Source organism: Camelina sativa, chromosome 15 (assembly GCF_030686135.1).
Source record: "Camelina sativa cultivar CO46 ecotype springtype chromosome 15, ASM3068613v1".
Classification (NCBI taxonomy): Eukaryota; Viridiplantae; Streptophyta; class Magnoliopsida; order Brassicales; family Brassicaceae; genus Camelina; species Camelina sativa.
In genome coordinates this window covers 6,700,839-6,822,772 of record NC_141894.1, presented here as the reverse complement: position 1 = coordinate 6,822,772, position 121,934 = coordinate 6,700,839, and the positions used below count along the sequence as shown (strand labels likewise).

At 36.3% G+C, this 121,934-nt stretch overlaps 24 protein-coding genes, 1 long non-coding RNA gene, 3 other non-coding genes and 3 pseudogenes across 77 annotated transcripts; 12 read left to right on the top strand and 19 right to left on the bottom strand.

The window, feature by feature from the left end:
- Positions 1-921: 921 nt before the first annotated feature.
- Positions 922-3,817, bottom strand: LOC104779785 (uncharacterized). The gene is made up of 7 exons (XM_010467148.3): positions 2,927-3,817; positions 2,414-2,641; positions 2,220-2,293; positions 1,929-2,088; positions 1,709-1,828; positions 1,486-1,594; positions 922-1,352 (listed from the first exon to the last, which is right to left on the bottom strand). The coding sequence occupies exons 1-7, from the start codon at positions 3,155-3,157 to the stop codon at positions 1,174-1,176; spliced, it is 1,101 nt and encodes a 366-aa protein (XP_010465450.1). The 5' UTR covers positions 3,158-3,817; the 3' UTR covers positions 922-1,173.
- Positions 3,562-8,251, bottom strand: LOC104745792 (RNA exonuclease 4). 27 transcript variants are annotated; one of them, XM_087487860.1, is made up of 15 exons: positions 8,066-8,199; positions 7,821-7,865; positions 7,683-7,741; positions 7,298-7,433; positions 7,129-7,191; positions 5,890-6,100; positions 5,698-5,785; positions 5,515-5,593; positions 5,112-5,185; positions 4,895-5,003; positions 4,680-4,768; positions 4,538-4,602; positions 4,343-4,421; positions 4,020-4,123; positions 3,562-3,945 (listed from the first exon to the last, which is right to left on the bottom strand). In XM_087487860.1, the coding sequence occupies exons 9-15, from the start codon at positions 5,172-5,174 to the stop codon at positions 3,921-3,923; spliced, it is 534 nt and encodes a 177-aa protein (XP_087343986.1). In that variant the 5' UTR covers positions 5,175-5,185; positions 5,515-5,593; positions 5,698-5,785; positions 5,890-6,100; positions 7,129-7,191; positions 7,298-7,433; positions 7,683-7,741; positions 7,821-7,865; positions 8,066-8,199; the 3' UTR covers positions 3,562-3,920. The 27 variants fall into 27 exon arrangements, with proteins under 27 accessions (XP_087343986.1, XP_087343971.1, XP_087343985.1 ...); XM_087487845.1 differs by lacking the exon at positions 7,683-7,741 and having other exon boundaries at positions 5,112-5,193; XM_087487859.1 differs by lacking the exon at positions 7,683-7,741.
- Positions 8,252-11,720: 3,469 nt separating this feature from the next.
- On the top strand, positions 11,721-14,876 carry LOC104745790 (putative E3 ubiquitin-protein ligase ZFP1). The gene is made up of 6 exons (XM_010467139.2): positions 11,721-11,914; positions 12,709-13,458; positions 13,542-13,870; positions 13,969-14,067; positions 14,186-14,347; positions 14,448-14,876. Exons 2-6 carry the CDS (start codon positions 12,732-12,734, stop codon positions 14,637-14,639), a joined length of 1,509 nt encoding a protein of 502 aa, XP_010465441.1. The 5' UTR covers positions 11,721-11,914; positions 12,709-12,731; the 3' UTR covers positions 14,640-14,876.
- A 25-nt stretch (positions 14,877-14,901) lies between these two features.
- LOC104745791 (ras-related protein RABA1g) lies at positions 14,902-16,061 on the bottom strand. Its single transcript, XM_010467140.3, has 2 exons — positions 15,637-16,061; positions 14,902-15,499 (listed from the first exon to the last, which is right to left on the bottom strand). The coding sequence occupies exons 1-2, from the start codon at positions 15,855-15,857 to the stop codon at positions 15,067-15,069; spliced, it is 654 nt and encodes a 217-aa protein (XP_010465442.1). The 5' UTR covers positions 15,858-16,061; the 3' UTR covers positions 14,902-15,066.
- Positions 16,062-17,304: 1,243 nt separating this feature from the next.
- LOC109129077 (uncharacterized) lies at positions 17,305-18,908 on the top strand (annotated as a pseudogene).
- Positions 18,909-19,517: 609 nt separating this feature from the next.
- Positions 19,518-20,669, top strand: LOC147926325 (rRNA 2'-O-methyltransferase fibrillarin 1-like). 2 transcript variants are annotated; one of them, XM_087486938.1, is made up of 4 exons: positions 19,518-19,642; positions 19,721-19,798; positions 19,890-20,021; positions 20,404-20,669. In XM_087486938.1, exons 1-4 carry the CDS (start codon positions 19,529-19,531, stop codon positions 20,464-20,466), a joined length of 387 nt encoding a protein of 128 aa, XP_087343064.1. In that variant the 5' UTR covers positions 19,518-19,528; the 3' UTR covers positions 20,467-20,669. The 2 variants fall into 2 exon arrangements, with proteins under 2 accessions (XP_087343064.1, XP_087343063.1); XM_087486937.1 differs by lacking the exon at positions 20,404-20,669 and having other exon boundaries at positions 19,890-20,221.
- LOC147926326 (small nucleolar RNA snoR60) lies at positions 20,112-20,185 on the top strand. The gene has a single exon (XR_015583347.1). It is a non-coding gene; the product is annotated as a small nucleolar RNA snoR60 (small nucleolar RNA).
- A 1,143-nt stretch (positions 20,670-21,812) lies between the features above and the next one.
- Positions 21,813-21,886, top strand: TRNAI-UAU (transfer RNA isoleucine (anticodon UAU)). The gene has a single exon. It is a non-coding gene; the product is annotated as a tRNA-Ile (tRNA).
- A 279-nt stretch (positions 21,887-22,165) lies between these two features.
- Positions 22,166-23,508, top strand: LOC104745788 (protein IQ-DOMAIN 10-like; annotated as a pseudogene). The gene is made up of 4 exons (XR_015581918.1): positions 22,166-22,405; positions 22,474-22,587; positions 22,658-22,999; positions 23,108-23,508. The product of XR_015581918.1 is annotated as a protein IQ-DOMAIN 10-like (transcript).
- LOC104745787 (protein S40-7 pseudogene) lies at positions 23,494-25,098 on the top strand (annotated as a pseudogene). The gene is made up of 2 exons (XR_015581919.1): positions 23,494-23,713; positions 24,053-25,098. The product of XR_015581919.1 is annotated as a protein S40-7 pseudogene (transcript).
- Positions 25,099-26,287: 1,189 nt separating this feature from the next.
- On the bottom strand, positions 26,288-28,780 carry LOC104745785 (transcription factor TCP4). Its single transcript, XM_010467135.3, has 2 exons — positions 26,768-28,780; positions 26,288-26,677 (listed from the first exon to the last, which is right to left on the bottom strand). The coding sequence occupies exon 1, from the start codon at positions 28,106-28,108 to the stop codon at positions 26,801-26,803; it is 1,308 nt and encodes a 435-aa protein (XP_010465437.2). The 5' UTR covers positions 28,109-28,780; the 3' UTR covers positions 26,288-26,677; positions 26,768-26,800.
- A 4,862-nt stretch (positions 28,781-33,642) lies between these two features.
- LOC104745784 (uncharacterized) lies at positions 33,643-36,005 on the bottom strand. Its single transcript, XR_760778.3, has 3 exons — positions 35,877-36,005; positions 34,381-35,778; positions 33,643-34,283 (listed from the first exon to the last, which is right to left on the bottom strand). It is a non-coding gene; the product is annotated as an uncharacterized LOC104745784 (long non-coding RNA).
- Positions 36,006-36,436: 431 nt separating this feature from the next.
- Positions 36,437-38,652, bottom strand: LOC104745783 (multiple organellar RNA editing factor 8, chloroplastic/mitochondrial). Its single transcript, XM_010467134.3, has 4 exons — positions 38,113-38,652; positions 37,864-37,961; positions 37,713-37,778; positions 36,437-37,335 (listed from the first exon to the last, which is right to left on the bottom strand). Exons 1-4 carry the CDS (start codon positions 38,517-38,519, stop codon positions 36,671-36,673), a joined length of 1,236 nt encoding a protein of 411 aa, XP_010465436.1. The 5' UTR covers positions 38,520-38,652; the 3' UTR covers positions 36,437-36,670.
- Positions 38,653-38,987: 335 nt separating this feature from the next.
- LOC104745782 (protein DJ-1 homolog A) lies at positions 38,988-41,494 on the bottom strand. Its single transcript, XM_010467133.3, has 8 exons — positions 41,080-41,494; positions 40,759-40,959; positions 40,476-40,625; positions 40,201-40,386; positions 40,044-40,124; positions 39,706-39,906; positions 39,476-39,616; positions 38,988-39,367 (listed from the first exon to the last, which is right to left on the bottom strand). Exons 1-8 carry the CDS (start codon positions 41,098-41,100, stop codon positions 39,170-39,172), a joined length of 1,179 nt encoding a protein of 392 aa, XP_010465435.1. The 5' UTR covers positions 41,101-41,494; the 3' UTR covers positions 38,988-39,169.
- A 2,057-nt stretch (positions 41,495-43,551) lies between these two features.
- On the top strand, positions 43,552-49,745 carry LOC104745780 (increased DNA methylation 1). 2 transcript variants are annotated; one of them, XM_087487834.1, is made up of 9 exons: positions 43,552-44,084; positions 44,795-47,098; positions 47,360-47,477; positions 47,797-47,879; positions 48,083-48,324; positions 48,450-48,536; positions 48,701-48,800; positions 48,961-49,162; positions 49,235-49,745. In XM_087487834.1, exons 2-9 carry the CDS (start codon positions 44,852-44,854, stop codon positions 49,705-49,707), a joined length of 3,552 nt encoding a protein of 1,183 aa, XP_087343960.1. In that variant the 5' UTR covers positions 43,552-44,084; positions 44,795-44,851; the 3' UTR covers positions 49,708-49,745. The 2 variants fall into 2 exon arrangements, with proteins under 2 accessions (XP_087343960.1, XP_087343961.1); XM_087487835.1 differs by having other exon boundaries at positions 43,582-44,084; positions 44,820-47,098.
- A 686-nt stretch (positions 49,746-50,431) lies between these two features.
- On the top strand, positions 50,432-52,920 carry LOC104745779 (putative beta-1,3-galactosyltransferase 13). 2 transcript variants are annotated; one of them, XM_010467127.3, is made up of 8 exons: positions 50,432-51,037; positions 51,287-51,439; positions 51,546-51,628; positions 51,715-51,814; positions 51,964-52,077; positions 52,235-52,377; positions 52,483-52,620; positions 52,703-52,920. In XM_010467127.3, the coding sequence occupies exons 1-7, from the start codon at positions 50,676-50,678 to the stop codon at positions 52,572-52,574; spliced, it is 1,047 nt and encodes a 348-aa protein (XP_010465429.1). In that variant the 5' UTR covers positions 50,432-50,675; the 3' UTR covers positions 52,575-52,620; positions 52,703-52,920. The 2 variants fall into 2 exon arrangements, with proteins under 2 accessions (XP_010465429.1, XP_010465428.1); XM_010467126.3 differs by having other exon boundaries at positions 52,483-52,920.
- Positions 52,921-54,637: 1,717 nt separating this feature from the next.
- LOC104745778 (TPR repeat-containing thioredoxin TTL2-like) lies at positions 54,638-58,212 on the top strand. The gene is made up of 7 exons (XM_010467125.3): positions 54,638-56,305; positions 56,384-56,579; positions 56,665-56,849; positions 56,941-57,274; positions 57,353-57,557; positions 57,649-57,755; positions 57,838-58,212. The coding sequence occupies exons 1-7, from the start codon at positions 55,275-55,277 to the stop codon at positions 57,988-57,990; spliced, it is 2,211 nt and encodes a 736-aa protein (XP_010465427.1). The 5' UTR covers positions 54,638-55,274; the 3' UTR covers positions 57,991-58,212.
- Positions 58,213-58,475: 263 nt separating this feature from the next.
- On the bottom strand, positions 58,476-63,124 carry LOC104745776 (phosphoenolpyruvate carboxylase 3). Its single transcript, XM_087487833.1, has 11 exons — positions 62,773-63,124; positions 62,388-62,604; positions 61,761-62,155; positions 61,595-61,679; positions 61,296-61,518; positions 61,103-61,206; positions 60,925-61,015; positions 60,679-60,833; positions 59,554-60,555; positions 59,087-59,473; positions 58,476-59,005 (listed from the first exon to the last, which is right to left on the bottom strand). The coding sequence occupies exons 2-11, from the start codon at positions 62,553-62,555 to the stop codon at positions 58,709-58,711; spliced, it is 2,907 nt and encodes a 968-aa protein (XP_087343959.1). The 5' UTR covers positions 62,556-62,604; positions 62,773-63,124; the 3' UTR covers positions 58,476-58,708.
- Positions 63,125-65,503: 2,379 nt separating this feature from the next.
- On the bottom strand, positions 65,504-67,976 carry LOC104745775 (uroporphyrinogen decarboxylase 1, chloroplastic). The gene is made up of 7 exons (XM_010467123.2): positions 67,790-67,976; positions 67,526-67,677; positions 66,824-67,206; positions 66,454-66,738; positions 66,135-66,370; positions 65,851-66,046; positions 65,504-65,770 (listed from the first exon to the last, which is right to left on the bottom strand). Exons 1-6 carry the CDS (start codon positions 67,810-67,812, stop codon positions 65,869-65,871), a joined length of 1,257 nt encoding a protein of 418 aa, XP_010465425.1. The 5' UTR covers positions 67,813-67,976; the 3' UTR covers positions 65,504-65,770; positions 65,851-65,868.
- A 281-nt stretch (positions 67,977-68,257) lies between these two features.
- LOC104745774 (peptide-N4-(N-acetyl-beta-glucosaminyl)asparagine amidase A-like) lies at positions 68,258-72,409 on the bottom strand. Of its 8 annotated transcripts, none has more exons than XM_087487828.1 (6): positions 70,385-72,409; positions 69,847-69,963; positions 69,382-69,631; positions 69,073-69,211; positions 68,936-68,992; positions 68,258-68,822 (listed from the first exon to the last, which is right to left on the bottom strand). In XM_087487828.1, the coding sequence occupies exon 1, from the start codon at positions 72,360-72,362 to the stop codon at positions 70,533-70,535; it is 1,830 nt and encodes a 609-aa protein (XP_087343954.1). In that variant the 5' UTR covers positions 72,363-72,409; the 3' UTR covers positions 68,258-68,822; positions 68,936-68,992; positions 69,073-69,211; positions 69,382-69,631; positions 69,847-69,963; positions 70,385-70,532. The 8 variants fall into 8 exon arrangements, with proteins under 8 accessions (XP_087343954.1, XP_087343953.1, XP_087343955.1 ...); XM_087487827.1 differs by having other exon boundaries at positions 69,456-69,631; XM_087487829.1 differs by having other exon boundaries at positions 69,847-69,913.
- Positions 72,410-72,572: 163 nt separating this feature from the next.
- On the bottom strand, positions 72,573-74,972 carry LOC104745773 (uncharacterized). Its single transcript, XM_010467112.3, has 8 exons — positions 74,628-74,972; positions 74,322-74,456; positions 74,035-74,226; positions 73,826-73,887; positions 73,568-73,728; positions 73,346-73,494; positions 73,060-73,200; positions 72,573-72,980 (listed from the first exon to the last, which is right to left on the bottom strand). The coding sequence occupies exons 1-8, from the start codon at positions 74,970-74,972 to the stop codon at positions 72,798-72,800; spliced, it is 1,368 nt and encodes a 455-aa protein (XP_010465414.1). The 3' UTR covers positions 72,573-72,797.
- Positions 74,973-75,135: 163 nt separating this feature from the next.
- Positions 75,136-77,116, top strand: LOC104745772 (uncharacterized). The gene has a single exon (XM_010467111.3). It carries the CDS (start codon positions 75,136-75,138, stop codon positions 76,951-76,953), a length of 1,818 nt encoding a protein of 605 aa, XP_010465413.1. The 3' UTR covers positions 76,954-77,116.
- A 128-nt stretch (positions 77,117-77,244) lies between these two features.
- LOC104745771 (polynucleotide 3'-phosphatase ZDP) lies at positions 77,245-81,451 on the bottom strand. 5 transcript variants are annotated; one of them, XM_010467109.3, is made up of 15 exons: positions 80,986-81,451; positions 80,820-80,882; positions 80,561-80,689; positions 80,138-80,434; positions 79,822-79,884; positions 79,564-79,638; positions 79,407-79,475; positions 79,222-79,305; positions 79,029-79,085; positions 78,858-78,934; positions 78,534-78,615; positions 78,325-78,441; positions 77,903-78,027; positions 77,641-77,710; positions 77,245-77,528 (listed from the first exon to the last, which is right to left on the bottom strand). In XM_010467109.3, the coding sequence occupies exons 1-15, from the start codon at positions 81,346-81,348 to the stop codon at positions 77,472-77,474; spliced, it is 1,728 nt and encodes a 575-aa protein (XP_010465411.1). In that variant the 5' UTR covers positions 81,349-81,451; the 3' UTR covers positions 77,245-77,471. The 5 variants fall into 5 exon arrangements, with proteins under 5 accessions (XP_010465411.1, XP_087343957.1, XP_010465412.1 ...); XM_087487831.1 differs by having other exon boundaries at positions 79,828-79,884; XM_010467110.3 differs by having other exon boundaries at positions 79,828-79,884; positions 80,138-80,437; positions 80,986-81,429.
- A 992-nt stretch (positions 81,452-82,443) lies between these two features.
- LOC104745770 (protein DELAY OF GERMINATION 1-like) lies at positions 82,444-83,843 on the bottom strand. Of its 2 annotated transcripts, none has more exons than XM_010467107.3 (2): positions 83,402-83,843; positions 82,444-82,924 (listed from the first exon to the last, which is right to left on the bottom strand). In XM_010467107.3, the coding sequence occupies exons 1-2, from the start codon at positions 83,806-83,808 to the stop codon at positions 82,618-82,620; spliced, it is 714 nt and encodes a 237-aa protein (XP_010465409.1). In that variant the 5' UTR covers positions 83,809-83,843; the 3' UTR covers positions 82,444-82,617. The 2 variants fall into 2 exon arrangements, with proteins under 2 accessions (XP_010465409.1, XP_010465408.1); XM_010467106.3 differs by having other exon boundaries at positions 82,444-82,945; positions 83,402-83,842.
- Positions 83,844-84,721: 878 nt separating this feature from the next.
- LOC104745769 (protein GRAVITROPIC IN THE LIGHT 1) lies at positions 84,722-88,648 on the bottom strand. 2 transcript variants are annotated; one of them, XM_010467104.2, is made up of 3 exons: positions 88,212-88,648; positions 87,743-87,868; positions 84,722-86,455 (listed from the first exon to the last, which is right to left on the bottom strand). In XM_010467104.2, exon 3 carries the CDS (start codon positions 86,453-86,455, stop codon positions 85,037-85,039), a length of 1,419 nt encoding a protein of 472 aa, XP_010465406.1. In that variant the 5' UTR covers positions 87,743-87,868; positions 88,212-88,648; the 3' UTR covers positions 84,722-85,036. The 2 variants fall into 2 exon arrangements, with proteins under 2 accessions (XP_010465406.1, XP_010465405.1); XM_010467103.3 differs by lacking the exons at positions 87,743-87,868; positions 88,212-88,648 and adding an exon at positions 86,585-86,880.
- A 1,045-nt stretch (positions 88,649-89,693) lies between these two features.
- LOC104745767 (uncharacterized) lies at positions 89,694-92,348 on the top strand. 3 transcript variants are annotated; one of them, XM_087489033.1, is made up of 7 exons: positions 89,694-90,091; positions 90,231-90,302; positions 90,385-90,552; positions 90,715-90,885; positions 90,975-91,187; positions 91,283-91,371; positions 91,465-92,348. In XM_087489033.1, the coding sequence occupies exons 1-7, from the start codon at positions 89,980-89,982 to the stop codon at positions 92,113-92,115; spliced, it is 1,476 nt and encodes a 491-aa protein (XP_087345159.1). In that variant the 5' UTR covers positions 89,694-89,979; the 3' UTR covers positions 92,116-92,348. The 3 variants fall into 3 exon arrangements, with proteins under 3 accessions (XP_087345159.1, XP_087345160.1, XP_087345161.1); XM_087489034.1 differs by having other exon boundaries at positions 89,714-90,091; positions 91,468-92,348; XM_087489035.1 differs by lacking the exons at positions 89,694-90,091; positions 90,231-90,302 and having other exon boundaries at positions 90,419-90,552; positions 90,719-90,885.
- A 34-nt stretch (positions 92,349-92,382) lies between these two features.
- Positions 92,383-92,454, bottom strand: TRNAC-GCA (transfer RNA cysteine (anticodon GCA)). The gene has a single exon. It is a non-coding gene; the product is annotated as a tRNA-Cys (tRNA).
- Positions 92,455-92,802: 348 nt separating this feature from the next.
- Positions 92,803-95,239, bottom strand: LOC104745766 (protein trichome birefringence-like 41). Its single transcript, XM_010467100.3, has 5 exons — positions 94,735-95,239; positions 93,835-94,006; positions 93,567-93,742; positions 93,305-93,463; positions 92,803-93,226 (listed from the first exon to the last, which is right to left on the bottom strand). The coding sequence occupies exons 1-5, from the start codon at positions 95,076-95,078 to the stop codon at positions 92,926-92,928; spliced, it is 1,152 nt and encodes a 383-aa protein (XP_010465402.2). The 5' UTR covers positions 95,079-95,239; the 3' UTR covers positions 92,803-92,925.
- A 1,434-nt stretch (positions 95,240-96,673) lies between these two features.
- On the bottom strand, positions 96,674-104,785 carry LOC104745765 (putative leucine-rich repeat receptor-like serine/threonine-protein kinase At3g14840). 4 transcript variants are annotated; one of them, XM_010467099.3, is made up of 24 exons: positions 104,514-104,785; positions 104,231-104,405; positions 101,490-101,561; positions 101,303-101,371; positions 101,133-101,204; positions 100,957-101,028; positions 100,773-100,844; positions 100,594-100,665; positions 100,433-100,504; positions 100,246-100,317; positions 100,090-100,161; positions 99,926-99,997; positions 99,781-99,846; positions 99,616-99,678; positions 99,494-99,535; positions 99,370-99,410; positions 98,894-99,273; positions 98,629-98,821; positions 98,390-98,554; positions 98,194-98,312; positions 97,909-98,119; positions 97,582-97,819; positions 97,348-97,498; positions 96,674-97,255 (listed from the first exon to the last, which is right to left on the bottom strand). In XM_010467099.3, exons 1-24 carry the CDS (start codon positions 104,614-104,616, stop codon positions 96,887-96,889), a joined length of 3,033 nt encoding a protein of 1,010 aa, XP_010465401.2. In that variant the 5' UTR covers positions 104,617-104,785; the 3' UTR covers positions 96,674-96,886. The 4 variants fall into 4 exon arrangements, with proteins under 4 accessions (XP_010465401.2, XP_087343951.1, XP_087343950.1 ...); XM_087487825.1 differs by having other exon boundaries at positions 99,937-99,997; positions 104,514-104,767; XM_087487824.1 differs by lacking the exon at positions 99,370-99,410 and having other exon boundaries at positions 98,894-99,173.
- Positions 104,786-106,777: 1,992 nt separating this feature from the next.
- LOC104745764 (putative leucine-rich repeat receptor-like serine/threonine-protein kinase At3g14840) lies at positions 106,778-113,595 on the bottom strand. The gene is made up of 24 exons (XM_010467098.2): positions 113,065-113,595; positions 112,796-112,970; positions 112,204-112,275; positions 112,018-112,086; positions 111,852-111,923; positions 111,673-111,744; positions 111,479-111,550; positions 111,319-111,390; positions 111,148-111,219; positions 110,969-111,040; positions 110,815-110,883; positions 110,650-110,721; positions 110,502-110,567; positions 110,342-110,404; positions 110,214-110,255; positions 110,092-110,132; positions 109,591-109,976; positions 109,314-109,512; positions 109,057-109,218; positions 108,348-108,466; positions 108,041-108,251; positions 107,699-107,936; positions 107,443-107,593; positions 106,778-107,364 (listed from the first exon to the last, which is right to left on the bottom strand). Exons 1-24 carry the CDS (start codon positions 113,159-113,161, stop codon positions 106,960-106,962), a joined length of 3,069 nt encoding a protein of 1,022 aa, XP_010465400.1. The 5' UTR covers positions 113,162-113,595; the 3' UTR covers positions 106,778-106,959.
- Positions 113,596-117,306: 3,711 nt separating this feature from the next.
- Positions 117,307-120,469, bottom strand: LOC104745763 (uncharacterized). Its single transcript, XM_010467097.3, has 7 exons — positions 119,315-120,469; positions 118,563-118,802; positions 118,379-118,468; positions 118,140-118,289; positions 117,919-118,043; positions 117,707-117,836; positions 117,307-117,609 (listed from the first exon to the last, which is right to left on the bottom strand). Exons 1-7 carry the CDS (start codon positions 119,888-119,890, stop codon positions 117,484-117,486), a joined length of 1,437 nt encoding a protein of 478 aa, XP_010465399.2. The 5' UTR covers positions 119,891-120,469; the 3' UTR covers positions 117,307-117,483.
- Positions 120,470-121,934: the final 1,465 nt, after the last annotated feature.

Sequence of the window (121,934 nt, the reverse complement as noted above, 5' to 3'; positions counted from 1 at the left end):
ACAATCCCCTTTTTCAGAAGCATCAACATTGTTGGATACAATAATAAATGCCAAATTGATTACATAGATGAAAAAGGTGTCTACGTGATTTTACTGACAATTAATATGATGATATATATATATACACATGTGCTCGTTGGTCCCCCAAAAATAATAAGCATGTAGATATAGTATGTTCTTGCTGTAGATATATAGAAGAAATTAAAGAACCGTAGAAGGTATCTATCGTTTTCGAAGACTTGCCAATAACATTTACCAGAAAGAAAGAAAAAAAAAAAAAGAAAAAAGTTTTCAAAGACTTGGAAAGAAAGAGAAGGTTCTTGTCCCACTACTTTACTTAGGTCAGGTGAGAAGGCTGTGAACGACACGCGTATCATGGCGCGTTAAAAGGATTTAGTTGTTTGGTTGATCTGGCAGAGAAGAGATTAGTTTGACTAGAGAGAGACCCATTAAAGGACGAGAACTAGACAAAACATACATTTATTAAGTTAGTTTAACTGCATGTTATGCTTTTAATGACACTTCGACACCTTTTCTCTAACTAATAAATTATTACTTAGTTAGGATCTTTAAGACTTACTTTAAATCAAGTACTACTAATAAACAAAGACTGCTACTTGCAAATTAGGTTGGACTTTGATTTTGTGGGATTTGTTCGATCCTGTGATCAACCTTGGCTTGGTGTGACACATTTAGCAGGTCTTATTTAATTGAGGCATATACGTTATCTTATGGTGCATAGTTACAACTTATCAAAACTTATTAGATATGGGGTTTAACTCTACGTTTCTGTTCCAATTATTGTTGTAAGCAAGTAACAGTTTCAATTTCTTTTCAAAACCACCCTTCAACAATCTAGAAGAGCTTTAGTTGTATGTTGTATGATTCCAAACAATAGATGGCAACAACAACAACAAAATCTTTCTAAACAATTCTCATTACTTTGGTTTCACTGCAAGTTGCGACACGAAGTCTCAATAAAAAACGAACCCTTTTGGAAAGTCTATACAGAAACTTCAAGTTCTTGATCTGAATCTAAGCCTGATAGATCTCATTTACAGAAAACTCCAGACGCAAAAACATTTGTTTTTCTCTGCGTGTAAACTCTAGAAAGAACAACTGCTAGAGAACTATGCAGGTGTTATTATTGCTGCTACTATGTATATATATAGTTCAGAACTCTAGAACCACCTTACCAGGAATCTGCTTCTTTTCCTTGGCTTCATGAGCTGCTACAACATCGGTTATTGGAAATGTTTTCTCCACAGGAATCTTTAGCTTTCCGGCTCCAACTAACCGCTGAATCTCGGCTAGACCTTCGGGATCAGCCCTCATATACGACCACCAATAGTCTGTTTTTGTTATAAGTTAATCACAGTCAGATTTTATCCCATTAGCCTTTTCTTTCCCACTCAATGAGATATGTCTTATCACCAGAATAGTTCCTTTAAAACAAAAGAGAGTAATGCAGGATCTATCATATACCTATTCCATGAGAATACTGATATTGTATCTTCTTCTTCATCAAGAGTGAAGTTGCGAGAGGAAGCCCAACCACAAAACCGTATCTATCAGTCAACGCTGCAGCCTCACCCTTCGAAAGATAAATGCAAAAAATTTAAAATCCACTTATGTTAAACAAGATCCAAAACCTAAGCAACCAAGGTAGCTGCAGCTTGTAAAGCAAAAACAGAAGAATTATATATACCTGGAGAGTCATATAGCTTCCACCCTTCCTCAAGAAGTTAATGCCTATTCTCTCTGTTTCAGGCCCACCAATAGTATCCAAGACGGCATCAAATTTTCCTTTTACCGCCAACTCAATGTCCTGTAAATAAAACAGGTCCAGCTTCAGGAGTCAGAATAAGATCATCATGGCTCTGCTTTGGATGAACAGATAAGATAACTAAACAACTCATGTAAACTACCTCGGCTGTGTAGTCAACAGCTTGTTCGGCACCAGCTGCAAGTATTCTGTCTTTCGTCTGACCCACACAAGAGGCTGTCACATGACACCCAGAGGCTACTGCAAGCTGGATTGCAGAAAAACCTACTGCTCCTCCTCCTCCAAAAACTAATAGTCTTTGTCTGCAAAGAGACACATTGTAAGAAACGATGTTGAGTCCACAATAGTACAAATATAACATGAAAGAAGTACATGTGAATGTTGAAAAGTGAATTAGTATCAGCTTATTTCCACCATACAGAAAATAACATACCCTTCAGTTATCCGAGCATTACTCTTCAAAGCACGCCAAGCAGTCAACGCTGCAAAAGGAATGACACTTGCTTCCTACAAGAGACAAACAACAGAATAGCTTAAAAGACATATAGCTAAGAAAAGACATTCAATCAATCGAAAAACAAAAACAAAGATGGAGAGAATCAAGGGTATCTAGATCTTCCTACTTACCACATGAGAAACTGAAGATGGCTTTTCCGTGAGTTCTTCCTCCGAAAGAATTCCATAGTCAGTATAAGTACCTCTCAACGCTGTAGGATGTAATGCACCAAAAACTTCTTGTCCTACTTTTAATGACTTAACTGAATTCCCAATTGCTGCAACTTCACCACTGATATCGCGTCCAACTATAATAGGTAGATGCGGCTCGAATACAGAACGTCCATATCCAGCTCGTATCTGAGAAATCAACAGCATTTCTCATCAGATGAATGATTATAAATATCAATCTCACTACTCTTCATACTAATATAATCATCAATCGGAGACATCTACAGCACCTCAAGCTTCTCCTATTAAATCTTCCATTTCACACGATTTTAAACTCCTAGAGCATATGCAAGAGATCCACAAGCTAAGCCGATCACACCAATCTTAATTTCTAATTAAGGAAATCTTCGATTATATATCTAAATGCCACTAATCAGATGAAATCAAAACGGATCAAGCAGATAGCACACTCACTCTGCAATCAAGAGGATTGACGGAGACAGCTTTGGCTCGAACAAGAACCTCATTCGGATTAAGATTCGGCACCGGAACATTCTCCCGGAGCTCGAAAACCTCCGGACCGCCAAAGCGAGGCAACATCACAGCACGGCAGCCGGTAAAGACGCTCCGGAGAGAGCTTAACCTCGCCGGCCGGAAAACAAATCCAGCACCGGAATTACTGCGCAATGATCTCATCACTCGCATTTCTCCGTCGTCTATGGAAACCAATTAACTCGTCTTCTTCTTCTTCGTTGATGCGAGAATCTGCTAGCTTCTTCTATTTTTTAGGTTTTCTTGTTTACACAGAAACGGAAATCTAAGACGTGGCAGCATTTGCGTCCGCAGAGCGGGTTTGTTTTCTTGACTTGTCCATGCAACCAACCTGTGATTTTAATTAATTAACCGGTTTATTCCAAACCGAACCGATGTTCTTCAATTTAGTGAAACAAACCGTTGTTCTTCAATTGCTCACACCGAACCAAAACTATTATTCTTCAATTGGCCCCGGGTTAATCTCAAGTGGTACTTGTGATGTGAGATTGAGAGTAGAGATTTTGATTTCAACAAACCCAACCGGAAACGGACAACCAAACCGGAGAACGTAAACGGGTATACAAATCTGAACAATATAACTTAAGAACCTCCAAAAATGTATTACATGATCTATAATATCAATATGGTATAACATTGTGATGAACTTGTACACAACAAGATAGTAGTACATTTGGTGCGCCTGATGCCGACAACAATCGAAAGAAAGGAAAAAGACCAAAACTTTTCAGCGATTCTTGGTTTCTGTTTAGTCATGTTTGCTCTCGCTGATTGATTCAAACAAGTGGACTGTCATTGGTGGAAGCGTTCCCTACTTTCACTTTCTTCTTAGGCTTACGCTTCTTTTGTTTCAGCCACATCCGTGTCTGGTCTTTCACATTTTTCTCCCACTCTTTTCTGTGCTTCTGGTAAAGCATCATAGCTGCTCGTGCATCATCAATCTGCAGTTAAGGAAGAGTTAAAGATTTGTAGATGCAAAACGTGAAGATGTTTGTTTATATTCAGATGTATATACTGATAAGCTCCATCGTGTGTACGTGCGTAAGAAGAAGCCACGTGAGACTGGCACGTGCGAGGAGAGTTGAGAAGTTGGATAAGGAAGACAAAAGGAATAAATATCTGCAACTAATTGTTTACAGTTAGAGAGTATAAAGTCTTCTTCCTCTCATTCATAAACATTTCATGTATGTGGTGTATAACTTTCTCCTGCGTGAGAACTTAAGAGAGATAGCGAAGGAGAATATGATGCTCTAAGCTTCTCTTTGTATACCGATACATTTACAGAGTAATATTCAGAGTATTATTCAGATCTACAACCTTGTTCTAACATATACTTACAGGGCAGTGCTCTCCATTTTGAATGTCAGCTCCTAGAATTTCAGATGTGAGATGTTTCAACGACTTTCTGGGTTTGCCCCTGTTTGGAAGATTACAGATTCATTAGGTTACAATCCAAAGGTTTGAAGTCTGGGAAAGCAGAAGTGTGACAAGTATCAACTAGATAAAAGAGAGGGGTCTGAGTGTTGCGAGTACTTGAGAAAGGGCTGATACTCAGCTGTGTCCCTTATGTCCTGTTTGGGGTGTGTTAGCAGCAAAGCCTGTTACAAAGTTTATTTTCTGTTAAAACTCTGTAATGGTATCGTAACCAGATTCTAGATTTGTGAAACCTACAGACCTTGAGATCGTTGTGCAAGGCGTGTCCCACTAGAATCTTTCCCTTTATCAACTCCGCTACTTTGGTCTGAGCAACGCGGAAATCTTTGGCTGAGGTTAAAAAAAAATGCTAAATTAAGATCAAAGTTCCAAACTGTTTAGTAATAAATTCAATCCATTTGCACCCTAAAAGCCTTAGTTCCAGCGGAGTAAAAAAATGTTGAAAGCAAAACCAACCTTTTCTCAAATCTCGAGGTCGAATCCCACTAATATGTGTACGAAAGTCAACAACACGTTCCACTGGACGGACAAACTCATCGTATAGAACATTTCCCCATTTGTTAACCTGTCAATAAGATGGTGGAGTAAGCAATCAGTGACCTTCACGTAGAAGAAGAGAGAGATATACACCTTAAGAATATGGATTATGGGAAATACAGGATGAGATGTGTACCAAGGTAACTCGTCCAAGAGCACTTTTGGTTCCTTGACTGACACCAACCATTTCACAGTCCATAGCCACTTCATCTGTCAAACTATCCACATGTTGGTGAGATTTGATACACAGATTGCTCAAAGAAAGAAACATCTATTAGCAAGATCTGCTTATATCAATTACCCAACATTCTTTCACTATCTAAGCAATGCAAGCCAATTCCACAATGATCAACATTCACAAAAATGAAAAGAAGAGCAAGATTATATAGCTTATAACCAAAAGTTATGTACAAGATAGTCTGAGAACCTAAAGAAACCTACAATTCAACAAAACCCCTTAATTCCTCAGAGCAGGAACACACTAACAATGTAAAACTCATATGGTGTTGTTAAATACATTTGTCTATATCATGACCCACCTGGAGTCGTCGTTAACTGGAGTTAAGGGATCAACCTTAGGTACATCAACCTCTGAATCGGGTCTCTCTTTCCGCTTCCCTACATGTATGCTGTGTGAGTCAGAACAACTGAGAAACCAAAAAACATGGTCTATAAACCCTAAACCCCAAACCTCAAGTTCGAATTTTTAAGTTGAATGGTACCTAATATGGAGCTGGGATTATCTGGGCTGTCATTACTAAACGATTTTCGAGTGTTGCCGTTGTTTCCATGAGAGTTAGATTTCAGCTTCTGCAAGCACGATAGACAAAAAAACCAAAAAGAGTTCAATGGCTGAACAAAAAAAAAAATCTGGAGAAAGAGGAGAAAGGTAAGAGAAAGAAATAGAGACTAACTTGTTGGAGGAGTGACCAATTAGGGTTTAACTGAACAGGTTTTGTATTTGTCTTCTTCGTCTTCTGCTTTCTCTTCAGATCAGAAGAACTCATCTTTTTAGTTCAGCGCCGGTCGTTTGGAAAATTTGTTGAGAAGCGCGGCTCAAGAGCCCAGAGTAAGGTTTAAGAGAGCTCGGTTAAAAGACCATTCCCAAAACGGTGCCGTTTCCCTCTAAACCAAATAATACGATTTTCATCACGTTAGAAATACTATAATAATTTTGGTTTGACCAAGATTTTGGTATGATAAAAATTATACATGTATTCAATTATTGTATTTTTTTTTTTTAAAGCTAAGATAAGATATCGATGTATTCTTCTATATATACATTTTCAGAAATATTTTTGAAATAATTCCTCAACTTCCACCTTAATTACAACCCTGCCATTGTATTAAATTTTTTTATTTAAATAATTACAGAATAAATTATATCAAATTCGGATATTTTATTTCAATATTATCTTTCCATAAAACTGCATTAAACATATTAATTGTCCTTCGATCTGATGGATGCCGAGATTTCCGATTTATCTTCTTGATTCGGAAATATTTTTACGTCCAACATATCTTCAAAATCAAAACAAAGAAACAGCATTTACAACCAAAATATATCATATTCCACTAATATTCTATCAAACCAAAATTGTAGTCATTATCTCCCTGATTATTCGCTAACTCTAATATTTTATCTCCTTAATGGATCTCATTTACTCGACCTAATCATAATCCTATAAATATGTAACATTGCCAACCCGACTTAACATAAGCAACCACACTCATACAATACTCACAAGAAACCGTAAACACTTTTCATACCTGGAAAACGTATACAATAATGTCCCTAATAATGTTTGGTGAGACCTTTGACAATTGTCAAATTCAATTCATTAGTTGTCAAGCGTAGCAGATCACAAGCATTCACAAAGGTATATTTTGATAAGATAATCTTTGTACTTAGTTGATACATTTTTTTTTTTTTAATGTTTGAGAGTCTGCTTATTGTAATCACATATCTACATGAACGTGTATACATTTTATTTAGTACTATGTCAATATAATTCACAATATTTATTTTTCTCATCATTTTTATTTTATTTTATTTTGTAGACATCGTTCGACAAATCATGAATGCTACCTAAGCTAAATCTAGGCTTTCAGATAGAAAATAAAACAAAGAATATCAACTTGCAATGAACTACCTTGAGGAAGATCACACACCTTCATCTCTAGCATTTTAATCAAACAACCATACTACTCCCAACCTATACGACATAAAGCAGTCAGTTAGACATTTATCCACCTAATTTTGCAGGATTATTTCTATTAAGTTTGTTACTATAAGCGATAGATAGTGGTACTGGTACTAACCTTTTTCATGTGTTTTATATGGAACTGGTGTTGCTTCTTAATTTAATACTCCCATTGATTAATTCAGAAGCTCTCACTTGCTAATTTCTTCGCTCAAGAACATACTGTCAATCTCCACCATACAACTTTGGAACCTCTGTGATAATATTAATCATTGATGAGTCCATGGTTATAAATTTTTTTGTTATATGATAAACAAGATAAGATAATAAATTGCCTTTTTGAATCAAATGTTTATGTTATCATTTTTCTAATATATGTAGTAGTAATTTCACATACTTCATAAGAATAGAACTCATTTCAGTCTTGGATCTGAATAATCTTGAAAGTAATGAGAACATGCAGCTCAAATGACAAACTTTTTTTGGCCAAACTATGAACTGACCTGACGACCACTTTTTAGATGAAGATTCATATTTTTAAGTGATTTTTGAACGACTCTCTCTGGAAGCATCCAGTTAAACAATAAAATTAGATCGGAATCAAAGAAAGGAAGAGAAGAGGTAAATTTACAATTACTTACCCAAGTAATTCTGGTCGCTCATGAACTAAGTGACGAAGTGTTAATCTGAACAACCAAAAAAAATCACTTTCAGAAATTGAGCTAGAATCTGAGGAGAAACCAGCCTTGGAGATAGATTAGACTAAATCTAAATCTATCCATTCAAGTAAGTAAGTAATCATTGGTGATGATGAGACAAATTCGGAGGCAGAGTCAAGGAATTGTTGAGTATAGACTACAAGATTGGATGAAGAAAAAAATCAAACATGATATGTTGATCCAGTGGAGGGAGGTGGTACTGGCGGTGGAAACGATGAATGAAAGAGGAGGAGGAGAGAAGAAAGAGAGAAATGACTTTTGCCGTGACTTCATGTCTCAGTTCGGCTGATTTTGTTTTTGCCCCAACACAAAATATAATAAATCTTATATTTAATCTTATAAATTAGATGATTATTATGACATGTAACAAATGTCACCCTAAATTGTTGTTGGCTGTAGCTAAGATCATATCTAATTGTTTTACCTTTTAGATTCTAAATTGAACCATATTTAAATATTAGCAGTTAAATTAAACTTACAAGTATTATGATACACAAATTAAATTATAAGTACCATTGTTAAATAACAAGTATTATGATTCAATCTTAGACTAGAATTATTACAAGTGCTGAAATAAAGTAAAAAATATGGTTGTCAAAAAAAAAAAAAAAAAAAGTAAAAAATATGGTTTCCAAAAATATTGTACTCAGATCATGTTTTTTTTTTTTTAACATGTCGTTTATTTTAATTTTTGATCTTATCCTACCTTGATAAAAGATTCCTTTTTAAAAATAGGTCATGTAGATTGCTATATTTGAGATCATAATAAAAAAATCTTTTTTCTCTCTCTCGTCGAAGGCGATATCGTGAAGGCAGTTACTTCAGCAACACAACCTCTATTATCACCGGTTTCCGGCCAGCGCTGGCTTCTCCGGCGTTGGCCAATCCTTTCTTTTTCCTTCAGTTTCTAATTTCCCTTGTTTTTACTTTGATTTGCTGCAAATTCAGAAATCCCAAACCTCCGTCTTGTCAATCTCGTCCATTCCACTCCTAATTCAGATCTTGAAATTATCATCTTCTCCTGTTTGGGTGATGTTTAATAACACCCAAAGATCATTATACTTCGCGAGAGTAATGGATTCACAGTCGAACGTGTTTCTCTCGTTTCATAACAGCAGGGAACAGAGGTCTCAGAATCAAACGATGGGATTGGTAATGTCGTCGTCTCAATTTCGTTTTATCTTTCTCTTCCTGTGGAAGAGTTTTATTTCGACCCTAATCTGGTATCAGTCCAAGAGTTTTTGTGTCGGTTTCTTTCCGTCTATGAACGGTGTTTGTCGTTTCAATATAGAAACGTGTCACTATCAACATCAAAGGGGATATGCCTCTTATTTGGATCTATCCTATTTGAGAAAGGGAGATCCATTCTGGATTTGGGATCCAGGAATATGTGCTTGTGTTTTATACTCTTGGGGGATGGAACTATGGATGCTTGGCTTTGACTACAGTCGGACAATGATATTGTTTGATACTTTTGGATTTAGAGATATGTTCACTGGTTACAAAACAAAGGAATCAACATTAACTGGCGATGATGTTGATGGTTACTTCTTAAAGTCGACAATCTACCCATTGTTGGAAAAATTATGGGGTTCTTCACTAACTCAAGAGAATTTCATTTATGTATTTGGTCCGAGACGGAAGCGATGTTCTCAGCGAGTTTCATTACCCACCACCTTTTGATTTGGGTCTGCAATCTGGGTTTTCGACATAGGAATTGGCAAGATTAGGGTCAATAAAGAGGCTCAGGACAAACTAATGCTTGTTTGGGATATTTTCGAGAGGAAAACAAGGTCAGTATTTCTTAGAAAAACACTTATACGGACTAATTGGTATCAGATTGTTGACTGTTCAGAGCTATCAACGAAAGCAATGGGTTTTGTAATACGATGTGCATTTTGGTATTTCTACAAAGAAAAGTTAGACAAGCACAACTTTCGTATAAGAAGATTGATTACCAAGGAGGAAAATAACGGTTTTATTTGGCTGTTAGCGAGTAAGGCTTTAAAGAAAGCATCGTCAAATTCACTCTTTGTTTTTACCATCTTCAGTATATGGCGCATATTTCTGCTTATGTAATAATTTGCTTTTGAAGTTTCTGTAATGACCTTGTAAACTCATGTTGTTATCAATGAATGAATTTGTTTCGCCGGAAAAAAAAAAAGTAATTTGTGTTTTTTTTTTTGCAAATATCACTAGAATTTTACATAATTAATAATTTTAATTGGTTATCACTTTTGAAAATATAGTATCATTACTTTTTCTATTATAATAGTTTTCATAAAAATGTAAATGACATCAAATAACAAAACATATGATCATCTTTTATTTTCTAAAATATAGTAAACCAAAAATTTTGTACCGCGATGTATTGCATGTTAATTAGTATTCACATTTAGACCTATCAATTAAACTAAAGTGTGTTGGACGGATGCGACTACGGGTCTAAATATTTCAATAAAAATAAATATATTTTATATATATTACCGTATGATATTTTTCAGTGGGTTAAAAATCTTTAAATCCGTTGCGGGATGGATTTAGCGTGACGGGTTTGAACTATTAAACCAACACTAAAATTTTTAACTTATTTCTTATATTATATATTTATAACCATAGTTGGGGGTGAACTAAGTTACAAATTCTATTCATATTTATTATATGAACTACAAAATATACCAACACATGACAGAAAAATAAATATTATACCGCTCCAACTAAGATTTTAAAAATTGAAAAATATATATTAAAAACATAATATGATTAAATCGCCCCGCAGTGTACCGCGGGTTCAATCCTAGTATAGTAGTAATGTCCTTTCTTAACATAAACAGAGAGTGAAATGATTAATTGGGGGTAATTAGGTGACTTGGTGGTTCAACCAACAAAATAACTAGCACATGGGAAAGCAGAAGCACCTCCCCTATAAAATAAATATTCGCATCATATGTTACTTGCATCCTCGGATTCATTCAATTGTTCTGTTCCGACACACACAAAAAAAAAAAAAGAACTCATGACGCATGGAAGATACTATTATCTTGTGTAAGAAAACGTACATCTTTCTCTGATGGATTGATTCGAAAGATCACATTTTAACGTTTATGTGAAAAAAAAACTTAACTAATATTGTTCTCTCTTAATCTGTCGAGATACCACGACCACGTGTTGAGTTGGGATCTGATCGAACACTAGTTACATTTTGGAAATTAAAAAAAAAAACTGTAACTATTCTTACATAACTCACTGTTTTTTGCCATGTTGTTCCATATCAATCAGATCACTGATATATTATTGCATTAGTTCTTTAGCTCTCTGCCTAACTTTTTTGTTTGTCAACGACGTTGTCATCTTTTTTTTCTTTTTTTCTTTTTTGAAATCATCCTACTCCTATGTATATATGTTGATGAAAATTAAACGAGGTAGAGATTTTTTTGTTTATAACAAAAATTGGTTGGTTAGAGTAGAAAGCATATCTTATTCATTAGTTAAAAGGATATGCCAGTGACATGCTTGTTTTCTTGTTAAATTCAATTGGGCATGCTTTGGTACAAGACAAAAGCGATCCTGTTATTAAAAGTGGTAATTAGATGAGAATTTAAACTATTAAAGAGATTAATAGATTATTATGTTAAATTAAATACGACGTCGTTCTCATATTTAGGGATATTGATTATGATCTTTTTTTTTTTTTTTTACTTAAGAATAAAAAAAAAAAAAGTAATTGCAGTCAGAAACCTCAAAGAGAAGAAGAAACCAATGAAAAAAAAAGTAGTAAAATACTAAAATTAATAAAAAAATGAAAAAGGAAAGATAAATCCTAAGAGAATAATAAAAAAAATAAAAGAAAACAGAGAAGAAAGAGGAAAAAATAAATATAACCATCCGTCACCGTGTGAGGAAAATAAATTAGAAACTAAGAAAAAACCGACGTCTTCATCTTCATCATCTTCTCTCTCTCTCTCGCTCGTCCTTGTTGTTGTTGGATCTCCCTATCTCTCTCCCTGATTAATCAGGTACTTTATCTCTCTTATGATCATCATCACGATTCTTTATTAGCTTTTTGATTCTGAGTTTTTTTTTGGGTTAATTGTTTTTGCTGATTATCTTTTAGGAATTGTTTACGAGCTTTGCTGATGAATTGCATTGTTTATTGGGTTAGTCGAGATTTGGGTTTAATCTCTTTTGATCGTCTAGGTTGTTGTTTGTTTAATATTTTGTAACCCTCTGTGTTTGTGCTACATACCCTGTAGCAGCTTCCGATTATACGAAAATTCAAGTGTTTTTTTTTTTTTTTTTTTTTTTTTTTTGCTGAATTGTTTTCGATGCTTTGTTTCTTCAATCTTGATGCTAGGCAAGGTCAGGAGCTGAATTATATAAATCTCATGATATATTCCCTACTTCCTTCCTATAATTTCTTGTTTTTTTTTTTTTTTGGTTGTGAAATTGGGTTTGATCTGATTTTGGTTAGGCATGTCTGGCAAGTTGGCTTTGTCTTGTTTCCTCCTTAAAATTTAATATATAATACAAGACTCTTGTTTTTGTCACAAGAATGTTTGGTTTTGCCGAAACCACTGTTTGGTTCCTGTGAATGTTCTTCTTGCTTTCTGATTTGGGTTTGATCTCTGTTTCATATACTCTGCAATGTATTCTTGATGCTTGAATGTTCAATGTGCTTGTTTGCAAAGCACTAGCTAGAATGAGCTTGCGGTGTAATAACATCGGGTCTTTGCTGTCTTTATGGGTGAATTTTTTTACTTGTTCTTTCGCTGTGTACTGTTTGCTGATCTTTGTTTAATTCAACTACCAGGGAGTTTCTGCAACGAAGCAAATATGAGACGAAGAAATATGATGATTGGTTCAGACATGGAGCAGCATTCTCAAAGCTTTCTCGGTCATCCTGAACCTTGCTTTGGAACTAACTTCCTGTATCCAAACATCCCACCGGTGAACATTGCTCCTCATTTAGAAGCTCCTTCTCTGCAAGAACCTTACGACAACAACTCAATGTTCTACGGGCATCCACAGCAGTACCATCCTCAATGTGCTTCAAATCATGATTCTGCCATGTCAACCGCACCAAATTTCTATCCCCCTTACGTGAACTATGAAGCTCCACCGAGTTATCTCTCGTCTCATGGAAGCTATGGTGCAGTTGTTGGAGCTAATTCCGCTGAACATGAGAGAAATCCCCATTTTATGGATCAGGGATACAAAAGAAAGAGTTCTGAATTAATAATGCCTGGAAATTCTCAGTATCAACTAGCAGCTCCTTGTTCGTTCCCTCAATTGAATTCACAAGAGGCAGCACCTATCTCATTCCAACAGTTTGGTAGTTATCCACAACCACTAGATCAGGGAAGTTTCAGGAACAGAGAAGGAGCAGCTACAATGGATCCACTTCTCTCTCATGGCCATAACAACTTCATTCAAGGGAACTATGCAGCTCATCCTTTTGCACCTCTTGGCTCAGGCTGGTATGACCAACACTGTAACAGCAACAGATCTGATGGATCGTCTTCGCATTGGTCCCAAGTACCCGCTGCACCTTATATGCCTGGTACTATCTTTATTTGCAGCATTTAGATTTTTCATTTTGCAAGTTCTTGAAAATTTTATTCTTGTTCTTGAATGATCTCTTAGGTAACGTTGTTCCTGGATCCATAGACTCTGGTAATGTCTGCTTCCAAAGATACCATGAAACATCTAGTAGCAGAAACCCCACACCACCATCTGTATACCCAAGGAACCACTATATTAGCCATCACCCGGTACCTCTTCCTCCCATTGTATACCCTCACATGCCTTCAGCCTCATACACTGAAAATATGCATGCTACTTCATACACTCATATGGGACCCGTTCAATCAACCGGATTGAGGATAAACCAACAATATCCCCGAGAAGATTATGTGCCTGGAGCAATACTAAGACACCATGGTTTTCCTCACCTAAGAGCAATTCCCACAGATGTACTATCCTCTTGAGCACATTTGTCATCTTCTAGAGTCAGTTTGTTCAAAAGAGTGTTCACTTCCAATAATGGCTTTTTCTATGTTAATATGTTTAGGAAGTTGCACTTTGGGAGGCAGGAGAGTTCTACGATGATGATGATTATGTCGATGATCATCAAGCCATGCGCTTAGATATAGAGGACATGTCATATGAGGTTAGTCTTTTAGACCACATAATTCAAATGGTCCACGTTACTCTTTCACCATATAGCTATTTAATGAATTCATGTTGGTTTGTCTTATCTGATGACATTCAAAACCTGGATGGTGCAGGAGCTTCTTGCTTTGAGCGACCAGATTGGAACTGTGAAGACTGGCTTGTCGGAAGAAGATGTTAAGGATCTTCTGAAAAGAAAAACCTCATTAGCGACCAGAATCAACCTGGAAGAAGCTCCATCTACCGATCTAGAAAGCGATTCTTGCACAATATGCCAGGTAAGGACTGCATCCCCCAAAGCTTATGCAAACAGTCAAAGTTCACTTAGACTCTTATTAGTAGTAAAATTATCTTTTCTTAATAATGTGAAATTAACAGGAAAACTACAAACACAAAGATAAGATTGCAACGCTAGATTGCAAGCACGAGTACCACACAGAATGCTTGCAGAAGTGGTTGGTTATCAAGAACGTGTGCCCAATCTGTAAATCAGAGGCACTGGTCATGGAGAAGAAGAAGAAGCTACGGTTAAGTAGTATAGGAGAAGAGGTTACTACGGATTCAAACTAAGAGAGGTTGGTTACCCGTACGCAGATGGTTTTTTTAGACGTGCTTTTTTTTTATCTATTGGTTTTATAAGAGAGAGAGAAACAGAGTCAGGGTAAGTTTCCAACCCCAAATTCTGTAAATTTGTACTTTTGTGCACATAATTTGTGGTGACAGTCTAAAAGCTGAGATTGGCTTAGTGACTATAAAAAAACTGTACAGGCTTCTTTGGTTCTTCATTGCACATTTTGGTTGCTCCTCTTTTACATTCTTTATCTAAAACATCTTTTTGTTTATCAATTCTCGAATATGATTTTGTAGAAATAATTATAAGGATCTGAAAAACTTACACCAAAAGAAGCAACCAAAAGGAAAACACAAAGGAGTATTATCATCTGCATAATCTGCATATATCTTCCTAAGAAACAAAATAGCTGTGGATCGAGAGAGATCAACTAGAGCAGCATCCGACCTTCTTGACATCAGAAACATCGTCCTTAGACCCAACATTAATACTCTTTCCTTTAGGAACAGTAGCCGGATCATCTCCAATATCCAACGCTTTCTTGCTTGCCACACGGTATATTTGAGAAAGCACTTCAGTGAAAGCATTCTCCACGTTCAACGCTTCGAGTGCAGACGTCTCCATAAAAAATGTGTTCTCTCTCTCTGCAAAGGCTTTAGCATCTTCAGTAGTAACAGCTCTTAGGTGACGTAGATCAGCCTTGTTACCAACAAGCATGATCACAATGTTGGCATCTGTGTGGTCTCTAAGCTCCTTCAACCATCTCTCAACGTTCTCAAATGTAACATGTCGCGTAACATCATAGACAAGCAAAGCTCCAACAGCTCCTCTATAGTATGCGCTTGTGATTGCTCGGTATCTAAAAGTAACCATCACCAAACATATGTACATGAAAACTTTTTCACTAAGAAGCCCCCAAATGTGTCGATTAGGTTATAACACAATCAATCAAATTGGAAGAAGAGCGGAATTGAATTTAGAAATGGTTAATTATACCTCTCCTGACCGGCGGTGTCCCAAATCTGAGCCTTGACGATTTTTTCGTCGACATGAATGCTTCGGGTGGCGAATTCGACACCGATGGTGGATTTAGACTCGAGGCTGAACTCGTTGCGGGTGAATCGAGAGAGAAGGTTGGATTTGCCGACGCCGGAATCACCGATTAGTACCACCTTGTAGAGGAAATCGTAATCATCGTCAGCTCTGTACGCCGCCATTGTGTGAGAGAGAGAGGGTTTCTTCGATTAGAGAAGCAAGCAGCTCTTTTTTTGTTTCAGATTAACCCGGTGGGGTGGTAAGAAAACGTGTACTGACGGAACAGACGGAGGCAGAGATGAAACGCACAAAGAAGAGAAGAAGAAGACAGACAGAGAGAGAGATTTAAATGGATGAGAAAATTTGCGTAGATCTGCGTCTGGGTCGGGTCGGATTCGGATCCGGATCCGATTATTATCGAGTCGGATTTTTCGCAATGGTATTTGAAGTACATTTTTAAAACGGGTCAGGTCAAAATTGAAATATGGTCCATTCATTGATATCTTAACATTTTTAATTTGTATCATTAATAATAAATATTGTAATTAACAGATATCTTAATATTTATTGATATTCTAATAATTTAATTTGATATTATAACTTAAAACTGAAATTATTTAAAAATAAAATTTAATAATATATATTAAAATTAATAAAATTACTTATTCAGTTATTTTTAATAAAATATACATATTTATAATCCTTTGAGATTCAACACTTGCTTATTTAATAACTAATCTCCTACATCATTTTTATAAGTTGGTTACAAAATAGATTATAGATTAAATATAGTTTGGTAACAAAACAAAGTTATAGATTAATTGGTTAATCCGTGTGCTATATGAATATATTTAAGAATATCCCAAAGAATTTGCTATATAAATATATTTAAGAATATCCCAAAAAATCTTTTTAAAGAGAAAATATTCCAATGATTTATACAATTTCCAAAATAAAATCTTTAGTATTCCATGTATTGTTACAAAATATATACTGTTAGGCATAAAAATATACTGTTATGCGTCAAAAAGAATAAAATTTTGGCAATTATCGTGATTTCCGAGTTTGAAAATAAAATCTTACCTAAGCACGCGTCATACTAAAAAACTTTCACCAAACATGTTCAAAAATTAAAATAAAAAGAAACAACAAACATAACTATTTATCATACATAAAATTACAAAATTAACAATATAAAACTTACAAAATAAGTGTTTTTTTCAAGCCATCATAAAATATGATTTTATTGCATAATGTTTGATCCAAAATACCTTTTAAAAAAATCATATAAATTATATTTTATTCTAAAATTATAATAGAATTGCAACCCGTGATCTAGCACGGATACTAATCTAGTATTGTAAATATTTTGCAAATATAATAATATATATAAAACTTTGATATATTATTAAACACTATTATTTTACTATTATATATAAATATACAAACTATTGTGATTTTGAAAACAATTTTTCTTTTGTTCATAAACATAAGCCTAAAAACCTAATACCCTACTTTTCTTGATATTCTTCGGTGATTTTGATCTAAAAGGTAGTATTAATGTCGTTTAATTCTAGATTAGAGAGATCATAAACTGCGGTTTGGTTTTCCTAAATTTATTAATCTAATTTTTTGCTAGGTTTTGAAGAATATGACAAACAAAAACGAGATGATGCACAAGGAGGAGGAGAAAACGATGGTGCTGTGGCACATCAGCAGCTGTCCGATGGCCATGATCCTTGTCTGATCAGTCGGAGAATAGAATCGGCGTTGAAAAAGTCAGGCCAAATTGGTCTTAATGGGCATGGACACTTTTTGGATCATTGTCTATTTGGTCATGACCACTTTCCGCCCAAATAAAAAACTGTCCAAGCGGACACTAGACGGACCATTTGACACTTCTAAGGCCAATGGCGCTACCGCTCTGGTCCTTTCTTTATCACTGCCTTTGGCAACCTAACAGAGATCCCTGGTGACGATGACGTTCTGCGCAAGCTTTCTTCCACTGGAATCGCTCTTAAACATGGCTACGGTTAGTTACATAAAACAAATTATCTTCTTTCTTCTCTATGTATATTAGGGAGGATTTAGTCTAGATTAAACGTTACTTTGCTTTTTCTGAAACAGACGTTGGAAGGGGTTTGGTGGAGTGGACCGATGTGAATCCAGCTCCGGCTACTATAATGCTCATATCTGATTCTAAGGAACTGGAACCGTTAGCTCGTACGCTTTACGATTTAGAAAATCAGGGCTACAGAATTCTTTTGGCATATCCTCAACGAGCTCCAGCTCCCGACTGGCTCTGGCTTAGCTTTCTCAGTGGTGTTTCTAAAGAGTGGTTATGGAATAGCTTACTGTCAGGTCTTAACTTTGTCCCCTCTCTCTCCCTCTCTTTCTCTCACTTGATATAACCAGCAAAGCTGTTGTTCTCAACTAGTTCAGTTTGGATTCCCACATGCAGATGATGATGTTGATATGGGGGATGACAAACAGGAAAAAACAAGACTTGTTCTTCAGGAAAAGTGCAGTGAAACCAATGAATCTCCCTGGACTTGCTCAGTATGCGATTTTCCTGGCCAAAGCTTTGAATATTTCACCACGCATCTCAAGAGTGCGCAACATTCATATGCTGTAAGCATCTCTACCTCTCTTTGCTTCTAAATACATTTGTCACCTGTCTTACCCTTTTCAAAGTAAAATATAATGCCTCTGGTTGTCAAGCAGGAGTGGGACTTGGAGGCTAGTCATAACAATGTGGATCGACTAGACCCTGCTAAGATTCCCAAGGGTCAATCAAAGGCAAGTTTTATATTATCTTATCCCAAGTTGAGATTTCTAATTTCAGGAATTTCCCAATTGCACTTTCACAATTTACCAAATTTCTTCTGGATTTGGTTGTCAAGCAGGAGTGGTACTTGCTATATAATCAAGACGTGGCTCATCGTACTTCTCTTATAAACCAGAGGTCCGGTCCCTTTAAGCTTTTAAACATTGCTACCAATACCATGGTGCAGCAGAGTCAACCAAAGGCAAGTTTTAATATCTCAAGTATTTCTTTTTTTTACTTACGGTTGAGTTTAACTAGACCCCAGATGCGAAGAGGTACATATATAACATGCTTTTGATTTTGGATATACTGACTTTGGCTGATGCTTAAACATTGAAGGATACCTGAGAAGAGAAATACTGGAGAAGAAGCTGTAGATGAGAAGAACCCCGAATTATCGATCTAGATGGAGGGACGGACAGTACGAAATAAAACGAAGAAGAATGTGCTAAGACCATGTGCATCGACATCTACTTGGGCCGTCCCCCAGTATTTTTCTTTTAAAAATAAATCAAAAAAAGCCCAATAATGAAAAAACGTATCTTAAAGTGGGACGTTTTTCGTCCGTCTACTTGGACACGTGGAAGCTGGTAATTGGGAGAAATTTTGTGTAGGGTTAACACAAAACACTTTGTCGAGCCCATCTCCGTCTTCTTCTTCTTCTTCTTCCTCCTCTCTTTCACAGCACCTGCAGCTTTGAGTAACTCAGGTATTGATTGAATCTCTCTCTCTTTCCTTCACCATGAATGCTTCTTCAATATTCGTGTTTGGAGTACGTAGACAGAGTTTTGTGGTTTTGCTCTGTTTTTTTTATTAATCTTGAGAAAATTTTAAGTGAACGGATGCCAATTTTTGGTTAAGCAGAATCGTTGATTCGAATTTGGTATTGGATACATTCCAATTCGGATTAATTTGACCTACGGTTTGTGGGTTTGTGTTCTGATATGTTTGAGCTCAACCCTGATTGAAAAAATGTGTTCTTTATAATGTGAAATTCTGATTTCGGTTCATTCTCATTTGTGAATTATGAGAATGAATCTGCAGAACGAAGATGGAACTAAGGTTGAATACAGAGTTTGGAACCCTTTCCGTTCTAAGTTGGCAGCTGCTATTCTCGGTGGTGTTGATAACATCTGGATTGTAAGTAAATCTTATTGATGCTTCTGTTTGTGAGACTTGTTTCATATATTGATGTTTGTTATTTCCGTTTTGATGTAGAAACCTGGTGCTAAAGTTCTGTATCTTGGTGCTGCTTCTGGAACCACAGTCTCCCATGTCTCTGATCTTGTTGGCCCTGTAAGTAAAAACTCATCTTTTATGTAGTAGATTATCAGACTTTAGAGGTGTAGTAGAGTTTCTTATATATCTTGGATTTGTGATCTGGTAGGAGGAATGTGTGTACGCAAAGAAGAGAACTAATGTTATCCCAATCATTGAGGATGCTAGACACCCTGCTAAGTACAAAATGCTTGTAGGAATGGTTGATGTTATCTTCTCTAATGATGCTCAGCCAGATCAGGTTTGGTTCTTTTGTATATCTAACAGTGAATGTCTAGCTTTACCAAATAGCATTATGTTTGCCCTTTGCTTAAAAATGGTGTTTTGATAATGGCATATGATGATTCTTACTTGGATTCCCCTTCAGATCATTATGGGTGATGCAAACTCCAAGTTTCTGATGCTTAAGAATATCTTGTTTCGTTTTTTTGGTTTTTGACTTAGTAACCAAAGTAAAAGCCTTAACCTACTATGGAATTTATTTTCTACAATCTCTTTTTCTAATCAAGTACCATCTTAAATTTTAAAATCAGTCTTTATTTCTCGGTTTTGGTTTTTTGGATGTATAACCTAGTTGCCATGAGTTGTCTTACAAAGTTGTGAATTATGAGACGTTGCTACAGGTACTACAACGTCTCGTCTTCTTCTTGGTCCTATTGGTTTTCATCACAATACGGGTTATGTGAACATGTTGGTACAGAGAGCTGGAGATCGCTTTAACGATCTTTTCGTTTTCCCCATTGTTTTCAAAGCTTGTGCTAAGCTCTCGTGGCTGTTTCAAGGTAAGTGTATCCAAGGGAGTTTGTTGAAGAGAGGGTTTGAGTCTTTTGTTTCTGTGGGGAACTCGATTGCTGACTTTTACATGAAATGTGGAGTTTGTTGAAGAGAGGGTTTGTACATAGCCAAAGTTACAATTTTAAACTTTCAAAATATTATTATTTTATTCAAGGGACCAAATACAAATAGACACACACCAATGCTTATACTAAAAATAAGAAACTTTCAAAATAATACTATTAAATTTGAGGGACCGAAAATTGTCCCAACCGATGCCCATGCTCTAAGGGGAGTTATACGTTTGGGGTTATGTGTAAGGAGTTGGACAAGAAGGGCCTTTTGGTGAAAAAAAACTAACAATAATCATTTGTGACATTTAAGATTAAATTTCGGAGCATTATTATTGAGTAAGTTTTTTTTTTTAAATGCTCTTTTGAAAACATACATACTTTGGTTTCGTCACAAAGAATTTTAATCTACACACTAGTTTTTAACCTCTTAACATTCAAAATGGTATCTGTACATTACATATATATATTGACCAACAAAAAAAAGAGTCCATATTAAATTGATAGTCTGAGAAACTCATGAAAATACTAAACAATATTTTACATGTTGAACTGTCCCATACTTTCGGATTTCGGTGTTCGTAACACACCTAGCTAAGACATATAAATCGTCGTGGTGTCTAAATACCACATGATGAAAATTGTATTCTCGAAATAATCCACCAACAAAAGAGCTCTTGGAACGGATGGAATCGAGAGACAAGAGACTATACGGATTTATCGATTTGATATATGTATGTAGTTTTTTCCAAACAAATTTTGAAACTAATTAAAGGATATTTGCCTTTTTAAAACGTCAATGTAAAGCCTATATAGTCTATAGAACTATGTCAATAAAGGTTGTATCATCACAGATAGATCGTGATTTAGTTAGAGTGTAGTGTTAAGTATTTTTCCATTCTTACATAATGAGTTAATATTGTGTCTATAAAGACTATATAATACATGATATTTTCTGAGATTAAGAAAAGCACAATACAAATTCAAATTTGAAATTTTATTTGGATGCAAGAATTTGGGAATAGTGTTTAAATTCATTGGTTGCTAAAAAATATTGTTTTTTTTTTTTTGTATGTTTGAATTACAATTATCAACAATTACGAGAGTGGTTGGAATTTTGTGAGATATACATAAGAAAAAATTATACAAAACAGAGAAATAAAAGTATGGAACAAATCTAATAAGTTGGTCCCGTAGCTCAGTTGGTTAGAGCGTTGGTCTTATGAGCCGAAGGTCGCGGGTTCGAGCCCCGCCGGGACCAATATTAGGGAAAAAATTCATTAATTTTATTTTGCGAATCAATCCTTCATTTCTATGAGTCTCATCAATCTTGGCCTAAATAATTAAAATGATCAGAAATAGCCCCCACCTTGAATTTGAAGAAAAGATCAAACAACACCTTTCTCCATTGGTTGAAATGTCAGTCACCAATATGGGCTTATTCACCACCACAGAGAGAGCGAAGCTTCAACTCTCCTTCTCTTCTCTTTCTCTCTCATTTACTTACAAACCACTCAACATTAAACCTTCTTGTGCCTTCAAACAAAGAACACATTATAATCTCATATATCTCTTTCAACATATATATATACAAAAATCTGGTTTAAATATTCAGTCAGATTATGTGATAATCTTGTTTAATAAAATGTTCTGCTAGCTCCTACCTGATCAGAATCTCTTGCCTTTATACTGATTATCTACTGTCATGGGATCTGGATGGTTGCTCCGCTCTATCACCTGTCTAAACGGACCAAAGAAGACCAAACCAAATCAAGGCAACGTTAGTATAAACTATGTTTCATTATTTTCCTTTCTTGTCCTAAATGACTTCAAACATGTTATCTCTAGGTACATTCTGAAACATCAAACCGTGTCAAACCGGTTGGATCAAGCTCTGCTTCCACCACGCTCACTAGAGAAGTCGCTGTTATTCGCATTCAAAAGGCTTTTCGAGCATTCAAGGTTCGTCATTTTCCACTATCTGAAAATTCTGATTCATCGCTTCACTTTTTTTTTTTAATCTGATCTGCAGGCGAGGAAAAGACTATGCAGCTTGATGAGCGCGAGGAGATTTAACTCGCTGATCCAAGGCCATAAACTGAGTAACCAAACTTCAACTGCACTCAATGTGATGCATACTTGGTGCGATATACAGAGTCAGATCAGAGAAAGACGTTTGTATATGGTGACACAAGGTAGACTCGAGAACAAAAGATTGGAGAATCGGTTGAAGCTGGAGATCAAGCTTCAAGAGCTAGAAGTTGAATGGTGTGGAGGTTCCGAAACAATGGAGGAGATTCTAGCAAAGATCCAACAGAAAGAAGAAGCTACGGTGAAGCGTGAACGAGCAATGGCTTATGCTTTCTCTCATCAGGTCAATGAAACTGAGACTTCAACTTAACATTGGTCCGTTGGTAGGTTTGTAACTTAGATAACTTGTAGCTCAAGTAAATTTCTTGTTTTTTGTATTTTTTTTTTGCAGTGGAGGGCTAATGCTACACAGTATCTAGGTCAAGCTTCATTTAACCTAGGTAAAGACAGCTGGGGATGGAGTTGGAAAGAACGGTGGATTGCAGCTCGACCTTGGGAGATTAGGGCTCAATGCCACGTCAGTAAACCGATCAAATCAGCTAAAAACCGGAAAAATTAGCACCCAATGGGACAAAGACCTCCACTAAACCGGGTTTGCCAAACACCAAGGAAGTCAAAATTTCCAAAAAGCCTGGTTCCGGATGAGTTTGATTAAACCGGTTTATGTTTCACATATCAAAATTGTCTGGTTTGATTTTTTAATGGTTTGTTTTTTCTATAAAATTGGTGGTTTCTTTTTGTATACACAAAACAAAACTCTTTTCCTAGTATTTATTAAACCAAGTTCTTTTACATTTTAGTCTAATTTGGGCCTACTCTATTGGGCTTTAATGTTACACAAACGGCGACGTATTGTAAGGATGCCAAATTATAGAAAAATGTCATTCAGGTCTTCTCTTCTGTCTCTCTCTCTCTCGCTGAACATTTTAAGATCGCTTAGCTGGTTCGTTCGTGCATCTGATTTGCTGCTGTCTTAATTTTTCTTCCAAGAGTTGAGGTAAATTTTGATTCCTTTCTTTTTTCGATTCTGAATCTTCTTCTTCTTATGGTTGCTTAAATGAATCTTGGTTAAAATTGGATCGACCTTTCGTATTTTGCTGCAATTTCAATTGATTCTGGAAGAAGAAGAAGAAGAAAAAAAAACGACCTAATCATCTTTGTTCACGTGAAAGGTTTTGAATTTATTGTGGTTATGATTGAGAGAAGAGTTCATATTTGATTGAAAACGACCCTTGGTTGTTTCTTTATTTTACCCAGAAATTGAAAAGTTCGAAACTTTTTTTCTGTTTTTCACATGAGTCGATCTAACTTCCAAACTCTACACTTTAATTCTCAGGTGTTTTAAAAATCTAATCTTTCTTTGGTGGGTGAGGTGAAGAGACTCTGATTCACAGATCTCAAAAGAGTTTTTTTATAAAGAAAATGAACAGAAACACAAGAATCGATATCCCTTCACCATCTTTAGCAGCCACAGTCTCCGCCTCTGCAGACGGTGAGTTTAATGAAGACGACATCTTTGCAATCGACATATCTCACGCGCCTCCTCCTCGTCATTCTCCCGTGTCGTCTCCGTCGCAGCAGCATCTTCATCATCATCCTGCTCGTCAGCTTCAGAGGAGCAAGAGCGGTTTGAAAAACGTTGAAGCTTCTGGTATCCTTGCGGCTCTTCCTGAATCCTCTGGAAACAGCAGTTACTTGAGTCATGTCTTTCACCACAAGCCTGCTGCTGTTCTCTCCACTTCTGTCTCCTCCACTGTTTCTTCATCGTCTTCTTCAGGTGGTGGTGGTGGTGCTTCAGCTGCTTCTTCGTCTTCGTCTCGAGCTATCCCATCCGCTCCTAAACCTCCTCAAGAGAGGCTTCCGTTTGCAGCTTCTTTTATAGGTGGTGGTGGTGGTGGGAAGTATCCTCAGTCAGCTCCTGTTCAAGTGCCGTTAATGTCTTCGGCTATGATGAATCGCCATAAGAAGGAGTTTAAGCTGACTGATGTGGTGGATGATGATGAGGAGGAAGAAGAAGGCGAAATGCTTCCGCCTCACGAGATTGTAGCTCGGTCTTTGGCTCAGTCTTCATTGTTATCTTGCTCGGTGCTTGAAGGAGCAGGAAGGACACTTAAAGGGAGAGATCTCAGGCAGGTAAGGAATGCTGTTTTCAGAAGAACCGGTTTCATAGATTGAGTTTTTTCTTTTTTCTTTCTTTACTATTCAGAAAGACCATTCTTTAATTTGTTATCCCAATTGATGAACTTCTTTATCCCCTTATTTGGCCACTGAATCTTGTCAATGTGTATTGTTCATATATGTTGTCTACATTAGACGATTTGTTACTTTCATATCAAAGAGATTGATGTGATTGCACATGTTTATAGTTGCTTTCATGCTTCACATGTTGATGTTTGGTGACAGAGATGGTTAGAGTTGTTTTGAGGTTTAAAGTTTAACATTTATATGCAAGCCCTTAATGACAGTCTCTGAAGAAAGTTCTTGCATTATTCGAGCCATGAAAGTTATTTATATATGGCTCGTTGAGGTTGACACTGATAATATGATCTAAATTGATTAATCTTTAAAGAGAAATGATCACCTTTTGAGCTTTAATTGTGTTTCTTTTTGCAATACTGTATTTGGCTATTTGCTCCTTTCAAATTGGTATTCATGCAATTTATTTATGGACTTGTCTAGAGCCTAAAAGGCTGTGACTTTTTTTTTTTAACTTGGATCTTTTGAATAAAGTAGTGAGATCTCTTACAAGAGTGAGAGAGGGGACCATTCTTAAAGCGACAGCTCTTTTAACAATTTTGGTTCCATCTTCTTCAAAATCCATCCCCAACCCATAAGATATTTTTAGGTTTAATGAGAAACAACGTTATTTCAGAATAAATGGATAGATTAGATATGAACTTCGAGAGTCATGCTCATTAGACCTTAAATTGAAGAAGATTCCCTTTCTAACGTACTTTATGACATCGCAACACATTGATCTGGTGTGTTCTTATTACATCACATGAAAAGGTGTTGCTTTTTCAATCAAAAGGTAAAGTAAAATATTATTTGTAAGGCAAAATACGCATGCATTTAGACCCCAAGTATTTGACTAACTTGCAATGATCCAATATTATTATTGTCTAAAGAGAAGATTGACTAGTTTTATTTATCAACTTCCTTCATTTAGACCAACATGGGTGGCTCTCTACACCTATCTCATGTCCCCATTCTTTTACTCATCAAAGACAACATCACATTCAAGTTTGGTGGATCTCCTCCTACCACTAAAGTAGGTGAGAGAGAACAATTATTGACATCAGACATAGAATAACAATCATATTTTTACTCTTGTGAGGAAAGTTTTCACTTGTAATTTAAGGGAACTGGCTAAACCCTCCTGATGTTCCAGAAGAAGAAACAATTCAAAACTTACTGTTCATGGAAAATGACCAACTTAATATCTATTGGGACCAAAGGTTTACGTTTTGAGAGAAAGAAATAGGAATCAACACCCTGGCTCATCCTTGTTTAATAACAAGGATCTATCTTGAACAGAGCATTTACCTATTTGATCAGGAAAGCAGTAAAAAGTGAAAGTTTAAGACTTTATTAGAAGAACATCCATGGGAGTTACACAACAAGAACAGGGGAACTGCAATTTCTCAAGTATCTAGGTTACTGCAGTAACAAGAGGATGATGATGATACAAAAACATAACACAACAAGAAGCAAACCTTGGAATCTAACCATAACTGAGCTACAAAAGATGAAAAATTACAAATGGCAAGGTCAGGATATCGGAAGAAGAAGTCGAAGAACCTAAAATTGTGGGTTACACACTTGTTGTCCATCTTCTTCTTCTTCTTCTCTATTATCCTTTCCTTGCTTTTCAGGCCATTGAATCACACTAACCGAGAACGCCTTCCCTGTTCCGAACAATCTAAGTCAAGCTTCAATGTGCATGAAAGCTTGACAAGCCCTGCAAAATGGTTTTTTAATAAGTTCAATGACCAAACAACTACACAAGTACTGAATTTGATGAATAAAAAGGACAGAACTTGGGATGAACCTGGAATGAGAGAGAGGATTAGTTTTCACTTGTTCAATGGCGAGAAATAGAGGAAGCAGAGGACGGCTTGTGAGTGAGACCGTCGTGCTGCTCCTCTTCTTGTCCCTGAAACCGTGCTGGTATGCGAAAACCGGAAGAGAATTCACCGGAGGGAAATCCAATACCGGGGATTGCTGATTGGTGAACCGGCGGAGGAAGGTGGTGGTTGAGATCGTCGGTGGAGATGGATTGATGATGATGTTGGTGAGGATCAAACCAAGCACGGATCATAGGACTGTAACTGGACTGAAGGGGACCCCTCTGAGAATAAAGCTGTTGGCTTTGGCCAAGAACTGGCTGAAACGACGTCGTCGATGAAGAAGGAGGAGGAGGAGGAGCGAACATAAACCCTCCTCCGTTTCCTGTATCGGTTGCTCCGCCACCGCCGCTGTTCCAAGCCACTAGTCTCTGAATCCTTCCGAATTCTGATGACTGCTGCTCCCAACTCACCGAATTCGATGTGTCAAACCCTAACGGATTGCTCTGTCCGTACAACAGAACAGGTTCGGAGGCGGAAGCAGAGGTATGGTGGTTGTGGTTGTGGTTATGGTGGTGGAGAAGCGACGGTGGACCATCCGGAAACGAATGCAGCGAGAGACGGAGATCTTGGTTTTGGCTATTAGTTCGAGAAAGCAAATCCGGTGGATGCTGATGATGATGGTAGTTGTGCATAAGCTGATGATGATGATGATTCGGAGGAGCCTCCGTTGAAGAACCAACCACCGGAAAAAACGACTTTATAGTGTCAGCTATCGAATCTGAATCCATAGACGGCGGGAGAAAACTCGACTCGTTGTTACTCGGATGCTCTGTTCCTCCTCCTCCGTCGAATCCAACAACACCGAACTGAAGCTGTTGCTGTTGCTGTTGCTGCGGCGGAGGAGACGGCGAGATTTGGGTTTTGGCGGTGGTTCGTCTGGGTTTAGCGTTGGCAGCGGCGAGGCGAATAGCATCGGCGGGATTCCACGGAGGAAGCTCAGCGAGCTCGTCGATGGAAGACTTAGCCTTTTTGATAAGCCAATCAACGGCTTTGCTAGGACGGTCGAAGCCAAGCCTGTCTTGAACATCGTAGAACTGAATCGCCGTGTGAGCAGAGAGCCTCACGCGCCGGTCACGTGGTCCTTTGGCCGTGCAGACTTTGCTGTGCCGATCTTTTCTTCCAGTGGACCGAACAATGTGACCACCTTGAACCTCAACAATCTCGCCGCATCCGCCGTCGGCGGAATCCGACGTAGCGCGGTGTCTCATTGAAGAAGAAGGAGGAGGACGCGGTGCTGGCGGGTGGAGGAATTCGTCTGACATTGATTGAGCATATTGAGGAAGCTCAGAGTCTTCTTCTTCTTCGTCGAGGCGGCGGCGGCGGCGACGGTTAGAGGGTGAGGAATCCAGAGTAACTCAAAAAGGATGTAACTCCCGCATACTTGCTCACAAACCTCACCTTTAAGAAAAAAAACCCTAACCCTAATAAAAAACAGAGAAGGATTGAGCTCTAAACAATCCTAAGAGGGAAAGAAAGAAAGAAGAAGAAGAGGTTTAATGCAAAATTGGAGACTAACCCATATCTGAAAAAAAACTCTCTTTTTTTTTTGTTTTTTGGCTAATGCTTAGTGAAAAAGGTCTCTCTTCTCTTGTTTGGTGTCTCTCAAGTAGTTAATAGAAAGAAAACGCAAGAAGGAGACCAAAGAGATGAAGCAAGCGATGTGAGAGAGAAGAGAAGGAAAGGGAGATGTGTAAATTGACCAATCAAGACAAAAAAAAACCAGAGAAAGCTTTTTTTCTTTTTTTTTTCTTGGGAAAATGTTTAAAAAGAAGAGATATGATGGTAATTAAAAAAAAAAAAAAAAAAAAAAAAAAAGAGTAAAAATAGAGAAGAAGAAGAAGAAGAGGAGAGAGTGTTGTTTGAAGTGTGGGTTTGATGATGATGACGCAACTGGGTAAGTTGACAGTGTTTCTTCTTTTTTTATTTTTCCTCTCATTAAAGAATCTCACATCTCTCTTCCCACATTCAATTCTTTCTATTTTTATTTTTATTTTTATTTACTTTCTTTCTTTTTTGGGCAAGCAAAGCTGACTCGTTTATTTTTATAATTCTAAACAATGTTTAATGTAATATGTAGATATAACTATGTAAAAACTTCAAAATACAACCAAATAATGTACATAGTTAGCATACATATAAAATGAATTGCAGGGTGCAAACAAACAAAAAATGTCAGAAAAATAATACTACTCCATTAGGCTCTTAAAAGTCGTCTTTTCCAAAACCAAATTTGTTTCCCAAAATAAAAATTTTAAAAGAGTGTGTGCGTTTATGCAAATTATTATGTTATTTTCTAATATAATATATTCAACAGATTAATTTAGTGTTATTTTATAGTATACACTAAGAATTACTAAGATGTGTTGTAAACTTAAACCATCAAATATACGGGGTGTTATCTTATGTTTCGTCAGAGATACTTATTCGATATGAAAGAAAAAAAAAAAAGAATAGGGATTCTTTTGGTGGATATGTTCACATAATCACACATGTCTTAATTTGCACATATGATAGAAGGAAGGATGAAATTATATTTACCTAAATAAGATATAGGGATATCGTGTCAAGTTTTGTCATATTGTTACAGTTCACATAAATTCAAATAGTAACACAATGTTATTACTACAAGCCATCAAACTCTATCTACACATCAATTTAAAAAAACAAAACGCAAAAAATTATATATCATCAGCGCAAGCGCATCATAATCGGGGACTTGTTACAAAGTTGAAACTACTGGATGGAACTAGCTTAGCTAGCTATAGTAGTACTTTTTATTTTCAAGTTTCCAAATTCAATAAATGAATAAATACCCTCACAAAAAACTTATGGTGTAAGCTGGGTCAAGGTTCAATTCAACCTTTTTTGCTTCTCAGTTTCTTTCCTTTTAAGGGTTGACCCATTACATTACTATGGAAAAATACATAAAGCTTTATTGATGCTCCACTCTTCTCTCCACCTTTTTGTTGTAAGAATCTCAATAGTTAATAAAGCAGATTTTTATTCCGGAAAATCGAACTCGATCATAGAAGAATATAATACTACAAGTTAACAGTATGTACAATTAGGGTTCTTTATATAATTCCTTATATAATAAAATGGAAGTATACAACTTTTTTTTATAGACTATATAATTTTAATAAGTTAGTTACAAAATAGGTTATATAGATTAAATATAGGTTGGTTACAAAAAAGTTATATATTAATTAATTAATCAGTGGGCTATACAAATACACTTAAAAATATTCTAAAGAATCTTCTTAAAGAGAATATTCCAATAATTGATATAATTTTCAAAATAAAATATTTAGTATTTCATTTATGGTTACAAAATATATACTGTTAGGCATAAAAATATATATTATTAAACATAAAAGGACTAAAATCTTGACAACTTATTACACTTAATCGTGATTTCCGAAATCTTATTGTGCAGTTAAAAATAAAATTTTATCTAAGCACGAGTCATATTAAAAAACTTTCACCAAACATGTTTGAAAATTACAATTAAAACAAACAACAAACATAACAATTTCTCATATATAAGGTTATAAAATTAACAATATACTTACAATATATGTATTTTTTTCAAGCCTTCATATTTACCATATGACTTTATTGCATAATGTTTTATCTAAAAAAAACTTTTTAAAACAATCATATAAATTATATTTTATTCTAAAATTATAATATAAATAAAAAGAATTTTAAACTATACTCTAGCACGGATCCAAATCTAGTTAGTCTATAACTTAAGATTTTATTTCTCTTATTACCTTTTCTTCTTTTAGGGGGGTGTATTCAAACCATGATTTTAGAGAATTTGATGGGATTTAGGAAATTTAGAATTTTGATAGATTTTAGTGAAGTTCATATGATTTTCTGTAAAATTCTTTCAAATCCCACCTAAAACCATGAGATTTGTATTTCTGTATTTTTAACTAAACAAATCCTCCAGAATACTCCAAAATCCTAAAAGTTATTAAAATCCTAATCCACAAAACTGTTTTGAATAAAAGTGGATTTTAAAGTAGATTTTTAAATCATCAGTTCAATAACAAGAGATTTTAATGGATTTTAAAGTAGATTTTTAAATCATCAGTTCAATAACAGTGACATTTAATAGACTTTTTAAAATCCATGATTGAATAACATAGAATTTGTAAATTTCACACAAATCACTTAAAATACCAAGTTGAATACATTTGAAAAAACTCTTGCCTTACATTCCATAAACTAATAAACAAAATGTGATCCTCGTTATTCTATTTGACTTGACGAAGTAATTGTTTTCACCGTATCGTGCATATCACCCAAATTCATATTGAAAAGGTATTTTGAAATCAGAGAATATAAGAACGTATAAATAAACTAATAAAGTGGAGCAAAAAGACAATCTAAGCTTCAACGAAAATATTTCTAAGATCTTGAGAATTTCTCAAGCTCAAAAATAATAATTGGTGGGACTCTATAATGCTTCTTGAATCCCAAACCAATTAACTATAATAACTCAGACAACTAATTCCATGTATGGAATATATTGTGGTTATAATATATGTATGTACCACAAAATAACTCCAGATTGGTGAAACACGAATAAATACAACAAACCTGTATTATTATTGTTCACACAATTTGTAGCATATATATATAGTACTCTTTAAAGAAAAGAGAAAGTTGTAGCATATGCATATTAAACTTAAACACACGTACGGTAAGCTAACATAAAAAACTTGACGCAAAGGATTATATCATTTACATTAAACTATAGTACTATTTGTTTTAGTTGGGAAAATATACTATTATACAGCATCATTACTTGATAGTTTTAAACTATTTCATCTATATTTTATAAATAATTTAACCACCTACTTTAATGGAATAATAAATAGGAAAGTGACATATATTAGCACTATATAAAAGGGTCAATTGACGAACCTAATACGAACACATTAAAATAATTGATCAAACATAAACAACTTATAATATATTTTAAACATTAAATATGTTGTTTAGTAGAGAAAAAGGAGAATATATGTCATCTCCCACGGTTGCATATTAATTAACTGTAAATCAAAGTAGCTTCCACTTGGAATCACGGTCACGATTCGCAACACTACAAAATAGAATGATTGCGAGAGATTTTAAAATTTTAATTATGAGAATTAGTACGTCTGAAATGCAAGCAATAATTAAGCACAATAACGCCATTAGTTAATTTAAATAACACCATTGTATTAATAGCGTCAGTTTAAGTATTTTGATCATCAAAATAGTTGACAATATGGCCAACTAGGCAAATAGTAGTATGTTAGTATGTATGGATCATCTTTCTTTATTTATTTCCCCCAAAAAATTTCATTTATTTTTGTTATAACTAAGATTTACGGTTTAAAAGTTAATGAGACTTTTCAAAATATTCGACCACATGATGTATATATGTATATTTTCTTTGTTATTTTACAGTAATCTTCGATGTGTTCGAAGACTTTCGGTATTAATTGGATTTTCCGAACGATGTTTAAAAGATCAACTGATTACTTTACAATAAGGATTTTGTAGGAACTATTGACTATACTGCTGAGTGACCCATACCACTAATATCCCTATAATGGAACCAGAGCGGACGTGTGACTATGGTTGAAATGTATTTTCATAAATAAGCGAAGAAAATGTATGTACGGTATAAAGACTCTATAGTTTGCTCTTCGAGCATTAAAAGAAGGTCTTAGTAGAATAGACTATTAAAAAAAAAAAAAAAGGTACAATTATGTTCTTTTCTTAAACAATGTCAAAAGATATTTTTATTAATGAACCGATGTTATGGAAATAAAATATAAGTAACATGGAGAGACAATGGGTTTGCAGGACATTCATGACTCTTTTGGTGGTCTGTCATCATTCACTCGTCAGTAATATAAAACTGAAAACATGCAAGTTGGAATCATGGTTCGAGAATCGTCATCTCATCAGTAAGTAAAAACTAAAATCAAATTAAATACTATATTAGTATTGATTGTCCTATTTTGTTGGTCAAAGATTAGATACGAAAGATGTATAGGAAGAACATTTTTTTCCGACAACGTTGTTGTTAGACAGCCTTTTGTGTGAATTATTATGGTTTGAGTTGTAGCAATTTAGAGAGGAAGCCGAGCCAATCTGCTTTGTTTTTTTTAACAATGTTAAGAGGAGTGAACATGCAAAAACAAAACTCATCGGCAAAGTTTTGAAAAGACACGTAATGTCGGATTTGGCACGTAGGACATGACTTCTTAAGATGACCTGGCGACACGAGACATGCTCAACTGGTTGGTTCTCAATCAAAAATCACGGTTTTACCCATTTACTGGCAAATTCGTGTTTTCTTATTTGTCGTATTTTTATATCATCGATAGTACCATTCGGATCAGTTCTATAAAATCAGTTGTCTCTATATGTTTCCGGTATTCTCAAAAAACATTAAAAAAAATTTGATTATAGATTTGTACTTTTTTATTTCTTTTTCTTTTGTTATGAATAAATATATTAAACACCCTTCTGTCCATTCGCTATCAAAATTATTTTGTTTTTTCTCTCGATAAAATTTGTCACTTTCCAAGGGTCCTCTATTGATTTACTACTCATATTTTTGTTGTTGTTGTTGTTGTGTTTATCCCTTAATATCACTTCAAACTATAAGATAGTTCTATGTATATATATATAAGATAGATTTGAAGAGTACAAGCAATTCACTAAATACATTGTTGATATGAAAAAAAAAAAGATGTCAAGTTAAATCAAAAGATCGAAATATATATTTTTTTTTTCATAAAGACCGAAATATTTTAATTATATATATGTATAAATTATAAACTGTTTACAAACAGAGAAGGAACATGAAAAAAGGTGAGACATTGAGAAGGGACATGACGTCCTTTCACTCTCTCGCTTCTTTTGACACCATCTATCTCTATTCATTCAATCAAATGTATGTGAGAAAAAAAATAAAAATCATAAAGACAGAAAGGCTCGTATCAACAGACAACAAGTACACTTTCATCTGTCTCTATGTAATGTAAATAATGCAACTTATTATGAATAGTTTGTCCAAATAATGCAACTCACAACAGTTTGTTTTTTTACCTGTTAACAAGAATAATCTTCTTTACTTGTTTAAAGTGCATCAAACAGTTAAACTCACTCTCAAGTGCATTTTTATGGAAAGGTATGATAGAGGTCATCACTCAGCTCGTGTGGCTTGAGAAACAGTCATCCGTGATAAGAAAGAAGGAGGTTTGGGAGTTTGAGACTTACTTACATGGAATAAAGCTTGTATTGTCAAGCTCATCTGGTTACTCTTCTTTAGATCTAGTTCGGTATGGGTAGCCTGATTTCGAAGAGTAGTGCTATCTGGCGACATGAGTTCTTTCTGGTCCGCAAGCCAAGCAACCGATTCTCCTGGTTATCAAATAAGTTGCTAAAGATTAGAGATGCTGCTTACCCTTGGATTAGAGTTAAACTAGGTAATAGTAAAACTACACAATTCTGGACTGACCACTGAAGTAAGTTGGGTAAGATGATGACTTATCTTCAAGGTGACAGGCTCTACCAGATTGGCATTCGTAGGGGTACTCGTCTAGCACAAGTCAATTTTCACATTGAACTCTCAACACTCACTTTAAATGAAGAAGAAGATTCTTACCAATGGTGGATTGACGACCGCAAGGACCGCCATAACACAGGTAGTATTTGTTCTGTTGTTAGAGCGACTTTCCCTATTGTCCCCTGGAATAGCATTGTTTGGTTTTCAGGAAGAATTCCAAAACACAAATTCCTATCCTGATTGTTTGTGTTAAATTGTTTCCCGACAAGGGATCGCCTGCTGAATTGGGGATTAACAGTCGATCCTCACTGCCTTCTCTGTGCCTCCATGCCTGAATCTCGAGATCACATTTTTTTCGAGTGTCCTTTCAGCTGGTCGATATGGTCGGATGTTGCTCGAAGATGTGCCTTTGCTCCCTCAAACTCTTGGTCCCAGACAATTGACTCCCTCACGCATTATAGAGGACCTCGTGTGGCCAAGAAATTGTTACTGATCGCTTGGCAGACTGTCATCTACGTGATTTGGACTGAGCGAAACCACCATCTTCAACGAAACTCCTTCAAATTGGCTGATCTACTGCTTCGACAAATCGACTCAACTATTCGGAACAGAGCCTCAAGCTTCCGTGATAGCAACCCTAATCTCTATCTGACAGCAACAGTCTGGTTTTCTGGAGCACTATATGTGACGACAATGGGGTAAAGAACCCTAATCTCAGATGTGATCTCCCTCATCTCTTTTTCTCTCTCAATGACGTTTCGTATGCAATTATTGAGGATGGTTGAAGATGGGTATAGGCGGTTAAATGCTCAACCGTAAATCTGGTTCATTTCTAACTATTGGTTCACTTTTAAGTATTGGTTTACTTCTGTTTTTCAAAATTTTTAGGTTTGTATTTAGGCTTACGTTTGGGCCTATAGCCTTGTAAACTTTTTATTTCCTTCTTAAGTTTGAATTGAATGCCTTTTAACAGAAAAAAAAAAAAAAATAATAAAGAGCACCACGTTTCATTCCTCAAAGGGTCAAGAAGAATCATACCTTCCATAGACCATAGCAACAGTGGTTTAAAAAACAAAACTTACTACCACAGTTTTCCCAGTGGCTCCTAAAGAGCAGAAGAAGAAGATCGAAGACAACTCGATCTACCTAAAATTGGAAAGACAACATGATTAACCTAAAGTTAAGTCCAAAATCCACAATCTAAAGAGCAAGAACTCATTGGTTGGGAAATTTAGATTCCCATGGTGATGGAGGATTTGAGTTGAGGGCTTCTCTAAGCCTTTCTTTTTCACAGTCTGAGAGTGGCCCAAGATCTAGCACTTCCTCCGCTCCGTTTTTTCCCAGTCTTACCTACAAAATCACAAGGAGACAAGGGGTTAATGACCATTATAATCTATATAATCTGGTGATTTTAATTGAATGTTTATAGTTTTTGGGACACTCATTACCTTTGAGGTGAAGAAAGGAAACTTGATGATGCTAGACTGGACGAATGAGCATTCCACCACATCTGGAACACCGTCGAGTCCTTTGAAGCATGCATCAGCATTCTAACTTTGTTTTCAGCTTCCACATACATGGTCCAAGTTTTACAAATATCACCTCACAGTCTCACACATACGTGTAAGTCCAGATTTTAGTGTATTTTGTCAATATACTAATATAGAGTTGAGTCTTCATTATTCGGTGAATATTACTTTTTCAATATGTTGGTACTTTTTCAGCTTGGGCTGAAATTTAGAAAATGATGAGCAGGTATGCAGGATAAAGAATAGCAGGCCCATATTCGTATATGCTTACATTTGTTGTTCTTGAGAAAAGTTACTGTTCTAATATTTGAGTATTTCTTTGCAGCCAAAAACATGATGGGCAAATCAAGAAATTGAACTCGGAAGAAGCAAAACTATCAAAGTATCAACATCAAAAAGAAGCGGAATTGAGGAATTGAGGAAGGTTACGAACTTCATGCTAGCAGAATTGAGGAATTAAGAGGAATCAACATCAAAAGGAAGCACTAACACCGATTTATGATATAAACTAAGAAAAACAAAACGCAAGAGAGTTAAAAAGTTCTAACCATGCCACATTGTTACTTAGGCTCTCTCCTCTCACATAATACCAGGACTGATAAAACACTCGAGATAAAAAGGAGTTTTTAAGTCTTGCTATTGCACTCTCTCTTCCTCAAATTATCTATACACAGCCCAGAATGCATGATTAAAGTACGAAACCCACGACTGCTTCAACCCTGGTAGGGGTTCCCGCTGCCATCCCGGTTTGGTGGATAGTTGTTCTGGTACTGTGGCTGCTGCATTCCACCACTCTGCTGCTGGTAGTTGTTGTTCTGTGGTGCTGCTCCTCCATAGTTAGGAGGTGGTGATCCTCCATAGTTTGGTGGCGGTGCTCCTCCATAGTTTGGTGGCGGTGGTCCTCCATAGTTTGGCGGTGGTCCTCCTCCATAGTTTGGTGGTGCTCCTCCCATGTTGTTCGCTGGTGGTGCTCCTCCATAGTTAGGTGGCGGCCTCTGTCCACCCATGTTGTTTTGTGGCGGTGGTCCTCCATAGTTTGATGGTGGCCTTTGTCCTCCCATGTTGTTCGGTGGTGGTGGTGGTCCTCCGTAGTTCTGCCCCATGTGTGGAGGAGGTGCAGAGCCACCCATGTGTGGAGGAGGCGGGGGTCCACCCATGTGTGGAGGAGGAGGAGGCGGTCCTCCCATTGGAGGTCGTTGAGGAGGAGGGCCTCCTGCCATGTTCTCTCTTCTCCTCTCAAAGTTTCTGCTTCTATCAGAGTTTCCGCGAGGACGGTCATTGCGTCTGTTTCTTTCATTTGCTCTAGCATTGTTCCTTATCCACTCCTCATGATACTTGGGATCATAAGGAACAGCCTTCCCATCGATGAAAGGTTCCCCTGAAAGTCAATTTTTAAAAAATAACCCGCATCAAACAAACTCTACATAAGGATCATCAAACGATTAAAGCTCTCAACAAAGCAACATCACTGCGATAACTCACCAGTCTCAACATAGATATCACTAATCAATTCTAACATATGCACCCTTAATTCATTTACAGAAATGTTAATTAACTATAGATAGAAGTCGGCCCTATGTGTCAACCTATAACACAAAAGCATGGAGCAAGTAGTAACGAGTCCACAGAGCGAACACTAGCGACAGATTGTTCCCATCAATAAAAATTCCAACCCAGCAAAAAAATTATAATGGTCGAGCAAAGCAACTCCACTAATTGTCAGGTTGTGAATAAGTAACACACACTAAGCCTTACCTCCGTAGTCTTTGTTCCTCACATCCAGGTAAGAATCAGGAAGAACCCAGCGCACCTTTGGCAACTCTGGAGAGTTACACAAACAAATGAGAAGGCTGATTTGAACACATAAATGAGTAAAAACTAAAACCAAACAAGGCAAAGGGTTTACCTTTAATCTTGTGAGAAAGATCTTCTGACACAAGAGCTCCAAAAGCATAGTAACACCTAGTTGAAACCGAGTAGATCTTCATCCTAGCTTCTTCTTCACTGAAATAATCCAAAACGAGATATATATATATATATATCATACAATAGCTTCAAAATGATCCAAGCAAACACACAGATCCAATCATACTAGTGGATTCCTCACTTAATAAAAACCCTAAAATCCCTAAAAATAAAAAAATTGGGGGTCTACCTGCCAACAATCTGAGCTAGGGTTTTGATGTAACTGTCAATGATCTCGTCTCTAGTAGGTTCACCCTCAGGTGGCTCAACGACGACAAGCCAGTGCTCGAAATCGCAACCATCGAGAAGGATCGTCTCCTTTGGTGGTCTATTAGACCAGTTGGGATTCGGATCGCTGAGAGAAGACGACGTAGCCTGAGTCGAGAGACCTTTCACGGACACGAGGCCACCACCACGGACGACGGAGGAGAAAGCGGCGACGAGAGGACGGGAACGGCTGAGCAGAGACGACGTGTAAAGAGAAGAAGCCGGAGATTTGGCGAGAGGAGCAGATGAAGCAAAGGATCTAGTGAACAGGAACGAAAGAGATTTCGCCGGTCGGCTAAGAAAAGAGCGAGAAATGGTTTGAGTCGCCATGGTTGGGTTTCGCAGATGAAAACCCTAAAGGAGTGAGGGGAGCAGATTAAGTTAGAAATGAAATCGAGGGTTTTGTGAGGGTTTAATATACTAGATTATGCTTCGAGGACATTTTCGGTATTTCAGAACCGAACCCATAGAAGCGAAATCTACGGTAATACCCCTTGATCTTATCATTTGCAATCAAATTGCCCACAATTTTAACCAAAATTGCAATTAAACACATTTTTTGCTAATAATTTTAGTGACATTTACTCTCTTTTCAAAAGATAAAAAAGAAAGTATGATAAATATTACGCCAAAGCTAAATATGGGGGCAAATTCGTATTTTATAGTTATTGTTAGGTGAATTTGGTGAAGAAGTGTGACTACAAAAAATATCTCTCCTCCATACAGTATAATTCCAGCAAAGCTTCTAACTCTTGCAGAGGGTTAAAGAAATATTGGCCACATTCGCACATACACATCGAAGAATCTCGTTTACTTTATTCATTACTTTTTTTCATTTATAAAGGAAAGCTACAGACCAACCAAAGCTAGGTCATAGTATGTCATATCACAAAAGTAACTCATCATCAATGCACAAAGATAACTAAAGGCACAAAACCTTTTATTCAAGAGTCACTCTCACACATTTCATTGTTTGAAAATCACACAAGTGTTGCCTTTGCTAGCTGAAGCGCTTTCTCTCGTCCGTAAAACTTCTCCACAATCGCAAGTGAAAACTCCATTGCAGTCCCTGGAGCTCTGCTCGTTATCACGTTTCCATCCACCACGACTCTGTGCTCAATGTGACTCTGGTCTGAAAGTTTGTCACTCACCCTTGGGTGAGTAGTAGCCTTCTTACCCTATACAAAACATGTCATTTATATGATTATATCTCAGTTTAATAATTTAAAATATACAACAAGAGACTACATTTGTAGACTTCTAGTACTGGTTTTTGATTTATGCACCTTGAGTAAACCATTAGGCTCGAAGACGTAAGCAGGCGATGCGCAGATTCCTCCAAATGGTTTGTTTGCTTCTGCCTGTTTCTTTAACATATTCACCAGTTTCTCGCAGCTCGCGAATCTTGGAGCACCGTTCAGACCGCCCTGTAGTTCATCAAAGAAGTTGGATTATTTTTTGGTTATTTACTGTCAATTAATCTCAAAATGTTCATCATTTGAGAGTTGGCACTTACAGGCAACACAATCAGATCGAACGACTTCTCTGCAACATCATCAAGAAGCACATCTGCAACTAGCTTAGCTTTTTGAGATCCTACAACTTCCAAACTCTCACCAACTGCAGCAATCACAACATTAGCTTTTGCCCGCCTCAGGATATCTACAAGCGCAATAGCTTCAACTTCCTCTGACTCCTCTACAATGGGTACGAGAATCTGAAAATGGGAAAACATTATCTTTCTGACTCAGAAACGACTGTTGATCAAGAAAGAAAAAAGCTTTACAACACATCAAACAGAGATTCTTGACAAAATGTTAAAAGACCAAGTGGAGAGGCGATTGAACTTTGTACCTGTGGTGTATCTTCGAATGACCAGTTGGTTTGGTTAAGCTCAGTAAAAGTAAACTCCTCACCAGGGTTAGGACGAACCAGCTGATTTCAAAAGGAGAAATGGTAAGTCTAAGAAGATGTGACAAAACAACTGTAAAAGAGGGCAGAGACAAAATACCAAGACACTTAAGAGTTCATCAACTTTCTCTTTCCCATACAACTGCTCTATAAGCGTGATGGAGAATTCAATGGTGGTTCCTGGTCCTCTACTAGTCACTATTCTTCCATCTATCTGCACTCTTGACTCAACAGCAGTGGCACAAGTAGCCGCAAGTTTCTCCATAAAAACAGGGTAACCCGTTGCCTGCAAGGACACCCATGTGATATCTAGACATTAGACAAGAACTGAAAACAAGATAATTCAAAATTCTTGGTTGATCACTTCTGACTTACTTTCTTGCCTTCTAGTAGACCCCAAGTACCAAGAGCCAACGCAGGAGCACAACAGATAGCTGCGTTAAGTCGTCCTTCTGAGTCTTGTTTCTTTACCATGTTCTCTAAAGGTTTACAGTTTTTAAGAGTCTCGCCACCAGGAAGCCCTCCCTTTAACCGATCATATAATCAAAAAGAGTATCATCAACATTATTCTCATTAATTGATACCGATCCACTTATTTTTCTGTCCTTAGTTCTCAGATTACACGCAAATAAAGTGTTAAACTAGCATAGAGACTTACGGGGAGAACAATAAGGTCGAAAACAGAGTCGGTGATATCAGAGAGAAGAGTATCAGCGACCATCTTGATACCATGACAAGCATCAACACCAACTTGAGTCTCGACGGAAGCCACCGTCACGTCAGCACCACCTCCACGCAACACGGTGATCATCGCCACCGCTTCTAGAGGTTCCGTACCGTGTGCAATAGGGATCAAAACCTAAAAAGATGCCAAGAAACCTCGGATAAATTAATATAAGATCAGCAAAAAAATCGTTACGTACGAGGAGAGGGAGAAAAAAGAAGTATGATCTGGTGATCTTGAAGAAACCACACCCACCGTCTTCGTAGATGGAGCCATAGCTGCGGAGGTTAGAGAAAGAGATGGTAGAACTAGATTCAAGAAGAGAGAAATGGAGTTTAGTGGAGAAGAAAGGAGTGTTACTTGATAGGGTTAAAATAGTGTTCAAGAGACGATGCCATTTACGACTTTCCGTTTTTATCACTTTACGTACTTCTACGAGCCCCAAAAAACCAAGAAAACTGACGTATGCGATGACGTAATCAATTAATCATAGAGGAAAAGTAAACTCGGTGGATACGTGTCAAGCACTAACTGGTGGAGCGTGGCGATGGTTTCTCTTTAATCTTTCCACGTCATATAGATTGGATAAAATCATATAAAAGCCACTTTGTTTATCGGTAACGCCGATGTTGGCGATAGAAAGAAGAAAAAAGTTTTGATCCACCACAACGAAATCACGTCCTGGTTCTTACTTTTGTGGAAGCATGTGCTGTTGTTTTGATATTTGTAGTAGTGTAAACCGGACGAACTTCTGAACCGGGAGATGTTTTGTTCGATCGCTCTATAGTGTTCCAATGATTAGTGGTTTTATACGGTAGTGTTAACGGGCCAGAAAGTACCCTTTGAAATAGCGATATTAACGTGCAATTTGTTACTAAGCCTAAGCAGAGCATTTACATTACTTATGATCTGCTACGAGGTCAACTAAGAGGTTGTTCCGATGGTTTTTGGATTGAATCGATGATGAATACAAAGAAGAGTCGACGATTTATTTTGTTTGGGTTGAGATTCCAAAGCACACACATTTTTCAGTTTGTTTCACTGAAAGTTGAAACTTGAAAGCATTAATTTTGGCCATTCATGCATCATTTTATATTTACTGCAGTACTTGTATTGGATCAGCCAGTTACGGTTTCTTAAAGCATTATTATTTTCTTGGTAAAAAAATGGTGAGGTTTGTGATAATCGATTATAATTTCTAGGCCAACGTACAACAAACAATAAAATTTGATAAATAGTATCCATTATCCGGTCCAAAGCATTATAAAGAAACTCAAAGTTTTAGATATGATAATGACTTTTGTAAAATAAAATTTATTATAACGATGACAAGAATTATACCAAACTTCTTAGTTGTCATGTAAAATTAAAAACAGTTAAAACAGTTGAAGAACTAGAAACAAAGTAAAAGGAGGTAGAAAAGTTAAAGAGAGACCACAATGAGAAGATGTCATGTAGGATTCCCTTCAGGCTTCAGCTCGTTTGAGTCTTCACGAAAGCAAAGAGGTGAAATGATGGTCTGCGAGTCAGACCAAATTATATTGTTATAGACCAAATTGAACTAGACTATAAAGTCAGATGTGTTTCTGTTTTTAAACATGTTTTGATCGCTTCGTTGGTCCAAAAAATTTCAATTACAAATATGAATTTAAGATTAAGACGAATGTCTAAATTAGTACAGAAGAAAGCCACATATATATAACCAACAGGTCCAACACACGTGGTTCATGAGTCGTAACTCGTAAGTGAATTGAATTAGCAAATGAGGTCTACCATGCATCTGAAAAAAAAAAAAAAAAAAAATTCTTTATAATCATTGTTAATTCTTAAAATGACAAAAGTATCTGGAATTTATCCCGGTTATGAAAAGGTAATAATAATTTTCACCAACCAAAGTCGTTTTCATCGTACTACATGTACTTTTTGGATTTCTCATATAGTAGTATATGTCAAAAATCGAATCAAGAAACAAATACAATATATCAAGATTCGAATCCTTATTTGCTTATTAAAACAAAACATCTTATAACTAATGTGTTGACAATTTAACCTTTTACCAAAATAAACATGTATGTGTTCACTTTTTTTTTTTTTTTTTTCGGGCAAACTAAAAGCTAATGTGTTCACAGAATAAGTTAAAAATAATGTGTTTTTATATGTTCAACAACAAAGCTGGTCGTCCCTCATGGCATGCAAGTATGTGATATTGATATCGTTAAGACACGTAAAGATAAAAGATTCCCCCGCGCAAATTACAAAGTATCAACTTACAAGATAAAAGTCATACTATATAAAACCAAGTAACGATCGGTCATGATGACTGAGTTTTCCAAAGGAAAAAAAAAACATAAGATGAAATGATTTAAAACGACAACGAAAAACAAAAAAAACCGTTAAGAATCTGGCAATTAAATTATGCCTGTTTTTTTGTTTTTTTTGGAATTTGTCAGACCAATTAGTGAATTTACCAACAAAAAAAAAACTCTGTCACAAACTTAAACCATAGTGATTGGCTTAGAGTGAAGTGATATGGTCGTCATTAACTTGGATTACGAACATGAGAAAATTTTGTGTGTGTTTAATTCATGTAATTAAATCGTACTATTAACTCATACTAACCGTAGCTGGTCCGGTCCGTTTGTCAACAGAGAGACAGTGTGTAAAAAAAAATGAAGATGCCTTTTTCAGTAAAATGAAGAGGAAAAAATAAAAAAGAGATGAAAATACGAAAGATGCCTTTTTTTGGTGACAGCACACAAATAGGAAAAAATGAAATAGAGAAAAAGAAAAAGAAAAAAACGAGAGAGAGAGAGAAATAGCCAATGGTAAGTACACACTGCACAAAGTTGGGATACATAGAGGCAGGCAGATTCATTCTCTCAGAGGTGAATTTTTTTTTGAGATTTCACGAATTCTTGAGATTTAACACCTAATCAGATAGAGAGAGAGAGAGGTGGGTTTCTTCCAAATTTCTAGAAAAAAGTAATCATCTAATCGTTCTTCTGTGTGTGTGTGTGAGAGAGAGAGAGAGAGAGATCAAGGGGAGAGAGAGTGTGAGTGCAGAGAAGGTGAGAAATGAAATAGAAAATGCGTTTCCCACTTGCGGAAAGAGATTGGGGGTTTTAGAGTGTGTTCTCAGAGGATAAGAGCCGAAATGAGGCTCTTCCAGTGACAGAGAAGAAGAAAGAAACCCCTCCCCATATATCCGATTTCACGGATTCTTTTATTTTGATGCTGCTCTGATCCCTTTCTGCATGCTGGTAATTTCATACATTTCCCCTCTTTTTTTTTTTAGCTTTCTTTTCGATTCAATTAGCCAATTTCACATCTCAATTTCATACAAAATTTTGCTCTTACGGGTCTTCAGAGTTTTGCCCTTTCTCTGGGATCTCTGATTTTTTTTTTTTTAGCTTATGTTGCGCCTTTTGGGTTTTGTGTTTTTTGTTTGATTTTGAGAAGCTGATGTCTGATTTCCATTTCTCTTGGAGAAACTTTTTACCGCAATTTCTGGGTTCTGTGACAGTTTTCGTTTATCTATAAAGTGATAGTGTGGTCATAAGTTTGGGTTATATATGATAACTTCATTCTCTCTACTATCCACTTTATTCTTAAAACCTAAATCTAAATTGTTTACTTAACTTAATTGTAGTAGACAGGTAAGAAACTTAAAGCACAATTCATGTTTTGCATTTGCCTTGATACTTACTATCCATGTAGAGAGGCCGACAATGTCACAACAAACTAAGAGGATAAACTGATGCCCTTTTTTTTTCCCATTTCTAGTTACTATCTTTGCTGGGTTATTAGTTTAGTCGTCAGAGATAAAAAGGTGTAGTTGTACATAGTAGTAGTACTTCTTGTCTTATCTGTGTCTTTTTGGATACTTGCATAACACAATTAGGAAACTTGACCTTGTACTGAAAACTTCTTCTGTAAAGTTCTTGTATTAATTTACTTTGTCTAATTTCAGGTATCTATTTCCCTTTTTAATTTAGGGTGAAGTGGAATATGCAGCTAGTTTGTAAACATGTTTCGCAAAGCTGAGATTGAGATGTTAGGAGGTGACGACTGCTTTGAAGGGTCTTCTGAGGATCATCAGATATTCAGGCAAGTTTTCTTTGGAAGTGATTCTGGAAATACTACTAAAAGATGTCTCGTTACTGGAGTCATTAACTTCGAATCTGATTCCACTAAGAATGTTAATTCCTCTCTGAGTTCCAACAATGACAACTCTGTGGTAACAAGTGGGTATGAGGCATCTGCTTCAAAAGATGGTTCAGACTTTACCACGAAAGCTAAGAGACTGAAGCTTTCAGGTAATAAGCATTTGGATGCAAGGGACGTAAAGGGATCCGCTTTCAGTGGTTTCCCAAATTCGGATATAGCTAGAGAAACAATTCCTCTCCATTTAGTTGAATCGTCTAACAAGGGTGTTTCAACTAGCTCTTATTTGCTAAAGCAAAGCATAGAAAAGGGGAAAGAAGTTTATCTGGGTGGCATTCTCACAGAAAAGTGCAAGTCACAAAACTTGGACAGATCCGATGGAAAGGAATTTAAAGCAATTGCCTCTCCTGTTTCTCAGGAGAGCTTCGCAACCAGAATGATCTGTGCAGGTGCTTCTACGCCTCATAGTGAGAAGGCTTGCTTCTCACCGCAGTTGAACAACGGGTCTAAAGTATCTCCTAATGAGCTAATTATGTCTAAAACCTGTCTAAAGATTGATCCTAAAGATGATCCCCGTCCTCTTATCTACAAATATGTCTGTAAGTTGCTAAATGCTGCCAGATGGAAAATCGAGAAGCGCGGAAGATCAGGTAGGAAATACTGTGATACATTTTACATATCGCCTGAGGGACGGAAATTTCGTGAATTTCCGTCAGCTTGGAAATCGTTGGGTGGGATCCTATTAGCTGGTCATAAGTTAATGGATACCAGTACTAAGAAATGGACCGGTATTAATGACTTCTGGTCTGATCTCTCTCTTACACTGTTGGACATGGAGGAGAACATGAAAAATCTAAATCTTGCCAACACACGGGCACTTTGGTGGAGTGCCTTGGAGCCTTTTGTGATTGCTGTCTTCATTTCTAAGCAAGTTGGATCTTTAAGAAGAGGAAATAAAGTCGAAGTTGCAAGGATTTCAATAGTTGACAAGTTGAAGAAAGAAGATGCGATTTGTTTGAACATGATTTCAGGGTGTCCTGAAAGTGTGCTGACAGTATCTGAAGGCAGTCATCTTGTTAATGACGTGGATGCTATCCAAGAGATTCATTCAGATCTTGAGGTGCAAACTAAAATTGTCCCTCGAAAAGTTTCTTCAAGACTAGAGAGGCAGAATATAGTTGGTAAGGAAATCTATGGGACTGATGAGCAGGAGGTTAGCAAGGGCGTTGTAGCAGAAGACATGCATGAAAGTGTTATGAGAAAGAAGTTACACAGAAGATCAAAAAAAGTATCGGATATCAAACCAGTTTCCTTGGACCAACATGATTCACTAGATTCTAATTCTCTCGACAGCCTTGAATGCCAGGATAAGGAGATGAGCAACATTCACCTCATCGCAAAGGGAAGTCCGGATGAAAGGTTGAGCAATGAGAAGATTAAGAAGAATCCATGTTGCAATTTAAAGAAAGGAAGAAAGAAAGCTAGGAAGCACTATTCTCAGGATGATGATCTTATGGCGTCGACAATAATCAGAAACAAAGTTAAGGTTTGCAGATCAAGCCAGAAAAAGAAAACCCAGAAACCAAAGGCTAGAACCAAAAAAAGAAACAATAGGGGAGGGTGCAGGCTGCTTCCCCGAAGCACAAGCAATGTGGAAAATCAATTATGTCAAGGAAATTGGTCTAATTTGGGTCCAAGAACTGTCTTATCATGGTTGATAGCTACCAAAGTAATTTCCAGGGACGAAGTAATCCAGTTACGAGATCCAGATGATGATACTGTGGTAAAAACAGGCCTCGTAACTAAAGATGGAGTGGTTTGTACATGTTGCAACAGGACTGTATCACTTTCTGAATTCAAGAACCATGCTGGATTTAACCAGAATTGTCCATGTCTGAATCTTTTCATGGGGTCAGGAAAGCCTTTAGCTTCATGTCAGCTGGAAGCTTGGTCTGCTGAGTATAAGGCGCGGAGAAATGGATGGAAATCAGTGGAAGCTTCTGATGATGATCCAAATGATGATTCTTGTGGAGTTTGTGGTGATGGGGGTGAACTGATCTGCTGTGATAATTGTCCGTCGACCTTCCATCAGGCTTGCTTATCAATGCAGGTATTGTCTGGCTCATTCCAGGGTCTAATTTACATTTTGGCTATACATACACGTGGGGCCAAACTTCTCCAGTTGGTATTGCTCAACCACACACGTGGGGTGAAACTTCTTGGCTGGTTTTGTAATTTTTACTAAGTCAACTCTAGTAACTTACATGGCATTAATATAACTAGGATTTGTCACCTTACTAGAACTTTATCCTTGGTAAATCGCTACCCTTTTAAAGAGAGTGGCTGTATTACTTTTGCTATTTCTAACCAGGTGCTCCCTGAAGGAAGTTGGTATTGCTCGAGCTGCACATGTTGGATATGCAGCGAGTTGGTTAGTGATAATGCTGAACGCTATCAGGATTTTAAATGTTCTCAGTGTGCGCATAAATGTAATCATCTTACCACTCGCCATCTCTAAGAAATTATGATTTATTTCTTTATCACATGAAAGGAAGCCTCTGATTTGAAATTTCTTCTATCATGGCTCACTGAGATTTTATCACCATTAATGTCACTGTTCATCAATTACAGTTGTAGATGTTTGGTTTTGTCTGCCATGCTCGGCACTTCTCCAATTTTCTTTCTTTAGTAATTGACGCTTGTAAAACTCACTTTTGAAGTTATGCCTCTCTCGATAGTAGGATACCACAGTTGTTATTTTGGTTTGAAATCCACTTTGGCTGATGATTGTTACTTTTATGTTATCAGATCATGGAATATGTTTGCAAGGGGAAAGTAAACCGAGAAAACTTTCTCCAGAGACCTACTTTTGTGGTAAAAATTGCGAGAAGGTATTAATCATGCCTAGTCTCTGTGACTTAAAACAACTAATGTGTATCGTGAATAACTTTTTGTTCTTCCAAGTACTTTTTGGATTTACATTGAGAGTAATTGTTTTTTGGGTGCTCTTGGGATCTCTGACATATAACAAAAGAAGATGTTACAGCTGCTTAACAACTTTCTAGGTTCTCATCAAGTAGCTTGTATAATGCAGGTGTACACTGGTCTCAGTTCTCGTGTTGGGGTCATTAACCCTAATGCTGCTGGTCTGTCTTGGTCAATTCTGAAATGTTTTCAAGAAGATGGAAATGTTCATTCTGCCCGAAGGTTGGCGCTGAAGGCTGAATGCAACTCGAAATTAGCTGTTGCCCTATCAATTATGGAGGAAAGCTTTCAGTCTATGATAGATCCAAGAACTGGTATTGACATGATACCTCATGTGCTATACAACTGGGGGTAACGTCTTTTTGTCATTAGCTTGCACTCTTTGATTTCTGTTTGTTACTTCTGTAGCTTCAGTTCTGCTCGTCATACTCATCGATCTGTCGTATCTTTTTTGAATCTTTTGTTGCAACGTAAAGGTCAAATTTTGCTCGTTTAGACTTTGATGGGTTTTACACTGTGGTTGTGGAGAAGGACGATGTGATGATCTCAGTAGCATCTATCAGGTTAGTATGATCGAATTCATGCTGGAAGAAAACAGTAATACCAATGGCTATCACATGTTTGGAATGTCTTCTAGAATCCTCCAGGCAAATGGATGCTTAGAATTATTCTTTCACTTCTATACTCTGGAATGAGTTACATATGAAACCCATTTAACTCTATCCAGGGTGCATGGAGTAACTATTGCAGAGATGCCTCTTGCAGCTACCTGCAGCAAATATCGCCGACAGGGGATGTGCAGAATCCTCGTGGCTGCCATCGAAGAGGTACAATATTTAGAATGTATAAACTTAGAACAATGGTAGATATACAACACCGCTCATATGCTGACCTTGATGATCTCTTAGCTCATATGATCTCTCTTCCCTTCTTGTCTTGATTCCTCGGCTATCAAAAGATAAAACTACTGATTGGTTTTGGCTGCAGCTGCTTATGTCTCTCAAAGTGGAGAAGCTTGTGGTAGCTGCATTGCCGAGTTTAGTGGAAACTTGGACTGAAGGTTTTGGCTTCAAACCCATGGATGATGAAGAACGTGATGCTCTCAAAAGAATAAACTTGATGGTCTTCCCTGGGACAATTCTGCTCAAGAAAACGCTATACGAGAGCACAAAAACCAACATTGTGAACGGTAAATTCCACCCCTCTCTCTATATATATATATATTTACAGCGCACCTCACCGGATTCTTGCTCCTGCACAGACGTTTGTCTTTCTAAAATTCAAAGTGAACCATCAAACAAAGAAGCAGACCAAGAGCCAGGCCTAGACAAAGCCGGGTTTCCCATACATACCAAAGTTGAGAGCTGTGATCAGATGGTTCCAGCAGGTTCAGATGAAGACCCGGCACCAGGCTTCCCCGTGCCACTTGGAGCCAAGGAAACAGAACTAACTTCCGAAACAGAGAACCCAAGCCGAGACAGCAATGCCGATGATAGGCCAAAAAAAACAAGAGTATCCATGGGAGAAAAAGAAGAAGAAGAAGGTTTGCAGGAAGAGGTATCAAAGATTTCAGAAGAAGGAAAAGAAATGACAAAAGCTTCTTCTTCCTCTGCAGCTTTAGAAGAAGTAAGTGATGTAGGAGTAGTAGTAGTAAATAATGTTAGTGATGACATGTTGCTTTGTTTTGATGAACAGCTTGACTCTGATAGCTCTGAAGAAGAAAACTCGGAATAATAATATTTAGACTAAAAAAACTATGACCGTTTTTGACTTTTTTCCACTGCTATATCTTCTCTCGTTCACTTGAAACCTATGGAGTAAAGAAGATAAGGAAACGGCATTAAAAATAAAGATCATCCCCCAAGTGTAAAAGACACAAAACTTGATATTCCACTTCCAAGCGGATTACTATTGTGATTCTGAATAAACTCAGACGGAGAAGAAATAGAAGATCCTCTCAATCTCGAAACTCTATCCGTTGATCAAACCCTTAAGAGTTCGATAAAGAGTTGCTTTTCAATGGAGACAGGGAGCAGATACAAGTCATCGTATATAACATGATTGATTTGATTAAATCCCCTCGTTATCGCGAGGTTGTTTGGAAACTCATGCCATCTTTGATTTCAAGGAGCGTGATGCCCATCCGTAACGTGAAGGAGGTATATGTAGACAAATGTTATTGTCTGTAGCTTTCTAAGGTGTATTGATTTATGGATCTAATTAATTTGGTGGGATTTTAATTAACTTCAAAGATATTCATTACTATGATTTTTCATTTTATTTTTTTTGTAAACAAAGATATTGATTATGACTTTTAAAAAGATTGTTAGTGAGATTTTGGAAACGTTTTCACCTATCAATGAATGCTAATTTCATTTATTAGATTTTGTTTTTGTTTCATAAATGGTCAAATTAATTAATTATCTCTTACTTATTTGCCTAACTTGTGTTTATCACTAATGTTTTACTAATAAAAAGTCCTTTTTTTCTCAAACCTAGTAAATGTTTTAAAATTGTATCAATTCATAATTAAATAAATCCTTACATCTTGAAGAAAAGGATCCGACCCGTATCCGAAAACACGGATCCAACTGTCCTGAAGTAAACGAGAAAAAAAACACCCGCCGTAGCCTTTTGCCATTAACGACCGTTAACGGAAAAAAAGAAATTGGATCCGCCGTAGCAGCTGGATCCATCCAATCATGCCATCTTCTCCTAAGCTATTTCACGCGCGTCCATCATTCTTCACGCGCCGATCGACGCCTTTGATCGTCTTCGCTTCTCTAGCAATCGGTCTCACCGGTTTCCTTTTCGGACTATCCACGATTCTATTCCCGGGTCTCCGGTTATCAGGCCGGACCTGCCTCACCAGCTTGCCTCCGAAGACGGTGAAGATCGTCTGGGACGTCGCTGGTAATAGCATCGTTAATAATGGAGCTGGGGGCCAAGTGAAGAGACACAAGGTTATGGGGTTCGTTGGAATCCAGACCGGGTTCAGATCAGCTGGCCGGAGACGAGCTCTCAGGAACACGTGGATGCCGTCCGATCCAGATGGACTTCGACGGTACTGATTTCAATCTCTTCTCTCAAAAAAATCTCAAATTGATTTAATTCACTGGTCTAGCTTTAGTTAGGGTTCTCTCTGGAATCAAATTTGTCACAAAGGATTGAACTTTTGCATCATCTAGATTGGTTTGATCTGATTGGGACTTCTATGTTCAATGATTGATGAGTCTTGGGACTTCTATGTTCAATGATTGATGAGTCTTGGGACTTTCTCTGTTTCACTAAAGAACACTACTGTTCTCTGCAGATTGGAAGAATCAACAGGATTGGCTATCAGGTTTATTATAGGCAAAACCAAAGATGAGGCTAAAATGGCTGAGCTTAGGAGGGAAATCGCAGAGTATGATGATTTTGTACTGCTTGATATTGAGGAGGAGTACAGTAAGCTCCCATACAAAACGTTAGTTAGAGAGACTAAATACTTTTTCTATTCGTATCTCATATGACAGATAACAGTAAAAAGAATGTGATCCATGGTTTATGTTTTTGTTATTTTGCTGTTATAGTTTGGCTTTCTTCAAAGCTGCATACGCCCTATATGATTCAGAATTCTATGTCAAAGCTGATGATGATATATACTTGAGGCCAGGTAAAATTGATTGCTTTCTCTGGTTTTGAATCCGTGTCTTCAGGAATGTTCTGATCCTTTATAAGAGGCTGTTATTTTCTTCACAGATCGATTGTCTTTGCTGTTGGCTAAAGAGCGGAGTCACTCGCAGACATACATTGGATGCCTGAAAAAGGGTCCAGTTTTCACAGATCCAAAACTCAAATGGTAAGAACAGGAACAACTTATAATGAAAAACAGAATCCGCAAAATCATGCTTCTCTTTTGAAAAACTTTGGGTTAAGATAGGATTTTTGCGACACCTAATCATCTCTTGCGGTTCAATGTACCTGAAAATTGGTTGGATTTTTTTGCAGGTATGAACCTTTGGCAGATCTGCTCGGGAAAGAGTACTTTCTTCATGCTTATGGCCCCATATATGCTCTTTCTGCTGATGTTGTCACAAGTTTGGTTGCCCTAAAGAACAACAGGCAAGTTCTGTCTCCTCAAATATTATATGCTATTGAATTCTCCTCGAGTGATTTGTCTCGATTAGGACTTCATTTTCACTCTTAAAGAGGTCTCTGTTCGTCGATACTTGTCAGAGTCTTTTTGTATAACAAGGTGAGAAATTTTGCCAAACTACAGTTTCAGGATGTTTAGCAACGAGGATGTGACAATAGGTGCGTGGATGCTGGCAATGAACGTTAGACACGAGAATCTTCACACCCTTTGTGAACCAGAGTGCTCACCACACTCCATTGCTGTTTGGGATATACCAAAATGCTCAGGTTCATTTTTCTTCGTTCTGGTCTTAAGGAATTAATTTAGTCACATTGCATAAGCATTTCTACAACAACTGATCACAATTTGGATTGAATATGTTACTGCTGCAGGTCTTTGTAACCCAGAGAAAAGGATGTTGGAACTTCACAAGCTAGATAGCTGCTCAAAGAGTCCGACCTTGCCATCGGATGATGATGAATGATCTTCTCTCATATATATATATATATATATATATCTTCTGTACTGATGTAAGATCCGAGGGCGTAACAATTCATATATCTCTTTCTCTGACATGTCCGCCATTGAAGCTCAAACCTCTTGGTTTTTCAGTTTACGCAGCTCTGTTCTTCCGGGGAGAGTGTGAGAAAAACGACAGAGAGTTGATCACGCTTAAACAGCTTTTGGGTTCTTTTTTAAACTAGGGTTAGTAATTTTTTGTGTATAACAAGTTTTGGGTGATACCTTGTTGTACAAGTATAAGACTGAACTAATTGCAATTTCTTTAGTGATAGTTACAGTGTGAACCAATTAAGCTTCTTTTTCCGTAACTTAAAATTTTTGTATTATTGTTTTCTACTATACGAGTATTCCACAAAAATATTAGAATTGAAAATTTATAGTATATCTTTATGTGAATCTAGAGGGAAAAGTGAAATCGAACAAGTAATTACTAATTAGAGAACTGGCATTTGACAGTAGAACATAGCTGGCATGTAATTTGTCGTGAAGTCTTAATCAATTCGTTACTCAAAAACGATAGGTTATGTTACTTGTTCGTGTGGTTTTTATTTTAGTTTATATCATAATTAAGATAAAAAAAAATTAGAACAATTTTGGGTCTGCAAAAAGATAATAACGAAAATAGAAGAAGTCGCCTAAAATGGGGTCAATTATGGTTTTTACCAAACAAAAAAAGTTGGAATCTAACTATCTTTGTGTAAGCATGTTAAAAGCTGTCAAACAGCACAATAGTTATAAAAATAAAAATAAGAGAACCCATCTTCTTACACTGCTGCTGCCCAATAACGATTTTCATATTTAGAATATAGAAATCATATCTTGGCTTAACCCCATACGCCATACATATCGTTACTCCACTACCACTCCATATATATATATATATATATATATATATATATATATTTGATTTCTAATGATAGATATTGAACCGTTTGAAAAATTAATTAGTAATGTAATTTGGTGTGAAAGATTTTAATCAGTATGCATTGTATATATTAGAACAATACACAACGTGCAACACAAGTGGAATATCATCTGAGCCAAATTAAGTGTCTTTTTGTTAAAAAAACAATTAAGTGCGTGCTTACCTACTCTTACTAAAAAACCTAGACATATTTAATTGCAATTTACAACCTCCGTTGTCTGATTAGAAGTAGGTCCATGAACTTACCAACCAAATTAATATTCATTCATGCTCTTATATTTGTCTAAAACAATGTATTTAATTTACCTTCTTTTCTTATATGCGAATCTAACAGCTGCGATTATACATTATATACAGATGTTAGGATTCTATGAACACACATAATATGTAATGTAAAAGGTATTATTTGCATTATGAACCTGAGATATTTGAAGCGTGTGGGAATATATGATTATATATATGTATACAAAAACAAAACAAAAGCTACATATATGACCAATATACGTAGATGAAACGAACATGCATGCGTCTAGCTTATGTGAATAGCCATATATATGCGTTACATATGTAACACACGTAGGGTTTCTAATTTATATGCGTGTGTCAGTGCGTGTACATTATGATATCTGTAAATAGTACGTTGACAAAAAAGTTTGCTAAAAGATCTGAGAACAATAATACCATATGCTAATAAATGATTGAGAAAGAAATTTAAAAGTTAACTTAACCTTTTACCAAAAAAAAAAAAAAGAAAGAAATTTAAAAGTACATAGATAGAATCGAAAGACCAAAAAAAAAGTCAGCAAATTATTTAATAACTTAGTATTTACTTTCATACATACTACTACTATTTTATTACTATGTTTCTTCTGATGACAAGACATTCCTTAGAAATCTGTCACGTGAAGCTGATTTTTTTTTTTTTTATAAATTCAGAGCCGATTTTATTATGAATATGAAGGTTCGCATTTTATAAGTATATGGTAGCCGTAGAGTGTTGTTTGCGTGGACATAGTCGTAGCGCAAGGCACGAGAAGGATTCAGTCAAGACTTTAAGATTTGAAAGATTATTAAAATAGCTAAAACCAAATCCTAAATTTATTCTCAAATCGCAAAATTTAGATCATAGTGACACTAGTTTTCATTTGACTAGGCAAAAATCTGGTACAAATTAATATCATTATTATTTAAAAAAAAAAAAAATATTACTCTCATTAAAAAAAGAGATTATTGAATTTAATATATCTGTACATTATAACATTTATTTTTGTGTTACACAGTTGTATTACATTACACACTTTAACGAAATACTAAAGTCACTTTTTTATTTTGTCAACAAAGAATATTAAAAAATTAAATAAACACACAACTTTAGATTATATTGTTATTATTATTTTATTTTGTTTTGTTTCACTCGCTCTTCGTCGTCTCCTACCTCTCTGTTTCTGAAATTTTTTTTCTCTCTCTCTCTCTCTATCTATCTATCTATCTATCTATGAGATAACAACAACAACACTTATCACATTCATTCATTCTTTAACATCGCTGAGATCCCCATCTTTCCCTTTTCTCTCTCTCTCCTTCCCCATGCATTGTTCAGAACATATATGATCCTCCACCATTGAAAGGTCAGGTCATTGCTCTGAATCTTCTTCCGGAGAGAAACCATTAGGGAAATTTGGGGATTCATCACCGATCACTACTTATAAAGGTATCTTCTTTTTTCTCCGTACAAAAATGTTAAAGCCTCTGTTACCGGAACCTGACTGTGTCGTCGCCGATAAGCCAGATAGTATTATTATTAATGTGGATCATGGATCACCAATTACACCGCTTCAGACTCGTTCCACCTCTACGGAAACCACTAGTAGTGGCAGTTGTAGTTCTAGCTCCTCTGGATCGGTTACGGGCCATGCTGGACATACAAGAAAACCCAGTTCGGATCGGCCCGTTTCGTCTTCCGGCGATCAATCCTCTAAGTCGAACAAAGCTCAATCCTTTAAGTCTAACACACCCTCCGCCGCTAAATCTAGTACTCCCTCCGCCGCACAATCAAAGTCGAGGAATGGCTCCGCCGTCTCTCAGTTAGGGTCTAGTAGTCCTGCCCGCGCTCAATCTCGTTCGAGCAGCCAAGTTGGCGTTAAGACAGGATGCCCAAAGACCGTAACTGGGAATATAAGACCATCTAACTCTGTTTCGAGTACAACAAGAACAAAACCATCGGTTAAAAGCTCAAGTGCGTTGCAACAGCATGTCCAAATACTTCCCGGCGGGAACCTTTTCCCGTCGGGGAAGGTACAGATTACAGGCATGACTCAAGAGAAACCAAGAAGCATGGCTCTTGGGCCAGGTAGTGCTAAGTCATACGGGTACGGTAGCATAATCCCTGGAAACAACTTATCTCCGGTGAAGCCAACGAGGACGTCTGGTTCTTCTTCTTCTTCTTCTTCCTCTGTTTTGCCTTTAGCTATCCGTATCTCTAGCGACGCGGAGATACCGTGGAAGGTTGCTTTATATAGTTCGAATCCAGAAGAAGTTAAGAGAATTGGAAACGATATGTTCAAGAAAGGTTGTTTCACTGAGGCTTTGAAGTTGTACGATCGAGCAATAGAGTTATCACCAAGTAATGCGACTTACCATAGCAATCGAGCAGCTGCATTGTCTAGTTTGGGTCAGATTGGTGAAGCTGTGAATGAGTGTGAAAAAGCTATTAAGTTGGATCCAAAATTTGCAAGGGCTCATCACCGTTTAGCCTTCTTGCTTCTTAGGTAAAAACTGAATTGTTTAATAAGAATCTTGATAGAGATTGGATATCTAATCAAATATGAGTCTTGATTTGGTTGCAGATTAGGTTATGTCGATAGTGCAGGGATACACTTTTATTCAGTGCAAGAACCATCAGATCCTAAGGTGGTGAAGATGCTTCAACAAATAGATAGACACTTGAACAAATGCACATATGCTAGAAGACGAGGTGAATGGAATATAGTTTTGACAGAAGTAAGTGCAGCCATTGCGTCTGGAGCTGATTCTTCTCCTCAGGTAGATAACAAACATTCTTGTATTAATCTGCGTTACTTCATGAAAACGTTTTTAAATAAGTATTTTACATATCTCAAATTTGCAGCTAGCTATGTGTAAAGTTGAAGCACTACTGAAACTCCTACGGCTTGATGATGCTCAAAGAGAACTAGAATTAGTCCCCAAAGTAGAACCAATCCCGGTTTCGTTCGCACGGACTAGGTTTTTTGATATGATATGTGAAGCTTACACATATTTTGTCAAATCCCAAATGGAGTTGGCTCTAGGGAGGTGAGATTTTGTAGACATGTTCACTGACTGTTGTTTTATTTCTATGTCATGGATAAAAAAGAGTGAAGAGCAAATGATGAATTCTTTGCAGGTTTGAAAATGCAGTTACAACTGCAGAGAAAGCTTCAGAGATGGATCCACAAAACTCTGAAGTTGAAACGTTGTATAGAAATGTTAGATCAGTTACTAGGGCGCGTGATCGTGGTAACGATCTTTATGAATTAGAAAGATACACTGAAGCAAGCTCAGCTTATGGTGAAGGCCTTAAATATGATCCATCCAATGCTACTCTATTAAGTTATAGAGCAGATTGTTTCTTTAAAGTTGGGATGTGGGAGAGTTCGATCGAAGATTGTAACCATGCATTGCTCATTCTACCAAGATACACAAAGCCTCGTCTTCAAAGGGCTGCTTCATATAGCAAGGTGAAATATATCTAAATGGTAAGACTTAGGTTTTGGCTTTTCACTTGTTCTAAGTTTACTATTTCTACGAAAATGTAGTTGGAAAGATGGGCTGAAGCAGTGAGCGACTATGAGACCTTAAGAAAGGAACTGCCTTATGACAAGCAATTGGCTGAGTCTTTATTTCACGCTCAAGTTGCATTGAAGAAATCTCGCGGCGAAGTAGTTCTAAACATGGAGTTTGGAGGTGAAGTTGAGGAAATCTCTAGTCTTGAAGAGTTAAAAGCTGCATTAACCCGTCCTGGTAAGTGATATATAGATATTTGAAACCTATATATATGCTCTTAAGCAGTCAGAGAACTCCTTTAGTAACTTGTTGTATACTTCAATTGCAGGAGTTTCCATTGTACACTTTTTTAGAGCATCTGATCCACAATGCAAGGAGATGTCTATGTTCATGGACGCATTATGTGTTCGTTACCCATCTTTGCATTTCCTTAAGGTAAAAAAACAAAAATGTGAAGACATCTGTTTATGTAACCGGAGAACAAGTAAACTTATTTGTGAAATTGTCTTTTCAATAGGTGGAGATTGTAAAGTGTCCAGCAGTGGGTGATGCAGAGAGAGTGAGAGTTGTGCCAACATTCAAGATTTACAAACTTGGGATTCGGATGAAAGAGATTGTGTGTCCAAGCAAGGAAGCACTAGAGAAAACAGTGAGACATTATGGCCTTTAGCAAAACTCAAAACAAGATAATGTTCACTTCTGATTTGATTCATTCATTTCTCTGTTAGGTTTAGGAAGGAATTTAAAAGAGAGATTAGTCCCTTTGTACATAGAGAAAATTTTGGCTACTTAGGTGATGAAACCATATAAAATAAGCAGAGACAGAACATCATTCATTCATGTTGTCAACATATTATTCTTTCCATCAATAATAATTCTTCTTCTTCTCTTATTATCTGGTTTAAGTCGCAAGCAGTGTTGTTACAGTGAGAACTGTACGCTATAGTAATACATGCAGACCAAATGCGAGCCGTGTGTCTTAAACAGCAAAAAACAAAAACAATCGTGTCGTTTCGTCAACTCACCTCCCTTCTTTAACGGCATAGTTCTATTAACATGCCTGCTGTTTCAGGGACCACATTCAGACTTTAGACGACGTGCAATTTAAAGGTATTAACAAATGTAAATGGTTCTGAGACTGGGAGCAGGTGCAAAAAGACAAAGAAGATATAAAACATTAAGATTCACTGACTCTGTCTTTGTTTCCACTTCCAGAAACAGAGCAGTGTTACTTTCATACAATGGAACGGTGGATACATAAAGTAAACTGTAATCCAACCGTAATAAGTTATTATTTTTTGGATTCTAAAAAGACATTATTAAAAGGGCAAATAAGAAAAAAAACGGAGAATTCAAAGTTTTGTTTTGTCTCACTGGCTCACACTCACTTAACCGGTGTTTTGCAATCCTGCGGCAATACCCTTCATGGTTAAGATGAGTGTGTCCTCAAGTCCTGGCGCGTATTCACTCGTTGGGTTAAGCTTGACGAGCTCTTGTGCTGATTTGCTTGATTGCATGATCTCTTTGGAAATGTGTGGTCGCAGGGTCACATTGTAGTTTTGATCACGGATCCTCTTCAATGTGTACGCTTGGCAAACGTTGAGAGTAGTGATGTAAGAGTCACGCAGCCTTAATCTCTGTTTCAAGTAAGGGTCTCCTTCAAGAAGATCTTTATGTCCAGCAGTCTGCAACATCGAGATTTTTAGTCAGTGGTATTGTCAAGAAATAAACGTAACGGATACGAAACAGAGGACTCTGCTTTATACCTGGAGGACGAGGTTCTTGGTTTCTTCAAAGTTGGCTCTGAGTTTCTCTCCAAAAGCCCATAAATCTTCTGAGACAAGAAGCTTGTCGTACAAAGCAGCAATCCCAGGGTCTCCCTTGGCAAACACCATTTCAATTAGATCGATGGTGACTCGGAAGAACGGCCAGTGTTTGTACATATCTTGCAGCATGTGAAGGTTTCTCACATCCTTCTTAATCGCAAACCTAAAAGCTGCTCCGAAACCTAACCATACAGGAAGATGGAATCTTGTTTGCGTCCAAGCAAAGATCCATGGGATTGCACGGAGAGATTCGATCCCACCGCTTGGTTTTCGCTTTGAAGGTCTACTTCCAATGTTCATACGTCCATACTCCAGCTCCGGAGTAGCCTGAGAAACATACGGTTTGAGGTACTTAAAACACATAAAGAATTTGGTGAATTTTGGATTGATAGTGAATGAAGACTTACGAGGCGGAAGTACTCGACAAATCGAGGTTCTTGAAAAACGACTGATCGGTATTCCTCAGTTGCAACAACCGCCATTTCATCAAGCAAAGCACGCCACTCAGGTTTTGGTGAAATTGGAGGGTTCATTCCGTGCTCTAGAGTTGCAGCTGTGAAACGCTGAAGTGTTCTGAAGCATAAGTGTTCCTCACCAAATGATTGCTCAATGACTTCACCCTGAACTGTGACTCGAAGAGAGCCATTAACTGTATCCGGTGGCTGAGACAATATAGCAAGATGAGTGGGACCTCCTCCTCTTCCGACTGTGCCACCACGGCCATGGAACATAGTTAGCTTCACTCCATATTTCTTAGCGACCTTCACAAGCTCTTCTTGAGCTTTGTATAGCTCCCAAGCAGCTGAGAGACGCCCAGCATCTTTCCCTGAATCTGAGTAACCGATCATAACCTCTTGTTTACCGTTAATACGGTTTTTGTACCAGTCTATAGAAAAGAGTCTTGCAACAGCTGCAGGAGCTGCTTCAAGATCAGCTAGCTTCTCAAAGAGTGGAACAACTCTAAGTGGCTTTTTCACATGGCATTCACGCTGTAAAAGCTCAACCGCAAGCACATCACTAGGTGAAGTTGCCATAGAGATAATGTATGCTCCAAAACAATCTGAAGGCAGCTCAGATATGACTTTGAATGTGTCGAGGACATCAGAAATTTCTTCGGTTTTAGGAAGATCAGGTCCGAATAGTGGACGCTTTCCACTTAGTTCAGCTAAAAGCCACTCCTGTCGTCCTTCTTCAGACCAGTCTCTATAGGAGGAACCGATGTCTAAATGCTTGGTGATAGCATCCAAGACATCTGTGTGACGTTCAGACTCTTGCCTAATGTCAACTCTCACAAGGGAGAGTCCAAAGGTAGAGACTTGCCTCAAGAAATCAAGAAGGCTTCCATCAGCTATTGAGCGGTCACCACATGCACATAGTGATCGGTAACAGAGCTCAAGAGGCTCCAAGAACTGTGTAAATAGAAGAGTAAACACAAATTGAATTCGGTGAATATAAATGGCAAGAACAAGGTTCTTAAAATCAGGTAACAATTTAGTAAAGAAGCAATATTCAGAGTGTTAAAGGCTGCTTACCTCTTCCACATTGGTGAAAGTAGCTTCTTCAGGGATGTCAGAGATTCCGTTACTCAGCAATTGACGAGAGCGCTCACGTGTGTGATACAGTTTATCCCTCACATCACCAAGAATCACACGATATGGCTCAGTTGGAGGAATTGTCTTCCAGAATTCTGCATTGAGTTTAACAAAAAAACACACAACTTAAGAAAGCAAAAGCAATACCATTGCATACTTGCCAAATAATATGCCAAAGCTTGGTACCTATGTAATGTTTTGCAGCATCTTTCCTTGAGTTCCTGTGGAGTTCATCCGCCCTAACACGGAACTCATCAGTGCAACGCCACATAGACAACTGCCAAGAAGAACACAAATGAATCAAAAGAATCTTAAAGCAGGAAAAAAACTGGCAAATGAGTACATGAAAAAAGAGATAAAAAACCTCAAACATCAGATTCTCAATTTGGTTATAGTAGAGATTTGCAGCCATCATTCTAGCCAACAAGCACACATCTCTAGTGACCTCAGGTGTAACCCTCGGATTACCTGATATTTAGGTAAGTGGATTAGTGGGTGAGCAAAAAAAGGAAACAAGAGAAAGATTTGGTTGTCAGTAATCTGAAAAACGCATGTACCATCACGATCACCGCCCATCCATGAAGAGAATTGGATCAATGGGGCATTGTAAGGGACACGTTCATCAATCCCAATGTTTTTCAGAGCTGTATCAACACGACGCAAGAACTTGGGGACACCTTTCCAGATTGTCTCGTGGAAATAACTCATTCCAGCTCTCATTTCATCTTGTGGGGTTGGAGGTGTTCTTCTAATCTCATCTGTACGGAATGCAGCTTGAATCTAAACAAAACAGGAGAGTTTTAAAAGCCAATCTTCTGAATCAACATGGTACAATTCAATGAGGTTGAGTTCTTACCTCTCTTTGCAGAGACTCATCGAGCTCCTGCTTGTCATCAGGAGTAATGTCCTTTGCATACAGTTGAGCAAGACAGTCTCTTATCCTGAGAAAGCATTTAAGGTCAATATACAAAAGCAAAAGAAAGAAAAAAAAGAAAAAAAAACAGGAAAAGCCAAAAACTAACCTCCCATGCTTCTGAAGCAATGATCTACGCACAGATTGAGTAGGATGAGCAGTCAAAACCAAATCCACAGTCTGATTCTTCAGGGCATCAAAGATCTCTTCAGGAGACTTACCAAGATCAGAAACGAGTCTCTTGAAGGTCTCTTCGATATCAGATTCAGTAGTAGCAGAGCTCTCATCAACGAAATCACCCTTCTTGAGCTTCTTGATCCTGCGGCGGTGAGCAATCTGCACCTCCTCAGCCAAGTTGGCTAAGTTAAGCATGTGAGAGAAAGCCTTGGAAATAACAATGGAGTCACCAGCATCCAAACTCGTCAGTAGACTCCCTAGTTCCTCAAGCTTCTTAGGCTCACGCTTCCCTTCATACTCAGCAGATAGCTCGTATAGCTCTTGAACCTGTTCACACAATACCATTTTATCAAATTCACAAATAAATCAAAAACAGAACTATACACCAAAACATGTTCCAATATACATAACTAACACGTCAACCGAATCTGATTCAAACTTTACACATAGTCTCTGCTTAAAACCACTAAATCGAAACAAATATGAGATTTTGAAGATCTCTAGCAAAAGGGTATTGATTCAATCCTATACAAACAAAGAGAAGAAGAAGGATTGGTACCGTTTCACGGAGATCCTCGCCGTGTAAATCCTGGAGAATATCGAGGAAACGATCAAGGAGAAGAGCATCATACTCAATAAGCTTATCGTCTTCGCTGACTTTAGCAGGAACAAGTTGCCGAAGCTGCGCATCAATTGATGCCATCTTCTCTACGTTCCGACCCGCCATTATCGCCGATCAATCACAAAAATCTCCACCAAGCTTCTTAGTTCTTCTTCTGTGTAATCATATCAAATGGAAAAAATAATTAAATCAACAAAAAAAAAAAAAAAAAAAGAGAAAAACAAAAATCTGTTAGCAACTGACTCAATATTAGCCGAAAAAACAGGGGATTTGGTATAGACTGCCCCGAAAAAAATTGTGAAATGATTTGATTGAGACAAACCTGAATGAAAATAAAGAGATCTGCGGATAGTTCGGGACGAAAGCAAATCGATCGAAGTTGGGAAGAAGAAAAGTTTTTGTTGTTGTTGTTTATGGGTTGGGTGTGGGAATCAGATTCAGAGATGAAGAGAAATGAGAAAGCAGAGTATGAGTATATATAGACGAGAGAAAGTGCGTTACACTGTGTAAGGGCATGACATGGGAATGCATGCGCTCTTTGTATAATAAGTCATTTTTTGAAAACACTTTTTCATTATTTTCCCTATTTCTTAAATATTTTATAACTTTTTTCTTACTTATCATATGAAGTGAAAAAATTATATATTCAGCAAATCCATCTTATTTAATTGTGCAGAGGAATAATACTCAGGGATATTCTTCCATATATAAAATATATATATGGTAAAAAAAAGTAGAATAATTTCATTAATTCAATTCCATTTTTCACAGGGTGGATTAAAATTTTCGAATATTATTGAGTAAGAAAATGAAACTATTTAGTCATTGTAATCTAATCTAATTGATTCTATGGACTGAAAAATACAAAAGCATGCATTAAATAACACACATTTTGAATTTTTAATTAAGTTTTAAGTGGTCAAAGATCATCTTGCATATGGATCTTCATTTCTTAATTGTGACATAGATTATTATGGAATCTACCTTTAATTTGATTTTGTATGAATCTTCTTAGCTTTGGTAAAATAGATAAAATAGTTGTTTCTAGCTTATGAAGAAAAATAAACATACAGGATCGTGTGAGCTCGTGCATATATGCATCTTTGTCTATGTACAGATCTCTCTGACTTACCCTAACTTTCACATACGATCAAGTTGACTTTTAAAATGTTTTAGATCTTCAGAATATTACATCATGTATTTTATTTACAATATAATACATGATGGTAAAATATTATTTTACATGTTATTTTATTTTGTAAGGATAAAAACATGCTCTATTTACATGATATCATGCTATAATTTAGTAAAATTATTTGCCTAAAAAAAATAGATTAAGGATTTCAGTCTTATTTTGTGGCTATTAACGGAATATTCGAATCACTGAGTACGTCATTATAATATGTAACTCAAGTCAACCAAGTTTGTGATATGTTGTTAAAAATTATTTAGAGCTTGTGATCTGTTCGAATATTCGATTTAATTCTGATTCATTTTCGTGTAGTAGTATCAGTGTATCACACTTGAAAAAAAAAATCGATTACGTTTCAAATTTTTAGGACTAATAAAAAATGTCGTTTCAAACCATCAAAATATTAGAGCTTCGCCTGTCAAATATTTTGGAATAACTAAACTCTCTATACGTTTATAAAATATTAAAATTAGAGATTAGAAAAATGGCTCTTGGGCAGACTGATTCGTTTTAGGCATATATCATTGACCCTTTTGTATCTCTTGATATGTTATTTTTATAAATCATTGCCGTCTTCTTAATTTGAAATTTAGCGATAATGCTGAACTAAATATAACGAAAATTTATAGTTTATACATCGCTTTATTGGCTCAAAGAAATAAACAAAGTTCAACTATTGAATAATTTAATGGATGATTGATAGATACATTAATATAAAAGTTATGCATTAGTCATTAGTGATTAGTGATTTGGTGTGGGGTCAGTGTCGGTGATAATTCGGTTGACGTATTAGATGATAAGTTAACATTATTTATCAGAAACATCCGAGGAGGGTAACGACGATAGTCTTCATTTTATATTTCAATTTTTAATTAAAGAATAATCACAAGTGGGATGATTCATGAAAAGCAAATATGGTGAGGCAGGCTTATTAAGTTAAAAAAATCTTTGTATGCTGCGATGTCATTTGACTTTAAATCATATATATCTCCTATACATTAAAAGATAAGCATTTTATGTTTAAATGCTGACATATCGTATTTACAGAGTTTCAGACATTATTTCTTTTATTTGTGATTAGTTTCTAATTATATTTACATCAGTTTTCTAAAAATATAATTAATACCTAAATTTAAATTTTTATATTCTCTTTTTAACTTAATTATACAGTATCTTTTAATTATATTTTCATAAAATCTTTAAAATAAATTTTAAGAACTCTTTGTTCATATAATATGATAATATAATATTGATATTATAATAATTCTCACGGGTTAAATTTTAATTATTATATAAAATTTTTATATATTTATAATATATATATATATATATATACTACACAATCGAATTTTAGATTCCAATTACCGATAAATATTATAGATTTTGTAAATAAAAAATACAGTAAAAATATTTAATAAATATTTAATACCACACATAATGCGAGTTGTTAACTAGTAAATTTTGTATTAGGGCACTTATTCATAAATATTCCTCTATAATTATCTTGTTATGCGATTTTCCTCTCAAATATTCTGCTCTTTCTTAACCTTTAATTTTATTCAAATATTTTGCATTTTGCAATATCTTTTTAATTATATTTAATTTATTAAATTAACAAAAAGTGATTAAATTTATTAATAAGATATAAATTGACGAAAGAAGAGAGGTAAATTGAATCGAAATAGACCAAACCAGATGAGACATAAAAATTGATAAAGGCTGAGATAGCTCAGAGATGTCTCTTCTGCGTTTTTCTTGTTCAGTTCGTTTTACTAAAATACAAGCTACTTGGTTTCAGATAAGATAACCAAGATCGGAGATAGAACCATATGAAAAAAAAGTGGGACAACAAAGAGAAAGCTTTTAGATCAACCAAATTGATGTTTGGTTAAAACTTTAACCAGAACCATACATATGTCCAAATGAAGCAGCAACATTGAAGCCTATGAGCAACTCAAGGCAAGACATAGTTAATTGTTGAGCACAGCTTGGTCGAGAAGACTGGAAATCCTCAGGCTGGCAAAAAAAAAAAACAAAAAAAAACAGGACAGCTTCCAATGTTATCTCATAGCAAGTTACCAACTCCGGCATCGATTCTGTGTCGGACATGGAAGTTTTTCTCTGATTCCTGCACAAAATTTAAGAAATTCAAACACAAGTTCACAAACGTTAAACAGCAGATTTCTTCAGCGTAGGGACTTGTCTTACTTGTCTGTTATACATTTCTCAGGCAACCAACTCAGTTTCAGATTTTTCCGCAGGAATATGATTTTGGAAGACTGTTTGGTAATCCAAGCTTCTAGCGGTTTCAAAGAAATGAGCCACAGCTTCCTCTGGTGTCCCTACCAAGACACCGTGTCCTAGATTGAGAATATGCCCCTTTGGTCCAGCACACTTCACAACTCTGACAACAAAAGAAACATTACTTTCAGTTTCTTGTACTGAATTTACAAGCATAACTCTATCATCAGCTGAACAAAGTAACTACATACCTTAGAATTTCTTCGGTTAAAGCAGGGAGCGGAGAGAATAGGTAAGCTGGATCCACATTTCCTTGCACACTAACATCGCTTCCCAATCGCCTCCTTCCATCAGCCATATCTACAGTCCAGTCAAGGCCAATAACATCAGCTCCAGTAGTCTTCATTCGCTCAAGAAGGCCACCATTTCCATTGATGTAGAAAACTATAGGCGTATCTGGACATCTTTTCTTTACAGCATGAATGATCTGGCGAGCCCAAATGACATGAAAAACGTTAAAAGTCAACAAAAGAGAATCTATTCCTCAAGATGAAAGCAACTAAATTATACCTCTTCGATGTAAGGTTTGGACCAGCGTTCCCACATCTCAGGAGTCAGTTGGCCACCCCATGAATCGAATATTTGTATGCAATGAGCTCCATGCTCAACTTGGTAAACAACATACTCGGTAATGGCCTTGGTTAAATGAGACAATAGAGCTCTCAACACATTTGGTGCAGTGTGGCACATATTCTTTATGACAGTATATGTCCGAGTTGTTCCTCCTTCAACAATATATGTTGCAATAGTCCAAGGAGCTCCAACGAAACCTAATACAGCAGCATGTTCCCCAACCTTTCAAAACAAGAATCCGTTTTCACACAAACTGGAAGGTATTGGTTAAGTCTAGAGGAAAGCTGATAAGAAGGAGGAAAACCACCTCTTGTCTAAGAATCTTGAGAGAATCTCCAACAAACTGCAGTTTCTCGAAATCAATGGGATGCAACTTCTTTAAATCTTCTTCAGTTCGGATGGGAGATTGAATTACGGGACCTTTTACATCTTCAATGTCAAATGGGACCCCAAATGCAGGTAAAGGCGTGAGGATGTCAGAGAAAATGATGACACCATCTGGTCTGAAAGCTTGCCAAGGCTGCAAAGAGATTTGCACGATTAGATCAGTGTTCTCTGACCTCTCTCTGAAGGACGGGTGTTTCTTGGCGAGCTTTTGGTAAACAGCCATGTACCTTCCTGCTTGCCTCATCATCCAAGCTGGAGGGCGACTCACAACTTCCCCTTTCGCAGCCTTAACCAACAATGGATCTGATTTAACATTTTTGAACAAAATGTGTGAGAAAGCTCTTTTCGACTTACAAAAGAATAGGGCTACAGTTTCATTGATCCTTACTAGCTAAAATATCAAGTTACGTGACCTAAAACTGGAAATTTCGTCTTCTGTTCCACATGGTCAAAAGAGAAACTAACACCAATTCAAGGGCAACTTCAAAGCTAAAACATCTACACTCAAGCGCTGTTCAAAATTTGACATTCCAATGAGCAGCTAGAAACCCGAATCCACCAAATTCACTTCACAATAAAAAAGCACAAATCTTCGAGAATTTAGACTGCAGGAGATACGTACCGGAAGAGGAGGAGGAGCAAGCTACGAGGAGCTTCTGAGCAGCAAGACTGTGTCTTTTTGGATAACAAACCAATCCCACATTGATGGGATTCGATTGAAACCCTATCGGTAACGACAATCCCGAGGAGTAACATCTCGACGAGCTACAGGCACTGTGTACAACAATATTTATCAAATAAAACCAGAAAAGTGTCGGAATTTAGCAAGAGTACTAATCAAGCATAACTGAAATCGAAAGAACAAAAGTTGGAACTTTAATCAGACCTGGTTGGTGATGATAAGCTCATTTTCGAATCACACAAGAACCAAAGAGTTTGAAGATCAATGCTTCTTTCTGTGATTTTAGTATTTTACCCGCTCCTTTGGTTCGGTCTGGTCAGATGTTTCCCTTATCACCGAGGGGAAGACAGAGAGAGAGATGCGATTGAAAGGTCAAATCTTTGACCTTCTTAAGTCAATCCCTTCGACGGCTGTTATGTAGCCACGTATGACATATCTGGATAATAGTAGACCCACCTTGCGGATTCTTTTGTTTCTTCCGGTACGATTCTCTGGTTCGGTTTAGGGGATGTTATTGGATTAAGGTTTTTAATGGGTGGATTTGAAAGTCATTACTAATGTATTTTTGATGATTGTTATAGATTTTTTTTTAAAGTTAAATATTAAAATAATTTATCGTTTAACCAAAAACGCATAACAAGTTATCGATAATAGTCTTCTCTGACACCTAAATCCAAAAGCAAAAGTATTGATTCCCCACATTTGATATATCTTTCTAATACTAGCACCATAAAGTTTTGTCATTTGCCTGCGAGTAAGGGACATTGTTTAATTTTTAATATCCATGACTTACTTAGGGGATACTCCTGAAAAGTTTCAGATCAAATGGCATAACTAGCTAGGCAGAAACTGCATTTTTGGTCTGGTTTTCCATTTTCTAATCTTGGCCAAACTCTTCTCCACCTTGATCATACGGGCCTCCAGCTTTACTCCTATCTCCTTTATTGCAAGCTTTCTCTGCCTCAATCTTTCATCAATATCTTCTTCCATCTTAACTAAACTGCAAAGCTTTTCAATGCATCTATGTTTTTCTCTATCTTTGTGGAGCAAACACTCTGCTTCCTTTGTTCTATCATCACTCATAGTCTTCTTCTCTGCATTACTACCATTTACATCATCACATCTTTGCCTTGTCTTTTCTGGTTGTTTTGCAGTTTCATCATCCTCTTCAGTCCAAAGCCAGGATCAGCAGGAGCCATCTCAAAAGCCATCTTATAAGCACTGATGTGAAAAGTATCTGCAACAATCTCAGAACCAAAAGTTACTATAGTGGAGATAAGAAGCAAAAGGTTTGTTTTGATTTAAGTTATACAAGTGAAAAAAACAAGAAATATGGGCAGTGGCATCTACCTTGAAATAAATGAAGGGGTAGAGAAAACAACTTGCATCGTAGCTGCCAAGTAGCAACTGGCAAAGGAAATGAAATGGGCATAAGACATCAACAAGGAAACGAAATCCCTGAAAACAAATATCATCACAAAGAGTACCTGTTCCAAAGATTGACAAGTCGTCCGGTTATCCAGGTCCAAAAACTGGTACCAAAAATTCTTTTCCACTCTCTTGTATACGGTTCCAATCAAAATTTGTATTTTGATCAAGTTCTCTTTCGGCAGTTGTCATTTCAGTCTGTGAACATTAGTACCAAACATCCCAAGAAACTTAAAAATTATTCAGATGAAAGCTGTTCTATCAGTATAGGATATCTTTTAGCAAAGAAGATGATCAGGCAGTATAAACTGGAAAACAAAGACAGGTGAACTATAAAACCTATGCTTTGAGAAATGAAAGCTCTTAACTTAAGATGAACATGCAGCGCAAGGAATAGTGAGAAGCAAAAAAAAAATTATCTTTGGCTAGATGAATTTCTCACTGATTGTGAAGTTGTGTCCACAACAACCATCACTTTCCTCCCACTCTCAACTTGAACTGCTCCTTCACCATTCTTATAAGCTTCCTCTGCTTTCAGATTCTTACTATGCTTTGAACCGTTCTTTCTTGAACCAGAAGCACTTCCTTCATCTAATGATTTGCTCGACGATGATCCTCCTTTGAATGATTATCAGTGCCATAACATGAGAATCAAAAGTTAATAACTCTAAAGCCCTAAGCCCTAACAGAGATGAAGTTACAGATCATGCCTATAAACCTAGGAGCCTAGGACCCAGAAAGAAAGAAAAAAAAAGGTTAAAGAACACGAAAAAAACTCCCAAAATACGCAGATCCGATGAATAAGTAAGGTAAAAGAAGAACTTAAGGTTTACCTTGAGCTTCTAACCAAACAAGACAGTCGATTACACAGAAGAATACATGAAAGACGATTCCTTCTCACTGGATGAGTAAAAGAAACAAAGAGAAGATAGTCAAATCCGATCGAGATACTACAAAACCAAATCCAGAGATTTTCAATCAGAAACATGAGAAGTGAAGGAACAAAGGGAATCACGCTCTCAAATTCCAAATCAAACACTAGTAGAGAAAGAAAAGAGAGGGAGAGAAAGAAAAAAGAAAAGAAATCCCTGACAAAAGTAAGTGTAGTATTGTGTTTCTTTGTATCTGAGAACCAAAGTACGTTCAAATCCAAATTAACACAAAATCTAATGGATATTGAATAACCCTAGATTTTAATGGATTTTTAAAAATACACTATTCAATAACACTGGATTTCTAAATCTATCAGCTTCTTTTAAAATCTACAATTCAATAACACCCCCTAAATCTGATACCACTTCAAATTGATCGTTTATTCAATTCTCTGAGTGTTTTTGAAGTAAAGGAAACGCACAGTTCATATATACTCACCGTCAGCCTTCTTGACATACATCAGATCTGACCAAAACATCGTCTAAAAACATGAAGGAACAGTTTATTATTTTATTTGTGATGTTTCTTTTTCCAATTGTCAATTGACAGTCACAGCAAGAGCGAGGTCTTTGTCTCTGGTCCTACATCAAGCCAGTAAATGATGTTGTCTCGTCAGATGCTCGAGTCGTGGCGGGAGTTTCAGCGTTTTCTTCTTGCAAACAGTACCACGTTTGTCATACAGAATGGTGTAGTTGGAGCTACTGATGTTTCTGAAGTAACATTGGTCACTTCCAACATAGTTATACACTTGTTGTGTGCTTCCATATCCATTGACCACTAAGTTATTCTTCACCACCATAACTCCTTGCCCATCTTGTTTGTTTTCGAGCTTGCTCTTGAATGTTCTCATCAACCCTTTGTCGCTCTCTGATCTCTCCTCGTTGAATCCCATCGTGACATTCGAAATCTCCAGAGATGTGTCATTCTGCTGCTCCAAAGAGTCAGAGTAGAGGTAAAAAGGAAACCTCTTGATGGATTTTGCGCAGTAGACCTCTCTCGAGTTTCTCTTAGCGTGAACACGATCATCAGCTAGGATCAACTGATCTATGATCTGCAAACCCGCATCTTTACCTAAAACCATCGTGTTTTCATAGCTGAATTCTTGATTAGCACTAGTTATGATATCCCCATGAGAGGATTTGACCAACACGGTAGAAGTTATCGACCTCTTTGCTTTCGTAGTGAAGTTCCCATTCATGCCTTTAAAGTCTGAGACAGAGGTAATCTTCAAAGAGCTTCTACTGAACTCCAACACTTTCCCTTCAACTATCTCCCTCTCCTGATCCAACCAAAGATGCAAATTCGCATCTATATACCAAACATTCAAAGCGTTTGTCACACTAAACCCGACCTTATGAGTCTTCCCATCCAACAAACTTCCCAAAAACGGCGTAATCTCAACATCATAACTCGGCAAATCAAAAGAACCAATAGCAGTAATTGGTCTCCAAAGCAAAGGATTAATCCCACCAGTGAAAACAACAGGGAAAGGCCAAACAGCACCAGCGACATCACCGTCAAGACTAACGACAACTTCTCTAAAAGGTCCATTACCAGCAACACTAAGATTATTAGCAGTAACGAAGTCATTAGGAAGATTACCATACCAAAACTCATCATTCTCATGGAAAGAAACATAAACCTCAAGAACAGCTCTATACACATTCCTAGGTATCTCAAACTCCTTATACTTGGAATCATTCGAACTCACGATTTCAAACCACAACCCATCGTTTAACGGAAGGTCTCTAGAAACAGGCAAGATCATATCAGCTTGAGGAGAGCTGTAACCATAAGAAGAATCTTGAAGATTCTTTTCGAGTTGATAGAAATGGAAAGTGACATCGACATGGTAAACACCAGTATAGGTCTTATCAATAAGATTACCGAGATAGACGGCGAGGATCTGAGTCTCGTTCTTGACGAGGATAGAGTGATACTTGGTGACATCTTTCTCAACTGACCAAACGATACCGTTTGGTCTAGGCTCGGCGGTGCAGCTACGGAGAATCTCAACGCCGTTGAGCCAAATGCCGAAGATACGATCGAACTGTCTTCCTTTGCTGGTGGATTTGAATTCGAGGACGATTTTGGAGAACTCTCGAGACGACGAGCAGTGTGAGGGAAGAGTGTAGTTGGCGAGAACCGGTGGTTTAGCATAGGTGTAGCCAAAGTCATGGTGGAGAATATGATACGAGCACGACGGTGATTGAGATGGATTTGGTACTGGAGGTTTTTGAACTTCGAAGTAACGAGTACGGGATTTGGTGACGTTTTGAGAAAGAGCAGAGAAGAAGAGTGGAGAGAAATGAGGAGGTTTGAAACGTGATCTGGCTTCGTGGTGATCGGCGGCGACGGCGGAGAGAGTTGCGGCGAAGAAGAAGAAGAAGAAGATGAGCGGAGAAGTCGTGACCATTTTTTATTTTTTTTGCATTTTGGTCTCTGTCTGGTAATCAAACTGATTTTAAAGAAGGAAAGCTTAATCCTAATGATTAAACTAATCTTAGAGATGCTTCCAAGAAAATTCTTACTAATAAATTTAACTTGGATTTGATTATTTCTTGTGACCAATGACTATTTTATAAAGGATTACGCCTCCCGAAATATAATTAATTTAAATTGTGGATTGAATTAAAGAATAACATTATTTGTTGAATCTTTGAAGCAACGTTACAAATCATATGATCATACCCAACTGATTACATATTAAGAATCACTGCGAAGTTTTTGTTACTTACTTAGAAAAGATTTCAATTAGAGACTTGGCTTTAGCTATGGACAAAAGTTTTGAGAAAAGTATGGAGAAGAAAGCTGTTGTAGAATTGAAAGTAAGTTTAGTTTAGAAGTATTTTTAAGAGAGAGATCGGTTGAGCATAGAGACTTGGCCAGAATCTCCATTGAGTAAGAAGACTTCAAGTGGAATGTAAGGAGAAGATGATGAATTTGATCCGAACCTGTACGCTGGCTGCAACAATTTGCTACCTTTTGCACATTGAATTGTTAGAAGACGCGGCCCTGTTCTCATCTGCCACACCTGGATACAATTCAGAGCAAATCAGTCACGCGTATAATCGAAAACAATGATTAAGTTTTTTGAGGGAAGACAGTGTTACCTCGATGATGCCTTTTCGTGGCGCGTGAATGGCTAAGCATAGACAGTAATCACTTTTTACCGGTTCTGTGTGAATTACTCCTTTTCCTTTGTCTTTTTTGGCTAACATCTCCATGAACACACAGCTTGCGTCACGATAACCCTGACAAATAAAGTTGTTGAGTCAGATGTGGCATTAGACTATTTTCACATTGGTTCTTCTCGAAGTGGTCTTGCTTTAATGACTTACGATTATAAAATAAGAGAGGAAATATAAGGGAAGAAGTATCAAGGATGTTAAAACAAACCTTCCAAAGCCGGACAACTACGAGAGCTTGAGTGTCTAGCAGAAGTATTCGACCAAGAGAATCTGTTATCGCAGCTAATGTCCCACTAGGGGATAACGTCAGCTTCTCGCCTTTCCTTGGATAGTCCTTTATACATGTCAAGGATGATGCTGCACCAACATTTTGACAAGGTTAAGCCACAGAGTGATATATTGTAAAGTGATCAGAGGGCATGAAATGTACCTCGAGCAAATGACTGAGTCTTGGCTTCTGGCTTTCGTTTTGGTGATTGATCATTACTTCTCCAGATCAGTTTAGAAAAAGAAGCTATGGTTGAAGCAGCAGCAGGCACAACTTTTGAAAGAATCGCTCCAACAAGTGATCTACCTCTATCTTCTGAGAGCCTTTAAAAGAAAGTGATCACAGAAAGTATTCTTTAATGAACAGAAGAACATCATCAAAGTAAAATATGAAAAAATAATGATCGAAGATATTACCAACCTGTAAGCAGAGATTACAGCATCCTCTCCAATGGTCACTGCACAATAATAACGTTGACTTGACTGTCAAAGAATAAGATTAGCCAGATTTATAAACCGGAACAAACTCCAAAAAGGTCTCTATTCTTTTGCTTTTTTATACTAAAAAACTGCAGAGAAGTCTCTTATGTTCCAAGTCTGAAACAATCAAAAATAGACATTAGTAGTCACCTGAAGTTCTAGTAATGGAGGAGGCATTACGCCAGTGACAGTAGCATCAACACACACACCATTCTTGTTCACATTCCATATCTGATACGGTAGTCGTTGGTACAAACTACCAGTCTCTTCTACATCTCCCTTTCTATTCTTTTGGTCCCAAAAATTAGAATTTTTCTCTTGAAACCATTTCTGAAGCATACTCTACAATTACGCAGACAAAAAATAAACAAATCTCAAAACTTAACAAAACATAACCTCAAACAATTCTACTTTGTCAAAAGAAATTTCAACAATACCTGAATGTTGGAGCCATCAAAACGGGCAATGATACCAGGCATTACAAAGCAGATCTCCTCAGTGGATGTCTCTTGTATCAAATCTTTCTTAGTTCCTCGTACTCTTATTTTCAAGATACGGCTTGAGTGTACCATCTGTAAATACAAACAAGAAGTAAGTAATCCATCAATCAGATCACTTAAATGTAAACTAAAGTAACCAAACAACAGAATTGCCACATTGTTCATAAAACCAATGATTCCGCAGTTTAAGTAAACATCAGTTTCGAAATCAACAATGGAAACGAGAAAGTTCCAAAATTTAACCTGCTTATGAATCAGATCACCGGAAACAGAGTAAACCAGGAGATACCCACAAGAAGTCCCAGCAACGACGACTCTGACGTCATCAAACACTAACCATTCAATCGCCGTAATCGACTCAGCCTCAATCGGAGACAGATCAGGTCTGATCTTGACACGAGGCGCATCAGGATCACCCCAATTCACAATCAAGATGAGATTACGATTGGCTAGGGCTAAAGAGTGAGAATCGAGTGCACATAAAAGATTCGGATTGTTCACTAGCCACCCTTCTTTCCCCGCACCGAGCTCGCTAAGTTCCTCACACGCTATGCAGCCTAGTTCCGTCAGGTGGATCCTCTTCGCCATCACAAACCAAAAAAAAAATTAAAGATCAGATTTTTAATTTTTTTTTTTTTTTCTGTTTTAGTTCTTAATCGCTCGTTGAGACACAGAAGCAAAACGTCGTCGTATCTTTGGGCTTATATTATTACAGTCTCTAATCATCTCTAAGCTCACTTGGAGAGAAGCAATGCTGAGTCAAGATTTATCCTTTTCTAAAACCCTGAACCCTAGCTTCTCCCTCCGTAAATCTCAACCCAATTGCGGCGTACGAAGTGTCGTTTCGGTTTTACCGGTTATAACCGAGAGGACCTATGCGTTCAGATTCAAAAGCTTCGAGCTTTCGCTCAGAAACGATGGTGGATTTTGGCGAGATGTGCGAGCTTTGGCGGGGAGGAGCAAGAAGAAGCTTGGAGGAGGAGGTTCGTCTGGTGGGAGGATAGAAGGAGATGCAGATATGAGGAAGCAAGTGAAGCGTAACGCTCGTGATAAGTCTAAGAAGCTAGCGGAATCTTTGTTTTACAGATTGTATAATAACCCTGACAAGAGTCGAAGTAACATTCTCAGTAGCCACCCGGATAAGTTCACGGAAGAGGAGCTTGAGATGATTGGGCTTGGTTACGATAGGATGGTTCGGTTTATGGATAAGGATGACCCTAGATTGCGTCATCCTTATGATTGGTTCAAGTACGGTGAGTTTGGACCTTACTCGTGGCGTGGTGTTGTGGTTGGTGATCCTGTTCGTGGTACTATATCTGATGAGTGTGTTACTATGATTGGTGAAGTTGAGAATCATGAAGAGTTTGAGAAGATTGAGCAGCATGACATGAATTTAGCTTTTCAGAAGAGGGTTAAGGAGTTGGATTCGAATCTTGGTTTGAAGTATTTTTGGGTTTTTGTTAGGCATCCGAAATGGAGACTCAGTGAGTTGCCGTGGGAGCAGTGGACGTTGGTTAGCGAAGTGGTTGTGGAAGCGGATATGAAGCAGAGGCTGGACAAGTGGAATTTGATGGGGAGATTGGGGAACAAGTCTAGGTCTTTGATATGTCAATGTGCGGCTTGGTTTAGACCTGATATTGTGTATGTGAAGAAGCCTGTGTTTCAGTGTAGGTTTGAGCCTCAAGAAGATTTCTTTAACTCGCTCATCCCTTATCTTAACCCGGTAACGGAATCTGGATACGTGTGTGAAGTGGAGGATGATGAAGGTAGAGTGGAGTACAGTACTTATTACGGAGGGTTGTGTAAGATGCTGAAGGTGAGACAGACAGCTTTTGTTGATGATGTGGTAAATGCTTATGAGAAGTCGAGTGATGAAAAGAAGTCCAAAGTGTTGAAGTTCTTGCTTGGAAACCACCCGAACGAGTTGTTGCATCCGTATACAAAAGAGTGGAAAGCAAAGTTGGAGGAGATGGAGCTTGGGTGTGATGCTCCAGATGAAAATGAGGATAGGATGAATATTAGTGGAAACTCAGAGAAGGCTGAATTCTCAGAGTGGATTGAAGATGAAGCTGACGATGATGATGATGATGATGAGGTGGAGGAAGAGAATGATGATGATAACATGGTTGTGGATGTGGAGGGAAGCGAGGAAGAAGACAGTTTAGAAGGTGAAACAGAGGAGACGGATCCGGAGGAGGATGAAAGGTACTGGGAAGAGCAGTTCAACAAAGCGACAAGCAACGCAGAAAGGATGGAGAAACTTGCTGAGATGAGTATGGTGGTATCAGATAGGTTTTATGAGAAGCAGTTAAAGGCAATGGAGGAAAGAGAAAAGAGTGAGATTGAAGGAGATGAGTTGGAAATGAGAGGTAAGAAGGCAAAAGTGAAACCAGAAGAATGGAAGACAGTAGGATATGGAAGGTGGATGAAGAAGATAAAGAAGAGTAGGATCCCACCTGAGCTATTTCTCCGTGCTGCTGTTAGGCCCTTTGTTTACAGAAACCTTGTCAAAGAGATTGTTCTGACAAGACACGCCATTTTGGAAGGAGAGATTGGTCAAAAGGAGTGATTTCAGATCAAGTCTATTTTGATTAAAGAATGGGAAAGAGTGAGTATTTGATGTAATGTTATTAGCATCAGAAGAGATTTGAAACGTCCCCCCCAAGCTCGTATGTAAATGAGTCGGAAATTTGAAAACTCTTTTTGTTATCAATGATCTCTTGTTTCTGCAACCCTGCTTGTTCAAATGAGTTTGTTTTTCCTGGTTCAGTAAGCTCTAGTTGATGCTTAAATTTGCACTTATATACAAAAGAGCGTTCAACACATACTGATAGTTTGATCACAAAAAGCATACTGATAATTTGATCACAAAAAGCATACTGAAATTACTGATAATTTGATTACAAAAAGCATACTGAATTACTGATAGTTTAATCACAAAAAGCATACTGAATTACTGATAGTTTGATCATAAAAAGCATACTGAATTACTGATAGTTTGATCACGAAAAGCATACTAAATTACTGATAGTCTGATCACAAAAAGCAAATGAAGTTGCGAGAAGACTGAAACTGCCAAGTCCCTGCTTATGTACTTGAAGAGATAAAGTACTCCTCCGGGGTGTAAAACTTTAGTCCATTTGCCTGCAACCAAAGAAAGTAGTTGTCTATGAGGAAAGTGGAGGAAACTATATTGGGTGAATTAAAAGATAAGGTACGGGTATTGTCTGAGATGTCTGATGTTTGTAACAAATACCTGCGCAAATTTGATGTCAGCGTCGCTGTGATCCATTTTTCTTCCGGCTGCATCCCCAACGTAGAAGGATCTGATGAACACAGCACGGAAGTCAGTATCAATCAACTAAAATTAAGTGCGAGTATGAACACAAACGGATGGAGGAGTTCAATCAGGAAGGCTGGTGAACAAATGAGTATAATCTTCCAGCTTTTCTAGAAATTTCAGGTAAATCCAAGTTTTTTGCCCAACAAAAAAAAGAGCAAGTTGGGAGAAAACTAACTTATCCATATCAATTGCAATTCCAGAGTTAAAATGCTTCTTCATAAGTTGCCACATTCCAGCCTTAGGTTTGCGGTAACGGTCATCTTTACCAGCAGAACTTGAGAACCCGCAGGCTATAAACACCTGTTTGCAGAACAAACCCATTATAATCTTCACAGTATCAGCAACATGTTACGGCAACTGGCACTTTAAAAAGTTTTGGATGTTAGCTAATAATAACATGCAAGACATCATAACTATTTTCTCAGTTATTTTATCGATACACAGAACAAGTCATTACAACCATATCAATTAACTTCAGATTAGTGATTTTGAATCCATCACAGTTCCTTTCAGATACTCATAAATAATAGCTACGTTAGTTAAAGCAGTGTCCTTCAGTAGATACAATGACGTTGAAGAAAACTAAGTTCACTTTACCTGAATGGGAACCTCCACGCGCTTGATAAAACTGTTGAGACGTCCGATCTTCGAATCTACAGCAGCTTGCCTTTTGTTCTTCCATCGATCAATGTTGGATTCATTTGTGAAAATGACCTGTAGAACAATCAAACTCAGCTGCTCTATATATAAACAAATACCATAGAGTAACATAGACTTAAGATGGAATTCTATCTGAAATAAGATACCAGCTTATAGCCTTCATTGTACAGACTTTGCAGTTTCTCAGGAATGGAGGGGTACATAAGAGACCATGCATGTGCCCCTGTACTGAAAAAGAAAAGAAAAAAAAAACATTATGGCACTATTCATTGATTCTTATTGTCCATAAAAGACAAGGTTCATGCGTAACAGTAACACCAAATTTACTAAACTACAAAAGCTTTGTCGGCTTGCTTTTCTGTGAAAATGTAATCACTTGAGATAGACAGCCTATAGCTATAGGTCCAGAGATCACAAACGGCCTAGGTTGGAAACAGAGAAAACAGTAAAATTCTGAATGAGCTTCTTACATCTTCACAGATGTTTTTGCAAGGCATCCATCGAAGTCAAATGCAGCTATTTTCTCTGAATCTTTAAGACCATCATCCTGTTAAAATGTCATAAAGGAATATACCATTAGGCCATAAAACTAATTACCGTATACTCAAGAAGTGAAGTCATATCTGAAGAAGATATCTCACCCGCTCAAGGAATATAACTGTCTCGAAAGCTTTCCATTTTGGTAATAGATTGGCATCCTAGAAAACAAGTAGATTAGCAGCCAGAAAGATAAAAGAACTGGAAAAAGAATACAAATGCCAAAGCTCAAACTCCCAAGAAAAACATTTAACACGGGAGTAGATGGCTTTAACCTAATTGACACAAAGTGCCTACCCTGTACTTATCCTTCACATCAGAAGCTGAAAGAGAGATTTCTGCTTCAACCTCGACCTGAGAAGTTGACTCACTATTGTTCACCTGCATAACACAATATTCCAAAATTATGAAGGAGACTTTCTACCCAATGAAGAGAGTGGCTACCATTAGCAGGTATTCAGTGCATATCATTGCTTGTATACCTTATGTTTTCTAGACGTGTGTTGGTTTGCTTTAGTTTGCGAATCATCTTCATCCACCATTTTAACAACCTTCATAAGAAATAATACATTACAGGTCAAGGAATATTCCAGTCTAACAAAATTATGTTAAAAGATGTTATTGTCGTTATCTATTAACCTCAGAATGTTTTCTTTTGTTTGTCTCCTCAGTTAGCCTAGTATTATCAGATTCGTCATTATCTTCATCCATCTTCTGCAATCCCACCACGAAATGAAGTAAGAAGTTAGTTTAGAGAAGCCTACAATATCAAAATTCTCTACATTTTCTGAAACCGACTACAATAATTATTTTCTGGTTAAGACATGAAAACACTTTGAAACAGAATGCTTCCTTCAAAGGAAAAAGAATATTACGAAAAAAGGGTTTTACTAGTACATCTACCAAAGTCTTCTTCCCGCATTGTTTGACCAATTCCTTTAATGCATCCTGATCACCACTCTGTTTATATTTACAAAAAAAAAACAAATTTAAAGATGTGTCAGCATAAACAAGGATATGTACACGTTTGGGTGTTAAATCAGCATGACACTTGACGGCGATGTCATGCCAAAGTGACAATACTATTAAAATATGCCAACATCTATATTCCAATCTGTTTCGTTTTATGATCCTGTTACCAGATGATAAATGCAATCATCCAGAAGCTCTATCTCCTGAACTAGAAATTCCTAATCGTTAATTACAAACTAACCTGCAGTTCTGAAAATCCACCAATGTCTTCTACAGAACCAATTGGATCTGAGTCGACAGGAAAACAACCCAAGTGATGCCACTGTGTCATATCAAAGCCCCGGAAGTTTCTGGTCACTAGCCCTAACCTCAGTTCCTTTGCAGCGATAGTCTGAGAGCACTTCTTGCACTTTGATCTGCTTGATTTTGCATACTCAGCAATAACTTTTGAAGAATCAGGAGACCCTGTCGTCTCCTTAATCTTCTCCCCACTTATTACATCTGATGCAGGCATTTTAATCTCTTCAACCTCATCACGCTGCTTTATTTTAACCGATACAAGCAGTAACGAAAAGTGCTTCAGTCAACTACATCGAGATGAGCAAATGAGACTATAGTAAGCTTTCCTCTCGAAAAAGAAGATTGTGTCGTTTCTTGAACTTACTTCTTTTGCAGGCTCGCCACATTGTTCCACCAATTTTGCAACCGGAGAATGTTTTCCTTTCTTTGTCTCCTCCGTTAACTCATTATCAGCTACAGATTCCGCATTCTCTTCATCCATCTTCGGTAATTCCTGCCAGAAAATGAAGTAAGAAGTTAGTTAGGAGAAGCCTGAAATAATACCACTTCAATCTAACACATCTACTTAGATAGATAAATCAAAATGACACTAAAGAACAACGTCACTTCCAAAAAAAACTTACTTTTTTAGCAGACTCTTCACCACACTGTTCCACCATCTTCATCAAAGCATCCTGATCATCTTTCTGAGACCATATAAAAAAAACACAAGCATTAAATACAAACCCCTAAACCCTAAAGAGTCCAAAAAACACACAGTAGAATACAAAAACAGAGGAAAACCCTAACCTCTAAAGCGGATAAGCCTTGGATATCATCAGCTGAAGCAATCGGCTCAGAATCAGTAGGGAAACAAGCGAAATGGTGCCACCTGGTCATATCAACCCCACCAGGTCCTTTGCTAATCAACCCTAACCTAAGCGATTTCACTGCAATCTTCTCCGAACATGACTTACAAGACGATCGATTCGACTTCGCGTACTCGGCTACGACAGGCATTTTCTTCTTCTTCTTCGCCGGCGGTGTTCTTCTCCAAATGTGACTGGGGTTGTAGAGATAGTAGTACTGTGGTGTTCGTTGTCGGAAATAGAGAGTGGAACAATTGATTATAAGAAGAGAGGAGAAAGGAAGAGACGCGAATTTAGTAATCATTAAGCCATGAGTGGGGATTTCGAGTGGAAAGGGCGATTTAGGGTTCTTTTCGCGTTCCCGCCAATCTGGAAAGTGGAAAGTAGAACTTTAGAAGATGTATGTCGGTAAATTGATGTCGGTCAAAGGGGTATAAATGTAAATTGTTATATGTTTCTCGGGCCAGACCTCAGTGTCTCTCCTCTTTTCCTCTTTTTATTGGGTTTTTATTTTGGGCTTTTCAAGGCCTATTTAACTCACCTTTTTTAGTAGTTTTTTTCAAATAGGTTTGCAAGGCATTTGATTTATTGATATATGAAAATAAATAAAAGCATTTATATGAAGATAAAAAAAAATTCTCTGCCACATCTTTAACCAATCAAAACCATATGATAGTTTTTTACGTTTCTTCTCAGTTTTTTCCTGCGAGTCTGTTGTTGTTTACTTAAGCATTATATGAAAGAATAAAGGCTAAGATTTTTCCTTTTTTTATCTTTTTCATTGTGTAGCAGTCTCACAAGTTTATAAGTTCAAAATTTCAGAAAATTACTTGAAAAGCTGCTTTGTATTGCCTGGTTCACGAATAATGAAGGAAGAAAGACAGAAAAAATATCACACGGTTAAGTATTTATAAACTTCCGAGAAGGAGCTGGCAGCAAAGATATGTAAGATGAAAATTGTCATGTAATCATTGTCCATTTGTCTTCGACTAAAATAAGACTTTTATTTAGCAAGAATCTTTAAAACTAAACGAAACAAAATGTTTGGATTCGACGCCGTGATAGGAGGACGCGTACCACACCAAGTGTCCTCATGCATGTCTTCAAGAGACATGACCATGCCACGTTCACTTCATGTCTTTTTTCTTTTGGTATCTGACTTTCTAATTTTTTTTTGTTTATCCACTTGGTCTATAGAAGAAACCAACAATTACCCATGTCCCCGATTCTCTGTCTTTATTGTTTTTTTTTTTAATTAGCAAAACAACAAATGCCCCCATTCAGGTCCGGTTATGATCTCATAAAAAAGTTCTAACGCTTAGAAATCACAACTGAAAAAGATAAACTAACACGCACGCCCATAAGTTGATCTTTACTGCAACCGGACGGACAGCCATCATAACACAGGACTTTTTTATATATTTCATAACCATGTAAAAAAACCAAACAAACTCTCACGTACAGTTTGCGTGGATTATAACCAAAACATGGTAAAAACATATAATTAATATCCAAAAAAAAAACTTGAATCTTTTCTCAATCTTCATTACCTTTTAAACCGTTTTAATTAGCTTCAAACGTTGGAACTTCGACGACGGTCGTGGCTAGTCCCCCAACCAGCAACGCCCGTACGAAGCTCAGCCGCAGCGATAAGAAACTCTGCTTGTTGGAGCGGACTAAGCAGTTCCACCACACGTGTGATCGTTCTCAGCCGTAGATCATCGGTCCGATGGACGATTTCTGATAGACGTCGGATCCTCTGCTCGGGGTTGGACGATGTTCCCATGACGAGTTCGCTCGCATCGTCTTGCCACTCCGATAACTCTTCCGTTATAGCGTTCTCTTCCTTCACCGTCTCACATTGTAGCTCACTAACCGTCCTGCCTTTGACAAATTTAATCCTAATATTAAGTTTTAAATAATCAAAATGTATTTTGTTAGTCCATATGCGCATACACATTTACCAAAAGAAAACTAGATAACGAAGTAAATTAGTATTTTCTTGGAAAAACTGTTTTAACTACCAAAATAATCAAATCTTTATCATCTATAATCAAAATGTGTGTTGTTAATCTCTCAAACCCATCAAAATGTTTTTAGCATTTTTTTAAAATAGACAAATAAACAACTTATGTTCAAAATGAACTCTTTGATATATCTAGCTGTATGTGTGAACATGTATTAGTTTCGGACTTTTCGGTCAACAGTCTATATAACACGAGAATCACAATAATACTCGAATCATATCACAACTTTAGAATTAAGACATAAATTAGATATAAAGTTATATATTAGAGAGTATGAGTTGTGATTAGTAAACAAAGTAGCTAATTTATAATTAGAGTTTCGTGTATAACCTGAACTGAGAAGGAGAGAGATCGCTGAGATCACCGGTACGAAAGCCACGAAGTATATCAACAATACGAGACTCGAACAAAATACTGGACTCAGTATAAACCAGATGAAACAAGGTGGTTGGCCGCCAACCACCAACCCAATGGAGCGACCTTTCAAGAGCCGAAGACCAAGGAGCAGCCATAACTCCAACCACGTCTTTCTCCGTCGTCGCCCACTTCGCCCTGTGGTACTCTCTAAAGTGTTCCATCACTCTCTCCACCGCTTCCCTAAGCCGTTCCACGTCACCGGTAACAGAGTTCCGGTGGTGGTTTTGAGCTGAACGGAGGTGGTTGAGGTGGTGTTGTAGCTGCTCGATCCATGACTGTTGGAATTTCTTGAAGCTCGATATCGCTGTCTCTTGGCTCATTTTTATTTGGGTCCTCCGTAGTGTTTGGGATGGTCGAACCAATTTATATATTGTCTATAATATTCTTTTATATTAGTATCTTTTGTCACCGACTTTCCTATCTGATTTTTCAAAAAAAAAAGGAAAAAAATCTCATAAAACTATTAGAGATGCATATTATTAATTGTCTGGTCAAAGATAAAGTAAAGTTTTATCGCTTTGTAGAATAAAAGTCTCAATCTCTTCTTTTTTGGTGCCAAATTTTTGTAAAACTGTATTTCAGTTGACAACATTCGCCGCTTCGTAATAAGAATGCAGGTGTAAATGCGTAAAGCTAACTGGTTTGGTCTCAAATTTTTGTAAATTATACCTGAACGGCTGAACCCACCAATTCCCATAGATATTATACGGAAGCAGTGTTTTCAATAATCATTAAACAGTCTTCTAAATCTAATGGTATCTGACAAGTTGAACTTTGAGTAGATCAATTGGTGGTAAAGCAGTATAAATCTAACCGGGTTGGTTCGAGAATCAAAGACAAAACCGAGTCAAGTCCCACCGATCCTTGGATATGTTCATATGACTGTTTTTGGGCCCAAAAGATCTATCCATATATAATGGACCCATCAGTTTAATTATCTGATATTTGGTCGGTCGTCAAAATTAAATAAAATAAACAGAAAGATTGGTCTGAAAAAGTCAAATATCAAGAAAAGAAGAAAAAAAAAGTAAAAAACCCAAGTCCATGATTCAAAATCACTTTTTTTTTTCTTTTGTTTTGACATCCCCATGATTCAAATCACTTTTTAATAAGATGATATCTCACCATTCCATTTCCACTCATACAAATTAGACTTTACTTTAATCATATATACATTCCTTTTTTTATTCACTAATTGATATCAAAACACAACATTATGCAATACTACAAACATAGCAATAATTAATATTTTATAAATTATGACGAAAATTATTTACATATGAGTGACGACATGTAATAATTCCATGGAAAACAGCTAAGAGATGCTTCTGTCTCTTCTTCTGCTCTCTCTAATATTGACAAAGCAAAAAACATAAAACCACATAAATCTCAACTCAACAAAGCACATAATACTTTGCCTCTTCCCTTAATCCAACGGTCAGTAATTTTTGTCTCTCCCTCATTTATTATTTTTTCCTACCCCCAAAAAAAAGTCCCCCCACCAACTAAATTACTCTAATACCCCTGTGACATCATCGCCGGGACTTTTTATCTCATCGGACGGCGTTGACATGAACGTGAGAGATACACCTCACATTGTATCGACGTTTTCCCAATTCTAAACCCGGGAACCACCGTAAACGCAACTCCCGGCTCGGTCTCCGACGAGTTTACGTCATCCTCCGGCGAGAAAAACGCTTCTTCCGCCACGCTCTTCATGTACACTTCCGAGAATCTACAACCTTTAGGTACTTGAAAGATTGAAGCTTCAGGGTCGAAGGAGAAAGCAAGGCAATGTAAAAGCCAAACCCTTTTCGCCATTTCGAGAAACGTAGTGCACAAGCTCGTCTCCGGGAACTCACCTGCAGTGACTTGGTTTCTTAGATGCAAATGTCCGAAGAACGCTTCCTCCATTTTGGGATGTATGAGCTGTAAATACTTTCCTCTGCAAAACCTAGCAAATCTTGATTTAGGTCGTGATGCTAAGTACTCTTTCGGTTTCATCGATCTAAGCTCTGTGAATCTCTCGAAGAACATTGCTTTGTCTTCTCTGCTCTTCTTCTTCTTCTTCGATGATGATTCGTTTGAGAAGAATGGTAGATGAAACGCTTCAAACATTACCTTGCAAACGTAATGCTCGAAAGCGAAACACTTGTGGTCTTGCTTGTAATAGAATACTTCAGGCTGTATCGCATCAGCTGCCATATCGATCTCCCAAGCTGCGAGTTTCATCTGCTCAACCATTAACTTGACGAATCCTCGGATCGATTTGACGGTGTGGTGTAGATAAGTAACGAAATGGGTTGGATTTAGCGCCGATATATGAAGATTATGATCCAGTGGATTGCAAAGTTGGCCGCTTTGGTTTAGTCTCTTCCCCATCAACTTGTTCTGACTCATTAATTCTTCAAACTTTTCTTTGAGAAATATGATCTCAGAGTCTTTAAGCTTTATCTGACACTCAAGCTTCTTCCCCATGATCTCATAAGTCTTTAACAGGCTTCTCAGTTCTTGAATCTCCGCAAGAACAAGTGTTCTATCAGGATTTGGATCAAGCTGGTTCTTCAAGAAACTCTGTTTCAGCTCTGACAATGTCTTCAACTCTGCTACTACCAAGTTGTCTGATTTCTGAATCCCATTTGGATCATATGGAGACTGAGCATACTGCAACTGCGCATAACCAGATTTTATGGAAGAGATCGTAGCAAACAGCTTTGCGAGAAGAGCTTCCAAAGCAAGTCTTTTCTCGTACTCTTCCTCCAGTTTGTCAAAGGACTCAGAGAGATTTGCGGCATTCTTCACTAAATCTTTATCAAACGTAACATTCTCTTGGCTCTTCTTCACTCTCTCAACCTTGTTGTCTTCTGGAACAACACCGGTTAGCTTCTTAATGTTGATAACCTTGGCAAATGTGCGTCTGAGTTTTCCTTTTCCTGAAGCAACATCCATTGGTTTCACTGACTCCATCTGCAGATTCATCACAAATGCTTTTTTAGTAAGGTGATAAATAAAAGTGAAGAAGGGGTTGAATGAGACTTGTAACAATGTCTATATCGAACAAAAAGAGAAAAGGAAAAGCAAAATCAGATCTAGGACCATTGATGATGGAGCTTCACTTTATAGACTTCTTTAGTTAACAACAACAAAAAAAGAAAAGATGGAAGAGCAGAGAAGAAGCTTTGAAGAGATTGTTTTCACTAATGTTTCACACTACACTTTTAGGTCACAAAGGAGAGAGAGAGGTATGCAATAAATATAGTATACAGAGTAAGAGAGAGGTATACATGGCTAGATTATCAAGTGGATACAGCTTAAAGATTCATCCAGAGTTGTGGGGACAATGTGGTTCATATACAAATGAAAATGTTTTTATTTGTAAGGAATAAAGAATTAAGAAATGTCCAAGGAAGAAGAATAAACAACTTGCGTGTGTAGTACCATTTTTCTTTTCAAGAACCGATCTACTTTTTTTTTTATTAATGTTCTGAAATCTTTTGCTATATATGTGTGGGGCTATTCAGTCAAATTGTGCTGCTACTATAGAATCAAACAAAAGTGAGAAAAATACATATAATATAATAACACCCAAATGGGTTATCTCATATCTGCAGAACACACACATGACACATGCAAATAATTCAACACCCCTCGTTCTTATTTCTTTTTTTCACTTTTCTCTGAAAAGGAACAGTCAAGAAAAAAGTGCAAAAGTGAATACAAAAAGAACTAATGAGTTTAGAAAAAATACATAGAGATACTCAAAGTTATTCATAAGTTGTCAATTATGGGATACTGAGAAGAGGATTAGAGTATTCAGGATTCATAATTGCTACAAACCAAATCAGTTAAACTAGAATCCAAGAAATAAAAAGTACCCCCACACACAAACACACATGTTTATATTATATGTATATGATTCTGTCGAATGGTCATTTGATTCCACTCATTTGAAAAAAAGTAAGACAGCATCAAAGCCTAGTATAGCTACCTAACATTTAAGTACAGTCACAAGCTACTCACAAAACAGTCATATTCTCTATTTCACTACGGTTTACTGGTTTAGAGTTTAGACCCTAAAACACACAACAACAAGGAGAATTAGTGAGTTATTATGTTAAAGAGTAATCAATGAAATCTGGAAATGGAGTCAAGGAAACATCCAACCAGTAAACCCCAGAGAGGTTAAAAGTTAAAACCAAAATGGTACTCGAAGATCATTAAAAACGAACTGTAAATGTTAAAGAATGTATGTACCTTTCCAAAAGTTCAAAGGTATCTCTCTACTATGTTTCTATGTTCTGTTTTGTTGTTCTCACTTCATTGTAGAGTGAATCTGAAGGAACCAACTGGCAAAATGACAAACCAACCTCTGCTTAAACCCTGCAGATCAAATCAATCATGTAAAAAATCATAAATCAGTACCTAACCAAATGAAGATTGAAAAAAAAAGGATTAAGAAACAGAGAACCAATATAAGAAAGACAAACACCAAAAAAAAACAGAATAATATGCAAACTAATGTGAATGCTTAGCCATGGCATTATTGCTATGAATAATGATAGGATTGTGAGGCTTCACAAGTCACACTGATATATTCATTGATTGAAAATGAGAGTATAAACAACTACGCAACAATAATGGAAACGAAAATTATTCAGAAGAAACAAAAAATAAGGATGATAGTAACAGGATGAAGTTATAATTAAATGTTGATTAAACAAACCTGATCGATGAAAAAAAAGCCTCCTAGATTGTCGATGAACGACAATAAGATGGGTAACAAAAAAGGAAGATACAGATTCCTGATTCCTTCACGGTTTCAAGACAAACCCGGAGCTCGAGAATGAAAAGAAGAGGAGAGAGGGAAAAAAAGTGAAAAGAGAAAGCTTTAGAGTTAGAAAGAGTCGTAGGAGAGGAGATGAAGAGAAGTAGTAAATGACGAGAGGAGAGGGCGAGCCTAGGGAAGTTCAAAGGAATTTCATTTACCTAAAATACCCTCGTGGTCAAGAGATAATTACACCGACATTGCTACTTTACTCTACAGAAACGTCGAAAAGTAAGTAAGGGTGTTTTCGGAATTTAAGGGAATAAAAATGAAAAATGCTACAAAGCGTAATCAATCAGACAGAACCGCAAAATAAAAATCACACGGTTTGGGTTGGGACAAGTGAAACTACTTGGAAGCTGTTTGGTTGTTACGTTCGTACGCGAAGACCGGTCCGTCCGGTATGAGTTAGATAGATGAACGACACGTGGCAATTGAATCTGTGTAACCATTTCCCACACATTCTGCTGAAAACGCTTTCTTCGTTATTTATTGAACTATTTATTTGTTAGTAGACTAGTAGTTCCATATTGAAATGGCGTTAATGTTTAATTGTTTATTAGTAAGTTCATTTCATTCTCTAATTTTTTCTACTTCAATAAGACTCTTAAATTATTTGTCCAAGTTGCATAAAAGACAGCTAAATAGCAGTATTGGCTGAACAAGTAACAGTTGTCTTATCGATGAAAGCAAATTAAGGATGCAAATTGCGAAGTCCAATATTTGAATCATTTATATATACGATAATTAAACAAAATTAGTCTTGTAATTAGCGGGGTTTATGAGTTGTGCAAATACAATATGGCATTATGATATGAATGTAACTTTTAAATCAGTCAGTACAAATTTGAGTAAAATTGTCCGTGTTTTGCGGAAAGAAAAAAAGCAGAGACAATTGGATTTCAATGTCAAACCATAAATTGAGAGCTATGAACGACTCTGGGTTAGTATAACAAAGTTGTAAAGTAGGCTTCCGTATGCATCGCATTAACGAGATTATTCACATATATACATATTTGTTTAGGAGATATGCATATAGAGTATAGACTATAGTTTCAATTATTTATTTTACCTTATAGATTGAAACAGACAGTAAAAATATATGATGTGATTGGACATATCGTAGAAGTGCTTCTGATACGATCAGCTTTTTTTATTTCTTTTCTTTTTCCTTTCCTAATAATTTTGTCTTTTCCTCAAGACATCTAGTGGGGCAAAAGCATTTAGCACTCACTAACGGTAAGAAACCTTAATAGGCTCATTATTGGGCTTTTTTATAAAGCCCATATCCAGAAACGAGATCAGAAATTTGCTTTATTTCAAACACGAGTAACCCAATAAGGAAATATTTATAAGAAGAAACAAAAACAATAAGAAAACAAATTTAGTAGATTACCTTCAAAGAAGAAAAAAATTAAGAAATTTACAACTTCATACATTTTTTTTTTTAATTTTGATAAAGGACCACTTTTCACAGGCGTTGTAATATTTTTTTACTTAAAAAAAGAAAAGAAAACAAAACAAAACGGTGGTCATCTGCAAATTTGGTTATATTCTATCAGTTGTTGTTGTGTTTGTCTTGGAATATGTGAATCGCCTCTCTAGGGTTCGATTCGAACACAAAGTTGTACTTGGAAGGAAGCTACTAACTACAGGATCCAAAGAGATGGGCGAATCTCAGATTCTACTTGCTCAGAGCTTAAAGACTGTGTTCACTTTATGGATCGTCTTTACTCTTCTTCACAGCTTTCCATTTCAAGCTCAAGCTGCTCCTGCTAGTAAGTTACCATACTTAAAACTTTGCTTGCTTTTTATTATTATTATCATTGCTTTGGTTGCTTTTGATCTATCTCCTACACTCACTTTCTTAGTTTAATTACTGGGGTTTATATCAATTTTTGTAAATTGAATCACCAGGTTCTTTGATTAAGCACATGTCGTGGGTTCTGAAGTGGACTACTGGATCATCCTCTAAAATATCCCAATCAGGTGATTGCTCAATTGGAGAATGGTTGTTACTTGGTTGATACTAATGTTCTTGAATTTGAGAATGGTTATTTTAATTTTGCAGATACTAATGTTCTTGAATTTGAGAATGGTTACTTGGTCGAAACTGTTGTGGAAGGAAACGAAATCGGTGTTGTTCCTTACAAGATTCGAGTTTCTGATGATGGAGAACTTTATGCTGTTGATGAAGTTAATAGCAACATCATGAAGATCACTCCTCCCTTGTCACAGTGTATAATTTTCCTACTTTGCCTCGATGATACTTGATAGTTATTTATACTAATGTGGTTTTCAGATGATTTTGAGCTTGTTCTGTCGATGATACTCAATAGTTATTTATATTAGTGTTGGAGAATGTTATGACTTAGTTTGTAATTTATATGCTTGTGGGCAGACAGCAGGGGAAGATTGGTGGCTGGATCGTTTCAAGGAAAGACCGGACATGCAGATGGTAAACCAAGCGAGGCTCGTTTTAATCATCCGAGGGGAGTAACAATGGATGACAAAGGGAACGTTTATGTCGCTGATACTTTGAATCTTGCCATCAGAAAGATTGGAGATTCAGGTAATACAACAAGTATTCTTTATAGTGTTTTGCATATATCAGCACTTTAAGATTATTGTGTTCTTAAAGAGTCTGGAACATTTTTGCAGGTGTTACTACAATTGCTGGGGGGAAATCAAATATAGCTGGATATAGAGATGGACCAAGTGAGGATGCAAAGTTCTCTAATGATTTTGATGTTGTATATGTTCGGCCTACCTGCTCGTTGCTTGTCATTGACCGAGGTAACGCTGCTCTTCGCCAAATCTCTCTCAGCGAAGAGGACTGTCACTATCAAGATGATAGCTCAATCTCTCCAACTGGTAAGAAGTCGAAAACACCTCTTCCCATTTGTACCTACGTAGATACACTCTTTTTAGAGGTGGATCTGAGAGTGTCATTGCGTGCTCTTTTGCAGATATCCTCTTGGTTATTGGTGCCGTTCTCATTGGTTATGCTACTTGTTTGCTCCAGCAGGGTTTTGGAAATTCTTTCTTCTCAAAGACGGTAAGTCTCTATTTCTTCTCTTTAGGGCATTTTCACTTTTCATTAACCATATGCTACAACCAACAAAGGTTTATGTATTATATAATATTACAGCAGCTAGAGACAGAAACCAGCTTTGAAGAGGAGCATCAAGGTCAAGGCAAAGAGAAATTTTCCCGACCTGTCCTTGAGACAACAGCAACCAAGGAAGAACCTGGTTGGCCATCATTTGGGCAACTCATTATTGATCTCTGCAAACTCGCTCTAGAGTTTATAACCAGCCACCTAGTGCCAACCCGATTCAAAACAAGCCCCAATTTAAGGCCATTAGATAGACTCAAAATGCCTGAAGACGAACAAGAACCACCTCGAGTCCAAATGCATACTGCACCAGCACCAGTCTCTGAATCCCGACATGCACACTTGCCTAAAGCTGATGAGAGTCACCCGGAACATAAGACCCCGAAGGTAAGATCAAGTAGTGTAATGAAGGACCCTACTTTGTCATCATCCAAGCACCACAGGTCGTCATCATCAAAACGGCAGGACTATGCTCAGTTCTATGCCTCGGGAGAGGTTCCCCAACCGAAGGTCCATAAAGAGCGATCGAGGCGTCGCCATAGAGATAAAACAACAGAGACAGAACCAAAGCCAACACCATCAGATACGGTGAAGCCTGTAGAGTACAGTAATAATAGTTCAAAGTTTGATCATTTCAACATGAGGAGCGGCAAGTATGGTCCCGAAACTCCATTTCGATTCTAGAAAGTCAACTCATATACTCCATCAGAACCCTTTTCTGAGCAAGGTGTGTCCTGTCTTCGATCCTTGCTTTGGGGAGATTCGTTATGTTTTCTTTTTGATAGTTGTTAAGAAAAATCTTGTTACACAGATGAAAGAAAAGAGGTTAAAAGTGTTGTCTTGCCTTGTAATGAAGGATCGTTGATTTATGTATTACTGATTTTGTTTTTAAAGAAGAAGAGGACTAAACTATAAAACAATGATTCTAGCTAAAATGAGGAAAAAATATTAAGGGCCCTACCGGATTCGAACCGGTGACCTATTGATCTGCAGTCAATTGCTCTACCACTGAGCTAAGGACCCTTTTGTTACTTTGACGTGATTGGTTTATACGAGTAGTGATTGCTTTTAGAATTTCACCGGAAAAAAATGGGTGCTCATAATAAAACAGAGTCCATGTTTGATTGGCATCGAGTTAAAGAGAGTCTGATCTACATATGTGATCTAAGATCGAATTTGATAAAAATAAAAACTTGACTTCTCTCATCACTTCCATTGAAATTTTAATAAAATGGATATGTACTTTGGTCACATCGTAAGCTTCAATTGAAAAACGACCTTACTAAAATGAATTAGCAATAGAAAGTTTACATTGTGTTTATTTAACACTACACGCTTTAGGGTAGATTATTTCTTTTGCTTGATGTATGATTACAAAAATCAGAAAATACCTTTATATTTAGATTTAAATTGAATCAAACACAATAACAAATGCTATAATTGTGGTTTCTTCTGTGTTTAAATTTTGTTTTTCTTTTGTGTTTAGATTTTGTTTTACACAATCATATAATTGTAAAGAATCTCATTCCAAGTATCAGGTACCCCTGCGAGACACCAGTGGCTGCAGTCACCACCGGAGGATTGCCCGCCTAGACCGTAAAGCGAAGGATGACCATCTTTGCGAAGCAACGAAAGCATTGTAATGTCAAGCAATGTCACCGGTTTGGATATTTTCCCAAGTGCTCTCTTCAAAACTCCCACTTCTGCTGGCAATCCTCCTGGATAATTTGTCCCCATAAGTGGTTCCTTCTGTCCTAAGCAACTCTTTGCAGCTGGTTCACCCCACAGAACTCCTCTGTTATAACCAAAAGCCGTTTTAGATTTTAAAAAAGTTTCAGATAGTTTGTCTTTAATCAAATGCATAAACACTTACTTGTAATGAGAAGGTGAAATGCCTTGGAAAAAGACTTTAGTTTTCTTAGTATCTACGACGGTATCAACCCATTTTCCCCAAGTCCCAAGCGCAATTTCGAATGCGACCACACGGTTCATGTCTTTTGTAACGTTTGTCCCTAGTTGTATCCAGTCCCATCTGCCAAAACAAAACAAAACAAAACAAATCCAAACTTATAACATTGCATGTAATTAAGTTAAAAAAATAGGCATATTATGAATCAAGAGTTAATTGAACATACGGTTGTGAAGGACCTCTACGGCCCCACCAATGCCAAGTATTAAAAATCAATGTATCCATTCCTAACCAATTTTTTCCATCATTGATCGAATCAAGCTTCAACACTCTCCCAATCTTCTCCCTCACTATATCTACCAAATACACATTCCTGTCAAGCTTCAATTCCAATCCATACTCCTGCAATTTCACCATTACTCCACGGGGTTAGTGTGACATTATACTTAAAAAAAAAACCAAAACAAGTGTAGAAATTGGTTACTGGTTAGTACCTTGAATGTGAAGGTTGAGATACTGCCTTGTGTGGTTAAAGTATACGAAGAATTGGGAACGGAAGAGTGAAGCATACATGTCAAAGATTGCCACTGATTTAGACTAAGAGAATCACCAACAAACATTATCTTCTTCCCTTTGTTTCTCTCCAAAAACTCCACTCCGTTGAACCTAAAAACACGCACAAAACTTTAAAATTAAAACGTCGTCGTTATGTCGGTGGCATCAATGGTAATTAACGAAACAAGCACCAGGACAGAACCGTAAAGAGTTTTGAGTTAGTGTCCCCACAAGTGTGGGGGAATTTATGTCTGCATATGAAGAGAGAGTTTGGTGGGTGTCATAGTATCACCGGAGGCGCGTGGAACACACGTCGGAATCACCAGTTGGCATATTGTGACAAAAGAGAGTTCGTTTTCATCTTCGTGCAGTTTTTTTAATTTAGAGATTCCAAAACGCCCCATTCAATTATGGCAAAACTACTATATAAATAGCATTCTCTTTTTTTCATTGGTTGCTTCACTCAAAAGTGCCTTTAATTTACAAAAAGTTTTATAAACACATACTGTAATATATGCAAATATTTTCTATTTTCTTGAAAGCTATATAATAATAATATATGTGAACCAAATCAACAAAAATGTGCACCAATAATTAACGCTAATGTAATGTCATATTTCATCAAATAATAACACCTACGAATAGTTTTTTTTTTAATATAGAATCAAAAGTAAGAATAACTGGCTATGCGTCGATTGATATCCCTAATTGGTTTATATAAATCTATAACGATACCTTGATTCAATATCTAGAAACCCAAAATTAATAATAAATCTAAAAGATAAAAAAAGAAGATTTATAGTACTAATTAATAAGTTGACGCCTGATATGTATGTTACCTTGCTAATTTGCAGGACTGAGGCTGCCATCTGAAGGTAGAGTAATCGAGATCTGGCCGTCCATTTCTTTTGCAAGCGAACTCGCGTCTTATGAACGGACACGTGGACACGTCGTAGAGAGGGTAAGAAGCGTCCTTCACCCATCGCCCTGTGAACATATCGCATCCCTCTGCTTCGTGTAGAAGAAGAAGAAGAAGAAGAAGCAGCGATAAAACTAATGCAGAGCTATTAGAACTGGCGTTATCCTTTGAACCCATTTTAACACAGAGTAGAGGAGAGGAGAGGAGAGGAGAGGGGAGACAGAGAGATTCAAATACGCTTCTGGTTTTTATACACCCACGCATCTATATATTTATGTATATATTTGTCACATTAAAAAGAATATTTTCCCTTTTTTTTTTTTGTAAGTCAAATATGTGAATTTATAATGCCATATATATAGTTTTTGATAAGAATTTTTTTAAGACAAAATCTCAATATTTCTTCTTTTTTTTTTTTGTAAGTCAAATATGTGAACTTATAATACCATATATATAGTTTTTGATAAGAAATTTTTAAGACAAAATCTCAATAATTCTTTTTTTTTTCTTTTTCATCTCAATCTCAATATTTCTTTGTGTGCATTTAAGTATTCAATTGACACGTACGTAATTGACTAACTACGGATTTCCATTTCGAGATTTTGATTTTGAAATCCAAGTAATGTAAAATTAACTGGTCAAGATATTAAATGATAGAGATCTTAATTTATTATTTCTACCATATATCTCCTTTGAGATTCTTTTGTTCTCATCTTCTAAATTGCGAAATATCCGTTACAGGCTTGATAAATTTGTTCCTATCATTTACTTCTCCTAGATCATGCTTAAACAAATTTGTTTCCCTGAAATAAATCGATTTGTTCGGACCATAAAGATTCTGTGAAGAGTTTTCTTTTTGTTTCGTCTATTTAAAAGGACTTTTCATTTGCCGGTGCTTCCCCGTGAAAAAACTTGCGGACCTATAAATTGGTATTTTAATCATTCATGTTTTTTAGTTTAATTGTAGTTTTTGTATAGAAAATTTTCCTAACGACAATATAGATGGATTCTATAGTATTAAACTAGTACAAGCCAAATCATTTGTCCATAGAGAAACAGATGTTAACAGACCAACAGTTTATTCGGTCGCTCTTATTAAAATCCAAAATAATTGTTCTGGTTAGCTTAAGCCAAATAATGTAATTCTTATTAAATGAATCATAAAATGTACTGTATATAATTAATAACAAGATGGTTGACTAAGACAATCATATTAAGGGGATCTATAAATACAATAATGCCATTATCGGTGCAATTCATATCTTAACAATAATTTATTTTAAGAAATTTGAAAATGATTTTTCTTTTAAATTTAGACAATATATGCAAGGTAAATAATACTAATTACCAATCAAATTTATGAAACCTCAGAAATAAACAAATTTCTATCTCTACACAGCCATATTATTGCAATTTGAAAGGTTTTTTTTTTCTGCATTATCATTATAGTACAACATAGTAAATAGTAGCCGAGTGAAGTTTATCTTGATTCTTAATGATAATTTTTGAAATTCATTTTTGATTATGTTTAAGAAAGTAAAAGCCAAACCATACGTCATATAAAAAGATGTAAGAGAACAACAATATACTTGTCTTGCTTGACTCAGCATTATTATCTAAATTGTTTTAGGACCTTTTTGATTCTCTTAAGATCAATTACTCCTAATAAATAGCCTCATTTTCTGTTTCTGTTAACGTAATCATCTATTTGTCTTAATTATACTTAATTAATACTCCCTCTGTCTCATGAAGATTAATGTTTTGAGACTTTCACATATATTAAGAAATTTTTAGTTTTTATTTGTAAATTAATTTATAATTACTTTTTGGTAGAGAGAGAAAATATAAACCAATAACAATTCAAAAATTTAAATATTTGAAATGATTACTTCTTGAAGTTTACAAAACATCAATCTTTGTGGGACAAAAATAAATTCCAAAACATCAATCTTTGTGAGACAGAGGGAGTATATGAAAATAATCTTTACAAAAAGTAAAATACAAAACGTCATAACAACTTACTCCATATTTTCCTTTTTTTTTTTTGGGAAAATAAAAAACAGAATCCATAACTAATTTCTGGTGTTCCAGGAAGCAGAATCAAGCTTCACAGGGTAAAGATCGCTGGTGTCGGTAGTTGTCGTGTTCGTTATCTCCTCCTCACCTATCATGGCGTAATGCTTCTTCATCGCTCTCTCGCTCTCTTCGTCATTTTCACTTCCTTTGTTGACAGAAGCTTCAAGAAGCTTCTCAACATTCACCGTTGAATGGCCTTCAAGCATACTCACCACAGTCGACATGGAAGGTCTATCAGCCGGAGCTGGACTGGTGCATAGCATCCCTATCTGAATCATCGTCATTGCTTCTTGTCTGTTGTAACTTGTTCCTAGCCTTGGATCTATTACTTCCACCAGATTGTTTTGCTTTCTTAGAACGTGCACCTGTGGAAGAAAATTGAGATACATATGATGCAATGATCTATGGTTTAAGGTTTATGTTTCAGGGTTTTGGAGGTGAACTGATGATAATTTACCCAGTCAAGAAGGTAGAAGATCTCGGCTTTGGATCGTGAGCTCGTGTTGCTCTTTCCATGAACTATTTCAAGAGCAACAATGCCAAAACTGTAGACGTCGGCTTTATCTGTCAAGTGGCCTCTCATGGCGTATTCTGGAGCCATATATCCGCTGCAAAAAGAAAAAGTTTGTTTTGGTTAGAACATATATCTGATAGAGGTGAAAATTCTTGTTTGTGATTGATTGACTCTCACTATGTTCCGGCGACTCGTGTGCTGATGTGTGTGTTTTCTTCTTCGTCAAGCTTAGCAAGACCAAAATCCGAAATCTTTGGATTTAGTTCCTTATCCAGCAAGACATTAGTGGCTTTGATGTCTCTGTGTACAATCTTGAGTCTTGATTCCTCGTGGAGATAAGCTAATCCTCTCGCTATCCCGACACAAATCTTCTGCCTTGTTGGCCAGTTTAGTGATATCTGTGTCTCTTGAGGACCTTTAATTTGATAGGAACAAAAACATTGTTATTGAGGAAAGAATCGTTTTTAAGCTATATGGTGGTTTAAAAAGGTAAGGTTAACTTACCGAAAAGGGCTCGCGCTAGACAGTTGTTTTCCAAGTACTCGTAAACAAGCAAAAGCTGTTCACCTTCGACACAACATCCGTATAGTTTAACCAAATGGGGATGCTGCAGAGCCGAAATCATAGCAATCTCGTTCAAGAACTCCCGATTCCCTTGTTTTGATTTCGCCGATAGCTGCTTCACCGCGATTGCAGTTCCGTCACTCAATATCCCCTGTATTCATACAATTGATCACAAACCTTAAAGATCATATGTCATTCATTTGTTTCTCACAATATGATGCTAACCTTGTGTACAGGACCGAAACCACCTTCTCCGATCTTGTTTGCAGGATCAAAGTTATCCGTGGCAACTTTGATTTGCCTCAACGAGAACGCACTGATATGGAAATCTAAGTTCTTGAAATCTGAGGTGAAGAAACATAGTTGAGTTTTAGGAACAAAGAGACATAACACAAAATGAATTTGAATGCTATCTAAGTACCTTTTTCCATCTGACTCTTAGGTCTTAAGCAGCCTCTCCACCATAATATACCTCCGACTAAAAGCACAAGAAATACGGTCGACGCAATTACACTACCAACCACAGTACCAACAGAGCTTCCCCCACCAGATCCAGAGCCAGGTTTTTCCTGTGGTGGATCAAAATCTAGAGCAAGATAGTGTGAGGTTTAGCAAAATTTACCTGGATCTACCGATAGTTTGAGGTTTAGCAAAGCTTACCTGGATCAACCGATACAGCAGATATGAGAGGACCATATACACCTCTCACAGGAATAGCTTGAGTTCCTTTGCCAGCCCACTGCAATCTTATTTCCAGTTTCCCATTTGTAATCGTGACCGGAAATTTCTTGACCACAGTATTTCCCACACCTGCCTCATCAACAATATTGAAATCTTTCGCCACAAGTTTACCCTGCAAATATCACATCAGCCCCAATTGATTCATTTATACAATATATATTCCTGAACGTATATGTCAAATTACCTGAACGTATATGTCAAAGAATCTTCTTCCCAAATTGTTTGCATCGAACGTAATTTCAGCGAAATGAAGATTAACCGTATAGTTTCCTTCTCCAAGACACAATGCCATGTAAGTGAGGGAGATGGCCGAGAGACGCGCCTGCGTATAAAGCCTAAAATCTATGCTAGAATCTGATATATCAAGCTCTGATGACCTCGTCCATTTGACTTGGGTTGCCAAATTGCTACTCCGATCATCATCCAAGAAGTTTCCCGTGTTGCTACTAACCCACCCATTTTTACTATCATAGAAACCCGGTACATCAAATGTGTCAGCATCATACAAACTCCCATCGCTTGTTATTTCATTACCACCACAGTTTATATGAAGGCCGAAGAAAGCTGAGAACAAATGATATGGAAGGAATCACCGAAAATAAATCAGATAGGTGTTAACGGATATGGTTTTGTAATGTATATGTAGCTTTAAAGACTTACTTTTAGGACAGACATATTTACTCAGACAGAAAACATTTGTGCTGTAGCAAAACAAAACGTTTACCAATATTCTAGTGAGAGTGTGTTATATAGATCCAAATCTTTAAAAATTTATGATAATTACGAGTTATTTGTCACTAAAGGGCTTGTGCTTGAAAACGTATTCCTGCAAATTATCAAGAAACTTGTAAGCTTTATTACGAATTCGAAGGCATAAGATGTTGAAATGTTTATTGTTCTTCTTACACGGATTTTTCTTGACATTCGTCAGTTCTGGTATCTTTGGAAAAGTTATTGTAAGCAAGATCACTGCAATTAAAGAAAGAATAACCCAAGAAAAATGTTACATCGCCTGTTGTCACTACAAAAATAAACTGTGTTGTATAATATATATAGCTGAAAAAAACTCACATCGTGTCTCCTTTGTCGACCATCCAACTTGGTACTTCCCCGTTTAACATGTTACTTGTAAAATATCTGCAACGTCACAAAACAAAATTTTCATTGCTCCATAGAAAGCTTCTGGTGAAACAGTGGAAAGAAGAGGAGAGCATACATGTAATCTACATTTGAAAGAGCGGCATATGAATCGGGGATTGGTCCACTCAGTTTGTTAAAGCTAAGATCCCTGCGAAATGAGTCTCACAATGTCAGCTTAAATTCCTTTCCATCTTCGATAAGTCGATTTTGTGCTTGCCGTAGAAAAAAGAGATTACTAACAAATTCTTTACGGCTATCCTCTCTCCAAGATACGTAGGTAAGTGTCCTGTAAGGTTGCAGTTCCTAAGAATCCTGCGACGAGTATAAACAGAAGTTAGCTAGTTGAAGGTGGAAGAAACCAAAACCAAACTCGTCTAGTGTGAGGCTCAAACTCACAAATACTTCAACGATTTCATGTTGGTTACTGGCGGAAATGGAGATTCAGGTCCACTCAAGTCAGTGATTCTCCTACAAAATTTCAAATTTGGAACAGAGTAAATATACATTATTGAAGGTGGTGAGTCAGCCCATGAGATGAGAGGCGGAAATAATGAACCCCAACATGCAAATTTTGTGTACTTACAAGTCTTTTATGGTTCCCAGAAGACCAATGGCACTAGGGATCGGTCCAACTAAACCACTTGCTTGAATAACCCTGATTGATGAAGCAAAGCAAACATTTCAATATTTTATAAGTAACAAGTGAAAAGTGAAAGATCTCATTAAGCTGAAAGGACTGCTTACAGTTTCTCAAGTCCTTTCCAGTTCTGGATGAAATCTGGTATAGTACCAGTGAACTGGTTGTCGCTAATACGACTATACACCAAGAGAGGAAAAATATATATAAAACAAAAAAAAGTCAGAAATCTCCAGCAAAACTTAACATATGTTCGATGATCAAATAAAAACACAGCAATACTTACAAATCAGTCAAAGTAGTAAGTCTGGCGAATGTACTTGGGATTTCCCCGGTCAAGTAGTTTGAGCTAAGAAGCCTACAAAGAATAAAACATATTCTCAACACCAGCAAAGACCAGTATCAACACCAACAAAGACCTACAAAGAAAAGAGAGAAAAAAAGAGTAACAGTCTGGTAGAACTTCTTACAGTCTTTGAAGGTTGGGAAGATCTCCGAGCTGTGGCGGTAAGTTCCCTGAGATTTGGTTGTATTCCAAGACACTAAAAAAAACCACAAAATGTTCCGGAAATTATAAACCAAAAACCATAAGTTAGAGTAATCTGAAACATTAGTGAGAGCAAGAGATAAAAGAAAGTGTACTCACAGACTATAAAGGTTTGTAAGGTTTGCAAGTTCTTTTGGGATAGGACCAGTAATCCGGTTTCCAAGTAGTGAGCTGTATCATTTTCACCATCATTGCCAACAAAACAATACTCAATCAACCTCTATACATAAATAAAGCGCATATCAAAAGATAAAGGCATAAATTCATACATGGCTATAAGTGATGAGGATCCCCATTCGGGAGGAATGTAACCCTTGAGATAGTTTCTAGTCAGATCACTGTCGAGAAAGAAGAGTAAAATGAGATTATTATACTAACAGATATTGAAACAATAAGAAGAACAGTAGAGAGGGTTAAAAAAATTTGGTGAGTGAGTGAATATTTCTGCTTGCTTACATCTCTTGCAAGAAAGGAAGTCCTGAAAGATCTGTAGGAAGAGATCCTTGAAGGTCTTGTCCCTTGAGAGTTCTGAGTTTAACAAGAAATAAGAGGGGAAAACAAATAAAAAGACAGGTTTTAAAAAGCGGTTTGCGAAATTCATAGGCCCATATATTGTCGGCCCAATTTCAATCAGCCCGAAAGTAAAAACATTAGTAAGATTCACGGACGTAATAACTACTGTAATAAGAATATTAAATTAGGTAGTTTTATTAGATTCAAGGACGCGTAAAAAAAAAAAAAAAAAAAAAAAAAGTAAATGACACCCACACCCACTTTGGTGTTGAGTTGTTTCAGGAAAATCCACTTTGCAAACTCCCTATATTTTCTCTACAGTAAAACCTCTATAAATTAATAATATTAGGACCAAGATATTTTATTAATTTATTAATTATTAATTTACACTATAAAATAATTATTATTAATTTATATATATATTTTTAATTGTTTAAATTTTTAAAAATTATGAATTGAGATAATTTTAGCAAAATACATAATTTTAGCAAAATACATAATTTTCCAATGTTGTAAATTTTATGGTTTAGGAATTGAGCTTATAATATTTAGAAAATATTTTTGACAAATAATTACAAATACTATAGGCAAATTGACTTATACACATGACATACATAAATTCAAATTTATGAATAGTATTAATATAGTCTGTCAAATTATTAAATTGTAAATGATGCATATATATAAAAATTGAAAACTTTAAAATTTAACTATGTTTATGACATGTTATAAAATATTTTAGAGATATAGTTATAGTTTGAAAATACAACATTACAATTGTTATATAGAACATACATTATTATATCACTATATATATATGTAAATTTACATGATTATTAATTTATGATATTATTGAGACCATATTTTACATGGAGATTTCAAAAAAATATTATCTTATTATCTTATCGAATTTTGTTAATTTTTACACTGGCCTGACTTGGGACCAGCAAAATTTATTAATTTATAGTTTTTATTAATTTATAGAGTATTAATTTATAGAGGTTTTACTGTAGTTTTATGCTTATATGTCCATATCCCTTTTACATTTTTGTCCTCAGAGAAATAGAAGGTAAGTGGGTGAAGTAGAGAGAAAATAACAACAGACAATTCTTTTTGTATTTTTCCTCTTTCTCTTTTTTTTTTTTTTTTGTTTTCTTCTATGTTTTTTTTTGTTTTCTATCTCCCTTTTTATTCTTTTCTTTGTTGTGACATTTTAGTTAGTTATTATCAAAAATTTATCTGTTCATTTTTATACAATAGATTATAATTAAATTATTTATACATTTTAAGATGTATATTGCTATATTTTTTTTTTGAATTAGTAGATTATAATTATATTTTTTCTACATCCACCAAACTATGACCACATGTGTATCCACCAAACTATGACCACATGGATATATATGATCAAGATGTTCAAGTTAAAAGGAAATTATTGGGCTATACATTTAAACCCTAAATCCTAAACATTTAAACCCTAAATCCTAAACTATGACCGCATGGATTGCTTATCATGGATTCGGTAATATGATTTTACTATTGTTTTGCATCAAAATATATATATATATATATATATATATATATATATATATATTATGAACATCCAAGTGTATCCACAAAACTATGACCACATGGATATATATGATCAAGGTGTTCAAGTAAAAAGGAAATAATTGGGCTATACATTTAAACCCTGAATCCTAAACATTTAAACTCTAAATATTAAACTATGACCACATGGATTGCTTATCATTGCATCATAATATTTTTGTTTTTATTTTTTTTATGAACATCCAAACATATCCACCAAACTATGACCACATGGATATCCACCAAACTATGACCACATGGTTTGCTTATCATGGATTCGGTAATATGGTTTTACTATTGAACAAAGTTTGATAGTCTAACTTGAGGAAAGTATTCTCTTTTTAAAAGAATAATTTCACAAATCATAACTGAATCAGCAACCTAAATTGCAAATTCTCTAACTCCCACCAAATTACATCCACCAAAAACACCTAAAATCCAAAATTAAACCTCTCTACATCTGAAAAGCATCATTCACTTATTGTTCAAATCAAACATCAATCTAATTATAGTTTGAAGATGAGAAATAAAGAGAGGATGGATAAGAAGACTGAAAAATGAAAGTGTATGAGATAAAAGAGAGACAAGAGAATGGAGAAGAAATGATTGAGTTTGGTAATGAGAGAAAGAAAGAGATAGAGACAATTAGAGAAACCATGGAAGGAGAGAGAAAATATTAGAGAGATGGAAATAACAGAGGAAAAGAGAAGAATTGTAAAATAGTAGTTAGATGTATTGTTGTTAATAAAGTTTAAGTTAGAGAATAGTATAGTCAATAAACATATAAAAAGTATAACAATAGCTAGAAGTCGGTGTAGATGAAAAATTAAAAAAAAAAAAAAAAAGTCAATAGGGACGGCGTCAATAAAATTGTCTACATTGAAGCATCTATAAAAGCTACTACTAGTACTTGTATTAAAGATTAAATAAAAACAAGTGGAATCAATTAAATTAAAAAGTCATTGGTATTGTATAAGCTTTAGAAAATGAGACCTACTACTTCAGTGCCTAAAACTAAAATATTTATGATTTTATGTCGTAAAAAAATTAAAAAAAAAAAAAGAGGGAAGAAGAGAGATGAAAAAAGAACGCACATGTTGGTGACGTGGCAAGTGCCGGAGGAGCAGTTACAAGTAACGGCGTCTTCGGCTCCCTTAGGCTGGTTAAGAGTCCTCCATCCGCCGTCAGATGAAGTTTCGTTGCATGGATCCACCGTGAAATCCCAATCAGTCTTCTTCAACGCCGTCGCTACGATTTTTAAAGCTTCGACTGCCAAAATTACAGATGGAGAGAGAGATAGAGAGATAGAGAACAAATTCGTTTAACACCGAATCGAATCATCAAACACATAAGTATCATATAAAACAAATACAATACCTTCTTCTGGGGCTAATGTTGCAGAGGATACGAAGCCGGAGAAGAAGATGAAGAAAACGATGAAGAAGTAAGAAGAGAGGAGAAGTTGTCGACTGATCGACATTTCAACATTCAATTTTTAATGGAAGATCTGATTTTTTTTGGGAAATGAAATTAAATTAGAGATTTTATTGTGAGAGGACGGAGACATGCGATGTTATGGAAAGAGTGAAGAAGGCGTTGCCTATGAGTATGATATGATGTGAGTATGTGACGACGAATGCCCGAAGACTGAAGAGGAGAAAAGTAAGTCAACGTTATTAAAAAAAGATAATAAAAAAAGGTGGAAGAAAAATACATATATTAATATAAGCATCCGATTTAATACCCCAAAAATTAATTATTGTTATTTTCATATATTCACGATTTCGTAACAAAAATAGAATTTTAATTTTATCGTAACAATCTCTATTTATTATTAATATATAGTATTAAAATAATAATATTGAAAATTTTCCATTTTCTTGTTTCACTTAAATTTTCTTAATATTTTTTTTTTTTTGTCATCTGAATTTTATTAATGAGCCAAAGAAGGATACAAGTTAGAAATTACAAGAGCTGGCGTACTATTGAATGTCCCCAGAGTCATTAGCCCAAAAGAGGGAAACTGATTAAAAACAAACACTTAAGCAAAAATCTAAAGAGGTACAAATGATTTGTGGAAAATAAAACCTAAACACTATAATTGTACAAATGCACGAGATACTCCCGCTTCCGCTTTGCTTCTCTAGAGAACATTATGAGTCAGAAGCACCAATTAGGCCGGATCAAGTCTCACACCGACGCCAAACCAGACGCCAAACCAGAAGCAAAACCGACAGAGAGGAAAGCAAGATACCATCGCGACCAAAGACACAAATACAACTACCCAAGTACCTCACCAGCCAGACGATGAGAGCAAGAAACCCTAGGGACAAAGAAAACTTTGAAATCGACTGGAGAGAAGCCACGCAAGATCAAATGTTCTTACACACGGACATTCGTCGACCCAATTTCAGACACGGACATTCGTCGACCCAATTTCAGCGACCTACAAACATAAAACTGGTGACATCCTCGCAAGAGAAGAACTAGAGAACGATTTCACTGCTTCGACTAAAACCTAACTCCAAAACTTCACAAAGAAACTCAAAGAGAGGCTAGTAGGTGACTCAGCAATAAGATACCATCCAAATGACTAACACCAAGAGCGAACCCAGAGAAACCCCACCACCACAATCCAGCAAGAGGACTCGAAATAGAGGTAGAGCAAAGATCCAAAATCAAAACCAAAAACCCGAGCCATATCCAACTATTCAAACCTAACAAACCACAAAGAACCTTAACGGAACCCATGGCCACGCCATACAACCCTAGACAGACCTCTAAACAAAGGACTTGGAACTCAACAAACCACTATACTAATCTCACAAACAACAACTAACGGCATCATCAAGCAAACAGGAGATATACCAAACACGCTTAACTTGGTGGGATTGAGATCGATTACGAAACACGGAATCAAAACCAACTTTCTGAAAGAAGAAACCCCTCGATTAAAAACCACCGAGCATCAAAACGGGTTTGATCTGGATCTTCAAAAGAAAGGAGAGACTCCACCGAACTAGCAAAAGAAGACAATCCATGGCCAGACAAGGACAGGGGCAAGAAGAAAAAGCAATTAAACACAAAAGAGACACAACGCCGGGGCTATAAAGCCACCAGACATTGGCCGAAACAGAGACGGCGACTAGTTTGTTTATTTAGAGAGGAGAGAGGTGGGAGAGAATTAGGTTAGAGGAGAGAGACTGCTCCATTCTATCTTAATTAATCTCAATTTTCTTAATATTACACTAAAACAAATTTTGGTGCACAAAAAAAAAGAAAAAAAAAACACTAAAACAAATTTTATAGATAAAAATTAGCAAATACTCCACAGATTTATTTTTTTTTTATTTTAAATTATAGTTTTAAGGGGATAGAGTTTAGCATTTAGGTATTAGTATTAGGATTTAATTTTAAAATAGTAATATTTTTAAAAAATTTTAGAGATAATATGCTAAATTTAGAAACAAAAATTATTTTTGTGTTCTGTTGTAAAAAAAGAATTATATTGTTGATGAGAATTGTCCTAAATAATATATATGTATTTATTGTTCAAAAAGAGATGTTAACAGAACATGTACATGTCTTCACTCAGCATTATCTCATCTTAAGTGTTTTAGGACATTTTGATTCTCTTAAGATAAATAAACAGCCTCGCTTTCAGTTTCATGTAATGTAATCTTCTGATCGTCGTAGATAAAATAATTATCATAAAAACAAAAAAACAAAATAAAAAACTTTACAAAAGCAAAATACAAAAACGTCATAATAACTTACTCCATAATTTTCTTTTCATTTTGTGACAAAAACAGAACCCCCATAACTAAGTTCTGGTGTTCCAGTAAGCAGAATCAAGCTTCACAGGGTAAAGATCGCTGGCGTTTGCGGTTGACGTGGAAGACGACGTGAAAGGTCCGTCGGTGGTTGTCGTGTTCGTTATCTCCTCCTCACCTATCATGGCGTAATGCCTCTTCATCGCTCTCACGCTCTCTTCGTCCTTTTCACTTCCTTTGTTGAAAGAAGCTTCAAGAAGCTTCTCAACATTCACCGTTGAGTGGCCTTCGAGCATACTCACCACAGTCGACATGGAAGGTCTATCAGCCGGAGCTGGACTGGTGCAGAGCATCCCTATCTGAATCATCGTCATTGCTTCTTGTCTGTTGTAACTTGTTCCTAGCCTTGGATCTATTACTTCCACCAGATTGTTTTGCTCCCTTAAAACGTGCACCTGTGGAAGAAAATTGAGATACATATGATCCAATGATCTAGGGTTTAAGGTTTATGTTTCAGGGTTTTCGAGATTTACCCAGTCAAGAAGGTAGAAGGTCTCGGCTTTGGATCGTGAGCTCGTGTTGCTCTTTCCATGAACTATTTCCAGAGCAACAATGCCAAAACTGTAGACGTCGGCTTTATCTGTCAAATGGCCTCTCATGGCGTATTCTGGAGCCATATATCCGCTGCAAAAAGGAGAAATTTGTTTTGGTTAGAAGATTCTTATGTCAAATGGCCTCTCATTGGTCAGCACAAAGGTGAAAATTCTTATTTGTGATTGATTGACTCACTATGTTCCGGCGACTCGTGTGCTGATGTGTGTGTTTTCTTCTTCATCAAGCTTAGCAAGTCCGAAATCCGAGATTTTTGGATTTAGATCCTTGTCTAGCAAGACATTAGTGGCTTTGATATCTCTGTGTACGATCTTGAGTCTTGATTCCTCGTGGAGATATGCTAATCCTCTCGCTATCCCGACACAAATATTCTGCCTCATTGGCCAATTTAGTGGTATCTGAGTCTCTTGTGGACCTTTAAATTGATAGAAACAAAAAACATTGTTGTTGAGCAAAACAAAAATTGGATTGAAAAGAACGTTTTTAAGCTATGAGGTGCTTTAAAAAGGGATGACTAACCGAAAAGAGCTCGCGCGAGACTGTTGTTTTCCAAGTACTCGTAAACTAGCAAGAGCTGGTCACCTTCGACGCAACATCCATATAGTTTAACCAAATGTGGATGCTGCAGAGCCGAAATCATAGCAATCTCGTTCAAGAACTCTCGATTCCCTTGTTTTGATTTCGCCGATAGCTGCTTCACCGCGATTACAGTTCCATCAGTCAATGTTCCCTGTATTCATACAATTGACAACCCCTTAAAGATCATATATCATACATCTTTATTTCTCTCATAACAATGCCATTTCACAGTATGTATGATGCTAACCTTGTGTACAGGACCAAAACCACCTTCTCCGATCTTGTTTGCAGGATCAAAGTTATCCGTGGCAACTTTGATTTGCCTCAACGAGAACGAACTGATCTGGAAATCTAAGTTCTTGAAATCTGAGGTGAAGAAACACAGTTGAGTTTTAGGAAGAAACACATAACACAAAATGAATTTGAATGAATTTGAATGTTAAAAAGCCATCTAAGTACAGTAAAACCTCTATAAATTAATAAAACGGGACCATGAAATTTTATTAATTTATAGACAGTTTTAATTTACCTATTAATTTATAGAGAGACTTTCCTAATTTGGTACAAAATATTAAAAATAAGATTTAATTTTTATAACTAATATTTTTATAAAATCAATTACAATGAAAATAACAATTATCATGTTTTCAAGATAGCATTCAAAGATTTTTATATAATAAAAATATTAAAAATAAACTCTAATAAAAATTAATGTGTAGATATATACATATATTTAGATAATTTTATATAATTATTAATTTATATTATTGATGAGAACATATATATTATTGATGAGAACATTTATATTATTGAGTTTCAAAAAAATTATTATTTTATTATATTATCGAATAGTGTCCAAAATTACATATTTATTATTTTAGATTTTATACATATATTATTGAATAATTATAATTTTATTTTAATTTATAGAGGTTCTACTGTACGTCTGTACCTACCTTTTTCCATCTGACTCTTAGGTCTTAAGCAGCCTCTCCACCATAATATACCTCCGATTAAAAGCACAAGAAACACTGTCGAAGCGATTACACTACCAACCACAGTACCAACAGAACTTCCCCCACCAGATCCAGTGCCAGGTTCCTTTGGTGGAATAAAGTCTATAGCAAGATCATGGGAGATAAAGTCAAGAGACAAAAACACTCAAACAAAGGAACAATCTCTCAGAGATAGTTTGAGGTTTAGCAAAGCTTACCTGCTGGATCTACCGATACAGCCGATATGAGAGGACCATATACACCTCTCGCAGGAATAGCTTGAGTTCCTTTCCCAGCCCACTGCAATCTTATTTCCAGTTTCCCATTTGTAATAGTGACCGGAAATTTCTTAACAACAGGTTTTCCCACACCTTTTGCCTCATCAACAATATTGAAATCTTTCGCCACAAGTTTACCCTGCAAATGTCACACCAGCCAATTGATTCTTCTATACAATATTTCTGACAATCAAGAAAAAAAGTTTAATCAAATTACCTGAACGTATATGTCAAAGAATCTTCTTCCCAAGTTGCTATACAAGTGTTTATCATAAAGCATAATTTCAGCGAAATGAAGATTAACCGTATAGTTTCCTTTTCCCAGACACAATGCATAGTACGTGAGGGAGATGGCCGAGAGACGCGCGTGTGTATAAAGCCTAGAATCTATGCTGGAATTTGTTATATTAAGCACTGATGAATTCGACCATTTGGTTTTTCCAATGTTAGTCCGATCATCATCCAAGAAGTGTCCCGTGTTGGTAGAAACCCACCCGTTTCCACTATTGTCGAAACCCACTGTATCCCGTGTGTCAGCATCATATTTAGTCCCATTGCTTGTAATCTCATTATCACCACAGTTTATATGAAGGCCGTAGAAAGCTGAGAACAAATAATTAGTAACCGAAGACAAATCAGATACGCGGGTTTTGACCAAAAAGAAGAAAATCAGATACGCAGATATGGTTTTATAATGTATATAGCTTCACCGACTTACTTTTAGGACACACATATTTGCTCAGACAGGAAACATTTGAGCTGTAACAAGAAAAGAACGTAGTATGAATATTCTAGTAAGTGTTATATAGATCCAAATCTTTTAAAAGTTATGAGAATTACGAGTTATTTGTCACTAAAGGGCTTGTGCTTGAAAACATATTCCTGCAAATAAAAAGAATAAAAAAAAACCGTAAGCTTATTGCGAATTCGGAGGCATAAGAAGTTGAAATGTTTATAGTTGTTCTTACACGGAATTTTGTTGACACATTTCAGTGTTGGTTTCTTTGGAAAAGTTATTGTAAGCAAGATCACTGCAATTAAAGAAAGAATAACCAAAGAAAAATGTTACATCGTCTGTTGTCACTACAAAAATAAACCGTCTTGTATATACAGATGAAAAAAACTCACATCGTGTCTCCTTTGTCTAACATCCAGGCTGGTACTACCCCGTTTAACATGTTGCTTGTAAAATATCTGCAAGGTCACGAAAAAAAATTTCGTTGCTCCATCCACAGAAAGCTTTTAGTGAAACAGAGGAAAGAAGAGGAGAGCGTACATGTAATCTACATCTGAAAGAGCGGAATATTTCGGGGGGATTGGTCCACTCAGTTTGTTAAAGCTAAGATCCCTGCGAAATGAGTCTCACAATGTCAGATTTAATTCTTCTTTTATCTTAGATAAACCGATGTTATGTTTTCCGAAAAACAAAGAGATTACTAACAAAACTTTCAAGGTTCTGCGATCAAGATAATCAGGTAAGTTTCCTGTAAGGTTGCAGTTCCGAAGAATCCTGCAACGAACAGAAATGGAAATTAGCTAGTTGAATGTGGGAAGAAACCAATACCATATTCGTATAGTCTTATGCTCAAACTCACAATGTCTTTATCGATGTCATGTTCTGTAGGGGAGGAAATGGAGATTCAGGTCCGCTCAAGTCACTGATTCTCCTACAAAATTTCAAATAGTGAAAAGAGTAAATATACATTATTGAAGGTGTGGCCGTCCATGAGAGGCGGAAATAATGAACCCCAACATTCAAAGTTTGTGTACTAACAAGTCTGTTAAGGTTCCCAGAGGACCAATGGCACTAGGAATCGGTCCAACTAAACCACTTGCTTGAATAACCCTGATTGATGAAGCAAAGCAAACATTTCAATATTTTATAAGTATCCAATACGGACATCGAAAAATGAAAGAATCACATTAAGCTGGAAGTATTGCTTACAGTTTCCGAAGTCCTTTCCAATTCTGGATGAAATCTGGTATAGTACCAGTGAACTGGTTGTCGCTAATACGACTAATATATATATATATAAAACAAAAAGTCAGAAAATCTCCAGCAAACATATGTTCGATGATCAAATAAAACACACAGAAATACTTACAAATCAGTCAAATTAGTAAGTTTGGCGAATGTACTTGGGATTTCCCCGGTCAAGTAGTTTGAGCTAAGAAACCTACAAAGAGTAAAACATATTCTCAACACCAGCAAAGACCAGTAATTGTTTTTTATTTATATAAAGAAAAAAAAAAAAAAAAAGAGGAACAGTTTGGGAGAACTTGGCAAAAAAATTCTTACAGTCTTTGAAGGTTGGGTAGATTTCCGAGCTCTGGTGGTAACTTTCCTGAGAGTTGGTTGTATTCCAAGACACTGAAAAAAAACACCACAAAATGTTCCGGAAATTATAAACAAAAAAACAAAAGTAAGAGTAATCTGAAACATTAGTGAAGAGCGAGAGATAAAAGAAGTGTACTCACAGACTATAAAGGTTTGTAAGGTTTGCAAGTTCTTTTGGGATAGGACCAGTAATCCGGTTTCCAAGTAGTTCGCTGAATTTTCACCATCATGCCAACAAAACAAAACTCAATCAACCTCTATACATAAATTAAGCGCATGTGAAAAGAGAAAGGCATAAATTCATACATGGATATAAGTGATGAGGATCCCCATTCGGGAGGAATGGAACCGTTGAGATAGTTTCTAGTCAGATCACTGTCGAGAAAGAAGAGAGTGTATGACGACAGTTAAGTTAGTTAAAGTGAGAGATTATTATACTAACAGATATTGAAAAATTGGTGAGTGAGTTAATCTTTATTTATGATTGCTTACATCTGTTGCAAGAAAGGAAGTCCTGAAAGATCTGTAGGAAGAGATCCTTGAAGGTCTTGTCCCTTGAGAGTTCTGTGTTTAACAAGAATTAAGAGGGAAAATAAAATAAAAAAGAGGTTTTAAAAAGCGGTTTGCGAAATTCATAGGCCCATTATATTGTCGGCCCAAGTTCAATCAGCCCGAAAAACATTATTAGATTCACGGAGGTAAAAGATTAAATTAGTTATTTTTATTAGATTCACGGACGCGTCAAGAAAAAAAAAAAAAGGGGTCAATAGCGACGGCGTCAATAAAATTGTCTAGATTGAAGCATCTATAAAAAGCTACTACTTGTATAATTTGTATTAAAGATTAAATAAAAACAAGTGGAATAAAATTAAATAAAATCATTGGGATAGTAATAAGCTTAGAAAAAGAGACCTACTACTTCAAAGTTCAAACAAAGTCTAAAATTTTAAAATTCATCAACACTATATATATATATATATATATTTAATTTCTTCAGTGCCTAAAACTAAAATATTTATGGTTTTATGGCGTGAAAAAAAAAAAAGGGAAGAAGAGAGAGAGAAATAAAAAAAAGAGAACGCACATGTTGGTGACGTGGCAAGTGCCGGAGGAGCAGTTACAAGTAACGGCGTCTTCGGCGCCCTTAGGCTGGTTAAGTTTCCTCCATCCGCCTTCAGATGAAGTTTCGTCGCATGGATCCACCGAGAAATTCCAATTAGTCTTCTTCAACGCCGTCGCTACGCTTTTTAAAGCTTCGACTGCCAAAATTACAGAGAGAGAGAGAGAACAAAATCGTTTAAAACCGAATCGAATCATCAAACAGATAAAAATCATATAAAACAAATACAATACCTTCTTCTTTGGGTAATGTTGCGGAGGATGCGAAGCCGGAGAAGAGTATAAGAGAGACGAAGAAGAAGAAGAAGAGAAGTTGTCGATTGAACGACATTTCAACATTCAATTTTGTGTATGGAAGATCTGATTATGAAAAATGGAATTTAAAGTCGAGATTCTTATTTATTTTTGTTGAGAGGAGCAGAGAGAGAGATTTTTGTTGGCGATGGAAAGAAGAAGAAGAAGAAGAAGAGTGAAGAAGCGTAGCGAGGGATGCCCCTTATTTGCTTAATGTGACGACGAATGGGGAAGACATTTGAGAAAAATGGAGAGGAGATGAGTAAGTCAACATTTATCTAACAAAAGTTCTATTTTTTAAAAATGAATAATATTCATATATTTTGGCCTTTTTCTATCGTTTTTAAATAAGTAATAAATCAATTTTTAAAATTGAATAGGAGGATAGGATTTAAAATGTGCTACTTGTATGATATAAACATAGTGGGTCAGGTTGTGTGGAAAAACAAAGATGGAGCCAGCGAGTTTGTTGTATACATCAATATTCAATATACATTCATTTTGAATCTTCTTCTTCATTTAGATTTTAATTTTTATTATTTTCTTTGATGTATATTTTTATTATCTTTTGATTCCTATAGACGACTTAATTAAGAATAAACTATTAAAAAGCATAATGACTAATATTTAGGTGATCTGAAAGAAAGAAGAAAAAAAAAGAAAGAAAAAATTCTAAAATATAAACTTAAGAAAAATTGAGTTATCTTATATAATAAAATTCATGGTCTAAGAAGCTGACAAGTGGTATTGTATGTTCTTTAAAAAAAAAAATAGTTCATTTATTATATATGTTAATCTCACTAATTAATCAAAACATTCTTAGAGGGGGTATTGGTTTAGAATTTAGAAAGAATTTTAATGACTTTAAAAGTTAGGTAAAATATGTTGTTATTCAATCAAGACTTTTTAAAACTCTTTAAAAGTTTTGTGTTTTGGTTGTGGATTTGTAAAAAGTTATCTAAAGTCTTGATAAATCTAGTGTTATTGGATTAAGAGTTTTAAAAAGTCATTAAAAGTTTTATGTTATTCAAGTAAAACAAAAGAATCTTGGATTGTTAATGAATTCAAATTTTATGTTATTGGTTTAGGATTTTATATCATTTCCTTCATAACAAAAGTCATGAAAACTCTTTCATCAAATAGAAAGATTGTGAAAGATTTTATGAAAGATTTGACAAGATTAGGAAAAACAAATCATCAAGATTTAAAAAAACTTCCTAAACAATCTCTTAGAATCCTTCATTTTTATTTTCTAATTTCCTATGATTTTAAAAATCAGCAAGATTTTAAAAAAACATAAAATCATTAAAACTCTTTCTAAATCCTAAACCAATACTAATCTAATAACTTTGAAAGTACTAAAAATTTTAAAATTTACACACATACTATAATCAGTATAATATATACAATTCAAATTTTAATATTAAAATATTAAAATTAGCTTTTAGATAATAATTCATAAAACCTGATAAATTTTAGTTTACAATTAATATATCTTAGTTACAATATTTATGCTAATTAACAATTCAACATTGAATGATTCTTAAAATAATTAAATATATGTATATTAGTTCTAAAATATTGCATATTTCACAAATATTGCATATGTTGGAGTCATTCTGTAAGGCGTCAAGAGATTAGACCAACATGGTAGTAATCCCTGCAATGACTGAAATACATTCTCAAACTCTTGAACCACCCAAATACCTCTAACCGTAGATTGTCCCACCAACTTAGGCATAGCAATAGTAACCAAATAGGTCTCACAATCATTCTCGATCATCTTCCATATCTATATGATCGAGATCACGAGACACTCTGACGTCGGTTTCATTCTGTGAAATACCAACTTTCTTCCAAACCGCTCAAGTGCTACTTTCCCCGATGACAATCTAGATGTTTTTTGTACCGATCCGACCAATCCATAGCAAAGATAACATCATACAACTTCATGGAACTGATAATCAAATCTAATGACATTAACTCTCTTGCAATCAAAGTCCACATCCCTCGTTCGTCCAAGTACTGCCAGTAACTCGCCTCCCACAACATTAACGACTCTACACCGTCCACCAAAATTCCCTCTAATTCGAAAATATTGTATATTTTACTATATTTATTTTATGCACGCATCGTTTGAGACTTTTCTAGTTTACTATTCATAGATTATTGATATCATAAAAGGATAGACTATAGATGCTTTAAAAAAAAAACTATAATATTTGATCATAATTTTTATTATACGTTTTGGCTCCATTACAAGGTATGGACCGTTTGGTAGTCTTTATATACAATGACTATAGTTTAATCATTAGAATGGTTATGGTACGGCACATATATAAATTGGGTTAATATAAGATCTTTTTGTCTGTTTTTTTAATATAATTAATCGTATGTAATTTTGTAAACACTAAACATTATGAAAAAAATCGAAAGGTCTTTAATATCATGGATATTAGATGTTTGAAGTAATTGTGAACACCATTATGCTTTGATTTGGTGGGACTTGGCGTCATAATTAAATTTCTAAAACTATTATAGTCAATTGGATACCGCTATATAGTTCGGGTAGAGTCTTCGACCTACACACCAGCAAGAAGACGAAATAGTAATAGTTAACGCAGCAAGTTCCACGATGGAGACATACAACTTTTTCTTGGCTTTTTTTTTTCGTCTAGGAAAAATAAATGAAACTTTAAAGGTACGTGCGGTCGTAATTAGTGTATTCTGGCTCATAGAGTCATAGGTAAGGTACTAAGGTATACACGTAGACAAAAACAGATACTTCTAACATTGTTTCGGTTAAATCCATAAATGTATTTGACGTGGATTGCCTAAGTATATGATTTTTCTTGTCGTTATTGTTATTGTTATTTGTTGTTGTTAGTTTTTTCCTTTTCGTTATTTCAATCTATATCTGATCGTCTCTAGCAGATGGATGTATAGCAGTAGAGGCATGAAGATAATGATAAGAAATCATATGATGAGGTAATAGCCTAGTACGAATTAAGGTAGAGTTTTTAACTTTTAGATTACAGAAGAACGTTGACGTACGTGGTTTATATATAGTAGGGGATATATTAATGTGGTGTTGTTTACAAGATTTTTCTACGTCCAAGAGTCAATATTTTCACCACAGAAGAAATGGTGTTCGTCCATCTTAGATCATTGTAGCTTTTTATTAAAAAATTATTAAGAAAAAAGATTATAGTTGAAGCGAATGAGCATTATCAGACATCGTAGATTAGATATCAAGAAACAAAATTGAGAAGGATATTCATAAAATCTAAACGCAAGTATCAGTCAATGTGTAGTTGTTTGCGTCAACCTTTGTTGTTCTCGAATTCACATGTTAATTTGGAACGTGAAATGTTTTTATTTCCATTATTTTAATAACTCGAATTTTGGTTTCTTTCTCTTGAATTAATTTGTAGTTTTCTTCTTTTCCGTCTATTTCTTTGTATAATTTCCAAGAGAGGAAATTTCTAATCGGATTTCGTAATATTTTATCTTGTTAGTTCCAAACCATTCGTATTCGTTCATTGAACCTTCGATCAAAGAATAAATCTACTAGTCGTAGACAAGTCAAAGCCAATCTTATTAGACTCGAGATATAAAAGTAACCACTCATCGTTTTTGATAATTAACAATAATGAATAGTCGTCGAACAGTTCTCAAACTTTAAGTCATTTCCTTCAGTGGAACCTTTATTCAATTCTTCAGTACTACTTTCTAACGTAACAATTTTCTCAATAAAGAATCGAGTCCACAAAGTATTTCGTACTATTTTATGATAATATGTACGGCATTTGGAATTCGTTCAAAGAACATTTTCTTCCTCTTATATTATAACCAAAAAAATCAGAGAAAATGTACGTAGTTAAGTTTCCTTTGGGTCAAAACATCGTCAAATTGGATGGATTATTAGAATAAACAAAATAAAAAAAGCACGGGTTCTCTAATTAGGTTTGCAGTCAATGTCGTGTACCAACTTTTGATATATTTGTAACGTTTAGTATTTAAGGTCCTACGATCCAACTGTAAGTGTCAGTGACCCACTGGCCACAAGACATATATAATTGCCTACTTTTAATACACTTAATTTATTTTCAAAACCTTTTAACAAAAGAAATTAACATGTGAATAACATCTTCGATGTGCTGAAAGCCTGAAACCAAGCAATGTGAAACTGTAATCTTTAACGTGGTGAAAATATCTGCCAGACTTACAGAGACACAGACTTGTGAGTTAACTGAGTAGTAAACTACCATATACAAAAGTTACCGAAGGGAAAAACAGTCTTTTCGAACATATGTACATGTAAACTGTAATCTTTCTATGTGATTATTGCGGAAAGATTCAGAACTCGAAAGCGTTATTAAACTGGACAGAGAAAGAAGGCTGGCCAATACTTGCAAGTGGAGTATCAGCTCTAACAACTATTCCCGTTCGTCCAATGTTCCCATTCAATTTCGACCGACCCAACTGCAGTTTTCGATTGAGAAGTTATGGTAACTAAAGAGAGAGGAAAAAAAAAACAGTCAGGTTTGAGAGAACTGAAAAGAGAAGAAGGTTTGCTTACAGATACAGAGGCAAATGCTGAAGGATGTGCGTTGAGCGCGTAGCCGCATATCAGATTCAAATCATCCCTCAACGAGTGAATAACTTCTGCTTTGATCCCGGGATTGCTTCCAGCGAATGTGGGACATACACTGCTCCGGTTTTATGAATTATGTAAGTTCAACAAATTCTTTATCAGTTAAGAGGGAAATAGAGTTAGATAAAGCTGTATACCTGACTTGAACTGTCGGTTTCATCAGTAGTCCAGATCTACGCCAAGCCAAGGGTTGAGCAAGGTCCAAAGCAAATGATTTGTCAGGCCAATGTACCATTGGTGTGATTCGGGTTCCGCATTTATTCTGTTCCACAAACAAAGAGATTTACAAAACCACAATTAAGTTTACTATGAGAAGAAGCTCCATATGGATCATGATGGGTTCCTATCTCTATCTAACCTTATAAGAGTAACTAAATCTCATGTCTCCTGGATATTGGCCCTGTGCTTGAAGAAGACCGCCACAGAAAGGCACAAAACCACTTATCGTCAGTCCTTCGCCAGATACATATGTCAACTGCCCGTTTGGGAATTGCACATCCATAAATGACTGTCCCAAGCACAAATACGAAAAGTTCAGGGAATCAGTTCCAGATAAGTGAGAACATAACAGTAGCTTTAAGGGAAAGAGCAGCTTACACAAGCTAAAGGATTGAGAGAGAGCATTGACATCATAAGCCACCTTCGATGCTTTGACCATATAGCTGGACAGAGTGAATGCATACCTTTCTGCCAAGCCAATTAACAGAATTATATGAGTTTCAGGATAGAATTCTAAAAGGAGAGAAGATTCATTGAAGTAGGAAATTTTGTTGAACCATACCTTCCTATCATATCCATACCAGAGCAAGTGTTGTTTTGACAAGTGTAACGGTAAAAGAAGCGTTGAATCGCGTAGAAAGAGGAGTGGTCCAAGCTGGAGAAGAAAGAGAGACGAATTTCCATCGCTTGCAGTAGAACTCGAATGTGAAGCTTCTACCCTCCAGAGGTCTCCTCTGGCTGCCAGTGAATGTTCCATACCATTTGTCCTACTGTCATAACTTGATGACATATCAATTGTTCCCTGCATTCCTCGAGAATTATACAGTTACTAGATCAATAGGCAGAGAGAGAGAGAGAGAGAGAGAGAAAAACAAACATAAAGAAATAACTTTCAGTCTTGCAGTAACTTCTCTAAACAGCAGCAAAAAAAAAGGACCTCAAAACCCACAGCACAGTGTCCAAGCTTGCATTATTTTCTTCAAAACATCACTACTCCCCAGTAGGTTTATATTTAATTAGCTTCCAAATATCACTAGTTTCTTCCGGATTCACAGTGACATTACCACAAACCTAATTCTAGTCTCACCAAATCAGGATCAAACCAGCATCTATACATCTAAAAGATATACATCCTCATTCTCTATAACCCGTTCTCTATAAGCTAACTTACGTTGCAACTCAATCTAGAGATATCCATGCAGCAATATCAAACTTGAAGGCAAGACATTTATTTATATAATGCTATAAACCACACACAAATTCAGGTGAAACACAGGAGAACAAGAAGCCTCAAAATCTGTTGAAAACAAGTACCTTCGATTTTCCAAGCAATCCAGCCGTTCTTAGATAGGAATCAGCAACTTCCTCCTCAGACATAGTAACAGAAGCAGTATCATCTGTTTTAGAAAACCCTGAATCCCTCAACCGTTCTGCAGCCAATCCCAAATCACCTTTTGTGTTCACATAAGCCATATGGCTCCTTTCACTCTCCACAGAGACAACAAGGTTGTTATTCCCGTCGTGCAGGAACGGTATAGGCAAAGGCAACCTCCTAAAGAACTGCTGAACCATAACGTTCAATCCAGCACCAAAATCAACACCAGCTTGACCAATCTTATTCCCAATATCGAGAATCGCAGAGACACCGTTAATTGGTTGATTAATAATACCAAAACTAGAATCCTTAATAACACTGAAATGTTGACTTGGGAACTCGATATCGAACAGTTTTGCCTTGTGAAGGTTCATCTCTGTAACGACAGGCGGCCATGGAAACGAAGGTGGGTTTATCTGAATCAAACCTGTAAAACCTTGAGCAAGTCGATCAGCTAAGTCTTGCCCATGTCGTTGAACCTCTTCCCAAGCTTCAATAGATCTCTCCACTGACATCTTTTTCCTTGCTTACTCAAATCCTCATGCGAATCAAAAACACGGAAAGCTTCGAAATTTATGAGTGTGAAACCAGAATCGAATTAGGGCTGAAGTCAAAATTAGGGTTTTGACACAAACTCAACAGAAACTCGCGAAACAGGGGAGACAAAGACGAAAAGATCGGAAATTTAGGGACTTTAGTAATTCAAAGCGTTACAGAGATGGCCATGGAATCAAGGGAATTGAAGTTGGAAAGAGAGAGAAGAGCTTTGATTCTTTGAATGACGCGAAGTGGGTAAAGCACACAGATTCACCTTAAACCAGTTACCGCCACTTTGAATTGAAAGCAAATACCTTTAGGGTCACTTGATGATGATGATGATAGGTCTCTTCTTCACGCAAAACAAGTTTTAACCAAGAAATTTGTGATTTTTATTCTTTTGAGTGTTCACTTAATCTTTGTCCGAAGCCCAAACAAAGAGAACCTCTTCGAGTCTTCTTCCCCTTTCGTACTTTTAATTTACGTCATTTCCTTATCCAGAAACCCTCTCAGCCAAGTAGAGGGTGATGGATAAAGTATCAATAACCTAACCGAACTCTTACGTAACCGGTTCATTAATAATCGGGTCACTCAAATGGGCCTGTTTATTAAAAAAGGCCTAGCTCTTTCATTCTCCGTAGGCCTAATATGAGCCCAGTTTCTTATCTTGGAAAAAATGAAAGAAACTTTTTGAAGTTTACGTATGCGAGAGAACAGGCAAATGCAACTAAGATAATAAACAATAGCAAAAGTGAACATAGAATGATAGAATATAGATGATTCACTATTAATCGGTATATACAAATAAATAGCTAAAGTTGACACTGTAAAGTGTAAAAAAATATGTTCATGGACAATGGACATTCGTATAAAACTATAATATAAAAGTTGCCACCTGCATGGTAATTGGTAGCGACAGATAAAAGGGAGAAGAATAAGGTATTAAAGTATTTAACGTTGTAAGTTGTTTGTACATAAGGATTAATTTTGGAACGTTGGATATAAGTTACTTTTCTTATTTTATTTTCTATGTGCTGCATGGCACTAAATTTATCACATCAATTAAACAAACCACATGATTCCTCTAATCTCTATAGGGGGGTTTCTGATTTGGTGCTGTAGTGTACTCCCACTTTGATTTATATCTTCTTTGGGAGATACAATAATAGTAAAATTTGTTGATAACTTATAATATTAGAAAATATAATGATTGTTGTCTTGCTCTTTTATAGGCCATAACGTTTCTTATTTATACTATTAATTCTCAAAATTTATTGGAGAATACATCTTAAGCTAGAGACAAAAGAAGTAGATCTGCAAAAGAATACACTAAGCTAGGTTCTTTATTTGCCGTCAGAATACACTAAGCTAAGCTATTGGCTAGATTCTGCAAACCTCACTATCAATATTTTTATATATCTTCAATCAAAATTTTCTATATGAATTAGTATATAACATTTACGTAAAGCATGATAAATCCGTATCTTCTTATCACATCGCATCTCCATCCCCCTAATATGAGGTATTCTATTTCTCTTTGTTGTGACTCGCGAGTTTGAATTCAAACACAATATCCCATTTTGATTATGTTTACTCTTTCTGCCCCCGCCACTTCTCTTCTCCACGTCAAAAGAAAATCGTGTTTTCTGCATTGAGTAACTCATATATAATGTATTTTAAGACGAAATTAGAGATAAAATTAGTTTTTTGTGCACATATTCATCTTACCAGTTACGGCCATGCACTGATAGCAACACCCAATTAAAGAATTGATATTTTAAGTATGAAATAAAATCATATGTCTTGGCTTACCAGTTACCGCCACTTTGATAGCCTCTTTTCTCACACAAACATTTTGTTTTGTTTTTTTTGTCACACAAACATATTAAGCCAAGAGCCAAAGGTATTAAAACGCATAAGATATAATCAACCACTCTAAAGATATAAATCGCATCTTCTTATCTTTACCTAATAGTATATAACAACTTAATATGCATCCTTTTTAGTAGAAGGCCTCTCCCA

Bases quoted from the DNA above. Each gene is read 5' to 3' on its own strand.
- LOC104779785 (XM_010467148.3), bottom strand. From the start codon at position 3,157: ATGCGAGTGATGAGATCATTGCGCAGTAATTCCGGTGCTGGATTTGTT. The intron at 2,089-2,219 runs GTATGTTATTTT...GTCTCTTTGCAG, and splicing joins AATGCTCGGATAACTGAAGG to ACAAAGACTATTAGTTTTTG. The intron at 1,829-1,928 runs GTAGTTTACATG...TTTTATTTACAG, and splicing joins CTGTTGACTACACAGCCGAG to GACATTGAGTTGGCGGTAAA.
- LOC104745791 (XM_010467140.3), bottom strand. From the start codon at position 15,857: ATGGCGGCGTACAGAGCTGACGATGATTACGATTTCCTCTACAAGGTG. The intron at 15,500-15,636 runs GTATAATTAACC...GGTTACTTTTAG, and splicing joins GACACCGCCGGTCAGGAGAG to ATACCGAGCAATCACAAGCG.
- LOC104745773 (XM_010467112.3), bottom strand. From the start codon at position 74,972: ATGGCGAAGAGGATCCACCTGACGGAACTAGGCTGCATAGCGTGTGAG. The intron at 73,729-73,825 runs GTTGGTAATATC...TTTCTTTTAAAG, and splicing joins GCTGTAATCTCTGCTTACAG to GCTCTCAGAAGATAGAGGTA. The intron at 72,981-73,059 runs GTAACACTGTCT...AATTGTATCCAG, and splicing joins CACGAAAAGGCATCATCGAG to GTGTGGCAGATGAGAACAGG.
- LOC104745779 (XM_010467127.3), top strand. From the start codon at position 50,676: ATGCCATCTTCTCCTAAGCTATTTCACGCGCGTCCATCATTCTTCACG. The intron at 51,440-51,545 runs GTTAGTTAGAGA...TTGCTGTTATAG, and splicing joins AGTAAGCTCCCATACAAAAC to TTTGGCTTTCTTCAAAGCTG. The intron at 52,378-52,482 runs GTTCATTTTTCT...TTACTGCTGCAG, and splicing joins GGATATACCAAAATGCTCAG to GTCTTTGTAACCCAGAGAAA.
- LOC104745766 (XM_010467100.3), bottom strand. From the start codon at position 95,078: ATGCGTGGGTGTATAAAAACCAGAAGCGTATTTGAATCTCTCTGTCTC. The intron at 94,007-94,734 runs GTAACATACATA...GCGTGTTTTTAG, and splicing joins CAGTCCTGCAAATTAGCAAG to GTTCAACGGAGTGGAGTTTT. The intron at 93,227-93,304 runs GTAAGTGTTTAT...TGGTTATAACAG, and splicing joins ATTTCACCTTCTCATTACAA to AGGAGTTCTGTGGGGTGAAC.
- LOC104745790 (XM_010467139.2), top strand. From the start codon at position 12,732: ATGAGACGAAGAAATATGATGATTGGTTCAGACATGGAGCAGCATTCT. The intron at 13,871-13,968 runs GTACTATCCTCT...TAATATGTTTAG, and splicing joins TAAGAGCAATTCCCACAGAT to GAAGTTGCACTTTGGGAGGC. The intron at 14,068-14,185 runs GTTAGTCTTTTA...TGGATGGTGCAG, and splicing joins TAGAGGACATGTCATATGAG to GAGCTTCTTGCTTTGAGCGA.
- LOC104745774 (XM_010467116.3), bottom strand. From the start codon at position 72,362: ATGGTCACGACTTCTCCGCTCATCTTCTTCTTCTTCTTCTTCGCCGCA.
- LOC104745765 (XM_010467099.3), bottom strand. From the start codon at position 104,616: ATGTCGATCAGTCGACAACTTCTCCTCTCTTCTTACTTCTTCATCGTT. The intron at 100,162-100,245 runs GTGAGTTTGAGC...TACTCGTCGCAG, and splicing joins ATGAAATCGTTGAAGTATTT to GATTCTTAGGAACTGCAACC. The intron at 99,679-99,780 runs GTGAGTTTTTTT...CTTTAATTGCAG, and splicing joins GTCGACAAAGGAGACACGAT to TGATCTTGCTTACAATAACT.
- LOC104745778 (XM_010467125.3), top strand. From the start codon at position 55,275: ATGTTAAAGCCTCTGTTACCGGAACCTGACTGTGTCGTCGCCGATAAG. The intron at 56,850-56,940 runs GTGAGATTTTGT...AATTCTTTGCAG, and splicing joins ATGGAGTTGGCTCTAGGGAG to GTTTGAAAATGCAGTTACAA. The intron at 57,558-57,648 runs GTAAGTGATATA...CTTCAATTGCAG, and splicing joins AGCTGCATTAACCCGTCCTG to GAGTTTCCATTGTACACTTT.
- LOC104745767 (XM_087489033.1), top strand. From the start codon at position 89,980: ATGGGCGAATCTCAGATTCTACTTGCTCAGAGCTTAAAGACTGTGTTC. The intron at 90,092-90,230 runs GTAAGTTACCAT...TTGAATCACCAG, and splicing joins AGCTCAAGCTGCTCCTGCTA to GTTCTTTGATTAAGCACATG. The intron at 91,372-91,464 runs GTAAGTCTCTAT...ATAATATTACAG, and splicing joins ATTCTTTCTTCTCAAAGACG to CAGCTAGAGACAGAAACCAG.
- LOC104745770 (XM_010467106.3), bottom strand. From the start codon at position 83,808: ATGAGCCAAGAGACAGCGATATCGAGCTTCAAGAAATTCCAACAGTCA. The intron at 82,946-83,401 runs GTTATACACGAA...ACTTAATATTAG, and splicing joins CTCTCTCCTTCTCAGTTCAG to GATTAAATTTGTCAAAGGCA.
- LOC104745782 (XM_010467133.3), bottom strand. From the start codon at position 41,100: ATGGCTCCATCTACGAAGACG. The intron at 40,626-40,758 runs GTAAGTCTCTAT...GATCGGTTAAAG, and splicing joins TCGACCTTATTGTTCTCCCC to GGAGGGCTTCCTGGTGGCGA. The intron at 39,617-39,705 runs GTAAGTGCCAAC...GATGAACTACAG, and splicing joins TCGATCTGATTGTGTTGCCT to GGCGGTCTGAACGGTGCTCC.
- LOC104745780 (XM_087487834.1), top strand. From the start codon at position 44,852: ATGTTTCGCAAAGCTGAGATTGAGATGTTAGGAGGTGACGACTGCTTT. The intron at 48,325-48,449 runs GTAACGTCTTTT...TGCAACGTAAAG, and splicing joins CATGTGCTATACAACTGGGG to GTCAAATTTTGCTCGTTTAG. The intron at 48,537-48,700 runs GTTAGTATGATC...AACTCTATCCAG, and splicing joins ATCTCAGTAGCATCTATCAG to GGTGCATGGAGTAACTATTG.
- LOC104745763 (XM_010467097.3), bottom strand. From the start codon at position 119,890: ATGTCAGTGGAGAGATCTATTGAAGCTTGGGAAGAGGTTCAACGACAT. The intron at 118,469-118,562 runs GTATGGTTCAAC...TTGGCTTGGCAG, and splicing joins GGTATGGATATGATAGGAAG to AAAGGTATGCATTCACTCTG. The intron at 118,044-118,139 runs GTTAGATAGAGA...TTTGTGGAACAG, and splicing joins GATTTAGTTACTCTTATAAG to AATAAATGCGGAACCCGAAT.
- LOC104745785 (XM_010467135.3), bottom strand. From the start codon at position 28,108: ATGTCAGACGAATTCCTCCACCCGCCAGCACCGCGTCCTCCTCCTTCT.
- LOC104745775 (XM_010467123.2), bottom strand. From the start codon at position 67,812: ATGAGCTTATCATCACCAACCAG. The intron at 66,739-66,823 runs GTGGTTTTCCTC...TTGTTTTGAAAG, and splicing joins TCAAGATTCTTAGACAAGAG to GTTGGGGAACATGCTGCTGT. The intron at 66,371-66,453 runs GTATAATTTAGT...TGGGCTCGCCAG, and splicing joins CCAAACCTTACATCGAAGAG to ATCATTCATGCTGTAAAGAA.
- LOC104745764 (XM_010467098.2), bottom strand. From the start codon at position 113,161: ATGTCGTTCAATCGACAACTTCTCTTCTTCTTCTTCTTCGTCTCTCTT. The intron at 110,405-110,501 runs GTGAGTTTTTTT...CTTTAATTGCAG, and splicing joins TTAGACAAAGGAGACACGAT to TGATCTTGCTTACAATAACT. The intron at 107,365-107,442 runs GTAAATCTCGAA...TTTCTTCCACAG, and splicing joins CCTTCTACCTTCTTGACTGG to GTGCACGTTTTAAGGGAGCA.
- LOC104745792 (XM_087487836.1), bottom strand. From the start codon at position 5,982: ATGAGTTCTTCTGATCTGAAGAGAAAGCAGAAGACGAAGAAGACAAAT. The intron at 5,594-5,697 runs GTACCATTCAAC...GCATACATGTAG, and splicing joins TAATCCCAGCTCCATATTAG to GGAAGCGGAAAGAGAGACCC. The intron at 5,004-5,111 runs GTACACATCTCA...TCTTATTGACAG, and splicing joins CTCTTGGACGAGTTACCTTG to GTTAACAAATGGGGAAATGT.
- LOC104745783 (XM_010467134.3), bottom strand. From the start codon at position 38,519: ATGGCGACTCAAACCATTTCTCGCTCTTTTCTTAGCCGACCGGCGAAA. The intron at 37,962-38,112 runs GTAGACCCCCAA...GGATTATTTCAG, and splicing joins CTAGCTCAGATTGTTGGCAG to TGAAGAAGAAGCTAGGATGA. The intron at 37,336-37,712 runs GTAAGGCTTAGT...ATTGACTTTCAG, and splicing joins GAGGAACAAAGACTACGGAG to GGGAACCTTTCATCGATGGG.
- LOC104745772 (XM_010467111.3), top strand. From the start codon at position 75,136: ATGCTGAGTCAAGATTTATCCTTTTCTAAAACCCTGAACCCTAGCTTC.
- LOC104745776 (XM_087487833.1), bottom strand. From the start codon at position 62,555: ATGGCGGGTCGGAACGTAGAGAAGATGGCATCAATTGATGCGCAGCTT. The intron at 61,016-61,102 runs GTTTTTTATCTC...TCTTCTTGGCAG, and splicing joins TTGAGAATCTGATGTTTGAG to TTGTCTATGTGGCGTTGCAC. The intron at 60,556-60,678 runs GTAAGCAGCCTT...CTATTTACACAG, and splicing joins CTTTCACCAATGTGGAAGAG to TTCTTGGAGCCTCTTGAGCT.
- LOC147926325 (XM_087486937.1), top strand. From the start codon at position 19,529: ATGAGAATGAATCTGCAGAACGAAGATGGAACTAAGGTTGAATACAGA. The intron at 19,643-19,720 runs GTAAGTAAATCT...GTTTTGATGTAG, and splicing joins GTGTTGATAACATCTGGATT to AAACCTGGTGCTAAAGTTCT. The intron at 19,799-19,889 runs GTAAGTAAAAAC...GTGATCTGGTAG, and splicing joins TCTCTGATCTTGTTGGCCCT to GAGGAATGTGTGTACGCAAA.
- LOC104745771 (XM_010467108.3), bottom strand. From the start codon at position 81,348: ATGATTACTAAATTCGCGTCTCTTCCTTTCTCCTCTCTTCTTATAATC. The intron at 78,616-78,857 runs GTAAGAAGCTCA...TTTCTTTTTCAG, and splicing joins GCAAAAACATCTGTGAAGAT to TACAGGGGCACATGCATGGT. The intron at 78,028-78,324 runs GTAAAGTGAACT...TTCTGCAAACAG, and splicing joins GCGTGGAGGTTCCCATTCAG to GTGTTTATAGCCTGCGGGTT.